Source organism: Lagenorhynchus albirostris, chromosome 9 (assembly GCF_949774975.1).
Source record: "Lagenorhynchus albirostris chromosome 9, mLagAlb1.1, whole genome shotgun sequence".
Taxonomy (NCBI): domain Eukaryota; kingdom Metazoa; phylum Chordata; class Mammalia; order Artiodactyla; family Delphinidae; genus Lagenorhynchus; species Lagenorhynchus albirostris.
This window is the reverse complement of record NC_083103.1, coordinates 938,833-1,075,313: the sequence shown is the minus strand read 5'-3', so window position 1 is coordinate 1,075,313 and position 136,481 is coordinate 938,833. Positions and strand designations below refer to the sequence as shown.

Genomic DNA, 136,481 nt, shown 5'->3' with positions numbered 1-136,481 from the left:
CCCCAGCGTTCCCAGCTCAGCCCAGCCTCTGCTCCTCCGTAGTCCCCTGCTGGGTGGAATGGAGCCGTAACCTGAGCGCAGATGCCCCTGCTGGCTCTGCCAGCTCCAGTGGGTGATGTCATGCCCAGTGTGGGGGGGCAGGCTGGCCCTCAGAAGCCCTTGCCTCCCGGTCCTGGCATCCAAGCCTGGCCCGGGGCTCCTGGCCAACTGGAGGCAGGGAGGGATTGCATCAGCCCAGGGGGAGAGGCAGGAAGGCCCAGCCTGGCCCAGGCCACAGTGTGAAGGGGCTGGTGATACCCCTGCAGGAAGACCCCCGTGGCCTCTGAGCCCGCCCCTCTGTGGGCCCTGCACGTGCAGCGCCCATCATTTTTATGGGCCCTGACTTTTATGGGCATCACAGCGGCGTCCTCAGCGAGGCCAGCCCCTGATTAGTGTGAGGAGGAATTAGCGCAGGGGCAGGTGATGTAAATGTGCCGGCCCACGCCCCCGCTGCGATGAGAATGGCCTTCCAGTACCAGCACGGAGACCAGGTGCTCAGGCCAGAGGCTCGCCGATTGGGCTGGGCGTCCGGGTGGGTGTGGCTGAGCCGCGGTGGTGGGTGGGTGGCCTGGCTCCCCTGCCCCAGCCGGCCCACCCCGTGACGCATGTCTCTCCGCTTCTCCTCCTGCAGGGGGCTTTGCCACCTTCTCCTCCTGCTTCCCCGGCCTCTGTGAGGGCAAGCCTGCTGCCCTGCTGCCCATGAGCCTCTCCCAGCCCTGCCTGCCCGTGCCCAGCGTGGGCCTGACCCGCATCCTGCCTCACCTCTACCTGGGCTCCCAGAAGGATGTCCTGAACAAGGTGCGTGCACCGCCGGAGTCCGAAGCAGCTCCTAGGCTGGTCTGGGGGAATGACGGATGCACACAGGTGTGGGGGAAGCACGGGTTGGGGGCGCGGGAGGACCCAAGGGGGCCTGGCAGGACCAGAGCAGGGCTCGGGCAGGGCCTGGCCAGGCTGGGTGGAGAGGCAACTCCCTGCCCCTTTGGCAGTGCAGCCCACATGCCAAACTGCTGATGTCACTGGGCCCCTGGCCAGCCCTGAAAGAACCCCGTGTTTTAAAAATGGTGACGAGGGAAGAGGGTAAAGCCACCGCCCAGGCAGCCCAGCCATAAAATTCCTGGGAGCCTACGGCAGGCCAGGCCACAGGTGGGGCTCTCAGGGCCCGCCAGCCTCCTCACCACCCCCTCCCCAACTCTCCCCTCCTCCCCGCATGGGGCCTGCAGCCTCCCACCACAAGAGCATCCCAGCTTTCGGGCCTCCTGCCCAGCCGCACCCCCTTGCAACCTGTTCTCCCACCCTCCCAGGACCTGATGACCCAAAACGGAATAAGCTATGTCCTCAACGCCAGCAACTCCTGCCCCAAGCCTGACTTCATCTGTGAGAGCCGCTTCCTGCGCATTCCCATCAATGACAACTACTGTGAAAAGCTGCTGCCCTGGCTGGACAAGTCCATCGAGTTCATCGGTGAGGTGGACAGCACCCTCCTGCCCAGTCCCGGGGGAGGGCTGGAAGCAGGGGGCCAGGGGTCCTGAACCTGGGGTCGGGGAGGACTGCAGCCCCAGCCCTCACCTGGCCCCCCTGCCCTCAGATAAAGCCAAGCTGTCCAGCTGCCAGGTCATCGTCCACTGTCTGGCCGGCATCTCCCGCTCCGCTACCATCGCCATCGCTTACATCATGAAGACCATGGGCATGTCCTCCGACGACGCCTACAGGTAGCCCCTCCTTCCCGCCTGGGCCTGGCCCCTCCCCTCTCGACCACTAGCCACTGGATGGGCCCAGCAGTGAAGGGCACCCCCCTTTGGCTGCCCCAGCTGCAGATGGGGGCCTGAGCCTAGCCCCGGCACACTTGGGTCTGCACGTCAGCTCTGTGCCCCGGAGTGGGCAGTGGGGGCAGGGGAGAGTCAGGTGGGCAGCCTGGCCTGGCGGGAGCCCCGCCCCCACTGAGCGGCTCTCACCCCAGGTTCGTGAAGGACCGTCGCCCGTCCATTTCGCCCAACTTCAATTTCCTGGGCCAGCTGCTGGAGTACGAACGCAGCCTGAAGCTGCTGGCCGCCCTGCAGGGCGACGGGGCATCCCACCCTGGGACCCCAGAGCCCCTCCCGGGCCCTGCCGCCCCACTGCCGCCGCTGCCACCACCTACCTCAGAGAGTGCTGCCACCGGGAGCGCAGCGGCCATCACCACCAGGGAGGGCGCACAGTTGGGGGGTGGGGAGACCCCCACCCCCGCCCCCGCCCCGGCCACCAGCGCGCTGCAGCAGGGCCTGCGTGGCCTGCACCTCTCCTCTGACCGCCTCCAGGACACCAACCGCCTCAAGCGCTCCTTCTCGCTGGACATCAAGTCGGCCTACGCGCCGAGCCGGCAGCCCGAAGACCCCGGGCCCCCCGACCCCGGGGAGGCCTCCAAACTCTGCAAACTGGACAGCCCATCGGGGGGCGTGCTGAGCCTGCCCTCCCCCAGCCCCGACAGCCCGGACGCGCCGCCTGAGCCACGCCCCAGGCTCCGCCGGCGGCCCCGGCCCCTGGCCGGCTCCCCGGCGCCCGGCCTCGGCCTGAACTTCGGTGACGCCGCCCGGCAGACTCCGCGGCTCGGCCTCTCGGCCCTGTCGGCGCCCGGGCTGCCCGGCCCTAGCCAGCCGGCCGGCCCTGGCGGCTGGGCGCCACCGCTCGACTCCCCGGGCACACCGTCCCCCGACGGGCCCTGGTGCTGCAGCCCCGAGGGCGCGCAGGGCGCGGGCGGTGCGCGGTTCGCACCCTTCGGCCGGGCCAGCGGGCCGGGCGCGGGAGGCGGCGACCTGCGGCGGCGGGAGACGGCGAGGCCCGAGGCCCGGGACGCGAGGACCGGCTGGCCCGACGAGCCGGCCCCGGAGACACAGTTCAAGCGCCGCAGCTGCCAGATGGAGTTTGAGGAGGGCATGGTGGAGGGGCGCGCGCGCGGCGAGGAACGGGCCGCCCTGGGCAAGCAGGCCAGCTTCTCGGGCAGTGCGGAGGTCATCGAGGTGTCCTGACCGCGGCCGGGAGCGGCCCCTCCGCGGGGACCCGGCGCCCCCAGCCCTTCCGCTGCCCTCCCTCGGCTGGGCCCGCTATAAATACATATTATATATAATGCAATGAAAGGTAAATGGTTTTACTGCGATTTTTATCGAGAAGTAAATATTTCCATTTTTTATTTATTTAAGCTGTTCATTCTGGCAATGACTTGGCAACAGTGCGGGCGGTCCTCGGAGCTCTATTTTTACTGTCTGGTATTTAAACTGAAGCCCACGTTTCTAAGCAATATGAGGCCACCTTCAGTTGCAAGCTGGGGTGCCAGGCCTGGGGTTCCCCCCTCCCCCCTCCCCCAGGAAACACTGCTGACCGTTGCAAAGAGGCTGCTGAGCTTTCGTGCACTTTTTACATACGGGGAAAAAAAGATGAAAAAACCTTTGCCACAAACTGAGCCGCAGAACCTCCCTGCCCCTCCCCCGCCCCACGACCTCCTCTCCTCCCTCTTCCTTCTCTGCTCCTTTCTGGGCACTTCACCAAAGCCATAGGTGGGAGGAGGTGTCCCGGGAGCGGAGGAGGCACCGCCAGCCCCCCGGCCACCTCCAGGCGCCAGGTCTCGGTGCCCTAGAGGGCACCCCCACCGCCCATGCCCCCGGGCCCGTTGCCTGGCAGGTGTTGGGGGCCCAGGGTGTTCAGAGGACTGGGGTCTGGAAGAGGGGAAGAGCGCGGTGAAGGGGGCTCCCGAGTGTCAGATGACATGGGTCCACAGGGCAGGGATGCAGGTGGAATGCCCCCACCCCTGCCCGAGGGGAGGCTGCTGCCCTCTCCTCCGCTTTGGGGGTGCCCCCTAGCGCCAGCTGCCAGTGGGAGAGCCAGCAGGAGGGGGAGCTTGGCCCCTGGGGGGTGGCAGGCTGGAGGAGCTGGGCCGCCAGTGCTGGCTCGGCTGGTCAGAGGGGGCAGATAGATTTAGGGGCTTGTTCTGCGGGTGGAGGTCCCTCCAGGAGGAGTGGCTGCCTTGCAGAGGGAGGGGGCAGTCAGCGCCTGGCAGACCCTTATGCCTCGGGGGGTGGGGGCCTTAGCTTGGGAGGGCCGCCTCCACGTAAATATCCCTGATGTGAGCAGATGCAGGAGGTGTCCCCCACGTCTGCCCAACCTCCATAGGGGCCTCGGAGGAGAGAGACCCCTGTACACCCCTCTCCTCTCCTCTGAAGCCTCCCCGGTATCTTCAAGGTGACATGCCAGTCCCTACTCCCAGGTGGCTTTTTGGCCCAGGTGGGCCAGCCTGGGGGTGAGGGCAGGAGCAAAGCCCCAGCTACCCCTCCTCGGTCAGTGGGACCCAAGGCTTTGGGAGGCAGGAGTGGGTGTCCCCCAACCTTCAGATGTCCTAGAGTGTCCAGGAGTGGGGGCTGGTCACCTTGGGGAGAGGCCAGGGGCTTGGCAGAAGGGGTGGCCTGGGCAGGACTGAGTCCTCAGGCAGGCGTTGCGGGGCGGGGGGGGGGGGGCGTGCCTGCCCCCAGCTGCCCTCTAGCTGTTTCTTGTTCTTCTTTTGACCCCCGCCTTATGTCCCGTCATCCCCCCTTTGAACAAAATTTCTGTTCCTGTTCCCTGTGTCCCCACCCCGTCCCCCAAGAGCATAAGCTATCATTGTTGTATTTGCAATCTATGGACTAGAGGTTTAACTATTTATTACTATTGGTTAATTATTATTATTATTATTGATTATGTAAATTTGCCTCCTGTCTGTCTATCGCGTTGTGTTCCTGAGGTGACCCCGGGTGTGGAGGATGCACTGGTCCCCACTCCGCGCCCTACCCCTAAGCTGTCCAGGAGACAGTGCTCAGGGCCGCTGGTTGGGCCCCACCACCCTGGGAGCGGGTCCCACGGCCCGTTCTCCCCGCCCTCCGTCCTTGTCCAGGGCTGGAGCCGCTGTGGCTTCTGTCCTGGGGCGCGTGGGGGCTGTTGCTCATGAGACGCTGGTCGAAGTGAGCAGCTGTGATGAGAGAAGGTCCCGTCTCGGCCGCCCCCTGCCCCCCGTGCTGGCGGCACTGGGCACCGGGCAAGAGCCCCTCCCTGGTCACTTCCACCCACTGTCCCAGGCAGGGAGGGGAGGGGGCAGGGCCCCAGCTCTCTCCAAGTCTCTCTTGGCCCTCCCACCCCTCCTGCCGGCCCAGTGCCCCGGCATCAGGGGTCCCCCAGAATGGACCCGGCCCCCTCCTATTATTTGCTGGAAAGTCCAGCGGAGGAGAGGTGGCAGGTCCCCCCGCATGGCTCCCGGTCCCTCTGGACGGGGCTGCCCCACCTCAGAACCCCTTCCCAGCGCGGCCGCTCTCTCATCCCTGTCCTGTCCCCTTCTTTTGTATTTGGAAACGACGTGTTGTAATAAATCCTGAGATGGATGTTTTCTCCACGCCTCCGGCTGCCTCCTTCTTTGGGCTGGTGGGCGGTGGTGTAGAGGGGCTTCCTGGGGCCAGGAGGCTGGGGTGTGGGGCCTGGAGAGTCAGACTGCCCCCGACTCACTGCTCAGAGCCCCGAACCCAGAACCCAGTGGGCCTGCTGTGGCGGAGGGGCAGGCGTACGATGTAGCGCAGCCTTTTTTGCTGTTTCAGGCTACTGACAATTTAAATAACTTAGAACCGTATAAAACGGAGGCTCAGTTTTCCCCTCAGCTGCCCCCACCCCACTCTCCAGAAATAACCACAGCTCCCCGCACACCTCCGTGTGTGTGCACGCGTGAGCAGCGTGTGGGTACACGCACGTACGTACCACACCACAGCTTGCCTTCCCAACAGAAATGGGGGTCTAGCTATACAGAGTGTCTACAACTGGCTTTTACGCTGTTGTTTAAATTACTCGTTGAAGGTTCAAGGCCCAAAGGCACACAAGGGTACCTGGTGGGAAGTACTGGTGTGTGTCCCCAGCCACCGGCTTCCTCTCCCTGGCACCAGCGCCCCCCTGCAGGCCTCCCTCCCTCACTGCCAGGGCTGCAGAGACTGCAGTGTCAGTGCGGCGGGGCTGAGGCTCCCCGGCCCACGTGTGTTTACAGCTGCAGCTCTGAGCGTCCGTGCCGTGCTCTCATGGGACACATTGTAGACCTGACTCCTCTGGGCCATTCCAAAGTGTGCCCGGCCGTTACTGTAACGACGGCTCTGACACGCTGAGCGCTAGCTCTGTGCCAGGCGCCACTCTCAGCATTTCCGGGGACCCTCACCTCCCAAGTCTCTGGGCAGCCTCCCCAGCAGGTCTGTGCCCTCAGCCCCAGCGTCCTCTGGCTAATGCAGTGCAACCTCCCCGCAGGGGGTCTGACCCTCCGGAGGTTTGGCCTGCTTATCCTGGGGACCCTCCCCCTCTGCAAGCAGGCAGGTAGCCCAAACCAGGGACACCGGCCAGACCTGTGTCTGTGCATGTGTGTGTGGCCACACACACGTGTTATATGAGCACACACACGCGTGTGTAGTAAACGTGTGGTCTCAAGAAGCAAGAGAACGTGCAAGGGCCAGGCCGGGAGGGCCGGGGCTGCGGAGGAGGTAGGGTCCTTGAAGCCTGCACCCGCAGGAGTCCTCAAAGAGGCCGAAAGCTAGAAACACTGACTGCCTCTCTGGCAAGGCTATTTTTAGCTCGAGAACATCTATTTATAACTCTGGCAGCCCCCTGGAGTCAATGAAAGGAGGACTGGAAAAAGCTGACGGCCGTTTGGAGCAGCACCTAACCCTGAGGGAGGTGGGGTACCCAGCAGGGGCCCTGGGGCCAGCGGAGGACTCCGAATCCCCCAGGCCCCCAGGGGTCAACTTGCCCAAGTGCTGAACAAGCCAGGTAGTGAGGCTAGATCTGAACCCTGGGGGCTGGCCTCCCCCTGCTCTCGACCACCACAGTCTGGCCCCCCACACCAGGTCTCCTAGGCGCTAGGCACCCCTGCTTCTGCCTCTGCCCCCCAGGCCAAGGGCTTTAGGCGCCTGATGGCTTTGGGATGCGGGGCTGGGGGTAGATGGGTGGCATGGGATTGTCTGCGGCTGGTCTCAGCCTACAGACAGCGATGCCATGGGCTAGGGATGCCCACGGCCCCTGCCTGGGCCTGTCTTACTTGCGGGCGCCCCCATAAGTGGGACACACATCGAGGCAACGACCATCAGGGAACTTTGCAAAAACAAGGTTAACTACCAGGCCTGGGCAGTACGCCTGGGGTCACACAGAGAGGTCACCGGCAGAGAGAGACAGAGTGTGGGCCCGGGCTTCTGCTTGTATTGGGTTCGAGTGGGGGGTGCCTAGGGTTTCGCGGGTTCACTCTTTATTGGTAAATTAAGACATAAGAGTGGGAATAAGGGAAGGGAAACACGGGGTCACACAAGGGGTCAGTTATCTAGGTCACCCAGGGCTTTCTTCATGGGGACCCTCACGGTGGGGCGGCCTGGCTCTTTAGCTGTGTAGTTGGCATTGTGTTTATTCCAGATAGATGCCTTTTTTTTTTTTTTTTTTTTTTTTTGCGGCACGCAGGCCACTGTTGTGGCCTCTCCCGTTGCGGAGCACAGGCTCCGGACGCGCAGGCTCAGCGGCCATGGCTCACGGGCCCAGCCGCTCCGCAGCATGTGGGATCCTCCCGAACCAGGGCGCAAACCCGTGTCCCCTGTGTCGGCAGTCAGTCGGACTCCCAACCACTGAGCCACCAGGGAAGCCCCAGATAGATGTCGTTGAAATGAATGCCTCAGCATGAAATTTGATGCCTCAGCAATCAAAAGCTTAGTGTTACAATCAAAAAAGCTAATTATCAGGCATTTACACTACAGGGGTGGGTGGATGGGTGAGTGGGTAGATAAATGAGTGGTGAGTGGATGGGAGGGAGAGCGGATGGATGGATGGATGGACGGATGGGTGATTAAGGAGTGGATGGGTGAATAGGGGTATATGGATGGCTGGGTAGGGGGTAGAGGGATGGGTAAATGGGAGGAAGGCAGGGAGGGAGGGGAAGAAGGTGGGTGAGTAGTAACCTTCCATCACACCTAGTGCACCTCTATTAGTCGGCCGTATATTAAAGCTGTGTGCTTACCTCCAGCCTCCCACTGGACCATAGGCATCCTGTCCTTGCTAAAGAAGGTGCCCAGTGGGGCTTCTCTGGTGGCGCAGTGGTTGAGAGTCCGCCTGCCGATGCAGGGGACAGGGGTTCGTGTCCCGGTATGGGAAGATCCCACGTGCCGTGGAGCGGCTGGGCCCGTGAGCCGTGGCCGCTGAGCCTGCGTGTCTGGAGCCTGTGCTCCGCAACGGGAGAGGTCACGGCAGTGAGAGGCCCGCGTACTGGAAAAAAAAAAAAAAAGAAGGTGTCCAGTGAACGTTCAATGAATAAACCATAAACTACCAGTGTCGGAGCTGCACACCACTGTAGAGACCCAGTCAACCCTCTTCAAGGCCCAACTTCTCCAATGTCCCCCAGAGGGTCAGGGTCAGCCTCAGTGGCCCCTGAGGCCCCGTCTAGCTCAGACCCTGCTTCTGTGGATGGATCTGTCGAGGCACTGCTGGGGCTCAGAACTGCTGGGGCTCAGAGCAGGGCGAGAGCGAAGAGGGTCGGTTCTCAGTAAGGCTGTGGGGGGTGGCTTGGCCTCCGGAGGCCAAGCTGCATGTGGAGAGGTTGGGGCATGTGTAGGGAGAGGGCAGAGGTGGGACTGTGCCCTGCTGGGAAGCTGACCACCTCTGGCCAAGGGATGGGAAGGGACGCATGGCTCTGCGTGGCTCTGGACGGCAGGTAGGCTGGGGGTGGGGTTCATCACTTCTGCAGAAAAGTGGTCCATCCTGAGCAGGGGAGAGGCCCTCTGCCATCCAGGAGAAGCCATGGAGGCTTCGAGGTCTGAAGAATGGAAATGGGGAGTTGGTGTCCCATTCTCCCAGAAAGGGAGGGGGCTGGGTGCTGGGCAGACAATTGGGGGTGGGGCTGACTCCCAGCAGGGCTTCTTGTGGGTGCCTAGCCCACCCAGTCAGTGGGAGCTCATGAGGCTGAGCCCCCAGAGAAACCTCATCGTTTTTGGCAGGGGCAGGGGTGTCGAGACTAGTAAAAGGCAGTCCCAGGACCTGCTTCTGGCCCAGGGGTTGGGGGTCTCCAGACATGGGGTCTTTTTGAAAGAGTGGTGGGGGCCTGATTATGTGGTGATGGTTTTAGAAGGGAGAAGGGGTTGGGGGCAAGAAAGAAGCGGCTCCCCCTGAGGACGGGACCAAAGTTGGTCTTGGGCAGAAGGGAGGGAAAGATGCTGCCATAGGCGACCAGTTCCCAGAGCAAGAGCTGGGGAGGGGGGCGGGGAGGACAAATGAAACCCCGCCCCGCCCCTCCGCCCCCCCCCGCCCCCCCCCCCCCCCCCCCCCCCGCCAAAGACAGGAAAGCTGCGGGTCAGGGTAATGCCAGGGCCAGGCTTGGCCAATTCTAGGCAGGTCCCTGGGGGAGCTCCCTCCAGGCTTTCAAACTTCCCGGCCTGGGGAACTGCGGGGGGGGGGGGGGGGGGCTGGGGAGGGGGAGGCCTCCGGGAGGCTGCGGCAGGCGGACCTCGGTTTCTCAGTCTCTGTGCAAACACCACATGTGAGACCAGAGCTGCGAAGGCCTTTCCTCAGGGCAGCCCAGCCGGGCAACTCTGGGAACAGAGGGAAAGCTGCCCCTTTCGCCGTCATTTAAGTGGGGTACCACGCCCACCCTACGCAGCACGTGCGCTCCCGGGACTCCTCGCCGGCGCCTCAACCCCAACCAGGGCACTCTCCCCGCTTGCACACCTGGGGCCTCCGCGGGGTCCCAGCAGGGCAGGTGACTGTCCGGGATGGCGGTGTTGGCACCATGGGCATCCGGGCGGGCGGAAGCCAGACTCAGCCTGACGCAATTGGCGGACGTAGCTATAAATAGCGAAGGAGAGCTTGAAATAGACGTGGGGGGAAGGGAGAGGGTGGGTGGTGAGGGGCCGGAGTCCTGGAGAGCGGCGGGAGGAGAAAGGGTCTGAGCGCCAGACACCAAGGGAGGAAACAAAGCCCCACTTTAGAGCGCGCCCGTCCGGTGGGTGTTCACCCCCGGAAACATTTGCGGAAGCAGGGTGAAGTCCAGCCAGCCCAATGCCCACATTGGCGGGGGAGGGCGGGGGTCTGGGACAGGATGGTGACCAGTGCCGGCCGCAGCTCACGGCCTGGCTCTCAGCCTTCGGCTCCCAGGTGACCTGAGGGCAGAGCGGCCCCTCCTCCCGATGCCTCCCAGGACCGGCAGAAATGAGATTTCGTTCCTCTGCCCCTTCCCCAGTCAAGCCCCTGGCGCTGGAGACCCCTCCAACAACCCCCCCCCCCCCCCCCCCCCCCGCACACACACTCCGCAGGGACCCGGCATCAAGGGAAACTAGGCCTGGCAGGAAGGAGGCTCCGCCCCCTGCACCTTTATCTGAACCGTCTACCAGAACCTCCCTGGCTCAGCGGCATTGCCCACCTGCCCCAGGACACGCTGCAGCTTATGGGGGTCCCACGTATCTCGGGCTCTGGACATCTAGGCCGATACTGGGCAACCACAGGCCTGCAGGACTAAGACCCCACGTGGGCCCAGAGGTGGAAGAGAGAACCCCAGGCTCCCTCCCCGAGTATCTCCCCCCCACCCCCGCCCCTGCAAGTGATTTCACACCTAGTTTCAGACCGCACTCTCTCTGAGGTTCCCCCACCCAGGCGCCAGTCCCTCCGCTCCTGGCCTCTGCTGGGGGTCTGCCATGGGGAGCTGGGTGGCAGGCGTTAGGGCAGATCAGGAACAGAGGGTGGCGCGGGAGCTGCTGATAAGGCCCTTCCCCGTGAGGCAACCCTAACAGGAAACTCCAGGAAGGGCAGGATTTGGGGTCGAAGGACGGGCTGGGGGAGGGTACGGTCGGGGGCCTCACCTCACCCAGCCGGTGGCTGGCTGCCCTGCTCCTCCCCGAGGGGAAGGATGCGGCTGCACCGCCAGTGGGGGGACCGTGGGCGCGGCCCCACCGGCCAGTGCGGGGCTGTCCCGCTGGGCGGCGACGTCAGCCCAGGTGTAGGGGCGCCCAGAGCCTCTTGGCTGGGGCGGGAGCAGCCGGCCTCTGGGCCCTCCGGAAGCGCCCCCATCACACTCCGGCCCCTGAGGTCCCCCTCCTGGGAGCCCAGACCCCACCCTACCGGCGCGCACAGCCGGGCCAGCCCCGGGCTCCCGGGACCGGGAGGCTGGGTGTGGTGGGTGCTCCGCGCGCTCGCACTGAGCTCACGCCGGAAGGCCGCGCCCACCCCCGGACGCCGCTAGCCGGGCCCGCCGCGACGTCCTTCATCCTCAAAGCGCCGCTGCCCCTGGGCTCCCGCCCCTCCGCGCGCCCCGGGCCGCGAGTGGAGGGGGGCGCGGTGAGCACCTGCTTCGCGCCAAGCCCGAGGGCATCGCGCCCCAGCCCCCGGTCCGGCCCCAGGTGGGCAAACACCTGCCGGGCGGGGACGAGGCGAGCGCCCTTCCCTGCGTCCCGGGCCGAGCCACACGAGAGTAGGCCTGCCCGCTCAGGGGGCGCACGGTGAGCTCCTCTCTGGCCTCGGGCTCCCACCCCGCGCTCCCGGAGCCGGGCGAGTAGCCCGGCAGCGCCACCTGCTGCCCGCGCTCGGGGAGGGGCGGCCGGTTCGCGGGCTGGGACCCCCAGCCTCCACACATCCCGGGGGCCCTGCTGGCTGGGAGGAAAGCGTGGCTTGGGAGTTCGGGTCTTCAGCGGTCTCCAGCGCCACGGCCCCTTGCCCCCACCCTCCTTCTGAGGCCTCGCCCTTGGCCCATCTGCAGCCTTACCTGCTCCGGGCCTCCCAGCCCCACCGCCACACCCTCAGAGACACCTCTGCCGTCAACAGCCACAGCTGTGTCTCCAGCCAGATCTCACCCTTGGCCTTCAGACCCGGAAAGGCCCAGGTGCTGGGTGCCACCTCCAGTCTAGCTGGCATCTCGTCTCCCTCCCCTGCCCCTTGCCCACACGCCCTCCCCTCCCTTCCCCCCCTCACCCCACGGCCCTCCAGTGAGCAGCCCAGGCTGTGGCTCTTGCCTGTTGCTTCAGTTCCACTCCCTGCACCCCTCATCGGGATGGTGACGCCCACGTCCAGGCCTCCAGCCTCTGGTCTCCTCCAGCGGCCCCCACCGCACTCACCTCCACTGAGCGGAGCACCCTCCTTCTGCAAGTCCTTCTCTCTCCCTGGAAGGTGCCCCTGCCCTGGTCTGCAAGTGTGTCCATGCTCCCCCAGTCTTAGGTGCATGGCCTCACTCAAATCCCCCCCATTGCTGAGCAGATATAGACACTTGTCCCCCTCCGTTGGGGGTCTGCCTCTGCCCCCACTGCCCAGCAGGGCGTGGCACTGAGAGTCCCTGATCTCTGCCTTCACGTTCGCGTGACATTCTCCTGTGTGTGTGTCTGTGTCCAAATATCCCGCTTGTAAGGACACCGGTCATATTGGACTAGGGCCCACCCTCATGACCTTATCTTAACTAATTTCATTTGGAAAGACCCTATTGCCAAGTAAGGTCACCTTCTGGGGCACTGGGGGTCAGGACTTTGGCATATCATTTTGGGCGGGACACAGTGCAGCCCATGGCGGGTGTCAGCAGGTAGACGTGCACACTTCAGGATGACCAGGAAGCCCCTCAGACCTTGCTCACGGCACTGCTCAGCAACCTGCTCTGGGAACAAGGCTTTATGGCTGCAGAGCCGGCCTCCCCCGCTGACTAAATGGGGTCTTCGCAGATCAGAGCAGGCGCCAGGTTGATCAGTAAAAGCCACTAGGTGGGGCTTCCCTGGTGGCGCAGTGGTTGAGAGTCTGCCTGCTGATGCAGGGGACACGTGTTCGTGCCCCGGTCCGGGAAGATCCCACATGCCGCAGAGCGGCTGGGCCCGTGAGCCATGGCCACTGAGCCTGCGCGTCCGGAGCCTGCGCGTGCGGAGCCTGTGCTCCGCAACGGGAGAGGCCACAGAGTGAGAGGCCCGCGTGCCGCAAAAAAAAAAAAAGCCACTAGGCGCCTGCAGACTAGGAGATCTAGCATCTGGAGACCCCCGATCTCGTAGCCCCCTCCCATTGGATGGAGAAGGGTGAGCCAAAGCAGGCTCGCGGCAGGGCTGGGAGGACGGCCCAGTCTCCTGGCTCTTTCCTGGGCCTGCTCGTTTCACAGCTACCAGCCAGGGGCCATGGGCCTGGCCATGGGTTAGGGGTGCTTAGCCTGTCCTGCCCCAGCCAATCCAGGGACTCGAGCTGGGGAAGGCTGGATGGAACAGGGCAGAGGCTGGGGGGGAGGGGAGAGGCCAGGGGCCACCGGCATTAAGCATTAGCATGGCCCCTGGCCAGTGGCAAGTGCCCCAGAAGTAATCCCAGGTGACAGTGATTCCTGTTGTCTCTATGGATACCTGGCCCTGAGCAGCAGTGCCCACCCCCTCAGGGCCTAAGCCAAATGCCCCCCAGAGGGGGCAGGGGGAGGGGCACTGGAGCCTGAAGGCAGCTCGGCCCTCCTGCCACCGCCAGACAGAAGGGCCGCGGGCTGCTCCCACGGGTGACGTCCTCCACCGTTCCCAAGTCCCAGGGAGGAGAGCCCCTCTGTGAGGCAGAAGGTAGTGGGAAGATGGCGGGCTTAGGAACAGAGGGTTCTGGAATCCCAGCTCTCCGCTTGCTCGCTGGGGGACCTTGGACAAGCTCCTGTCCCGCTAGGAGCCCTGGTCTCCTTCCTGCAGTCACCGCCCAGAAGGGCGTGAGGCTGAAGTGAAGGCGCGTGTGTAGGGCAGCCAGCCCGGCAGCGGGGTCGGCAGGAGGGCGTTCTCTGCAGCATTGGCTGGAGGCTTGGAAGGACCGATGCCTTGGGAGGACCTTGCAGCTCCCAGGGGCTTGGCTTTCTGAGGTGCCTTCCCCAAAGCACACCCCCAGGCTTGTCTGAGACAAGCAATGCTGACCCTCTGCAGCGGGAGGCCAGCCCTCTCTGCTGCCCTCGTGCTGCTGTCATTCACCCTCAGCCTCACTGGGGACTGTCCCACACGAGAACCAGCTCAGGAGGCAAGAGGGAGCCACTGTTCTCCAGCCTCCGAGGTGTAGGAGAAAGTGTATCCTTCCGGCCAGGCAGCCCGGCACTGGGAAGGATGCTCTGGACCTCCGACTGGCCACGTCCCCCATCGGCTGTTGGACACAAGGGAAGGCAGCCAGAGGCGGGCCCTCTGCCCACAGCATGGGCAGTGAGTGGGCCCATGGGACGGACAGACAGGGTCAGGCCGGAGACAGTGAAAGCGAAGGAGGACCCAGCAGGGCGCGGCTTGAACCCGGGGTCACTGTTGAGAGTCAGCTTTCTCCGCGAAGACTTGCCACGTGGTCACTGTTATCCTGGAAGCCTCATCCTCCGCCCCACAATGGAAGACCACTCCTTCTGGAGGATTCCTGCAGGTCCCCAGTCTACAGCAAAGCATAATTGGGAAAACCAAGCCCCCCGTTTCCCTGCCGGCACACAGCTCCAGGCGCCCGTCTGGGCAGAATCTGGGCAGAAGGCGGGTGGCTGGTGGAAAGGACAAGGTTGAGGGTTGGCGTCTGCATCAGTGTCCTGAGGCTGCTGTAACAAAGGGCCACAAGTGAGCGGCCTACGGCAACAGAAGTTCGTCGTCTCACCGTTCTGGAGGCCGGAAACCAAGATCTTTGGTGTCAGCGGGGCTGGTTCCTTCTGAGGGCTTTGAGGGAAGGCTCTGGCCCACGCCTCTCCTTGGCCTGTGTCTCTTCACACCATCTTCCCTCTGTGATCAAATCGCCCCTTTTTATAAGGACACTGTTGGACTAGGTGCCCATGCTATTTCCATTACGACCTTATCTTACCTAATTCAATCTGCAATCTCTCCGTTTCCAAGTAAGGTCCCATTCTGAGGTACCGGGGGGTTATGACTTCAACATACCTCTTTTGAGGGGTTGGGGGGGGCACAATTCAAGCTGTAACAGCCAGAACGCCTTGTCCCCGTCGTTGGCGTCCTCATTCTCCAGAGCGCTTAGCACTGCCTAAAGTATTATATGCCTCGATTGTTTTCGTTGACTGTGTACTCCCATTAGTCTGTAAGCTCTGTGGGGGTTACTTCCTGTCCGTCTTGTCTGCCGTTGCATTCCGAGCACCTACGGAGGGCCTGGCACATGGTTGGCACACAATACTTATTTGACAAGTAGATGGATGAATGGAAAGAGGGCTGAGTGGAAAACCCTGCAGTTCCACCTCCCTGCCAAAGTAGTAAGACCACAAGCAGAACTGAACCTCCAGGGAAGTCACAGAGGTTGGTGCCGCCACCAGAGAACTGCAAGGCGCAGAGGGCCTGTCACGTTCCAGTTTCACTCATACGTGTTGTCTGTGCAGGAGATGGAGGCTGTCGGTGACTGACAGTGGGTTATTGCAAGTTTAAGGCCCTGATTATGTGGACAGCTACAGCTGGCCTTCCAGATGTGGTATCCTTCCTGGAGCCAGTCAGTACAACAGTCCCCACCCTACCCCCACACCAAGAGCACCAGGAATGGTGAGCTGTCCTTTGCCAGGGTTAGGGGTGCACCTCCACCATCTCACTGCAGGGTCACATCAGCACTTACTCCCTCCACCATGGTTTAGTCCACGCAGAGTCTGATTATGTCAGGATGCCACACCGTTCCATCACATGGACGATGTCCCGTTGATAGGCTGCAGAACCCAGGACTTAGTGATATTCTAGACACTAAAATAACATACGTGGTTGCCACAGGGATAGATCCCATGAAAATTTGGGAACTTGCCACACCTAAGTGAAATTTTAGAGGTTCAGTAATCTGGACATCCCCTCCAAAGTGAAGGACACCTTGAGCGCCTCAACACTGGGAAGAACACACACATTTTGATGGATATATCAATCAGCAATTGTCTTTAACTTCAAGTAACAGAAACTGGAAAGAACAGCGACTTGAGATTTTTTCAATTAAAGAAGTCCAGAGGTAAGAAGTTCAGGATTGCTGTGGAGGTTCCAGAGTTTCAGCAAGCACTCAAATTCTTTCCATCTTTCTGCTCTGCCGTCATTAGCGTGCCTCATGGTCCCAGATGGCTGCAGAAGCTCTAGCCGTCATTTTCCTATTCTTGGCAGGAGCTAGGAGACTGGGCCAGGTTGGGGTGGGGAGGAAAGACAAAAAGGATTTCCTGGAAGCCACCCAACAACTTCCACTTCCATCTCATTGGCCACCCTGTCTACACGGGAAGCTGGGAAAAAGAAGGAGGAGGGGGAGGAGGAAGGGAGAAGAAAAGCTATGAACATTGGGCAGGTAACGTATCATCTCTGACCAGTGCTCACTGAGGGTGCTAGTCTCATCTAGTTCGCAAGAGACCTGAGGGTTTGCCAGCTTTGAACGTGCTCCAGACTGAGGAGAAGATTTAGCTGAGGCTGCAGCACATGCAGTTCTACCAGTTGGCACTTATGACTCAATGGATCCAGTGGTGCTTGGTGGAGATCGTGGAACTCTAGCGGGTGAACGAGATAGGAGGGCCCCAGGGTCTTGGAGCAAAGCCACATCCTCTTACAAAATAAACCATGATTCTTTGAGATGTGAGTTTTGACTTGCCACTGGGCTCCACTTCAGACCGTACATAAGACCACGGGACGTCTCATGACTGTGTGATCTGAATGGCCCATTATGGACTGGGTGACACAAAGCCATAAAGTGGGGTGTACCCAGCGGTAAACCGCCATCGGGGGAAGGGGGATGGACCTTCAGCACAGGTAAGCAGCCTGTGCAGGGGGATCACACTCCCAATACGCTGAGTCATAGCTCCCTGCTTCCCCATCTTCAGCCTACACCTGTGACCTTATGAAGTTTCTTAGGGCACTATTATTCCCATTCCACTAATAAAGAACTTGAGTCACAGGGACATTAAACAATTTCTCCAAGTCACCCAGCCAGTAAGTGGAAGAGCAGGGACCCGAGGCCCAGGCTACCGCGGGGACGTGGGATGGGGGGCTGGGGGGGGGGGCGGGTCGCGGGGCAGGAAGATGGATGCAACTGGGGGGTGGCCCGAAGCTCGGGTAACAGTTTAGGGAAGATTACAGCAGCCGGATGCAGGCAGGGTCCCCAGGGGCTCATACTCCTCGGGGAAGAATGGTCTGGGTCGCTGTCCTAGGTAGAGATGCAACCTGCAGATGGCCGGCCACAGGCAAAGTCCTAACTACCCTGGCCACTTGTCCAGCTGTGGAGACGAAGGCGCTGGCCCATATCTGCGTGCTTTTCCTCCCTGAGATGGGACATGCGGCAGGACTTCCCCTCGTCCCTCTGTCATTCCTCATTATTTCTTCTCAGGTGGCTGGTGGTCAAGTGCGCAATCTTCCCCCACAAGTTTCATGGTCAGCAAGGCACCAGAGGGAGACAGGCAACCTCCGCACAGCGGGCAGCAGCTGATGAGACTCAGGTGGGGCCGTAGGGTGGGGCGGGACCAGGGCCAAGGGCAGCGGCACTGGGCGGGGGGCGGGGACGCAGCGTGTCATCCGTCCCAAGCGTCCCATGTGTCCCAAGCACCGTCTCCTCCATTCTTGATCTCAGCCAGCGGCTTCCACCACCGATGTGGTCCCTGGACAGGCACCCGTCCCTCCAGGCATCTGCCCTGTAGGGCAGCCAAAGCCCAGCGCCTGCCCCAGGCTCTCTCCTTCCTTGGGGAAGGAGCCGCCCCACAGACCTCTGTTTGTCTCGTTGACTGTCCCCGCGTCCAGGGCCCCATGGCTGCCAGGAGACTGGATGGAGGGGTGTCACGGGCTGGTCTCCGCCGCCGGGACGGGCAGAGAGTGGGGCTCAGGTCACGGGAAAGGCCGCCGGGATGCGAGGGCGCGGGGCTCAGAGGATCTCGCTCCCTTGGCCGAGCCGGGAGCGTCCAACACCGTGCCGGTCCTGTCCCCAAAAACTTCCCCTGCTGCCAGCTGACGGCTCAGCCTGACATGCGAAGCTTACTGAGCCTGGAGAGAAGCCAGTGGCCGAGGGGACCCGAGGAGGGGGGAGGGGCTGCGGCGTTCTGGCGACATGGGGCGGCCAGGGCGTAGGGGGCAGTATGGGGAGCAGGGAGACAGCGAGATGGGAGGGGACATCCCGGACGTGGGGAGACATCCAGGGTGTGAGGGGACAGTGGGGTGTGAGGGGACATCCTGGGGTGTGAGGGGACAGCGGCTTGTGTGGGGACATCCTGGGGTGTGAGGGGACATACCGGGGTGTCAGGGGACATCCCCGCGCAGGCTCCCGTAGGTGGGTGGGGGAGAGGGCTGTAGGGGCAGCAGGGACAGCCCGGACTACGTTTCCCAGCAGGCAGCGCGCTCACGTCACTTCCGGCGGCGCCCGCGGCGCGCGTGTGGGAGTGAGCGAGCGAGTGTTTACTTCCGGCCGCCGCCGCCGCGAGCTGAGGGCCGAGAGAGTCGGGCGGCGGGCGCGGCGGTCCCCGCGCAGCCATGGACTGGCTCATGGGGTGAGTCGGGCGGCGGGCGGCGGGGTGGCGAGGCTGGCGGGCCGGGCCGCGGGAGGGGCCGCGGGGCGCGCCGCGGGCGGCACCGGTCAAGGGCGGCGGGCCGGGCGGCGCGGGCCGGGCCGGCGAGGGGCGTCCCCGGGTTGGGCGCGGGGCCGGGGCTCCCCGGAGCGGGGTCGGGGCCGGGCCGGGAGCGGGGCCGCGTCCGGCCTGCAGTCGGCGCCCGCGCGGCGCGTCGCGTCCCGGGAGCCGACCCCGGGCAGGCGGCCACACCTCGCCTCTGGGTGTCGGGCGGCGGGGGAGGTCGGACGGAGGCTGCTCTCGCCGGTCGCCGCGGCGAACTTGCTTCGGGAACAGATAACTTTGACGCCGGCAGAGAACAGCCCCTTGAAAAACGAGGGAAAAGAAGCAAAACAACCCAACTCTGCCAGCGTCCGCCGGGGCGAGGTCGGCGGGGCCGGGGTGCGATCGGCGTCTCCGCGGGCGGCTGCCGCAGGGCGGGGTAGGAAGGAAGCATCAGCACCGGAGCCTGGGCTGGGCTCTCCCTCTCGTCGGCGTGTGTGTTGGGCTCGCTGGAAGTTAGATAAACGTACAGAACGTCACGTCGTCTTCAATAAGTTATTCTCCCTAAAAACATCGTTTTTTTCCTGTTCTTTCTCTTTTTTTTTTACTTTTTGAGGATCGAGAAGGGCTGGCACTTTTCACCCAGTAACGTGGTCCGCCATCCGATCTGTGCCCAGCTCTGGTTGGTATAGCACCCCTCTGGAGTTAGGTTACTTACTCCGGGAGCTTGGGGTGGGAGTGAGGGAGCGGTTGCTGTGTGCTTGGCCTCGACCGGTGGAAGGGCTTGTCTAGACACTGAAGTTCGGGAAGGGAGGTGAAAGGTCCGATGTACGTTTCGTGTCAGTGTCTGTCAGGCCCTTTCAGGGTGTAGGCAGAGTGGAGGGTGCTGTCGGCGTAGTCAGGGACATGAATGAGACCCACCCTTCCTGGCAGGTTGGGTGGAGTTTAGTGAAGGGGGAGACCAGACAGCGTGAAGGGTGAATAAAGAGGCCAAAGAGTTGCTGAGTGTGACGGGGTAGACCTGGAGCCAGAGTGCACGGCTGAGGGTGGCATGTGGGTGATGCAGGCGGCTAGCCGCGGGGCAGGGCTGCTCACCTGGCTTCTTGCAGAGGCAGCACTGCCGTCCCAGCCCCACTGCTTGTTAGCTGTGTGACTCTAGTGGTTACTAATTCTCCAGACCTGCTTTTAAAAAGTCATCTGTAGGGTGGAAGTCATGGTCCTTGCAGCATGGTGTTGTGGAAGGGTCCACCAAAGCGTTTACCACAGTGCCTGGCATTGGTGGATGCTGGTTACTGTGAGTAAGGAGAGATGCTTGTAGGAGGCCGTCGTAACCCACGGGCACCAAGAGTCGAGGGCAGGCAGCTGTGTTTGCTTTAATTTGAACCATAGATGCTTGCTTTCTGTGTTTATCAGGAGCGACTGCTTTGGAGGCTGCCTGGCCTCCCGTGAGCCGGTTTCAGGGGAGTAGGCTGTTGATTGGCTGAGTTGAGTTAGCAGGGCTTAGGGTCGGAGGGACCAGCCCGATCAGCTGGGCTGCCGAGGGGGCAGCTGATTGTATTTTGTCTGTGTGTGGTTATCATGTGCTCATGTCCATGAGAAGCAGGCAAGCAGGCACTCTGTGCCTGGAAACTGACCAGCAGTCCGTTTTTTTAACTGCCTGAGGTCTGTGCTTTATGGACTGTATTGTCATCATTGTGAACAACCAGAAGTTTACCACAGCTAGGCTTAGAAGGGTCTGGTTCTCCAGGCGCTTGTCAGGACTGTCTGGGTAAGATCAGCGGAGCACTTACCTCCCTGTCGGGGGGAGGCCGGGCCCAGTGTTGGAGGAAGACAGCTTTGAAAGGGACAGGCTTGGAGCTGCTGCTTCTGTGGTCTCTGGGGAGGGAAGGAGCCGACTGGATGTAAAGTAGGCAGTAGGCAGTTCTGAAAGGGAACTAGAGATCTCCAGAAAGGGGTTAGGATGGAGTTTGCTTATCTTCGTGCATGTGTTTTTAAACTTGGTGGATTGCATATCAGACTTGGTGAATCATGAATTCTTTAACATTTCCTTAACTATGAACCACCCCCCTTAAAAAAAAAAAAAGTGGAACAATCTCAGTAGTCAAGTTCTGATCTTCTCGAGAGCATGTTTCCAGGGTGGTGTCTGAGTATGCTAGAGCTGGGAGGACCCGGGTGGCCCTCTGTCCCTCCCACAAGTTTACTGAGCATCTGCTGTGAAGTATGAGGATGCAGAGGCCTGGACTTCACAGCTGCAGAGGGAGTGAGCGGCAGAGACCCCAGCTCTCCCACTCTGGTCCACCTGCCACTCCACCTGGCCCCTCTTGTGAGGAGAGCCACCCGGCGGCGCGTGAAGGGCCTGGCTCCTGCCCGACGCCCTTTACATGCTTAATGCTAGGACTTCAGTTAATCCTTTAGCCAGGTTTCAGCCTGGAAGAATTGAGGAAATGTGTGATTTTTTTTTTACTGTTTCTTGATATTTTTATTAATTCATATCATTCCGTGTCAACCGGTTTGTTTGGAATAGAGTTCTCATGTTTTTAATGTTTTTTGTTCTTTTGAGAAGCAGTTTCTCTGCATTTGTCCATCACGGGGACAAAGTATGGACTCAGCTGTAGGCAAACGGTGCGTCCTCCTCCTCGTCTTCTGATCACTGTTATGACCAGAAGAGTGGGTTACAGATGTTCGAGTGAGACCACACCTTCCCTGTCACTGAAAGGGCCTTGCTGAGTAATGCTGGCAGCCTTATCTTCAGCTCTCCCTGCCGTGTGTGAGGAAAGGGAGGCCTGCAGGAAACCTGCAGGGAAGCTAGAAAGAAAGCCAGCATGTTACGACTTGCTGCTGGACTTTGCTGGCGCTCACCTGCAGGAGAGTTTTGTGACGGGCAGCTCGCATCCGTCGTCTTACTGTATGTTTCCTCTGCTTGGCATTGAGCGCCAAGGTGTGTGGTAATTTTTTTCCTCTTTTTTTACAAAAGTAATTTCTAACTTGAAAAGGGTTGCACTTCTTGTGTAGGTCACCTCTGGGGTCCTTGGCTCTACCCATTCTGGACAGCAGCTGACAGGGTGGCACCCTTGCCCAGAGCAGAAGCTGCATGAGCTGGGGCAGCGCAGAGTGTGGGAGTGTGGAGAGAACTTTTGTCCTGTCCTCAGCTGGCAGTGGCAGCCATCTGTGAGTGGACGATAGGCGTGTGGTTTACATTTTTCCCGACAAAGCTGGGTCCAGAAGCTTCCCAGCCAGCATCTGGGAATATAGAAGAGGAAACACACTTCCTCTGCTCCTGACTGGTGGGGGCCTACGGGGTGAAGTTTGCAGGGACCTGCCCGCCCGCGCCCTCTAGCCCAGCCCGCACCCTGCGAGCCCCTTGCTGGGGCCGCTTGGGCCTTGACGTCAGCACCTCCTTTCCTCCCCGGCGGCAGATTGAGGTGGGGTGAGGCGCAGGGTAGGGCTTCCTGGCTCTGGCCAGAGGAGACAGGCCTCCCGGCCTGGCGATTCACTCCACAGGGCGGTGGAGTTGGCGCTCTCGGGCAGCGCCCAGGGTGTGCTATGCGGTCGGGGGCTTTCGGGCCTGATGGGTCTGCCGGCAGGAATCTTGCACTCAGGTGAAGGGGATCCAACCCCGTGGATGCCACCTCTGCGGGCATTTGAACCGGGTGTTGATGACTTTCCCTTGGCACTTGGCCTCTGGGGAGGGTGTTGCGGTGGCTGGCAGTCAAATCCCGTATGAGGGCACCCAGGCTGAGCTTGCTCGATTCTCTAGGGTTTGGGTTTTTTTTTAACAGTCTCCTTGAGGTATAATTTACCTACCATAAAGTTTACTTGCTTTAAGCGTACAATTAAGTAATTTTTAGTAAAATTACAGAGTTGACCATCACCACAGTTTAGTTTGAGAATGTTCACCTCACCCCCGAAAGAAATCTCATGTTCAGGGTGCCCCGTTCCCTCCCTGACCCTAGGCAATCACTGATTTACTTTCCATCTCTACAGATTTGCCTATTCTGGGCATTTCGTGTGGAAATGGAACGGAATCACAACACGTGGTCTTCTGTGACCAGTTCACTTAGCTTAATGTTGTGAAAGTTCGTCGGTGGTGTTGCTGGTGTCAGCTGTCCTTTCTGTGGCCAAATGGTATTCCGTGGTGTGGAGATAGGCGTGTGTTGCCTCTCCACGGACACCTGGATTGTTCCTGCTTTTTGCTGATCCTGAAAGATGCTGCTGTGACCCAGCCTCTTCCAGACGTGAGCCGGACCACTTCCTGCTGCGAGACCTCCAGTCCCGACTGCGTTCACCGTCTGTCTTGGGCCAGACCCCGAGCTCAGGATCAGTGTCGCCGCCGGAGAGGACAGTCGGCGCTCTGTCAGGCTGGGCAGCAGGAGCAAATGATGTGACGGCGGAGGGCGGGCCGGGAGGGCGGCTCGGGAGGGTGCACAGGAGTTTTCCAAGCAGAAAGGAGGAAAGGTCGCGGCCCAGGAAGGAGGAACGGCACGTGCAAAGGCATAGAGGCACGAGGAGAAAAACTGCGGCCAGTGGGCCCCGGAACCTGTGGTTGCAGGGCACACGCAGGAGCAGCTGCTTTCCAGGCAGGCAGTCACTGTGGCCTGGGTGTGTGGCAGGGCTCGCCTGGGGCTAGGGAGCCCTTGCAGAATGAGCCCCACGTGCCTGAACACCCTTGGCAACGCGTCATTTCTCATTTGTCCTCCTGCTTGGGGTGTCTGCAGGGAACCCTGCACAAGTGTCCCCGGGGACCCACCTGAGCACCGCAGGGAGGCTCTGCGGGGTGGGCAGGGCCCGGGGCAGCCGCAGTGCCCTGTTCCAGCCTCCGTCCTGGCTTCTCACCCCCAGGCGTCACTGTCTACTGGGCTCACCGAGGCCTCTTCTCAGGATGCTGGGAAAGCCGGGCGGCACTGGGGCGCTGGCTGCTGGACTTGTTGTCCAGAGCTCATGGTGGCCTGGGAGGGGTTCGCTCGAGTGGGCGCTGGAGGCTGCCTCTGTGTTGATGTTCTCACTGTCCCAGCCTGTCCCACATTGTCCTTGCTGTGGTCCTGGAAACTTAGACGCACCCAAGCACACGTTCTTGATTTTGTCAGGGACGGGCCTACGTGGCCTGGGAGGGAGGCCGAGCCCAGGCATAGGTGTGCTCGGCGGGGCACCCTCCGTGCCTGTGTTGGGCGCGTCGGCCCCGCAGGCTGGTCTGGGAGCTGGTCTCAGTGCCCAACGGTGACTTCTGTGCGTGTCCCCCGCCAGCAGTGGCCGTGTCCGGAAGAGGCGGTGGCGCGGGCTGTTCCCAGCTGACTTGGCTGGAGGGCCTGCCGTTCTTTGTCTTCCTCGTGTTTGTTTTTCTTTCTGCACAGGATTTCTCCCGGCCCGGGTACCCCCGGTGGTGTGCAGGGCTCTTCTATGGGATGGAGCCTGGGGACGTGGGACTAGGAACAGTTGGAACCGGAGGATAGAATGCGGATACTTAAGGAGAAGACAAGGAGGTCGTTGGTGGGTGACTGGGCCACGTGTGACCCGTGGTCCTGTTTGAGCGGAGCCGTGTGGCTTTGGGCCGTGGCCACGTTCTCCTCGTCACCTGGTTTTCTTCTCTTTGAAGAAGTTTCCTTTGCACGGTCACCTGCGGTGGAATATGCATGCGTCCTCCCTGCAGTGGTTGGCATGTGTGTCCTGGGATGATGCCGCACGGGGGCGCAGAGCTCCCACGGAGGGATCCTGGCCATGCCGGGAAGCAGGGTGGAAGCCGGTGGGTGGGTGCTCGAGAGCCATTTTAGTAGGGCTTCTGGAGTGTCTTTGAAAAGGTGCCGTTTGAGCTGAGACCTGGGAAGGTGAGAGATGGGAACAGGGCTCGGGGGCTGGATGGTTTGGGTTTGAACCCCGACTACAGCTTCACGAGTCATCCTGTTTTACCTCCCCAAGCCTCAGTTTCATTGTCTGTGAAATGGGCGTAGCAGTAACCTTCCCAGCGGGTGGTGGTGGGATTTTATGAGGTGTCCACCGTGGAGAAGGCCCTCTGTCCCCTCAGAGTGAGGTGGGGCTTACCTGGCAAGGCGGCGCCTGCATGAAAAGTGAGTGCAAGGGCTCCGCACCCTGCGGCCCCCAGGCCGCCTTGTCACTGTCACCTCTGCCCTGCCATTGGAGTGCTGCTGTGGCAAGGACCCAGCCCTGTGTCCCGATGCATGGCAGCCCTTAGCCCCGCAGCCCAGGCTTATGCAGTAGGTCTGGCTCTCGGGGTGACTTGTGTGGAAGGCGGGGGGTCGAGGGGTCAGGGGCTTGGCGCCCTGGAGGCCGCTTGACCCCGTTCCCTGCCGATGGCGCCTTCCATCTGTAACCTGCCCGCTCCCGGTCCCCTGGTCGTGCCACACACCCCTTCCCCCGCCAGGTGCCAGTGCTGAGTGTCGCTCTGGGGCTGATCCGGGGTGGCGGGAAGGGCGCGGCCTGAACTGGCTCACCCGGTCCGCTCTCCCGCCCCCCAGGTGCTGCGGGAGCTCCCCGGCCACCCCTCGCGTCTCCCCTCCCGCCGAGATGGCGAAGCTCGGTATGGAAGGTGGAAGGTGCTGTGGCGGCCTGCTGTCGGTCCACGCCTTCTGCACTGAGAGTCTGTCCCGGGCTGCTAGAGGGCCATGTGCAGAGGGCGCAGGCCTGGCCTGCCAGGCTGGCTCTCCAGCAGCTCTGTCCTCCTCAGATCCCACACTCGTATCCCCTTGTTGGTGCGGTCCAGCTCTGGTCGTGACAGGCCCCTCTGGCCTGTTCCCCGGGTTCCTCAGGACTGAGGGTTGCAGAGGGGCATAGAGGAAGCGGTTATCACCTGTCCCAGCTGCTCCTTAGTGAGACGCTTCCAAAACAAATAGGCCTCTGGGCGGTGGCGTTTTTATTCCACGGGGTGGGGCTGCCTGCCTCTTCCTGCCAGCCTGCAGGCTGATGGGAGCCGCAGACCCCCGGGCAGAGACTCTTCCTGCAGGCTTCTCAGAAGTGATGCTGGGCCTTGTCTCCCATGGGGAGGGCGTTCTCAGGGCGCGCCGGGGGCTGCAGAGGAGGCCTCCACGCTGGGTTCTCCAGCTGAGTGTGGACTCCTCCTCCCCTACTTCCATGCTGGCTCGGCAGGTGTCACGGCCCGAGCAGGTCCTCAGCGTGGCCCGGGGGACACCCTCGGGGAGGAAGAGTGTCTGGAGGCGTGGGGCTGCCCCCACCCTGGCCCTCACCGCCTCAGCCAAGGCTTCTGAGTGGAAGGAAAATGTGGAACCCTTATGACAGGGGCTTCACCGCCCGCTCAGAGCCCTCCGTGCTCTTCGGTGGTTTGGGTCAGGCCTGGCGTCGGGGCAGCGCTCCCTGCCGGGCCCTTTCCCTGCACCCCTGTGGCCGCTTAACCCGGCTTGGCTTCCTTGGCTGCTCATCAAAACAGCCCCGTGACTGGTTTACAAGGACTCTTCTGATTCAACGGATGGAGACGCTGGCCCAGTGGCCCCCGGGCAGGGAGGGGGACAGAGGTGCCGGGACGTGATGTTTACTGAGTGGGGTCCCCCCAGCCCAGCAGGCGGATGGGAGACAGCCGGGCGCCCCCACCGCCGCAGCTTTATCTCGGCGGGGCCTTCCTGACAGCTGCGGGGGGCTGCGAGCGGAGGCGTGTTGAGTGGGGTGGACAGGAGGACCCAGCTCGTGGCCTTCACAAGGTCCCTCACCCTGCCACCCATGCCCCGTAGGAGTGGGAGGGAGCCAGTTTCCTTGCCGTGGCGGGTGGAGGGCACGGTCCCACACGATCCAGAGGCCCCCGACACAGGCTGGGGGGCCTCCAGTGAGGACAGGCGAGGTTGGCGTTCTTCATATGTCCCCGTGTGCATTAGTGCTGGTCGGGACCGGAGGAGAGGTGGGCGTAGCGGGCACTCGGCCCCTGCACTCTGCTGGCCTCGGCGGGCGGGGGAAGACGGCGCTTTCGGGGTGTCGTCAGCTGGAAACTGAGTCTCTGGCTGCTCAGAGAGGGGGACCTGAGGCGTTGAGTTCTCTTCTCAGACTGTTTCCTGTGGCCCCGCGTTGATGCCGCGAAGGGACCCAGAGACACTGAGCCTGGCGGCACCGAGTTGCTTTCCTCGCCTACCGGGCTGTGCCTGTGAAGGGCCAGTGCTGACTCGTGCCCACTTTTGGCTCCAGGGCCTGGTGCGTTGGCAGCTCGGGACCTGGTCCCTACGTCAGGTGAGGGACCCTCCCGTTGCCCTCCCCACGAGCGGGCTGCCTGCCAGCGGGTCTCCACCTGGAGTGGTCTCACCTTCCAGGGACGCTGGGCAGGGCCTGGGGGTGTGGTGGGGCATTGCTGCTGCCCCTAGTGGGTGGGGGCTGGGGTGCTGCCGGCATCCTGCAGTGCAGTTGAGGAAGGCTGCCCGTCAGCCTGCGTCTCCTCGCGGGAGGGCTGGGGCGGGAGCTGCTCGTGTGCGCGGGCCGTGCGTGCTTCCGTAGTGCTCAGTGGTCTAGCTTCTTATGACTGGGGTGAGTTCTTTCTACTTTAACGGTATTAAATCCCAAGTATTAAGATGATAGAACTTGTTCTTAAAGAGACAGCTAAGAGCAGAGAGAGGAACTGGGAGTTGCTAGAACCCAGTCGGGGGGGCTGTCTCACCGGCCCCTCCCGGCTAGCTGTGCTTCCCTTGGGCATGCGTTCTGCTGGCAGATGAGGGGACGGTAGGTGCAGCTGTGCTGGGAACCTGACCAGGGAACCCAGACGGGTCGGCGCTGTCTGTGCAGCAGGAGGCCCGAGTGAGCAGTGGGACAGCGAGTTGCATGTGCGTGTGTCTGGGCCAGGAGCGCCCCGGGACCTGTGTGTGCGCCTCTGGGCTGCGGCCTGGGCAGGGCCGTAGGGACAGACAAGAGCTTGTGCGCCCTGCCCTTTTCCTTCCTGGCCGCGTGTGAGCCCACACACGTGCACACACACACACAAGCGTGGGGACTGTGCGCGCCATTTAGTTGATTCTGTCGGGAAAGACATTCCATCCGTGCTGCCATCACGACGTGTTCAGGAGGCCCTTGCTGGTCGGGGCCATGTGTGGTTCCCGAGGCCGTGGAGAAGATGGCAGGCGGTGGGCGCAGGGGTGACACGGAGAGCTTGGAGCAGTGTCGTCCTCCAAGAAGCCCAGGTGAGCTTGGGATGCCCCCAGGCCCCTCTCGGGAGCTCTGCACGGCAGGAGTTCAGGGCTGAGCCGTCCCAAGCGAGCGAGCAGCTGCAGCCTGGCGTCGCCGACCCTGCGGAACACCCACCCGCACCACCCTCTTCCCAGTCCCACTGCCCTTGTTCTCTCTTAGCTGTTGAAGGTGATGAATGAACAGAAAAGGAGTCACAAGAAGAAAATCCAGGCCTTGGATCACCCCCTGGGCTGCCCTGCCTTTCACTCCTCCCCGCAGGGCTGGCGTCCTCTCAGAGGAACTTCTTGCTGAGGGTGTGGGGCGGGTCACGCTTGGTGACTTTCCTTCTGTGTCCTGGATGAGCTGCGTGGCATCCAGGGGCCGGAGGGGCTTCAGCGGGCGTGCAGGGCTGAGCCTACCCATCTTCCTGAGAATCACCGACACGGGGTGTGCACTGGGGACCGCTGGGGCCGCGGCTTTTTCGCAGGACAGGGCTCACTCCCTGCCACGAGAGGAGTGTTTTCTGTTGGCCGAGGGTCCTGTGCCCTGCTCGCTCGACGAAACATGTGGCAGGTGCTTCCCTTTTGGGGTGTTCGTCTTCCCTCCCAGACCCACAGGTAGCTTCGCTCCCTCGGCACGGGAGCAGGCAGGCAGGCACCAGGGCACCCCGAGCCAGGCTGTGGGCAGCTGGCCGTGGGGCATCAGCCCTGCAGGGTCCGGTCCCAGGAGGGGGTGCCGGCGAGGAGGGCTGAGCACCCACTCTGTGTGCCGTCTGCAGGTCAGGTGATCTTGGGGTCACGATTGCTTTCTGAGCCCAGGCACCCGGATCAGGGGAGGGGGCTCCCAGCCCCTGCCCTGCAGACTGGTTTTGGCTGGGATGTGTTTTCTGGGAGATGCCTGCTGTGTGGCAGGTGTTCTTGTGACCGCGGTCAGGTTTACTAGCTTCAGGGACGCAGACGTGCTCATGCCCCACAGAGCGTTAAAAGCACCGAGGGCATGCGTTGGTGGTCTCGCGGGTCGCGCCCGTCATCACGCAGGCTGTCCTTGCTGCCTCCCTGCCCGGCCTGCTCCCTGCCTCCGAAGCAGGGCGTCGGATTGGGTCTGGGTTGCCACCTGCAGCGGGCCCTGGGTCTCGGGGTGCTGTTTGCAGAGCGCTGCACCGCCCCACATCTGCTCTGCGCTGTCCGAGTGAGACCCCGGCGCTTCTCTGGATGTGGGCACTGCAGCAGAGACTGAGAAATGCCTTGTGATAAAAACCCTTGTTTTCTAGTACATTCTCGTGTTCCTGCTGGAAGGCCTCCTACCTTTTTGGCCGAAGAAGTGCAGGGCTCAGCTGAGTTCTGTCAGGAGCTCCCGGCATTTATAATTCATGTGAAAATAAATGTGTCCTCTTGTCATGACCTTGCTGGCTTTCATGCACTTCCTCCCAGGCCAGCCTAGTGCATCTGGGTTTTTTTTTTTTTTTTTTTTTTTTTTTTTTGCGGTACGCGGGCCTCTCACCGCCGTGGCCTCTTCCGTTGCGGAGCACAGGCTCCGGACGCGCAGGCTCAGCGACCATGGCTCACGGGCCCAGCCGCTCCGCGGCATGTGGGATCTTCCCGGACTGGGGCACGAACCCGCGTCCCCTGCATCGGCAGGCGGACTTTTAACCACTGCGCCACCAGGGAAGCGCCAGCTGGGTTTTAAGGATGCGTGATTGTCAGCCCCACGAGGCAGGAACGATCCGTACATCCTTGCTCGTGTGAAGCCGTGGCGGGGTTGGGGGGGAGCTGTGCTTCCTCTTGGGGTGCTTTGTTTTTTTCTTGTGTGTCACCTCCTCATGGGACCTGTGGTTGTAGGTGGGAGCGTTGGTGGTTTGCCGGCCCCTAAGTCTGAACTGTCACCAGGACAGCAGTGGGGCCTGGTGTTCATGGCAGATGTCCCCTCTCTCCTGAGATGGCTCCACGCCAGGGCGCAGCGCCGCCACCCTGATGGTGGAGCCTGTGCCCCTGGGGGCGTCAGTGGAGCTCATCTCCCATTCACGCAAGATCCAGGGCCTGCCCAGACACCAAGCTGGAGTCCCTCCCTGCCTCGCCCCACCGGGGCCCCCCGTGGCCATCCACACAGCACGGGGTTGGGGGGACGTGCACGGCGCCGACCTGGAAGCAGGTCTGTGCCCCCCGGAAGCCCTCCCTTCTCTGCTCCGCTCGGGGACTGGGGCGATTCCAGTTTACCTCCCAGCTGGAGACCTCCCTGGGCTGCACGTGTGCTCCGTGCGACCTGCGTGGTCGTTTTCTGGGTGGAGCAGCTCTGCTGTGTGCCGGGGGTGTGGGGTTGGAGTGGCAGGGGCCCGAGGGGTCTGCTGTCGGTATCCGCCCTGCCTTGGGTCCACCTCCTCCTGCGTGCGGGTCCTCCCTGCTCCCATCAGCACAGGCAGGACCCGTGGGGACAGGGCTGGCCGAGGGCCGGTGTTGGTGGCAGTGCATGTGGTGGTCAGAGACACTGCCTCTGCCATCTCACAGACTGGCCTCCGGTCCCCCGTCCACCACCAGCTGTGTGACCTTGGCTGCTGTGTCAGGTCTCCAAGCCTCAGGCGATCCCCGTGTGTGGGGGCCTTGGCACCTCGCTGGCGGGTGGCGGTGTCCTGGTGTCTGTTCCTGTCGTGCCTGCCGCGGTGACTGTGTGGTGGGAACAGGCACTGCTGTGAGGGACATGGTGGCTGCGTCTCCATGGTGCCCTCGCCCTGCGTTTACCCACGGTGGGGGGATGTCAGGGCTGGGCACACAGCTGTGCTTCCACAGCATACGTGGACCTTCAGGAATCAGCGCCTGTGGCGCTACAGGGGGACGATGACGGTGCTGGGCTTGGGCTGGCTGTCCCCAGGGGAGGGAGGCCACGGGACTGGACGGTGGGGTGGGGGTGTAGTGAGGGAGCTGCCCCACCCTGTGACTCTTCCCAGAGCCCGGGGAACTATGGGACCACAGGTCACTGGTCTTTGAGTCGGCTCTGATAGTTCAGGTGTAGGATCAGGACACTGCACCTGCAGATGTCCCCAGCTTTCTGCTGATTCGCTGTAGTTGGGGGTCACAGGATCCTCCTGGTCACACAGCAGATGGGAGAGCAGTGGTAATCACGGGCCCCTGCTGGCCTCCGGGAGCTGGGTGTACCTGCCAGGAGCAGTTCACAGGCACCACTGCACTGCGCTTTTCCATCTCTCATCTCTTTCCCAGAAGTCCGGGTCACTTGGTTTCTAACAAAAACAATAAAATGTCCCCTAAAATGACGTTTGGAGGGTCTGCGGTGGAGACTGCACTGTTTGGCCTGTGCGCCTGGTCCTAGAGCCTGACTGCTCACACACCCCACGGTCCTGGCTGCAGGGCCTGATTCAGAAGCCAGTTGTGGGTGGTGTGACCACATGAGGGTCACAACTTCACTGGGCTCCCTCCAGGCAGGCCCATGGTTCCCTGGGCTGACCCAGCTCCAGGGCCACAGGCTCTTCTAGACGCGGGCATCCGTGGGTGGAGTTGGGGAGCGTGTCTTTGTCTTTGGCTCAGATCTTCTGCAAACCACCAGAGTACTGACCGTGTTGTACTCCTGCTTAAAAGGCCCTCTGGACCTCCTTGCCTAAGGGATGAAGTCCCCATTTCCTTCCATCCCTGACCCCCAACCCATGGGTGCCCGTTGCACTGCAGCCTGCTCAGGCCTCTGATGTATCCTCTTCAGCCAAGACCCCTGGCCTGTGCTCACGCTGCCTCCTCGGCCTGGAGAGCCTCCCGTCTGCCTGCCTGACTCCTGTGTGGCTTTCTGGCCATGGGCTCCTAGAACATTTGACCTCCACCTTCAGGGCCCAGTCACAAATGGGGGCAAGGATGGAGCTTCCCAGCTATCTTCTTAAAGATGCTTGCCTGTCTGTTAGAAAGAGAAATTAAGAAAATGATCCCATTTGCAGTAACATCAAAAAGAGTAAAATATTTATGAATAAACTAAGCAGGTGAAAGATCTGTATGCTGAAAACTGTAAGACATTGATGAAAGAAATTGAAGAAGACATAAAAGATATTTTATGTTTATGGATTGGAAGAATTAATATTGTTAAAATGTCCATACTACTCAAAGCACAAGCTACAGATTCAGTGTAATCACTATCAAAATTCCAATGGCATTTTTCACAGAAATATAAAAAATAATACTAAAATTTGTATGGAGCCACAAAAGACCCCAAAGCAATCTTGAGAGAGAAGAACAAAATTGGAGGGATCACCGTCAGTTATTTCAAACTATATTATAAAGCTACAGTAATCAAAACAGTATGGTATTAGCATAAGAACAGACATAAAGATCAATGGAACAGAAGACAGAGCCCAGAAATGAACCCATGTGTATATGGTCAACTAATTTACAACAAAGGAGCCAAGAATATACAGTGGGGAGAGGACAGTCTCTTTAATAAACGGTACTGGGAAAACTTGACATCCACATTGAAAAGAATTAAACTGGACCACTTTCTTACGCCACACACAAAAATGAACTCAAAATGGATTAAAGATTTGAACATAAGACCTGAAACCGTAATACTTATAGAAGAAAACATAGGCAGTATGTTGACATTGGTCTTTGTGATGATTTTTTTTGCATCTGACACCAAAAGTAAAGGCAACAAAAGCAAAAATAAACTAGTGAGACTACATTAAACTAAAACCATCTGCATGGCAAAGGAGACCATCAACAAATGAAAAGACAGCCTAGGGAATGGGAGAAAATATTGGCAAACCACACGTGATAAGAAGTTAATATCCAAAATATCCAAGGAGCTAAAATGTACAAAAGACCTAAATAGACATTTCTCCAAAGAAGATACACAGATGGCCAAGAGGTATATGAAAAGATGCTCAACATCGCCAGTCATCAGGAAAACGCAAATCAAAACCACAAAGTGATACTACCTCACAGCCGTCAGAATGGCTGTCGTCAGAAGGAGAAGAGGCACCAAGAGTTGGCGCGCTTGTAGAGAGAGGGGAGCCTCGTGCACTGCTGGTGGGAGTGTACATTGGTGCAGCCACTGCGGAAAACAGCGTGGAGGCGCCTCAAGAAACTGCAAATGGAATCACTGTATGATGAGCAGCCTCACTTCTGGGAGTGTATCTGAAGGAGATCATCACCTTGAAGAGATTTCTGTACTTCTACATGCATCGCAGCACTATTCACGATTGCCAAGGTATGGAAGTAACCTAAGTGTCCATCGATGGATGAATGGGTAAAGAAAACATGGTACGTGTGTATGTATATATAGATCCTTCAAGAGGGAAAAGGCCGGCCACCCGGGGACACATAGTGCACACGTCACTGACAGAAGGCACATCCAGACCCTGTCAGATCGCAGAGAAATGGGCAAGAGGCTCCGCGAACGTACAGCTCCCAGGTCTCGCCCTGGTCAGAGGAAGGGGCCCGGCCACGCTGCTCATCGCCATGGGCGAGGGGCAGCCCAGGGCTCAGGGTCGCCTATCTCTGCTGACTTCACGTAACTGGACAACCAGACCTACGTAGATAGTCTTTCCTTTTAACCCTTTTACACCTAGTGTGCACACGTTTAGGTTCCACCCTTCCCGAGCTGTGGGCCGAAGCCCCACTCACGTTGAGGCACACGTGCACCTTCAGCTCCTGAGGCGCCGGGCGGTGTGGACAGAAGGGGGAGAACACGGTGCCAGGAGAAGCCCGGCCGCTGCCTCTGGGGCCAGAGGCAGAGAAGCTGCAAAACAAGAGGGGCCCCAGATAAGCGTCGGCTGAGTGACTGGCATGGCCCACGTCTCTTACTGAAGGATTTTGAAAGCAGCCTTTGTTAATGAAAATCAGCAAGACCCTTCCTTTTCATCTCTGCTGATTCTGGAGTATTTAGTTGAAGTTGCCTAAAAAGAAGGCCCACTCTCCCCACTGCTGTCTGCAGGCTTTGCCCTTGCTCCGTGTCGCTGGCCGGTCATGCCAGAGCCCCTCTGCCTGGTTGTGATGTCGGGGATGCCAGCATCCGCTGGGATTTCTGGACAGGCTTTGCTCCAGTCAGTGTCCTTTTCCATCAGACCTCGCGTGAACACCTGGGCTCTGGTGGCCCTCCCGATAGAAATCTGCTCTGTGTCATGGTGGGGCCCACACTAGTGCCCGTGGCGTGCCCCTCCCAGATTTCCAGAATGTGCTGGGCCCACTTGTAGCTTCTCCCTCTGTTCCATGTCCAGTGTCTTCTTCGTGCCACAGTCTGTCTTCATCCACTCCTCCACTGGGGTGGCTGGAGGCCGCCCAGGAAGGCCCCCCGTCCCCAGTCTCCTGTGCTACCGCAGTGTTCTGGCCTCCCTCCAGCCTCTGTTCCTTCTGTCGGCTCCCCTTGCTGGCCACCCCTTTGGAGGCAGGGCAGCGAGGTCTTGGGTCTGTGAACCAGGGTCTCCTGTGGCCGGTCTGGGGGGGGCGGTGCCCGGTGCCACGTGCATCTCAGCCCCCTCTGCTGGCGTCTCCTGGCCTCTTGCTAGCATCCCAGAGAGGCGGCGGGGCCCTTCCTGCACGCCAGCCTGCCCGTGGCCAGAGTGCCCGGCAAGACAGGTCTGCCTGGCCATCTGCCTTGGAGGAGCCCCTGCGAGGCACCTTGTGAGGCGAGTAGCTGGACACCCAGCGCAAGGTTCCTGGGTCAGGTGTTAGAGGGGATCCCCAGGCTGCCTTCTTGTGTATCCCGTGTGGCTGTAAGGACCCAGCACTGCAGAGCTTCTTGTGAGCCAGTGGGGTCTGAGGGCATGAAAGCAGCCACTTTGTAAAGGGGACCGTGGCATGTAGTGGGCACCATGGCAGCTCAGGACACTGCGACCCTGCCCCCTCTCGCTCGCTTACCCACACTGGGTAACTGGGGAGAGGGAAGTAAACCCTTAGCCCCATCAGAGCTGACGGACAGATGAGCAAGGCCCCGTGGGACAGCTGACCACTTCCTCTTGCGCTCCAAGCATCCTCTGGGCCCGCAGAGGGCCCATCCTCGCATATGGCCCATTCTCTGCCCACAGAGGTGATGGGAGAGAGGTGATGCCAGGCTCTCACAGTGGCCATAGGCAGGCCGGGAGCTTGGTCTAGGAGACATCTGACACAGACCTCTCTGTGTGCTAGCCAGGAAACGTCCCTTCTCAGAGCTCACAGCCTTTGCGTGGTCCCCACTCGCCTCCAAGGTCAGAGCTGGGCACTTACTTTACTTTGTGTCTCATTTTCTCTTCATTGGGTGAGAGGGAGAGAATAGGTGTGAGCCTTCACCCTTCTGAGGTGTAGACACACTGATGAAGGCTGCATGCCAGTGTAACCCGTGTGAGTGTATCATAGTTTACCTGAGGTTGTTGTTTCCTGTGAGGTGGTCATAAACACCGTTGTGGGTCCATCTCTCTTTGCTACTTGTTTTTTTTTTTTTTGCGGTACGCGGGCCTCTCACTGTTGTGGCCTCTCCCGTTGCGGAGCACAGGCTCCGCATGCGCAGGCTCAGTGGCCATGGCTCACGGGCCCAGCCGCTCCGCGGCATGTGGGATCTTCCCGGACCGGGGCACGAACCCATGTCCCCTGCATCGGCAGGCGGACTCTCAACCACTGCGCCACCAGGGAAGCCCGCTACTTGTTTTGTAGGAAGCCCGTTGGGGGCCCTCCCTTGATGCTACATCTTGTCACACGCTTTCTGTTACCGGCTGCCTGCTGGGTGGCCCAGGCCCTGCCCTGGCTGGCGCTGTCTGTCCTTTATGGTCCTCCATTTGATGGGTGACGTGTCAGTCCACTCTCACCGTGTTTCTTCTTAGTGGGGCTGAGCCTGTTTTGATGTCTTTTATTACCTTTTATGAGCTTTCCTCTGTGAACTGCTCGGCACAGTCTCGGGATGCTGTTCAGGTGCGCGTGCTGTGCTCACTGCCGGGAAAGGGACTTTTTCTTCCCGTGCTTCCCGCGCAGAGGGACTTCCCTCCGGTGCCAGGAGCCGGCGCCACACTCAGATGTAGTAAGACCTTGGAAGCAGCTGGGCTTGGCGTCTTCTCTTTGCACAGCAGGGAGATTTCACTTTTCTACCCGCAGACACGCTTGCCGGGGCTCTTCTTTCTCTCACCGCGTCAGTTCCGTTCATTTGGAAAATGCTCCCTCCCATCGTGTGCCCGAGGCTCCCGTGCTCTCCTGGCCAGGCCCAGGGTGCCCAGGAGCCAGTCGGCCTCCGGCCCGAGCCCCACGCTCTGCGAGTGGGGACACGCTGGACTGGTGGGCAGCTGCCATTTCACAGACGGAAGGAGGCACAGAGTCGGGCAGCTGCCCCGTCCCGAGGCCGGGAAGTGACGGCCCCCCTCTCTACTCGGAGCCCACCGAGCCTGCTCTCGAGGCCTCTGGGCTGTGTCTAGGGGCCCCCAGGAGGAGGACCGACCCACCTCTCGGCCCTGGGCTCTCTCTCCAACACAGGCTCTGGGCCGGGGGTGGGGGGCGGTGGGGGGCACGTGGAGCACCTTGCCGGCCTTGCTGGAGGAGAGAGGGGGGCTCCGCAGGTTGAAAGCGCCGCTTTTTCTCCCCGCGTGTGGCTCCTGCGTCCACCAGAGGGCGCGCCGGGCGCGCCGGAGGCCGCCAGCGGGGCCTGGGGCCCGGGGCGGGGCTTGCGGCCACTGGCCACCGGGAGAGAGGAGAGGCGCGAGCTGGAGCGCACGGCACTGAGTGGTCCCTCCTACTGCCGGCCGCCCCTCACGTCCGCGCGGGCTGCTGGCTGCTGCCGGTCCGCTGGGTGGCCCGTATCATACGGCGGACCAGCGGGCTTGGCTGGAACCGCCCGATCGCCTGGGAAGGTGGGAGCTGCGGGCGGACGCCGGGCCTGCACGTGATTCCCACTCCCACCTGCGCGGGGGCGGGGGGCGCCCCGCCTCGTCCCCTCCGATGCTGGGCGACCTCAGTGTTTCAACCTCTGAGTGTCTGGAAGGTGAAACAGGTGTTTTGTTGTCTCAGGCGGTCCGCCGCTGGCCTGTTCATTTTACCCTGCTTCCCGCTCCCCCGCCCCATGCTGGGATTTTGTTTGAGGGATTCTAGACAGCCTGTGCCCACTCCGTCTGGTGGCACCCGTCAGGGTGACGGACCTCAGGGGAATGTGTCCGTTTTGTGCCCGTGTTTGGTTCCTTGCTTAGCTCTGAGCTCTGGGGAGGCCCAGCTCTGGGCCCACCGCCACTGTCTGGCTGTGTTTGAGCACCTCTCCAAGGGGCCGCCAAGAGGAGGGTCTGCATTTTGCTGCTCGCTGACCTTGAGTGAAGTGTTTACTTCTCAGGGTCCTCATGAAAACAGCAACCCCACACGGAGCTTACTTTCTACTTGGCCATTCTGCCATGATGGCCTGAGGCCTGGGACAGGGGCACTGCCAGGACCAGGGACTCTGCCTGTGGCCCCAGCAGAGGGGGTGGGGACCTCTCTGAGACACACAGGCCTTCTCCAAGGGGTGTCAGAATCTCGAGAGAGGATAGGGTGTGGCTGGTGGCAGTGCGGTCCCACAAACGCGAGGTGCCGCGTGCACCCCTGCTCGCCGGGAGCAGGCCTCCCATGTGCCGCGCCCTCCCTGTGCAGGCAGGAGCCTGGGTTAGCAGCCTTGGCCGGGCTCCGGGTGGAGAGTCCGGTGGGCGACAGACATGTCCTTTGTCCTTGACCTCTGGGCACATCTCCACAGAGACAGTGGTGTCCGTTTGGAAGCCTTGGGCTGGGACTTGGGTTATATCCCATGGCCTTGGACAGGGTGCAACTCACCCTCAGTGTTGGGTCAAGGGGTTTTCTTTATTTTATTTTATTTTTTTAAAAGAGAAAGGTGAGTATATGATTCAATTTTTAAAAATTTTATTGATTTATTTATTTATTTTTGGCTGTGTTGGGTCTTCGTTTCTGTGCGTGGGCTTTCTCTAGTTGCGGTGAGCGGGGGCCACTCCTCACTGCGGTACGTGGGCCTCTCACTGTCGTGGTCTCTCCTGTTGTGGAACACAAGCTCCAGACGCACAGGCTCAGTAGTTGTGGCTCACAGGCCCAGTTGCTCCGCGGCATGTGGGATCCTCCCAGACCAAGGCTCGAACCCGTGTCCCCTGCATTGGCAGGCAGACTCTCAACCACTGCGCCACCAGGGAAGCCCCCAAGGGGTTTTCTGACTCCCTGGCATCGGAAGGTGGGGGATGAAGGGAGGGGTTATCCTGAGGTGCTGCCTGGGGTGGGGGGTTGGGCAGGGGCTGAGCTGTGCCGGGAGACTGTCTAGATGAGGCCAGCCAGCCTCGCAGGCAGGGCAGGGCCTGCCTCTGTGAATCTGCCTTAGCTGGGTGGGAAGCCCTGCCCACAGACGGGCACAGGAGGTGTGGGCATCAATTGGTAGCTGAGTGTGGGGGCCGTCAGGAAGGGGAGAGCCCAGGGGGCCCTTGACGGAAGGGGAGCCGGGGGCCACCTGCCAGTATCCTGTGTGGCGCTTGGCCCTGATGCCTGAGTAGGCTGGGCTGGACTTGTGTGTGGAACCTACCCCCTGCCCAGGCCCACTGGAATGAGAGCTGAGGGTTCTGGAAAGGCAGAGACCCACGGGAACAGAGGTGGGAGAAACCAGCAGACAGAGGAGGAAGTTGGAAAGCTGGTGAGCAAGTGGACGCAGGCTTGAGGAAGCTGGAACCTGAGCGAGCTGGGAAGTTTCTCCTGAGGAGCCTCAGGATGGCTTCCGGATCTGTGGGACCTCGGAGCCTCCGAAGGAGCCGGTTGCAGGTCTGGAGGTACGCAGGAGAAGCAGCTCGACACCCTGCTCCCTCCCACCTACCTTGAATCTGAGGGTTACTGTCCGGAGAGCACGAGTCCAGCACTGCACCAGGGCCGCCAGCGTGCAGGTGAAGCCTTGAGGACATCCCGCAACCACAGTGATGAGCTTCCCCAGCCCAGTCTTGGACCCCAAGACCTGGCAACCGCAGTCCACTCTCCAGGTAGAAGAGTGCCTGGAGTCTGACCCGCCCAAGAGAAAAGACCTGCAGACGCTGACAGTGGGGAGCCGACGGACAGCACCCGTGCTACCTGCTATAGGGAGGCACACGGTCCCCCAGTGACATGCCCTGAGTGCCGCCCGCGCACTTCAGTGCCACCTTTAAGTATGAGTGGGTGGCCAGGGCCACCAGGTGTTTTGTGGAACGTGTGAACAGGAACGGCAGAGACCAAAACCTAAAGAAAAAGAGGGAGCAGACTCTGAACAACCAAGTAAAATGGGGCTGTCGTTAGTTTCCTCAGAGACTTACAGACCATGGAGAACCCCGGCAGGTAAGAACTGACTGGTACAAAGAAGGAACATCCAGAGAATTAAAAAGAACGCTTGCAGGTTAGAGGTGCGATAGCAAATTAAAAACCTGGTAAAGAGATAGGAGATAAAATTTGGGTGTATTTCCCAGCAAGTAGAACAAAAAGTCAGGTATGGACACCGGGAGTGCAAGAGTAAAGACATTAGAGCATCAGTGCAGGGGGCTCTGCGGCCACAAGGGAATTCCAGAAAGAGCAGGAAACAGAAAGAGGGAATTTTAAGCAACTCAAAAATTTTCCAGAATCACAGGAAGTGAGTTCACCCCGTGCCCCACACAGTGAATGCTCCCTGTTCCCACAGCAGGGGACACGGTTGTGACATTTCAGAGCACAAGGGATAAAGAAAGGATTTCAGAAGAGAGGAACAGAGAGGAACAAAACAAAACAAACCAGGAATCCGAACAAAATTCCAACCCGGAAACTAAAAAATAATCTTCAAGAGACTGTCAGAAAAGGACTTGCAACATGGACTTAATTTCACATCAGCCAAACGGTTAATCCTGCGTGAGGATAGAATAAAACTTGCATGTAAATTCTGAAAAAAGTAGTGCATCTCATCAGCCCCCTTTCAGGAAACTTCTGAGGAGACCCAGTGCCGAAGGGAGAGGAAGGGGGTCTTCGGCCTTGGGAGGGACAGCAGCCCTGCAGAGGGCTGGGGAGCTACCTGGTCAGAGCTGGTCACCTCCGGGGGTGCAGGGAGGGGCTGCAGCTGAAGAGCCCCGGCTGAGACTTTCATTCCGGGCTCCCTGTCAGGAACCCACTCAGAAAATACTGAGGGTGGTTCAGGTTACTTCCGAGGCGTTGGATCCAATCCTATGTCTTGTTTGGGGCCTGTCCTTATACAGATCTCCCTCAACTTACCATGGGAACTACATCCTGACAAACCCATCCTAAGTTGAAAATATTGAAAGTTGAAAATGCATTCAATACACCTGACCTCCTCGCCTACCTTAAATGTGCTCAGAACACACAAATTAGCTTACAGTTGGGCCAGATCATCTCACACAAAGCCTGTCGTATAATAAAGTGTTGAATGTCTCGTGTAATTGATTGAATATTGTACTGAAAGTGAAAAACAGATGGTTGTGTAGGTCCAGAATGGTTGTGGGTCAGGTTCACCCTTGTGATTGCGGGCTGACTGGGGGCTGCACTGCTGCCCGGTCTCACTGCTGGGAAAAGGTCAAAATGCCAAATTCCAAGTACAGTTTCTACTGAACGTGATTTCCCTTTGCACTGTCATCAAGTCAAAAAAATCACAACTCGAACCATAAGTCAGGGATGTCTGTATTCTTAATTTTCCCAATTAATAATCCCTGGCTTCAGTTTTTAGACACGCCACATTAAACCTAACTCCGTGTGGTCGGCGTGCCGTGCCTGGGGTGGCTGTCAGCTCGCAGACACGCGTGTCCACGTTGCTCCCCCAGCATCTTTCCGTCCTTCCTCATCCTACGTGCAGTGCTTACTTTTTAAAGACATTTTTTGGGAAAAGGCATGACCAGTGGAGGGAAGCTCACCCATAATCCTGTATTTCATCATGAAGTGAGTTCTGATGACGTCGGTCACCTGGACCCTGGGCGCAGGCAACCACCTTTGTGAACACCTTTGTGTTCACCTGGCAGGCGCAGGTCACAGGCTGGACATCCTCTAGGCCTGTCTTGGTAGCGATCAGCCCCGCTCTTGTCTCCGAAGTTACGGGATTGCATTGGAAAAGCGTGTGTGTGTGCGCGCGTGTGTGCGTGCACGCGCGTGCGTGTGTGAGTAATATGAGTGGTGTTGAGGTGTAATTTACGTTCCACGGCGTCCTCCGAGTTGAAGTGCGCCCCTCGATGAGGATGGATTCTCGTGGGCAATGGCGTTCCCTTCGAGGCACTGCCTCCCCGTGCCCTCCTGCCGCTCCTCTGCTTTCTGGACCGGTTCTGCCTCTGCTCTGTGGTCACCGGCAGCCATGCGGCAGCTCCTTCTCTCGATTGCAGGGCAGACTCTGTTGTGTGGCGGCGCCAACTTGCAGTGGTGGGCGCTGCCGTCTGCACCCCTGTCCCGCGAGCGCCTCTTCCCTGCGGCTCCTCTGGCCTGAGCGCTGCCCTCCTGCCAGCCGGGCCTCCCCTGGAGGAATCTGAGGTCTGGGCTGCAGCATATCTCGCTCTGGCTTTCCTCTGACTTTCTGACACTCCCACGTCGGATGCCTTCCCTCTAATTTAGAGAAGAAAACAGATCTCCAGTCGGAGGCGAATATGCCATGGGGACTGCTTGACTGCCGGCCGCCCTTTGACCTTGGTGAGCCGGGTATCCAGAGGAAGAGTCTCCTCCTTCTCCTGCGTGACCGACTGCGTCCCCTTGTTTCTCCCATATAAAACCCCCAGGTCCAGGCCCTCACCAGGCCTGATGGCCGCAGTGGGAAGTGGACAACGCAGGACACCAGCCCGGCAGGGTGGCTGGAGCTCTTTGATGATCGTTGACCCTCACGGCCTTCTGAGTGCCGTGACCCAGGCACGGCCAGGTTTGTAAGCGTGCCGTGAAGCTGCTCAGCTGGCTCAGCGCATCTTATGCTCATGTGGGGCGTGTGGACGTCTTCAGGTCTGCAGCTCTGACAGTCGCCGCGAGTTCTCCCCGGACCCCTGACGGGTGGCGTTCCTGGCGGTGGTGAGGGGACAGCCTGGGGCCCGCGGGTGGGGGGCTGTGGGCAGGAACTCATTCTCCGCCTCCACTGGGCTCCTAGCCTGACCTCTCTTGGGGTCCTTCCCTCTCTGGAAACTTCCTACAGCCCTTCCATGTGCAGTGGACCTCTTCCATCTCTCTGACGTTTTTCTCAGGAAAGACTGTTTCTTGATTGGATTTTCGTGTTTTGGGTGGGGGAGATTCCCAGTGTTGGTGCCGGAGTCCCTGCGGGGACAGGCCTGTGCGGGGACAGGCGCAGGCGTCTCCCTTCTGCGTGCACTCTGAGCCTCCTTCCCGTGGACTGAGCCTGGCTAAATCTTGCCTCCGAGCCTTTTATACCAGCGGGGAGGGCGGGGCGACTTGGCAGGACCCACATCACCCTTTATCACCCTTTGCTTAGGCGGCCTGGGCTCCGTGCCAGCTTGGCTTGTGAAGGCGGGGGGGGGGGGGGCAACAGTGTCCCAGCCCCTGGCCATGAGCTGGCCTCTCCGTGGGCGTGGAGCGCACTGGGGAGCGTTGCTCCTGGTGCCCCCAGGCCCTCGCTGGTCACCACCTGGCTCTGCGTCTGCTCGTCTGGCAGCCAGCGCTGCAGGGGTCAGACGTGGCTACTGTGCAGTCTGGGCGCCCCTGTGGTCGGTGGTGGCCAGGGGCCCAGCAGACCGACTAGGCTCCACCAGCCACTCCCACTGGGTGGCATTTGGCTGGACTTGAACCTGAAATGCCACCATGACGTGTGGGGCATTTCTCTGCCTTGTAACTTTGTGCTGCTCTCCTGGCCCTGAGCCCTGCAGGGGTGCAGCCCGCCTCCCCCCTTCCCTTTCCAGGCGCTCTTCCTGCCTGGCCTCCGCCCTGCTCCAGCATCTGGGCGTTTCCACGCTCACCCTGGCAGCCGGGCTCCAGGCCGGCGCTTGACCTCCACCCTGACCCCACAGGGTGCTGTGCAGGGGTGTTGGACAGGTGTGTGAGGGATGTAGGGTTAGCCCTGGAGGGCGATGGGCCGGAGCCCGGCCCCGTTCTCCCCCAGCGCCAGCAGACCTAGCCGCACTCAGGCTGGGAAGGGGCGAGCCCAGCAGGGGCTTTCTCACACCGGAGGGGAGAAGGTACAGCAGCCCTTTCTCCTCTCTGGTATGAGGCGTGGTGGCAGTTTCCTGGGAGCGGTGGTGGTTTCGGGGCTTCTAACTGCAGCCGCTTCCTCTGCCGAGCAGGGCTGAGAGGGAGGCGCAGATCCGGCCCTTGCAAGTCGGACTCACCCACCTGCCTCCTGAGCAGCTGCCTGGGCTGTTTGTGACGAGCCGCTGAGGGCCCTGCGCTCTGCCGGGGCAGCTGAGCTTTAGCCAGGCATAGAAATAAGCTTCCTTCCCTTCCAGAGGTGCCTGTCCCCTCGGGGTAGGGGGTTGGTGTTAAGAGCAGAGGGTCTGGAGCAGGTGGCCTGCGTCAGATCTGGACTTTGCCTCGGCTGTGCCTCCGTTTCCTCCACTGCAGGATGGGGACGTCAGGGTTCAAGTGAGTGAACACTGGGAAGTCATCGGAGCCCTCGGGGAGGCCACAGGAATGGAGTTGGGGCACCGAGGCCCAGGAGTTGGGATTCCGGGAGGTCATTTCCTGTCTGTCGTTGCTGGTGCACGTGCACGGGGCTCCCGGGCCAGCGCGGTCTCGGGAAGCAGAGCGAGGCTCTTGCCACCCGCCTCGGGATGTAGCAGGTCCACTCGCAAGCAGGGGGAGGTGAGGAGATGGCCTCAGCCCGCTGTGGGAGGGGCTTCTCCTTCCTCCTCTGTCCCCTGGGTGGTGTGGGATGAAGACCTCTGTCCCTGCACCAGAGGGTGTCGCTGCAGAAACCCTTCCACTCCTGCCTCTCCCACCACTGCCGCGTGTGTCCTGAGTGCTCTTCCGTTGGTCCCAAGCTGGTTTCTTGGAGTGGAACTCTAGTTTTCCCCTCTGAGATCCAGCGTGGTTACCCCATGGAGTGGTGACCCCGCGGAGTGGCGACGCCATGGGGTAGCATTGGCTGCGACATTGGCAAGACGTCCCAGCACTTCTGACTGAAGTCACAGAAGCACCTTTTTCAGTCACTCCCCGGGACCTTTCCACTCATGAGAACAGTGACTTTACCCCAGCAGTTTTCCCATACTCCAGGGCACGAGCTGGCTAGGCTCTTTGGGGCATCTGGATGTGGCCTCAGCGTGGGTGGGTGGCAGTGGGGGATGGGCTCCTGCAGGAGCCTGCGGGGGGAGGGGCGGACACTGTCTGCAGGCCGGTGCGCTCCAGGTGCTGAGGAGAGAGACAGGGCAGGCCCGTGAGAAGATAGCCTCTGTGTGGCCGTTCCAGTCCCCTAACACCTTTGCCTACTTTTTCATTTTTGAAAACGTAGACGAAGCTATTTGTTACCATGAAATGGATCAGTCCTACAAAAAGGAGTTGAGAAAGTGGTAGTCAGCCCGGTAAGTGCCGTCCAGTGTAGAAATAAGACATCCCAACACGGTTGTCTTCTTTTTCTTTCCTGTGTTTCTAAAGTGAATCATTCATTGCAACATAACACATGCAGAGAAAGCACAACTCCGAGTGCACGTGTGTGCGCGGGTTTCAGGTTAGCGCACCACGCCCTGCCCATGTCACAGAACCGGCAAGGAGGCAGCACGCAGAGGCCCTGCGACCCTCCTGTCCTCGCCTGACATCTGGCACCTGGTTGCCCTTGGGTGTTCTGTGAATGGAATCCCCTGCCAGTGGCCCCGGGGCGGTGGCCTCTTCCGCTCTCGGCAGGCCTGCGGGACTTGCTGCTGGTGCGCCAGCAGGAGTCCTGCTCTCTTGTTGGTGTGTTTGCCTCTGGTCAGCTTTTACGAGGTGTAATTTACATTCCACTGAATCTAAAATGTAAGCTTTGTTGAATTTCAACAGAGGTGCGTAGCCTCTGACCACCCACAGGGACAGTATAGAACACTGGATGTCCCCTCAACACCCCCTTGGGCCTTGGCAACCACTGACCTGCCTCCTGCCTTCTGTGCTGGCTAAAATCCGTCTAGAGGGCTCCCCGAGCGTCTGGCGTGTGGGGTCTGCCCCTTCTGAGCCTGCTGCTTTGAGGCTCACCCAGGTGCTGTGCGTAGCTGCACTTTCTTCCTTTTGTGGCTGAGAAGTGGGCTCTTTCACAAATAAGACAGTTGGCTCAGCCGGAGGCCATTTCCGCTGTTCCCCACGTGTTCGCAGATCATGAATCGCGCTGCTGTGGGCACTGACGGTGTCTTCGTGTGCCCGACGCCTTCGTCCTTGCTGCAGAAAGGAGAAGAGTTGCTGGGTGGCTGGGGAAGGGCGTGTGTGGCTCTGGAAGACTTTCACCCTGTCCTCTCCACCCCCTCCAGCGGCTCTGGTTTCTGCACGTCCCGCTCAGCCCTTGTTAGCCTCCGTGGTCAGACTTCGGCCATCCTGGTGGGTGTGGGGTGTAGCTTCTCTGGGGAAATGTCTATTACAGTCTCTTGTCCATTTTTCAGTTGTTGCATTTTGAGAGCGCTTTGTCTGTTGGGGACAGAAGTCCTGTATCAGTGTGTGATTTGCAGACCTCCTCTCCCAGGCTGTGGCTTGTCTTTCCATTTTCTTACTAGTGTCTCTTGGGGTACAAACATTGTTACTGTTGATGCTGTCCAGCTCCCCGTCACCTTCCGTGGACTGTGCCCTTGGCGACTTGCTCTGTTACGTGCAAGGACTGAGCGTTCGTTCCCGCTGCTTCCGAACAGAATTCCCAGTTTGGCACATGGCCCTTTCTGCGTGTCTGGGGCTGGCCTCCTGGAGGGGTCAGGGGCAGGCAGGCAGGGTGCCTGGGTGGACGTGAGCACCTGAGTCTGTGTCTGCCTCCTTTACTGGAGCTCACGCGTGTAAAAGAGGTGCAACTGGGAGGGCGAGGAGAGACGCATTCTGACACCAGCCACGTACCTGTGAAGGAGTGGGAGGGCCGTGGCCCCCGGCTGCATGAGCTTGTTCACGGTACCGTCAGGGGCCGGCGGGGCAAGCCTGGGGTGGGGGGCAGGGGCACTGGGGGTGGCCAGGGGAGGAAGGGTGGGAAGAAAGGGCACCATTGCCCGGCAGCTGTACTCGCAACTCACACGTGTGCTCATAAACACGCACATACACTCACAACACAGACTTACCCACATAGATGCACATGCCTCACACACATGCTTGTAAGTACACACATCCACTCACAGCACACACAACACACGCTCGCATAGACACACACACAACTCACGCATTCATACCCATTCGCATGTACACGCATGTATACATGACTCACACACATACAGATACACACACACACCACTTTATTTTGTTTTTAAAAACGCTAGTTTTTCCCCCAGTTTTTTTTTAATAAATTTATTTATTTATTCTATTTTTGGCTGAGTTGGGTCTTCGTTGCTGTGCGCGGGCTTCCTCTAGTTGCGGCGAGCATAGGCTACTCTTGGTTGCGGTGCACGGGCTTCTCATTGCGGTGGCTTCTCGTTGCGGAGCACGGGCTCTAGGTGCGTAGGCTTCAGCAGTTGTGGCACACAGGCTTAGCTGCTCCACGGCATGTGGGATTTCCTGGACCAGAGCTCGAACCCGTGTCCCCTGCGTTGGCAGGCAGATTCTTAACCACTGCGCCCCCAGGGACGTCCCCAGGGTACCTTTTGTCTCAGATATTTTAGTTTCCATATCTACAAGTTCAATTTAGATCTTCAAAAAAAAAAACCACATTTTTTTTTTAAATCTCCTTATCACGTGTCCAGTGTTTCTCTTGTCTCTGGAACAGATGGGATACAGTCATGGTGACGTTTTAACACCACTGTCTTCTGACTGTGTCATTGAGCCATTTTGGGGTCCTTTTTGATCGACTGCTTTGATTCCTAGTAATGGATTGTTCTCCTTTTCTGAGGTTGGATGCAAGGCCTTGGGGTCTTTGCCTTGTTCGGTGCTGGTTGTTTTTGTGTGTCTGTGTTCCTTGGACTCAGTTGGAAACGATTGAGTCTTTTCAGTTCTTGTGTTTGTTCTGTGTTGGTGGGATTATGGTGATGTTTCATTTCAGGCTGGTTTTTCTCACCACTGACACAGGACCTCTGGAGGTCTCCACCTGGTGCCACTCTGGCTGGTGGGGAAGGAGCTCTTTTTGGGCCCATGCGAACCTTGAGGAGGGTCCTGCAGATCCTTCTGGGTGGCTTGTCCCTCCCGCAGCAGTTCCTTGTACATGTGCCCTGTCCCGAGCTCAGCCAGGGACCCCACGGGGCCCCTCAGCACGTCTGCCGAGTTCTCCCTGCAGCGCTTTCCGCTCAGTGTCCTGTCCCCCTGGGGCGCTGCCCCCTGACCTCTGGCTGTTTGGCCTCTCAGACTCCCCGCTGAGACGCCTCAGCTGGGATCCCTCGGGGCCCTCCTGGGTCCCCTTCCTACCATGCCGATCCATCCAGGTGGGAGCAGGCCACTGCAGCGTCCCCTCGCCGGTTCCCGTCTTGCAGGGATCACCGCGCTCTGTTGCCTGACGTCCAGTGTCTTGAAAACTGTCATACATTTGTCCAGTGTCCTGTTGTTTGAAGCAGGAGGTAAAAACCAGTCCTCATTACTCCCTCTCTACTGGGAGTAGACGTCCCAACTGGCAGTTTTAGGGCTTTCTGGTTTAAAAGGTGCACAGGCTACAACATGGATGAGCCTTGGGGACATTATGCTCAGTGAAATAAGCCAGAAACAGAAGGACAAATCCTGTCTGATTCCACTCACGTGAGGTCCCTAGAGGAGTCACATCCATAGAGACAGGAAGTAGACGGTGGGTGCCCAGGGTTGGGGGAGGGGAGGGGAGTGAGTATTTAATGGGGACAGAGTGTCCATTTGGGAGGATGGAGAAGTTCTGGAGGCGGATGGGGGTGATGGTTGCACAGCAGTGAATAATATACTTTATGCCCCTGAGCCGTGCACCTAAAAATGGTTGCAATAGTAAATTTTATGTCGTGTATTTTGCTACAATAAAAAGAGTATTTAGAAATGTTCGTTTTTTCAAGCAGCTGCCTTTGTGAAGCCCTCAGTCCCGCCGTCTTTTGGCTGTTGTCTCTTGGTTCCCTCACAGGAGCAGTGTGGAAATTAGCTGGAAACCCCTGCCGCTCCCCTTCCTCTTGCATCTTCTGAGTTACGTCGTGTCTGGTGCTCCTGTCATGCAGGGTTGGCTCTCCAGGTGGGATGTGCTTGGTGCTCACACCGCCCTCAGCAGGTGTCCTTAGAGCGTCGCGCGTGTCAGGTTCGCCTGGAGAGCTTCTTCACCCACATCCCGGCTTTTCTGCAGAGTTTCCGGTCAACCGGGCTGGTGAGCCTGAGAACTGGCATTTCCGACAGGCTCCCAGGTGATGCTGGTGATGCTGGCCCAGGAGCAGGTGGAGAAGCAGCCGTGTAACTGTGTGGAGGCCTCGTGGGCGCGGGAGCACATGAGCTGCACGCCCCTCGCGGAGTGTCTGCCGCCTGCACAGCACTGTCGATGCTGGGGCAGGACGGGTCTTTGTGTGGGGCCTCCACCCACAAGACACCAAGAGCACCCCTCACTGGGAAACTGCAGACATTCTTACACATGCTTTTTCAGAACATAGAGGAGGAAATACTACCTAACTAATTCAGTGAGGCTAAAATAAGACAAGAACCTAACAAGAAAAGGACAATTGCAGAGCACTGTCCTCCGTGAACACAGGTGTAAAACTCCCTAAGAAAGCATTAGCAAAGCGAATCCGGCAAAAATACATAAAAAGAATAACAGGTCATAACCCAGAGAGGGTGTTTTCCCAGAAGTCTAAGCTTAGCTGACCTTTGAAAATCAGTCAGTATAATTCACCACATTAACAGAATAAAGGAGAAAAAAATCTCAATTAGATGTAGAAACAGTGCATGACAAAATATTCACGTAAGCAATCAGCAAACCAGGAATAGAAGGGAATGTTCTCAAGTGGTAAAGGGCACCCGGAAAAAATCTAGAGCTCATATCAAATGTTCAATTGAAAGACTAGACTGAACATCTTGCCCTGCGATCAGGAACCAGGCAAGGATGCTGTCTCTCACGACTTCTGTTCAGCACTGTGCTGATGGTCTTAGCTGTGCCAAGAGGCAAAAAAGAGAGAGAGAGAGAGAGAGAGAGAGAGAAGAAGAAAAAGAAATAAAAGGTATAAGTATTGGAAAGGAAGAGGTAGTTTGTTTGGGAAATAACAGGGTCATATATACTTATAAAATTATAGGAAACTGCAAAAAGTCTGCTAGAGCTAAAGAAAAAAGGTGAATTTAGCAACATCTCAGGATACGGGATACAAGCTGTTTGGGCTCACAGTTCCTGTAGCTGCTCTTCTCCATCCTGTGGCCCTCAGCTCAGTGGTTGGCCAAATCCCCTTCCATCTTCTGTTTCCCGTGGCACTGCCTTGCTGTTTCTTCTAGTCTAGACTTCATTTCAGGAACTTTCATTTGTGGTTCTTACTTTGAGTTCTTTTGTCTCTCTTTTCAAATCTTTCTTCTTTTTTTTTTGCAGTACGCAGGCCTCTCACCGTTGCGGCCTCTCCCGTTGCGGAGCACAGGCTCCGGACACGCAGGCTCAGCGGCCATGGCTCACGGGCCTAGCTGCTCTGCTGCATGTGGGATCTTCCCGGACCGGGGCACGAACCCGTGTCCCCTGCATCGGCAGGCGGACTCTCAACCACTGTGCCACCAGGGAAGCCCTCAAATCTTTCTTTAAATCACTTTATTTCTGAGGTTTTCAAATTCCAGTTTATCGAGGTACAGCTTTCATCTGTTTTGTGTGTGTCTTTTTGGAGTGTTTTAGTTATTACTCTTCCTTATTCTTTTCTATTTTCATTGGACTCAACCTTGTAGCTTTTCCCACTTGCTCTTAAGGGCACCACATTTTCCTGCACCTTCAACTAGGGTTCTGGGCCCGATGGCTTTGCTGCCTTCACAGCACGGGAGCCTCTTCTTCTGTGGTTTCACAAAGCCACTCAGAACCTCCAGGTTTATCACCATCAGTGGGGGAGGTCGGAATGATCCCCGGGGGTTGGATCAGAGATGGAGGCGTCAGGATGAACTCACGTCTAGCCTAATGTGGTTGCAGTGTACACGTGAGTGGGGATGTAAACATATAGATTGGCATGCACACCCGTCTCCTTGCTCTGTCAGCTGAGAGGGTCTAGGAAAACAACATCCCAGCAGCAGTGGGATGACCAGGTCAGTTCTCGGTCTTTATTTTTATCTATTCATTTTTTAAAATTTATTTATTTTTGGCTGTGTTGGGTCTTCATTGCTGTGCATGGGCTTTCTGTAGTTGGGCTGAGTGGGGGCTACTCCTTGTTGCGGTGTACCGGCTTCTCGTTGCAGTGGCTTCTCTTTGTTGCAGAGCACGGGCTCTAGGTACGCGGGCTTCCATAGTTGTGGCACATGGGCTCAGTAGTTGTGGCTTGCGGGCTCTAGAGCGCAGGGTCAGTAGTTGTGGCGCACGGGCTTAGTTGCTCCGCGGCATGTGGAATCTTCCCAGACCAGGGCTCGAACCCGTGGTCCCCTGCATTGGCAGGTGGACTCTTAACCACTGCACCACCAGGGAAGTCCCAGGTCTCGGTCTTTAATTTTCTCCAATAGAGGGACCCAGGGCTTCTTGAAGAAGTGGCTGGTTGTGGGACCAGGGCAGGGAATATAACAAGATGAGCCTAGAGGCACCTTCTGCTCAGTTATTCCAACTGCCCGGAGGCTGTGTCCTCCCAACCCAGGGCCTCCAAGTCTCACTCGCTCACTGGGTGAGCGCGGTGCCTGGGTTCCTGCCCTGGTCCTCACGTGCAGCCGGGACTCTGTCGGCGTCCCCAGCTTTGCCCGGGCAGTCAGCCTGCCCCACTACACGTCAGGTAGTCCTCTCGGTGGCTTTGGAGTTGCCGCCGCACAGAGCTGGCCTGAGCCTGGACGGATGGTTGGCCGGGCCCTCTGTGGGACACAGCGTCGGGGACAGAAGCCTGGGCTGAGGCCGGGGTGCTGTGCTGCCGCTGGATGGGGCTTCTGGACAAGCGTGGCCGTGCTGCCCCCATTGGCAGCTGTCCCCATGGTCAGCCAGAGATGAGGGCTGCGGAGAGCGTCGTCCTCTTTCACACGTTTGCTTCTGCAGTCCCTGGTGGTCTCCTGTGTGTGGCCCAGCTGTAAAGGAGGCCTCGGCCACACAGCTTCTTGTGCCCCCTCGGGAGGCCTCTGGCCGTGTCCGTTGGGATCTCCACCGCCCACTGCCTACGGCAGCTCGGCTCCTGCTTGGGGCGCCCCGGCCTTGTCTTCCCAAGGCTGTGGATGCAGACACCACACGCCCGCGTCTGCACTCTGCAGGTGCATGGTCAGCCGTTCCCTGCAGCCCAGCTGGGGCGCCCGCCCAGCCCCGCCTGCTCAGAGAGCTTTCCCGGCCACATCGGAAGGGCCCTCGTGCCACGGCGGGGCCTCACTGACGGGTCCTCTCTGGGCTATGCCTGTCCCCTCGGCAGGGCCTCGCCCCACGCTGCGCCCGCACGGCGCCACTTTGAAAAGGCGATTGAGACACTCCCTCGTGTAACCAGACTTGGCCGGCCTCCGCCTGTAAAAGGAGCAGCTGTTTGTCCCTGCCCGGCCAGAGCCCGTCTTCCTCCCCCGCTGTCCTCATTGGCTGGCGTGGCTGGCTCCGAGTCAGGGCGAGTCAGGGCTGCTGGGAGGGCAGGGCGGCGGGGAGCAGCGCCGGTGCCGGGGCTCCCACTTTCCCAGCCTGCTTCCGCGCTGCCCATCATGCTGGGAGACCACAGCAGTGTCCCCACAGACCGGGCTCTGCTCAGCCAGCCCCCGAAGACCGGGCTCAGCTGCAAGATGGTGCTTCAAGCAGTCGGCAAAGTGCTCAGGTGAACATGGCAGGGACGGCAGGGCTGTGTGACTGTCCCTAGTCCCTGCCCCAGGGTTCAGTCTCGGGAGGAGTGGCCATAGTTGTCCTCTGGGTCAAGTTGCGGTGGTGTGCAGACCCCTCCGGTGGGACTGGGGGGCTGATGGGCCCCGGGCAGGCACGGCCCCACCTGTGGATGCCTGGGAACCAGCTGGACACGGTCAGAACTGTGTTTGGAGTGAGGTTCTCCCTAGAGTCCTGTGCTTCCTGCTGTTTGGTGGGGGGGGGGCCTGAAAGGGAAGTGTTTGGCCCAGAGGGTCTGGGTAAGAACAGGGGGCGCCCATGACCGGTGTCCGTCTTTCTGATGAACCACGTCTCAGACCGCAGCAGACCTGCCTCGTGCCCTCCCGAGCCTGCTGGACAGAGCCTTCGCTGCCCCCGGCGTCTGGCCTCTGGTCCCCGGGCAGGATGACCAGTCTGTCCACCAGCGGCCTTATCTAGAGAACTGCCCTGGGCCTTGTCTGCTGTAGGGGCGTTACCAGAAAAGCAGGTTCTGACCTCTTTTCTCACCTCTTTTTCTGACCTGCTGCAGCAGAGCCTCCGGTGTCCCACACGAGGGGTTTGGAGAAACTCCAGCGCCTCTTCTGTCTCAGGGTGGAAGCGTCTGTTTCAGGCATTCGGGAGAGCACTGGGGGGCCCTGCTCAGCCCAGCTGGGAGGGGAGGGGGCCCAGGGTAGGCTCCTGGCGGGGTCAGGAGCGCTGTCCCTCCTCACCCAGGATGTGTCACAGTTTAGACTGAAATCAGGTTTCCTTCAATGTAATAATCTTGTATTTGCCTGTAATTTGGGTGGGTCCTAACTTTTAAGTGAAAGTATCTTTTGCTTTTCTAATCCTGTCTTTAATTGCAACCAAGCTAAGCAGGCCTCGTGGTCAGGGTCTGGGGTGAGGGCCAAGTGTGGCTGGTGGTGGGACCAGCAGGGAGCTCTCTGACCTGTGTCTCCGGCTTCCTACGGTTTGCACCCTCCTCTCCCACAGGGGCCGCCCTCTGCCACCCAGGGAGGACTCACGGGGAGTCTGCCCTGCGATGTAAAGGTGTGGGGCAAGCTGGCAGTGCCCCCTCCAGGTCGTTGGTTCAGATCAGGAACGGTGACGTCCCCACAGCGAGTGGGGGCCGGTGCGTGCCTGTGTGCACATGGCATGGTGGGAGGGGCCCGGATGCCGAAAAAGGCTCCACAGAGGACAGGAAGGCAGGGCCAGCCCTCTGAGCTGTCTGCGAGAAGGAGGCCAAGACCGTCCCCCTGGGGGATCCGAGAAGACTTCCCAGTGAAGGTGGCGGTCCAGTCAGGTGTTAGAAGAAGAGCAGCTTATTAGCTCATGGGTAGGGGAGGATGCGGGCTCTGAGCAGCGTGGCCGCCTCGTGGCTGCGGTTCTGGACGGAGCAGTGCCCCGAGCACCTGGTGTGCATGCACGGTGGGTCTCGGGTGTCTGCAGCCCCCGCTCATCTGCCCCGGTGGCTTCCCTCTCAACGGGCCTCTTATTTTGTAGGGGACGTGGCTTCCCTCTCAACTGGCCTCTTATTTTGTAGGGGACGTGCGACTGTGAAAGTGCGCTTTGTTTGGGTGCTGACTGCCAGGCTGTTAAACGAGAGGTGACCTGCGTGTCTCTCTCCACAGCGTCTGCCTCGTGCAGCCCGTGGGGATTTGACAGGGGTTCTGTGGGGGTCTTCCCAGCCCTCAGCCTCTGAGTTTCTGCTCTGGGAAGGGGCTGGTCACCAGGGCCAGTTAGGACCGGTGAGAACATGGTCCAGGCGGCGGGGTGGGGTGGGGGGGTGTCTCTAAGTGTCAGAGTGCGGTTTTCCCAGTCCCACTGCATAGAACTTGGGGGCTTGGGAGGGTGGGCATCCCTGTTTGTGGGCTCCTCCTTTCTAAGACCACCTGTGGCACCGCCCAGTGTTCCATGGGGCCTTCCTGTGGGACCTTCCCGGCATCTGTGTTTTACTCTGAGTCCACATTCACACATCTGCAGGAGCCTCATAACCCCACTCCCCACCCCAGACCTTCGACCCCCTCTGTCCCACAAGGCTGACTCCAGGCCGCCCCACCTCCAGACTTGCCCACCCTCCTTCAGGCCTCCAGGCTCCCTTGACTTCCTGCAGGTGCCCCCTGCTGAATCTGCCCTGCACCCCCTCCTGGTGAGAACCTTGGCCGCTCCGGCATCTGTACCAGCATCTGGGGAGCACTGCGAGCCAGGCACTGGCTGGGGGGGCTGGGGGGAGGACAGCAGTGTGGGCGGGGCCCGGAGGAGAGAGGGGAGCCTCCCCACCTGCCCGTCTCGTCCCCTGATCCAGCACCACCTCACTGGCTGCAGCCAAGCCGGCTCTGCCTGGAGACCACCGGCCCCTTGCCCAGCACTAGCGATGCCTGGAGGATTCATTTGTTTGTAAAACCCGGAAGCTGCTTGCTACCCCCTGGAGGGCAGGACCGTGCCGACCAAGGCGTCCTTGTGGTGGCCCCCAGGGGTGGCCGTGCCTGGGGTCTGGAGTCTGGGCCAGCCGAGTTGCCTTTGGATGGAGACAGTGAACTGAGCTCGAGGCGTGGGCCTTCGGCGTTCGGTGGGTTCCCTCGGCCGCCGCCCACCCCAGCACTCGGGGCTGTGTGCAGGCGGGGCCCGCGGTGCATCCACGTTCCTTGGGCTGGACCCCTCCCACACGCTCCAGCCATCTCACCCGGTGGGCTGGGCTGCATGGCCGTCTGTGTCTGGCCCAAGCCACACTGAGCCGAGGGGCCATCCCAGGGGACTGGGCGGAGTGACCTTGGGCGGGGTCGTGTAGACAGGAATGTGCCAGGCCGGGCACACTGGCGGAGGGACCCAGCTGGGTCCACGCCTCGGGTGTGGGGACCCTGCCCCCCCGCCGCAGTAAAGGCCTCAGGAGCAGGGGAGGCTGAGGGGTGAGGCTGTGTGGGCGTCCACTGGGGAGACCGTCAGAAGGTGTTTCCTGCGGAGCCGCGCCCCCTCCCAGGTGTTTGGTGTCGGCCGGGTGGGACTCGGCCTCGGAGCCCACAGTAAGACGGGGGTGGGGGGTTCTCCGCGTGTGCCCACAGCCGTATTCTTTCTCCCAGGAGGGTGCGGTGGACCCTGGGTGGGCTGAGGCCTGGCATCCACCCTCCTGCCCGCGGCCCAGGGGTTCCACAGTTGTCCCTCCACACCGGGGCCATGCCCAGCCTTCCCTTTTGCGGATTTGTGGGAGCCCCAGCTGGTAAGAGGGTGCCTGGCCCTAGGCTGGACAGGGCCCGTTTAGGAGCCTGGTGCCTCTGGGCGGAGAGTCCCGTCCTCTCTGCTGACACGGCCTCAGGGACCGAGGACGGGTGCCGCCGCTATGTCACACAGCAGCCTGTCCCACTTCCAAGGTCACCATGTGTCGTCTGAAACTCTGTGCTCTAAGGGGCCAAGCTTCTTGGCCAGGAGCCTTCACCTCTCTAGAAAGGACAGAACTTGGGGTGGCGGCACTCAGGTGTGGCAGGCCCTTCCACGTCCCCAGACTCGCCCCAGGCCGGCTTGTCACTCAGTCCTGCCACCACCTGGTCAATGGCCGTCGTCTCCTGGGGGAGGGTGTGAAGGAAGACTCGAGGACAGGGCAGAGAGGTCCGGGCTGGCCGACCTGGCAGGAGAGCCGTTCCCAGCCGTGCTGGGTCTGGGGGCCCCAGGCCAGTGCTGGGTGATGAGGCGGGGCCTGGGGACCCCAGGGCGCTCCTGCCTGTTGGTTGTAGGAGGGCAGGTGTGGACGGAGGAGTGAGGCGGGGCGAGGAGGTGGAGGCCTCTGACCACACAGATCATGGCCCAGAGCCCCCTACGCCTGTCGCACGGAGCAGAAACCCAGGTCCTCCTGGGGCTGCCCCCCGCCGCCCCTCTGAGAACCAAACATGGAGGGTGCCCTCAGCCGGAGGGGCTCTCGGTCTCCCTGGAAGGGACGTGTGGGCACGAGGACACCACACCCTCAGCACAATGGCACCCTGGAGCAGGCCTGTGCCCGAGGCCCCGTGACGCCCGTCTGTGACGGCCGCTTCCTGCTGCCGCTCTGCCCGTGGTCGCTCATGTAAAGGCCACCCGGCCGCTGTTGCTGCCGTGTGTTCCCTGAGCGCGGGGCGAGGAGGCGGGTCTGGCAGTGGCTTCACAGCCCAGGCCCCCGCTCATCCCACCCTCACGTGTGGTGGCGGCAGCCTCTACACCCAGACACTGAGGCTCCGAGTGGGTGGCTGGCCCAGGCCAGGTGTGCACTGTGGCGGGGGACGGGCAGGTACACGCTTGGAGCACAGGCGAGGGGGTCGGTTAAGTCTGGCCGGCCTTATAGCTGGGAATCTGCCCAGCGGATGGACACTCAGGGGTGACCAGAGCAGAAGTTGGCTTGAGGTTGGAGGTGCATCCTGTGTGCTTGGGGCTGTGGACATGGGGGCCTTCCAAGCGAGTGCAGGCTTTCTGACGGGTGGCACGTGGCTCAGCACAGACCCAGGGTCAGGAAAGCACCCCACCCACCCATCTCCGGGGAGCCCAGGGCGCCCTCAGCCCTTCTGGGGCCCTGTCCCCCTCTGTGTACACTGGGAGCGGCTGCAGGGCCCCCACAGCCCGTGCTCACACTTGTCCCCAGTGAACAGCCCCACCTGCCCGCCGTGGGGACCCCCAGAGTGCCCCCTGCTTGTGGTTGTGTTTGTGCGGTGTTCATACCGCGCTCCAGCTCCAGCCCCCCGGGGCCCGTCCCCAGGACACTGTGGCCCCTGCCCAGCACTGGCCACTGCCGGCGCTGCACCCAGAGGCCAGGCACACATTGCCTTTTAAGGCAAAGATCTGCTGTGAGAAGCTGAAGGGAAAACATTTCCCTGGCATTCAGGGAGCATTTTTCCTTCCTGTTTCTCTTAAATAAACCACTAGCAACTTTTCAAAACAGAAGGGAAAAAACGGCAAGGTCGGGAGCTGCAGACCTTTCATCCCGTGTGACACCCCCCGTGCCGCCAAATGTGGGCCTCAGCGGGGCTGGCGGGGGTGGGAGGGACACAGAGCCCTTGGGACAGAGGACGGCAGTGTCTAGTTGGCGCCCTGTGCGGGGCCGCAGTGTTTTCACCCAGGTGCCGGAGGCAGCGACGGGAGCGCCTCTCCTTCTGCGGGCACTGGAGACCACGGGGGTATGAGCTGGTAGGACTCAGCCGCGAGCCCCAGCCCCCGGGCCCAGGTCCTCGGCCCGCCCATCCTCCCCTGCAAGGCAGCGTCCCTCCGGCCTGTGGCTGCCCCTTGGGGTGGGAGGCCGCACTGGGCTTTGTGCCGGCCCTCAGTCTCCCTCGATCATCCTCTGTCCCAGGTGATCCCTCCTTGAGAGTCTACAGCCGGAAGTGGCCTCTTCTGGTCAGCGAGACTCAGGACGGTTTGACTGATTCGCAGTTTGTTTTCTGGAAATTGTGATGTCTGCCACTAAAGATTTCAGTCATTCAAGTAAAAGAAGCAAGAGACTAATCCGCGCTCTTAGGGGTTTTTTCCTTCAGTTTTTCAACCCACGCCGGCCCAAGAACCCAGTCTTAACCTTGAAACGTCGTGGGCCTACAGGTGCAGGAGAGAGCAGCCTTGCTCCACCCTGGCTGACGTGGGGCGGCGGCGCCTGGAAGGCAGCCCCTCGGCACACCACTCACTTCGTCCAGCTCGGGCTCCAGCCTGTGGCAGACACGGTGACTCGGGCTGGCGTCCCGGCCGCAGGCTCTGGGCCACTCTGTTGGGCAGTTTTCCTCCTTAGGGGATGCGCCATCTCCTTGGCCTGCCTGGGCCGCACACACCGTGGCCCCGGCTCCGGCCCCGGCCTTGGGGGCAGCTGGCGGGAGGCTGGTTCTGGGGCCGCCGCCTTCTCCGCCGAGGTGGGGCTGAGGCTCCCTCAGCCCCAAAGAGCTTTGCTTCACGGGTTAGGTACTGACACTCTCTGTAGGAGAACAAAGACGTTGCAAAAATACGTATTCGTGCATGTAAAAATAGCCGTAACAGGCCCATCCTGTGCTCTATGACAGCATGTTTTTAATGGAAAAGAACTGTTTTCCTGACCAAGAAAGATTTAGTGAAAAGTGGCCATTTCATCAAATCTCTGTAACATCTGCTCAGGCCTACTTCTGTCTCTGCCTGGAACCTGCACCGTGCACTACTTGGGAGAGAGCACAGGCCAGCGGGCAGGTGTCAGGCGGGTGAGCCATGAGCTCGTGATGACAGGAGGCCTCAGTGGGGTGGCCTGGGGCGTCGGCATACAGTGGGTGCTCAGTAAGGGCGGGCTGCTGGATCATCTGCGCAGCAGGACGCGTGGTGGGACTGCACAGAGGCTCACGGCCTGGCCGAGTGGTGCGCATCCCTGTGTCCCTGCAGCGGGACCCCAGGCCCAGGTGGGGGCCAAGAGGGGCTGCAGGGCCGCGGTGTCACGTGTGGCAGGTGAGCCGGCTGGTGTGGCCACCACCCCACACCCTTCGATGGTCCCGGAGCTCCCTGCCCGCCCTGGGTTCCAGGTTTGGGCCCTGGGCCCCTGACGGTGGCAAGGGAGGGCACGGGCGCAGGGCAGCTTCCTCCCACGCCTGGGCCCACAGGAGCAGAAGCACCCGAGGCGTCCCCCGGCATTGCTCGTCTCCCGGGCCGGCCCGCAGCCTCCACGCCTGCATCTGCCGTGACCCCGCGCTCCCTTGTCTCTGCAGGAAGTCCAAAGCCAAGCCCAACGGGAAGAAGCCCGTCGCCGAGGAGAAGAAGGTGTACCTGGAGCCGGAGTACACCAAGTCCAGGATCACCGACTTCGGGTTCAAGGAGCTGGTGGTGCTGCCCCGGGAGATCGACCTCAATGAGTGGCTGGCCAGCAACAGTGCGTGGGGGCGGGCTGGCAGGGCCAGGAGGGCAGCCCCCCGTTTCCCGCAGGACCCCCCGGAGCTGGTGCTCAGCACCGCTCGCGTCAGCTGGAAGCCGAGGCCTGGGGTGACCAGCCCTGCCAGGCACTCAGGGTCCCCTCAGATGCGGGGACTCAGTGCAGGTCCTGGTCGCACCGGGGGACAGGACACCAGGGCCAGGGGGGCACCGTGGGACAGGAGCATGACTGCAAGGCCGGCAGTGCTGTGGTGGCGGGAAGGCCATGGCCTGTGGGAAGGGTGGCGGACTCACCCCCGCCTGCCGGACAGGCTCAGGGGTCGTGGGATGCCCCATGCAGGGCAAGGCGCCAGCTCTCCTCCTGAGAGCGGTAGGCTTTGTGGCCGTGAGCTGGTGCTGCCGCCTGCCTTAGCGGTGTCCCCGATCAGCTGGTGACCATAGAGCAGGGTGTGGTCAAGGGGCTGGGGTGGGAGGTTTGCTGCCCCACCCCTCGTGGAGGGGACTCTGTCTCAGTCCTCGGGCACCCTGCCCCGCTCAGCACCGTCTGGTCCGTGCCGCCCGCTCCCGAGGATGATGCTGCGCTGGGGCCTCGGTCTCTGGTCTGAGATAAGCACAGCCCCCACAGCAGGGGCCCGAGGAGAGGGGCTCTGGTCCCCCCGGGCCTGCAGGACGCTGCAGACGCAGAGTGGCGCCCCGGTGTTGTTTTCACGCCCGGCCTTTCTCTTCCCTTCCAGCCACGACGTTCTTCCACCACGTCAACCTCCAGTACAGCACCATCTCAGAGTTCTGCACGGGGGAGGCGTGCCAGACGATGGCCGTGTGCAACACGTGAGTCACTGCCTGGTGCGGCCCTGTCCTGGGGGCTCGGGCAGGCTGTGGCCGTGCCCCCGGCCGCTGCACTCCGTCTTCTCAGACCCCACGCTCGCGGCCTCCGCTCGAGGTCTCCCAGTGGCTCAGTGCCTTCCTCAGCAGGGTCCTCGCCAGGCTGTACCTCCTGTCCTCACGGGCCCGGGGCCTGGCAGGGTGACGGGAAGCAGAGCCCTGCAGAGGTTGGGACCCCAGTGGTGTGGGTCCCTCCGGGGCACGGGTGCTGGGAGCCAGCCAGGGGCTGACAGGACGCGTTCCTGGGGGCAAGGACATTTCCCCAGGACGTGCCCGCTGGGCTTCCTGAGACAGCAGGGCGTGCTTCTCTGCTGTGGCTCCTGGCCCTACCGGCTGATGGCTCTAACCCAGAGCTCCTGCTCTGTGTGGAGGCGGCCCTACCACACCCCACCCGCTGCTGGTCCGTGGAGCTGGTCCGTGGGGCCGGGACGCCTTGGCACCTTCCCGTGAGGTGACGTCCTGCAGGCCTGGTGCAGGCTGTTCTCTTCTGGAAGCACGTGCCATTCGTTTCCTCAGTAAGCAGGCATCCCTGAGGGGCTCCAGGGTACCCCACTGCCTCTGTGGCAGCTCTTGGAGGCCACATGGATAGGAGAGCCACCACATGGCCCTGAGCTTGCCACCGGCCCAAGTAGCAGAAGCCACAGAAGAGGCCACAGGCAGGAGGCCAGGTCTGCAGGGGCTCATCCCGGGCGGGGTGTGGCTCGGGGGCACAGAAGCTCCTTTCTGACGTCTCCTCTGCAGGCCAGGGGCTGATAGGAGCACATGTGAGCAGCGGGCCTCCACTAGTGGACACGTCAGTGCTGCCGTCCTGAGTTCGCCCTGCCTGTAGGCTGCAGGCAGACCCAGCTCAGGCCCAGACATGTGGGCCCTCCTCTTGCTGAGAGCCCACCCAAAGCCTCAGCACAGGCAGAGGGTAGAGTTCCCCCGCCCTTCAGAGGGCACAAGTGCAGAAGACAGCTGCTCTTCACTCCTTACTCAGCCAGCGAGACCCATTGATGGTATGCTCAGGTGTCACGTGTGTCCCCAGATAGCCACAGCCAGGCATGGCCCAGGGAGGATGGGGCAGTGTTGGGTGGGCAGTGCTGGGAGCAGGCTTGAGGTGAGCTTGGGCAGGAGAAGAGCATGGGACAGAGTGGCCTCTGTAGAGCAGACATGGCCACAGTAGCTGGCAGTGGGCAAGGGCAGCGCTGCAGAGCCATGTGTGTGGCGTCCTGGGAGGACGTTTGCCAGCTGTGTGCCTGACCAGGCGGCATCACAGCTGGCCTGTGGGCTGGCGAGTGGGGAAGCCGGGGCCCCTCCGTGGCACCACTGCCCTTCCAGTATTGATGTGTTTGAGAAGAGGCTCCTTGAAAGAGCATAGGATTTGGTGGCAGGCAGATGTGTGTCTAGATGCTGGCTCTGCCATGTAAAACTTGGAAATCTGGGGGTTTGGAGAATTCTACTGTTCATTCTTCTCATCTGTAACCTACTTTGTAGGGTTTTTGTAGATTTATATGAATTGATATGCATATAAATGCTTTCCTAGGAATCATTTGAGATCAAGGAATGGAAACACGTGAATTAGTTTAATAGGAAAAGGGAGGCCCGTCAGGGTCCACAGAGCCACTTGCTCTCCCGGGACCATCCGGTCCACCCGGCGCCTGGCGTGGGGCTGAGCCCAGGCCAGAGGCCCTTCTCCACCCTGCTGGTGCCTGAAGGACAGAAACCAAAGGCTAATGTTGGAGCCCCAAAAGAAGAGGAGAGAGGGCCATGCCCAAAACATATTTGAAGAAATATGGCTGAAAACTTACCAAGGTGGGTCAAGACACAAAGGAAGCTTAGTGAGCTCCAAGCAGCATAAACCCAGTGCATCCACCGCAAGCACATAATCAGACTGCTGAAGAGGTTCTACACCTTCAGAGCGTCAGAGCCAGCAGCGCCGCCCCTGTGCGGATGTGGTGCCCGCGGCTGCGGCTCTCCTTCCCCCGCTGGGGGCAGGAGGCAGCTCCAGAACGCCGTTCAGGTGCGGAAGGGAAAGAGCGGCCCCGCCCCCGGGGGTCCACGCAGTGCTCCTCAGGAATGAGGGTGAGACAGAGGCGCTTCTCAGAGGAGGGGGCCAAGAGGGTTAACTCGCGGCAGCGGAGCTGCGCAGGGAGCTCCTCACACAGCAAGGAAGTGGCGCTAGAAGGGAGGGCGGGACAGCTGGCTTCGGGGAGAGCAAGAGACGGGAGATGTGATGGGCCGCTCCACTCTCCGTCAGTTCTTTAAAGCGTGTCTGCTGGGTGAGCAAAGCCCATCACCCTGTCTGATGGGTCTTCAGCATGTGTGGACGGAACACTGGGACAGTAGTAGTGTCCTGGGGCAGCAGAGAGCCTGTGTGCTGGTCGGCTCTGTGATTCCACTTGTGGAGGTGATTCTTGGCTCCAGGTACAGCATGGAAAAGTCATATGCATTTTATAATCCTTTGAGCAATCTCTTAAAAAAGTTACATAAGTGACATAGTCAAAATCATAATAGATAAATTAAAAGGAAATACTAAAAATAACGCAAAAGAAAGCAGGAAATACAAGGAGTGAAAACAAAGGGAACAAATAGTAAATGATGGTAAACTTAAATTCAGACAGATCAGTAATTACAGTGAATGTCAGTGGTGTGAACGTGCCAGTGACAGGACAGATCATCAGAATGGATTTCAGTGTACACAAGAAATGCACTTTTTTTTTTTTTTTGCCGTGCCACGTGGCATGTGGGATCTTAGTTCCCCGACCAGGGGTTCGAACCTGCGCCCTCTACAGTGGAAGCGTGGAGTCTTAACCACTGGACAGCCAGGGAAGTCCCAAGAAATTCACCAACCTACACTGGTAGGTTAAAAGTGAAAATGCGAAAATATATACCAACAAAGATATACCAAATCAGAAGAAAACTAAAGTGGCTATGTTAATACCAAAGTAAACTTCAGAGCAAAAAATAACTAGGGATAAAGAAGAAGATTGCGTTATTTACAAAAGAGTCAATTCATCAAGAAGCACTGACCTGGAATGTGTGTGTACCAGACAACAGAGCTTCTACACAAAGCAGATGGACAGAAGCAAAGGGAGAAACACACAAAATCACATTATGCTTGGAGATTTCAACATTCCTCTCTTGGTAGTAGACGGAACTAGTAGGCAGAAAGTCAGCAAGAATCTGGAACTAAATAACACCATCAGCCAACTGGACTGAATTGACATTTACACAACACTCCACCCTCGGCAGTAAAATGCACATCCCTTTCAAGTGCACTGGGATTATTCATCAAAATAGTGTAGATCATATCCTGGCTCACAAAACAGACCTTAGCAAACTTTAAAGGATAGGAGTGATACAGAGCAAGTTTTCTGACCATAATTACATTAGAAATCAATAAGAGGACAAATCTCCAAACGTTTAGAAATTAACATACTTTTCAATAGTCCATGGGTCAGAGGGGAAGTCTCAAGGGAAATTAGGAAATGTTTTAAACTGAACGCAAATGAGAATGCAACATATCTGAACTTGTGGGGCGCAGCTAAAGCAAGGGTTAGAGGAAAGTTTATAGGATTAAACCCTTGTTTTAGAACAAGATCTCAATTCAATCTAAGCTTCCATATTAAGAACCTAGAAAAAAGAAGAGCAAAAAAAAAAAAAAAACCCTAAATTGAGCAGAAGGAAAGAAATGGTAAAATAAGAACAGAAATCACTGACGTTGATTTCTGCAAACAGTGGGAAAAGTTCATGAGACCGTAAGCTGACGCCTGAAAGGATTGGTGAGGTTGAGAACCTTTAGTAAAGCTAACAAAGGTAAAGAGAGAAAAGGTTCAGATGATCCGTATAAGGAATGGAAAGGGGACATGATGATAAACCCAGGAGATAATGGAGAAACATCACCAAAATCTCCGCGTACATTAAATTTGACAGTTTAGACTAAATGGACCAATTCCTTGGAAAGCACAAAATACCGCAATTTACCCAAGATGGGTCATGCAGTGAGGCAAGAAAAGAAATAGCAGTCTTTCAAATTGGAGAAGAAGAAAATAAAACTGTATTCGCATACAACATGATTGTCTATGTAGGAAAAAAAAACCCCCCAAGGATTCTAGCAAAAAGTCTAATGAATACATTAGCAAGGTCAGCACACAAAAATCAATCATAGTTTGTATACTGGCAGTGTACAACTGGAACACGAAATTGATAAGATTATATCATTTACAGTAGCTCCAAGCACAATGAAATACTTAGGTACAGACTTAAGGAAACATGCACAGGACCTTTATGCTGGAAACTACAAAATGCTGATGAGTGGAATCAAAGACTGGCGTGAATGAGAGGCACACTGTGTTCATGGATGGGAAGACTCAACACACCAGAAGTGTAAATTCATTTATTGCAATCGCAGTTAAGATCCTAGCAGAGTTTTTATTGATAGAAACAAGCTGATTCTAAAATTTATATGAAATAGCAAAGTCACTGGAATAGCTACAGTGATTTTGAAAAAAGAACAGTCAAGTTGGAAGAGTCCCACAGCCTATTTTGAAGATTTACTATAAAACTGTGGTAATCAGGACAGCATGGTGGTGGTGAAGGAAGAGACACAGAGATCAGTGCAACAGAATAGAGTCCAGAAATGGACCCCCACAAACATGGCCCCTTTGATGTTTGACAGATACAAAAGGAATTCAATGGACAAAGGACAGACTTTTCAACCAGAGCTGTTGGAAAACCCAGTCAGCTGCATGTCCTCTTCTGCCAGAATTAACTTGAAGTGAATTCTAGACATAAAACATGAAACTTCTAGAAGAAAACACAGGAGGAAACCTTCGTGATAGCGTTAGGTGAAGCATTCTTGGTCGTTGACACGAGCCGCAGTCCATAGGCGAGAAAGAATCCGTAAACTGGGCTTCATCAAAATTTAGAACTTTTGCTCTGAGAAAGACACTGTTAGGAGAAAGGGAAGACAGACTGCAGAATAATCCCATATCCGAGAAAGGACTAGTGCACGGAATGGATAAAGAGCCCTCACAGCCCATCAGTAAGAAAATCTGGTCACAAGTGGACAAAGGACTTGGACAGATCATGGAAGAGGACCCAAGCAGGGCAGATGAGCACCTGCGAGGCTCTGCCTCATGAGCAGGTGGAGAAATATGAATTCAGACCACGCTGCAGGAGCGCCTGATAAAACGCGCCGGGTGCCGGTGAGGATGGAGGGGGTCCTGGCAGGATAGCCGCTCGGAGAACGTGTTGATGGTTTCTCAGGAAACAAGGCGTTCACCTACCGTGGGCCCAGCTGTCCCACTCCTGGGCGTCCACCCTGGAGAAACGAGAACTAGTGCTCATACAAACACCTGCCCGGGAGGGTTTTAACAGCCTGACCCGTAATTGCCCCAAACAGGAGGCCACACACATGTCCTTCGGCAGGTGAATGTCTGGACAGACTGGCGCGTCCACAAGGTGTCCATCTCAGTGGCATGGATCGCAGAGCCCGGCCCAGGACATCGCGTGGCGTTCCTGAGGACACGTCACTAGTGTGCTGGGGACTGACCAGCAGGCCGGGGGCCAGGGTGGGAGCTGTGCCCCGTTGTGGGTCCTCTATTTGGGTTAAAATGCATAAGACTGCATGCCCAAACCAGTCAGCTTTACCGTGTGACAGTTCAAAAATAAAATGAAAACGAAGAAGAGGAACGTTGAAAGCAGAGTGTTCCAGCTGTCACGCAGGCGGGGCGACCAGAGTGCCCCGAAGGGGCTGGTCTCTCCGGGCCTGACATCATGAAAACGTTTCCCATTTTCTAGCTCCGGTGGTTTTTTCTGAGTGTGGCACCCGGGGCCAGTCGCATCCAGCACCAAGCAGGGTGGGGAATCGCTGGGGCCGGTGTCTGACCGCTGGCTGGGGCCCCTCCCGAGCTGGTCCGGGGACCCCAGGGGCTGTTGTGAGGAGAGGGACGATTCATTTGTCCTTTCACTGAGCATGTCCTCAGATGGTGCCGATGTCCGGGCCGGGGAAGGACGGGCAGCAGGGCCACCCTGTGGTGGGGAGGGCTCTGGATCCTTGCTGGGGACCGGCAGGGAGCTTGGCAAGCTTCTTGGGGCTTTGTCTGACCAACTCGGGGGCCTGGTGGGGCAGCCTGGTCTCCCTGCGGGGCCAGCAGTGCCTAGGGGCAGCCTGGGAGCAGGCGTGGCAGGGAGGGCTCTGCTGAGGTGGCACTGAAGTGTAGTCTGCCTGCTAGTGGGTGGGAGGAGCAGGGGTGGCAGTGGGCGGGGCCTGATACCCAGTGGCAGTCAGGGCTGTGTCCCCTTGTCCACTGAAGGTTGGCCTTTTTCCTGGTGGCCTGTCCATTTGTGTGTGGGCTGTTTTCCCTGTCTTGCAGCCTGACCCCCACCCAGCCCTGCCAGGGGCACAAATAAGCTAACCGGTCCTGGGGGCGGGGAAGAGCCTTGGTTCCTGCTAGAGGCAGTGGGGGGCAGGGGCGCGGCGGGCAGCAGGGCTGCCTTGAGGTCACGTGGGCAGGCTGTGCCTTTTTATTTTGGCTGGAGTCAGGCTGGCCACGAGAGATGGGGACCTGCTGTCCTGACGACAGGCCTGGCAAGGTGGTGGAGGTGGGTGAGCCCACGTGGCTGTCACCCAGGGGTGCTTAGTGAGCTCAGGAAATCAGGGCAGGGTGCTCAGAGCCAGCCTGGGGTGCTGGCCTGGGATAAGGTGGGATGGTGAGGTGTTGGGGGAACCTGGTCTAAGCCAGTTCTGAAGCCAAGAAACGTCATCTAAATGGGGGCGGGGATGCTGGGCGGAGGTCTCCATGAAGACCTGCTGGCTGGGGCAGGGTTGTGGCAGGGTTGGCGGCTAGGCCACGGAAGGGGGTGCTCTGGTCACTCGCTCGCTCACTGACAGATGCAGCCTGTGTCCCCCCAGCCCCCGCTGTGGGCTCTGGTGCAGCTCTTGGCGAGCCAGCCTTAAGGTACAGGGCCTGCTGTTGGGAAGACTGGAGCCCTTGGTGGGAGGGATGCTGGTGGCTGCAGGGGGAGCCCACCAGGGGTTTGTGTTTGTTCTGCTGGAGGATAGGTCATGTTTACATGAGCTAGGAGATGCGCTTGGTTTCACGGCTGGGCTTACGCAGTAAGAAGAACACCCAGGTGTCCACACCCCGAACACCCTGGCCCAGGGCAGCCTGAGGACTGTCTGCCCGACACCCACCCCCGTGTACGGGGCAGGCTGAGGTCTTTGGGGGGCGTCCAGGGGCCAGACTCCCATGTACAGAGGCCTCCTCAGCACCCGGCCCAGGGCAAAGGTTTGACCTCTATTGGTGGCAGCCGGGATGCTACTGAGGCTCGAGGCCCAGCTGACAAGTCACAGCAGGGCCTCCGGGAAGGGGTAGGCACAGAGCGTAGACACATCTAACATAATGCGTAAAACAACACGCGTTCCTTTGAGAGAACGAAGCCTGAAGCCTGAGGCCACGTGTAGAGCAGAAGGTGCGCGTTGGTTTCCTGATGCTGTGCACAGCCAGCTCTCCTGGCCGCGGGCGTCACCGCCCCCCTCTGTCCCCACAGACAGTACTACTGGTATGATGAGCGGGGCAAGAAGGTGAAGTGCACGGCCCCCCAGTACGTCGACTTTGTCATGAGCTCCGTGCAGAAGCTGGTGACCGACGAGGACGTGTTCCCCACAAAATACGGTGCGTGGCCCCTCCCACCCCAGGCTCTGGGACCTGCGGCCTCCACTACCCCGCCTCCCCCCATGGCCAGGCCCTCGAGGTCCCCTTGCCGGGGAGGGGGGGCTTGCAGCTGTCGAGCAGCACCCCCAGCCGTGTACAGCCCTGAGCAGGCCCGGCGGGGTCCCAGACCCATCCTGAGCTGCCCAGGGCAGCACCTGGCCGACAGCAGGTGCCCGTCTCCCGGGTCCCCCCTCCTCTGCGGCCCAGGCCACAGAGAGCGCCCCGGGCGCCTGTCCCGGCTTTAGGCCATGCGCGGCGGGGTCGCGGGCCCCTCGTCACAGAGGCACCCAGTACAGCTCGGCGAGCAGCCACCCTCGCGGCCCCGCCCCGGGTGCTGGGTCACTCAGGTGTTGCGGTGGGCGGCTCCGTGAGGGCTGCGGGGTCGGGGGGCGGCGCCGTGGGGCCAGGGCGGGCTGACGGCCCCCTCCCCGCAGGCCGCGAGTTCCCCAGCTCCTTCGAGTCCCTGGTGAAGAAGATCTGCAAGTACCTGTTCCACGTGCTGGCGCACATCTACTCGTCGCACTTCAAGGAGACCCTGGCGCTCGAGCTGCACGGACACTTGAACACGCTCTACGTGCATTTCATCCTCTTTGCCCGCGAGTTCAACCTGCTCGACCCCAAAGAGACGGCGGTCATGGACGACCTGACGGAGGTGCTGTGCGGCGGCGGCGGCGGCGGCGGGGGCCGCGGGGGCGGGGACGGGGCGGGCGGGGCGGCGGGCGCACAGAACCACGTGAAGGAGAGGTGAGCCCGGCCGCCCGCGTGCGGAGAGGCGGCGCGCGGAGTGTGGGCGCGGGCGCTCTGTGCCGCCGGCACCGAGAACTTTGGGACTCCGCTCGTCTGCTCAGCAGACACTTAGGGACCGCCCCCGTCCAAGTCCCCTTCTGTGGGTCCGTCTCTCCCGGTCTTCTGCGCCTGCCCCGCCACCTGGCTCGGCCTCCGGGGAGACACGCGACAGGCGGGGCTCCTTCCCCCGAGGTGGGGACCGCAGGCTTCGCTTCCACCGTGTTTCGTCTTGGTTAGGGCTGGGGGTGGCCTTCTCCTCCTCTCTCCCGCTTGGTCTGGACCTCGGCTGTTGGTGGCTCAGGGCGGGTGGGGAGGGGGAGGCCGCAGAGCACCGAGCTGCGGCCCTGTCTCCCTGCGCTGCCCCCGCTGCCCAGGAGGGGACCCCTGGGCTGCCCGGCTCGGATCCCGGTGCCCTGGCGGGCGGCTTGTGCGGAGACGCGGTCGGGGGCAGGGGGAGAGCCTGGCTTCCCTGTGCGGGTGTAATAAAAAGACTTCTCTCAGGTCAGCGCCTGCGTGTGTCCTCAGCGTCTCGGTGCCCTCTGGTCTGGCCACACCCCCCTCTCCTCTGCCCTCCCCCGCCCCTCTGCGCCCCTGGGGCAGCGCCCTCCCCTGCAGCCCGGGCGGTGGAGCCCTCTCGCTGACCAAGGCTGTGCTGGCCAGGGGCAGGTGCCACCCTTCTTGCAGGGGCCGACCACAGGCCCCCCTGCTGAACGTGTCTGCGGGGGGCGGGGGCTGTGCTGTGTCTCGAGTCTCCAGGGGCCCTTGACCACTCACTCCCTGTGCTGTGCCCTCTCCACGCAGGCGGCAGGGACCCTAGAGGGTGGGCTGGAGTCGGCTGGGGGTGCTTCCCAGGCAGCCCGCCCGTCCCAGGGGCTCTGCTGCAGGGACCACCTCTGGACAGGGCAGCACTGCCTGAGGGGTGGGCATAGGGAGAGCTCGAGAGAGGGGTGTGTGCTGCAGGCTGGGCAGGGTGGCCGTGGCACGAACAACCCTGGAGCTTGTCCAGCCCCCTGTGGGCAGAGGTGAGGGGCTTCTGTGGGGCCCTGTCCCCCGACCCTGCACCTGGCATCTTCTGCCTGTTCTACCATCGTAGTTTGGAAGTAGATAACTTTCCTAGGTCCACAGGCTCAACATGGAAAGGAATTTTGTGCTAGGGTGGATCATACTTGAAGTTTCACTTTTACCTGATTCAGATGATTTAGATGAGATTTGGGGTTTGACTTGAAACCATAATGGGCTGAGACTTCTGGAGACCTCAGGAACGGGGGGTGTTTTACACGTGAGGTAGATGTGGGACTTGCTAGAGGGCAGTCTGCGGTAAGCAGAATAATGCGCACCTCCCCCCGCCAAAAGAAAGAGAGTCCACAGCCTAATGCCTGGAAACTCAACATGTTACCTTCCATAGCGAAGGGGGAGTAAAGCTGCAGGTGGAAGTAAGGTTGCTAATGAGCTGAACTTGAGATGGAGAGATTATCTGGGCCCAGTGTAATCACAAGATTCCTCAAAACTGGGAGGGGGCAGAAGAGGGAGAAGCAGAGAGATGGCAGGGTGAGAAGGGCTCATCTGATGTTGCTGGCTTTGAAGACCGAGGAAGGGGCTGCGAGCCAGGGGTGCAGGCGGCCTCAAGAAGCTGGAAAAGACAAGGAAATGGATTTCCCCAGGGCCTCCAGAAGGAACGCAGCCCTGCCAGCACCTTGATTGTAGCCAGTGAGACCCAGTTCTCGGCGTCCAGATCTTAAGATGGCACATTTGTGTGGTTTTAAGCCACTTGGTTTTTGGTAACTTGTTACAGCAGCAGTAGGAGACTCGTACATCTGTGAGCCGGGCCATGGAACTCTCACAGGGTCATTCTGAGGGCCCACAGAGATGATCCACTTCACCCAGGGCCTGACTCCAAGGATGAGTGTGACAGACGGCAGGGCTTGGGCTTGTGACTAACAGCATAGACCCCGCAATCCCACCTGAGGCCCCGAGGCCGGCACTTGGCTCCCCTCCCTCGTGTGTGTCCGTCTCTGCTGCCCCCCTCCTCCGCAGACGTCCGTCCCTGCCTGGAGCTCACACAGGTTTTCTCTCCTGGTCCCGGCCACTGTCTGCTCCGCGCCAGAAGCCCCACCCCCTCTGAGTCACACCGAGGACCTGGGCTGGTGGTGGGGAGCGGCGGGGGCCCAGGAAAGGCGAAGTGTGACGGGGGGGGTGGAGTGGACTTGGTGGCCGGGGGTGAGGGCAGGAGGAGTGGGCACTGAAGCCCGGGGAGAGGGGAGGGCAGGATGAGGCCAGCCCACCTCCAGCAGCGCGCTCCCTGGAGCAGCCTCGTGACGCCAGGAATCGCTCCATCTCACGGCCGAGGAGCCTGGGGCCCCTGCCCCACCTGTCCACTGAGAGCACGGACAGAGTCTAGGGCGGGCTCCTGGCAGAGCAGAATGAGGCTGGGCCGCTGCTCACACATCCCCTCCCTCGTGTGTGCCCCCGCCCACTCTGCCTCTGCTGCCCGGGAGCACTCAGAGCCCCTGTGGGGACACGGGTCAGACTGTCTCCCCCACCCCCATCCATGATTGCTTTGGCGAGCACACCACGTTGTTTGTTCACCAGGAACCCAGCTCCCAGGCCAGTCGGGCTGGCTACCTGAGAGTGGGGCCTGAGAAGTCATCCTCTCCCCAGCTGCTGGACCCACCACATATCCTTTTTGTTTTTCACAAGCACCCATTTACGTTTCTACTTCATAGACAGTGGCGCGAGGACCACTCGGCTTAATGCTCAGCGTGAGGTGCTCAGAGGTATCTGGCACGTAGCGAGTCCTCGTGTGTTGGGTTTTATTTTCTATTTTAGTAAATATGTGACACTAACAGTTTCTGAGCCTGCTTCGGTTCAGAAGTGGGATCGCAGGGAAGCGGCCCCTTCCCGCTAAAGGAGTGCGGTGGTGGGCATACGGAAAGCTGGCCGTCTGCTGGGTGTTCTGTGGTATTTCCTTCTGGGGACTCCATCGTGTGCCCGCTAAGGCTGACACATCAGACTGCAAACGTTGAGAGGGCCAAGTGGGAGAGGAGGAGGCCTGTGTGTGTCAGCGGCGCTCTCAGCAAAGCACATGCAGAAGCACAGGTCAGGGAACCCTGGTGGCTTGGCCAGGAGCCACATAACCACGTTCCCTGGCGAGACGTAGCAACCAAACCCCCTCCTCCAACTTGGCTCTTAAGCTAAAGTTAATGGGACACCATGCAGCCCAGAGACAGCAACAGGACCTGGCCCCAGAGTACCTTCTGAGGCCTCCCTCAAAGGGGCTGGGCAAAAGAGGGCCGCAGCTCCATGTCAGCAGACCCTCATTCGTGTCCTTCCAGCAGAGCTCCCGAGCTCACAACTAAGCCAGTGAAGCGTGGCACGCTCCTGGCGCTCTCCAGCAAGGGGGTGTAGGAGGCAAGAGCGCGAACTCTTTAGGGCTGATCTGTCTACCCTCAGGGATGGATGGCAAGGTTGGAAACAGTTTGTCACGTGGGGCTGGGAGGCTGCTACCGGCATCTGGTAGGTAGAGGCCATGGATGACGCTGACATTCTGCCACGGGCAGGACGGTCCCCACCACAGAGAACCACGCAGCCCCAAGGTCGGTAGTGCTGCGGTGGTGTAGACGGCTGGGTGCAGAGTGGCCAGGCCACACCTGACCCCCTCCACACGTGAGAGGCTGGGGGAGGCTTCCGAGAGCGTTGTGGTCTCTGCCGGGACCCCCCCGTCGGGCTGCTGCTCGTCCCTCCTCAGGGCTGCGTGGTGACTGCCAGGTGCTGCCCTCGAGACGTGCGGCTGGGTGGTCCGTGGCACTCGGGAGGCTGCACCTGTCCTTCACGCCGCAGCGGCAGAGGGGGTGGCTCCCTGGTGCGTGGTCATGGTGCCTCCGTCCCTGGCTGGCGGGCATGGTGGGCACGGCTGGCACCACACTGCCCTGCCAGCCGTCGTCTCCAGGGCCTGCCCGCCAGCCTTGGCTCATCACTTGCAGGGCTGGGCCACGCTCCCCATCTGCCTCTTCCCGTGGAAGGAGTGGAAAGAAGGTTCATCCTCCAGGAAGAAGCCCAGGTGCTGGTCTCGGGCTGAGGTCTCGGGGTGGCAGCAGAGCTGCAGCGGCCGGGCGGGGGCCGCACCCGCCAGGCACCCCATCCCCAGCAGAGCTCCGTGTCAGCCTCCGGTGGTGCTTCCCACCTGGCCCAGCCCGCGTGATGCCCGCGCAGACCCGCGGCACAGGGCCCGTCCTCTGGCTGGGGCGGAAGTAGCACACGCACACCTGGCAGGGGCGGTCCCAGGTGGTCCCACATCCCTGCCCGCCCGCCTGCCCGCCCGCCCACCCGCATGGAGACCGGCGTGGGTGTCTTTGCTGAAGGAATTTATTGTTCGGAACTAACGCTGCTCACAGTTACTTGACAGGGGATACACGGGGTGGGGCTTGTCCGTTTCCGTGACGTCTGTGTGTGTCCCGAGTACAAAAGAGGAAGGCTAACGAGAGGTATTGCTTTCTGGACCTCCGCTTGTGCCGCGGCTTTTGCTGTTAGAGGTGTTTCATTTTTTGTTATGTATTGAAATCCCAGCCTGTGGTAGGGGGTCAGTGGAACAGAAGCATTAAAATCTATGCACGACGGGAGAGGCAGCAGGGCGGGCAGGAGAGACGCCAGATGCGAAGTGGACTTGCCCCAGCGAGGGCGCAGCCACACGTGCCTCGCGGCCCCTCCGGGAACAGAGAGCACGCTGCCGAGGACGCCGCTACCGTTCTCTCTGTCCTTTGTTGCTTTTTGTTTTGTTTTGTTTTTAACTTTTTTTGTCATTTTAGTAAAAAAAAAAAAACCCTGCAGTGGCCCTGCCATCTTGCATGTGGTGTATAGGCGGCCGGCTCGGGCCTTCCTCCCGCCCCGCACTCGGACACAAAACCAAGATGGCCCCCAGCCCGGGCCTGGCGGAGGGGCCCTGGCCGTGCCCGGCCCCCATAGGACTGGAGTCGCTTCTCCACGATAACGGCACAGAACCGGGGACGGAGCGAACCGTGCCGTTCTCTAAATATATTTATATGCATGTGTATAGTAAGAACCGGACTCAAAGCCTAGCCCTGCCCCGTGGTCCCCCCCGCCAACACCCTTCTCCAAAAACAACCAAGAAAAAAAGTTTATAAAAATATCTTGCAGGAATTCTTTAAAGTTTACAGTAGCTTGCCGGCGCTGCATCGGCCGGCTGCCCCCGCGGCCCCGGCACCCCGACCGCTCTGTCCACGGGGCACCTTGGCCCAGACCCCACCCTGCCCAAGACACACACACAGACAGACGGCAGGACGGCGCTGCTGCTGCCCCTTCCCTGAACGGAGAAGTAAAGAAACTCAGTAAGTTAAAACAGCAAGTAAATAATACTGATCTCGGCCTGCCCTCGGGCGGGCGGGTGGGCAGGTGGGCAGGTGCTGCGGGGCCCCCGGGGTTTCTTTCCACCTGCAGCCCCCGGGGAGCTGGGGGGTGGGATGCGGCGAGGCAGGTGGGCGGCGCTGAGGTGCATGGACGTGGACGAGGAGGGAGCAGCAGGGAGGGGACGTGCTGAGGAGAGGCCGTGCCGGCCGGGCCAGACGGCTGCTTCACCCCCTTGGGCCTGCCCCGGAGGCTGGCCGGACCCGCCGGGGGCACTGGTCACCGCGCGTCCAGTCGGGTGGGCCCGAGGCGGCCTCCCGTCGGGGCCGGGTCCTCCTCCCCGTGGCCATGCGGAGCTGAAACTGGGCAGAGCTGGCGGGCGGGCAGGGCCTCACTGCCCAGTGGGCGGCAGCAGCAGGAGAGGAGAGAGGGCAGGTCCACGGCAGCTGCCTTCGGTCAGCCGGTATCCGGTGCAGAGCACGGAGGACGGCCTCGCGGAGATGACATGTTAACTTTTCGGGATAATTCCTGGTATCAGAGCGGAAACAGTGGCGTTGTCAGAGACAGGCAGGGAGAGAGACAGCGAGAGAAAGAGAGAGCGGGCGCGGGTGGCCCAGCCGCGGCTGTGGCCCCCGGTGCCCCCTTTCCTTTCCTCCCCGGCTTCACAACAGTCTAGACGGACAGACGGGCGCAGCCCCGGGTCCACACCGGGCGGGCGGCGGGCGGGCGAGCGGGCGGCGAGGCGGCCTGGGGGCCACTGTCGGGGCCGTGCAGGGGGAGGGGGCTATGTGTCTAAGGCTGCTCTCGGCGGGCGGCGGGCGGCCCCGTCCTGGCCGTGTCCTTGCCCGCTGGGTACTCGGCGTCCCCTCCAGGGCCGGGGCCAGCGGCCGCGGAGTCCCCGAGTGGGCCGTGGGCACTCCGCTTGGCGGGCGTGCTGGGGGCCTGGGCCGCCTGCCCGTTCTTCTCGTCTGAAAAAAGTTGTTTAATTACGTCAAAGAAGTTACTCAATGGGCTGCCTGGGTGCACAGAACAGAAGACAAAAGAAAAAAAGAAAAGAGAGAAAAGGAGGGAGGGAGGGAAGAGAGAGAACAACAGACGAATGAACGAAAGGCCCGTGAGGGGGTCCGAGCGGGTGAGCGGGGCCGCGGCAGCAAGCAGGGCAGGCGGCCGGTGGGGGCTCGAGGCCTCTGGGCTGCGGGGCGGAAGCTGGGGCCAGTGGGCACCTTCCTCCCTCGCCAGGCCTCCCGAAGGACCGGCCCTCCCTCCGCCTCAGCCTCGGCCTCCCAGTCAGCCCCGCAGCCTGGCCAGCGGGCCGGCCCAGCTCTGGAGACAGACGCGTAAAGGCCGGGGCCGAGCAGGACCCTGGGGCTGGCGGCCGGGGAGGCTGGAGCCAGCAGGCCTGCCACACTCCTCCCAGGAGGCCTGGAGCCCGGCCCCCAGCCAGCACAGCGTGGACACAGAGGTCAGCAGTGGACAGACGGACGGATGGGTGGGTGGACAGGCATGGAGCTGGGGTGTAGGGGGGCTGGGCAGGCAGCCACAGTGGGGGCCCTGGTCCCAGAGGGCATGTCTGGAGGGCAAGAAGGACGGGGCAGAAGCGGGGCCCCGCCCCACCCGGGGGCCTGTGCTCACGGTCCAGGTGCGCGACTGGGGTCACCTCAGTTCTACCTCCTAAACCTGGCCCCCACCTGAGCGGGAGCGGGCAGGGCCCTCTCCCCGCCCGCTGCGGCAGGGCGAGCGGCCGGCGCACCTGCGGCCAGGCAGCTCAGGGCCTGGGCAGGAGCCGCTCCCCGCCCCCCTCCCGTGGGCAGAGAGGGCATGACGCCAGCCTCCGGCCCAAGGACTAGGGGCCACCCTGACCCCCGGCCAGGGCTCAGACGTGAGACCCTTGCTGGCCTTGGGGCTTGGGCACCCTTTCCTGCTGAGCCTTGGGGTCCCTCCGTGGCCTGCCCTGATCCTAGGGCCAGGCCTGTGCCCGCCCTGGAGGCTGCCTGTGGCAGGGGCTGGGGGGCTGGGCACGGCTGGGCGCCGTGGGGGCCAGCGAGGCCACGTGCGCATGTCCGGGCCCCTCGTGTACCCAGGGATCCCAGGACAGCCCCGGGGGGTGGCGGGGCAGCACCCAGCCAGGAGCAGGCTGCAGGGGGTGCAGGGTGAGCGGTGGGGGGGACAGGCTGGGGGGCCCAGGTGAGCGTGAGGGGTTCTTACCACATTTGGAAAGCCTCCCCGTCATCATTTCCATACAGTTAGTGGTGTCTGGAGCACAGAACGGAGAGAGGGGGAGGGAGACGTGTGAAAAAGGCTTCCGGCTCAGACCTCAAGCCGGTGCTGCCTGCAGCCTCGGCCAGGCCCTGGGGGAGGGGGCGGAGCCTGGAGTGGGGTTGCGGGGCTGTGGCCAAGGGGTGGGGCTCAGGTGGGTAGAGCCTGGAGTGGGCGGCTCAGAGAGGAGGGGCTCAGCAGAGGGCCAGCCTGGAGTGGGGCCCCTCTCCTGGGCAGTGGAGCGTCCTGCCTGGCCCGCCCTCCCTTCTGCCCTCTGGGCCCAGGACACACGCCTTAGAGCCGAGAGGGGCAGGTCCCCGGCTGCGGTCTACGCTGCCACCTCCCTGTCCTCACCCTGGCTCTCTGTGGCTCACGTGGCCGCAGGCTCCCATTCGCCCCTCGACTCACGGTGGCACACCCTCTCCCGCTCTCTGCTGGGCTTGGCAGTGTTAGGGCTGGGGGTAGGGAAGGCAGCAGAGCCTGGGGTGGAGGGCGGCTGCCTCACGGCCCTCACTGGGGCCTCCCCTCCCTGGGCTGGGTAGGGGCCCTATTGGAGTGGCCACCAGATCTCTTGGCCTGGTGCCCGAGGGGCCCCCGCTTCTGCCCCCTCCTCCAGTGGCTCTAGGACTCAGCTTGCTGGACAAGAGCGTCCAGTATGGGGGGAGGGTGTTGGGAAAGGCTGACCCCTCGGGGAGGCCTGGGGACGTGGCCAAGGGATGGGCTGGGGTCCCGGAGTGGGCTCCCCAGGCCCAGGGCTCCCTGAAGGAAGGCAGGGGAGATGGGCTTGGCCCAGGGCAGGCACCCAACAGTCTCCAGGGACGTGGGCTTGGGCCCAGGGCTAAAACGGGGACGGGGCCCTGCAGAAGGGCCGTGTCCGCCCTGCTCACTGCTGGGCCTGGGACCTAGAGCAGGGCACATTCGCCGACAGACAGAATGGTATCCCTTAGGGTGGGACTCTGCCTGGCCAGGAGCAAAGGGGGACCGTGGCGCTGGGCGGGGTGGGTGCAGGCACGGCTGTCCCCTGGGCGGCACACCAGGCCCCTTGCTTGCCTCCCTGAACAAGCTCTGGCCTTCCCCAGCCTCGGTTTCCCCCTCTGAGCACTGCTCTGCTCCGACGCGGAAGCCTTAAAGGCACCGGCCCCCGGGCCAGCCTGGCTCCCAGGGCCGGGGTGTCGGGGCTCCTCCAGCCCCAACCCACCAATAGGGCAGTGAGGCACACGCTGGGGGGAGAAAAGGGGGGCAGGTGAAACACAGACGATGGAATGAGGATGGCAGGGGCGGGTGGACAGTGGGGCAGGTCTGGCCTCTAGGACCCTACACAGAAGCACAGACGGCCGGCCACAGGGGGCTCTGAGAGGTGGGGCTGGGCTGGACCCTGTGCTCCCCAGACCCCACACCCCGACACAGGCCTCGTGGTGAGCTGCCAGCTCCCGCTGAGCGCACGCGCGCCGCTCGCCCTCCCTAACAGCTCATGCACGTGCCCCCGGGGCTCACCCGCACCCACAGGGCTGCAGCCACTCCCCGCCAGGTGCCGAGCGGCACAGACCCTCAGGCTCCCGGGCCCCTGGCGCCTGCAGGCCTGGGCAGCCCCATTCCTGTGTGGCCCCCTCTAGGCCCAGCTGGGGAGCCCCTGCTTTGACTGGACCTCAGGGCCCCCGTGTCCTGCCAGCCAGTGTGGGCACCAGGCCCACAGCCCTGGAGGGTGCTACGCGGGGGACCCTTGAGGGCGGCAGGGCTCCCGGCAGCACCTTGGTCACTGCTCTGCCGGAGCCTGCTCTCGCTGGCCTGGGGCCGGGCTGCCCCTGTGTCCAGCCGTTCGGCTGGGTGCTGGGCCTGCGGGGCCTGTCCAGGGCCGGGAGGTGGCCGCTGGACACATGGGTGGGCACAGGGTGCCTCCTCGGGGCCAGTCTGGCTCTCGCAGAGGACCTGCCCGCAGCCCCTCCCTGCCCCAGCGGCGGGGCTGGACACCTTACCTGCCAGCGTCAGAGGCTACTCTCGTAGCTGGTGGCCACCTTCTGGCCCTTAAGCCCAGCACCCCAGCTTAGTCCCGGAGCTGGCGGGGGGGGGTCTACAGTGGACAAGAGGCGCCTTTCAGTGTGGCGTGCTGGGCCTACCCCCCTGGTGTGCAGAGACGGCCGGCCACTGTGCCGGGAGGGCCCTGCTCCCGGGGGTGCACGCGGAGGGGCCACACCCCATCGCCAGCCCTCAGGGCGGCCCGAGCTGAGCCCCCCCCTCACCTGACAAGTGCTGGGCAGAAGGCTGCTCATGTGTGCTCAGCAGCTGGGTCTGAATGGTCTCCACGACCCTCTTGAAGCGGCGGCTGGGGCCTGGGGGAGGTGGGGGGGTGGGTGAGGCGGGGGCAGGGCTGGCCCGGAGCCCCGCCCCCGGGAGCCCCGCCCTCGGCCTCTGCCAGCAGCTCACCTGACAGGAGCGTGAACGTGACGGAGTAGACGCCGTTCTCCTTCTGCGCCGCCCCGCCCTCGGTGTAGGTGATGTCCACCTGGAACTTGACCGGCTTCTGGAACACCGCCGGGCCCCCCGTCGCCTTGTGCTCGGCCCGGAAGCTCGTCTGGGAGATGACGCTGTGGCTGAGGCTGGGGATCTGCGGGCAGGGGGTGGCGTGAGCGAGGAACCCCCAGAGGGCAGGGAGCCGGCCGCCGCCCGAGGCCCCAGCAGCACTGGCTCCCCAGGAGCCTCAGCGAGACGGAGCTGCGCACGGGTCGCAGATGGATCGCGCCACGGCAGCAGAGAGCAGGGCTCTGACGGGCGGGCGGGGAGGCCCCGCAAGCGGCAGCAAAGCCTGGGGCTAGAGCCCGTGCCCCGTATTGAGACAGAGCCCCCGGCACCGCTGACAACAGCGCCCGCCGCTCTGCTGGCTCCGGGGTCTGCGGCCCTGGGCGCAGGCGAGGGGCCTCTGCGTGACTGGGCTGCGCAGCGGCCAGGGAAATGTCCGGCAAAACAAACCCAGGAGGCGGTCTTGCCTCAGAGGGGTCGCCCCCAGGACAGGGCTCTGTTGCTTGGGAGAGCACAGTGCTGGCTCGCCGGTTAGAAGGGGCTGAGTTCACATCACGGGGGACATCTTGGTGTCCCAGGAGAGGCCTGGGGGGCTCCAGGGAAGGCCCAGACCCGGGGCCCGGAGGAGAAGAGGCTGCAGTGGCGGGGTTGGGGGGACTCAGCAGGGCCAGGGTGCCCACACCCGGCACAAGGCCGAAGTCCCCACCTGGTGCTGAGCTCTCCCGTTCCTGGAGACCTCTGGGAGGAGTGCCAAGCTGGCCCCCAAGCCCTAAGGGAAACTTCGCTGCGCCCAGGGAGGCAGGGTGGCCACCCCGGCAGGTCCCGCCCATACCAAGGCGGGGTCCCGGGCTTGGGCTGTGGGGATGCCGAGGGACCCCTAACCTGTGATCCCGGGGGGCCCGGCACAAGGCAGGCAGGCCCCACTCAGGGCAGGGCGGGTGAGGCCTCCTGACACGAGTGACTGTGGAAGACACTCTTCAGGGCTTTCTGCCCCACGCGCCCAAAGATCCCAGCAAAGACAGATGGAAACCCACCCAAGGCCCAAGCACAGCCCACCTCAAAAGCCACCAGTGGGAGGCGAGGGACTGCAGGAGGCCGGCAGCACGTGGGAGTGGGCAGGGGCACACAGGACACGGAGCCAGCCCTCCAGGACCGTTCTTGGGGCCGTAGGCGCATCCACCAGACCCAGCAGAGGCCCCCCCCCCGTGTCGAGGCCTCAAGTTCCCTCCTCAAAGCTGCCTCGCAGCCGCCCATGCTTCACCCCCGTCTCAGCGAGGTGCCCCCCCGAGGCCCGCCCCACCCCGGGCCTGTGCACAGCCCGTCTCCCGGCCACAGCCTGCCTGCTGCCCTGGCCCTGCCCAGGCGGGGCCCCAGGGGCAGTGGCCGCGCGGCGCAAGGCTCACCGACAGGAAGGCGTGGACGATGTCGGCTTTGATGGAGCTCAGCGGCTTGTCCTTGATGACCGCGAAGACCTGTTCCTCCTTCTCCAGGCTGATGAAGTTCCCAAACCAGGACCTTTTGGCGAGCCTGGGGGCGGGGCGGAGGGCTGGGCAGGTCAGGGTACGCCGGCTGAGCCCCGAGCCCCCCCTCTGGGCTGCAGGCCAGCTTGCTGTCCCAGCCAGACCCCGCCCTGGCCCCAACTCCCCGCCCTGACCCGCCATCCTGACCCTGACCACCCTCCGCCCTGCCCTGCCCCTCACCCGACAGCCCTGATGCTAGTCGCAGAGCCCTCGGCCTCGCACCTCACCCCAACCACCCCTGCCTGCTCGGGCCTGGGCTGCGCCCACCGGAACCCCACCAGGAAAGAAAGGAGGGTGGGGGTAGGGTGTCCTGTCCTTGAGCCCACCCTGACCCCCACCCTTGCTCCTCTCTGTTGAAGCCACCATGTTTCGGGGTAACTCGCTAAGCCGCAATCCTGCAGCTTCCTGGAGAAAAGTGCCCCGCCCGGGGCTATGTGGGGGGCAGGGGTTGGGGGCGGGGGGCAGGCCAGGGACCCCTGCACAGGTATGTACAGGGGTGACATGGCGCAGAGGGCCGGGGCTGGGGGCCCCGGGTGCTACCTGCCCCTCCCCGTGGCGGACCACCCTCTGTCCTTGGGGACTGGTAGCCCCCTGGCCATCTGCAGCCCCGCTGCCCCAGCCCAGGTCACTCGAACACAGTGGTCGCTTCGACCCCTGGGGGCCCAGCCGCTGTACGGGGCAGGGCAGGGGCCACCCCAGGGGTGCCGAGGCCGGCAGGGCCCTCCCGCACGAGACCCCTCATCTCACGGGCATCACGTGTACGCCTCCCTGCCCTCTACGCCATCACGCTCCGGTCTCGTCACTCTGCCCTGCTTCTGGGGCCCCCCTTCTCTGCGGCGGGGCCCTGCCCTACGGCGCACACCAGTGTGGGGGAGACCCCTTGCCGGCCCCACCATCCTGCCTCCGGGGTTCAGCCTGTGCGGGCCCCTCCCTCGTGTGGACGAGGCCCGGGACTTGCTCCTGACCATGAGAACGGGGAGTGGGGGAAGGTGACGGGGGTCGCGTGCGACCTCAGTCTCTATAAAAGGCTGGACTTCCGTCTGGCGAGCGGGTCTCCACCTCTTTTTGACGAAGCCGACGGACGCGGCGGGGACGGGCGGATGTGACAGCGAGGCCCACGTGGCCAGGAACCTGAATCCTGCCCGTGACCCCACGAGCCCGGCGGAGGATTCTGCCCCAGCTGGGCCTTGAGACGAACACCGCTGGCCAACACCCTGAAGCAGGGCCCGGCCGGGCCGTGCACGGGGCCTGACCCCAAGCCACAGTGCCGTTGGGAGCGACTGCCGACTGTCACTCTCGCCCAGGCAGCTGTAGTGCGGAGACGGCGAGGGCCCCGCTGGCAGACGCGCCCAACTCAGGCTGGGCGGGGGCCGGGGCCGGCCCGCTCGGGCCCGGTGTCTTGCCCCGGCGGTGCTGGCAGCGTGAGCCGCGGGGTCTGAGGCGCGGCTGCCGTTTCCTGCCGTGCACCTTCCCTTTTCCTGCCCGTTTCCAGAGCCTGCTCTCCAGCCCGTGGCGATGTGGCGGCAGCAGGCAGCTTGCCAACAGAGGCCGTCCGCTCCTGCGGCTGGAGCCGGCCCGAGACCTGACGGAGGCAGAGCCGCGGGGACACACATCCTTCCCGACGCCACGCCGTACTCGGCCACCTTCGCCTCCTTCCCCACATCCTGCCGTCTCTGTGGCTGCTGGCGTGCTCAGAGCTCTGGGGTGCAGGCCACCCGCGCTGCTCACCCCAGCACCGCACTGGGGCCTGAGCCCAGGACGTGGGCCGGGAGGCGGCTCTGAAGCCCGCGGCGAGCGCTTCTGCCCCTCCTCCCTCGATGAAGAGACAGAGCGACAGAAAGGCTCCGTGTTGTACTTTGGTGTCTGGTTCGCAAGCAGCCTGGATGAGCCGGGAAGGCCTGTGACAGTTAATGGGCGTCAACTGGGCCCATTTGGTAAAGGTTGGGTGTGCTTCTCGAGAGCAACTTTGAGACGTGGTGACGAGCAGACTCGACGTGGCGGGCCTTGGAAGGTCCTGAGAGCAAAGGCTGAGGCTCCTGGAGGGGAAGCGATTCTCAGCACTGAGACGGAGAAGCCGCCCTGATTCCCGCCTGCGAAGCCTGCAGTCCCCAGGCTCGCCAGCCCCACGGGCCGGTTCTGGAACACGCGGACGCACACGCTCCACTGACACGAGGCTGCTGGCCGCTGGTGGAGGGGACGTCTCAGGGCGGGCAAACACGTCCTTGGGAGGAGTGGGTGCTGGGGGTGCAGCGGCCCCCCAGGGCCACCCGTCTGCTCCTTCCCGTCAGCCACATGCACCGGGTGGCGACGCTGGCCGGGGCCCTCAGGAGGGGGACGAGGCCTCCAGGACTCGAGAATGGGCAGGGGAGGCTGCAGGCCACCTGCACGGTCGTGTCAGCTGCTCTGGGTGGCTTTTTTTTTTGAGTTTTCTGATAAACCTAACAATTCCGTTACAAACGTGGTCGCGAGAGCTTCTGATGACAACAGGAAACCGTGACCGAAGGGAGACAAACGGTGGGATCACGGAGATCCCGAAACCCCACACTTCAGGCTGGCTGCCCTTCAGCTGCACCCCCGCCCGCTCCTGCTGTGTCCACAGGCCCCATGGCGGGTCACGGCGACAGGGTAACGGCAGCTTCTCCTGCCGGGCCGAAGGCTGCCGGTGAGGTCACGACAGGGCGCTGCCCTGTGTCCACTCCGCACTTCACGTTCACACGAGGTGGTGGGGAGCGAAGGCTGGCGCCTCTCTGGGGTCTTCACCCCAGACACACGGGACTCCCGTCCAGACATCTGGCTGGGCTGCAGCACTGCCCCGCTGTCGCCTCAAGGCCCTGCTTCCTGCCCTTGCAGGACGGTGAGCCGGGGGCTCGATGTGTCCTGACCTTGGCCAAGGCCACCCTGCCCTGAACACGCTTCCCGCCGGCCGCCCCTCCTCACCTCCTCCCTGAGACCCTCCATCCCTACGAGCCGCCAGGTGTCCGGCCACACTCCGGGCTGGGCTCACCCTGGGAAGCCCCAGTCAGCACTGCCCAGCGCCCCTCCCTGGTGGAGGCCCCCCGCAGGCACCGCACCCCTGGTCACCAAGGGCTGGGGGCCGACACGCTCCCCCATGTGGAGGCCGGGGCTCTCAGCAGGTGTGGACACTCACCCTGAGGCGTGGCTGTGCTCTCCCCTGCCACCCCCAGTCCCAGGCACCCCCAGGCTGTGGCTTCTGAGCACATCTGGGAAGAGCAGCTCCCTCACCGCCCAGGCCCTGACCCCTGGCCTGGCATTCGAGGTGGAGACACAGAGACCCCAGCGCTGAGGGGCCCCAAGGCCCTCAGTGGATCCCCCGGCCTGACACACGGGAGGGTCCGTCACAGACCCCCATGCACTGAGAAGGCGGCGACAGGTCACACTTGACCTCGGGCAGGGCCACTTACTCTGGGGACGACTCCGGGGTCAGGTTGGACATCTCCTCGGGCGTCGGAACTGCACACGGGAAGGACGGGGAGAGTGTGGTGACCACTCCACCCTTCCCCCACCAGGGCGCCTGCGCCGCGGGTGGGGTCTCGGGAGCCACGGCACTGTCTCCAGCGCCCACAGGCACAGGCCAGCTCCCGGCTCCTGCCCGCCGCGGCCGCAGGAGCCTCGGGCCACAGGGAGCTGTCCTGCCTTCTGGTGCTGAAACCGGGCCTCACCGCCTCTGGCCTCCAACCAGCCCTGCTGTCCCGGGATAGATGGTACCGCCCGTCGACCGTGCAGGGTGGCTGGTGGGGCCTGGTGGCCTGGAGGTACCAGTTGACCCTCGAAACCCAGCACACAGGGGCAGGCTGCCTATCACTGCCCCAGCGGCGTGGGCTTCCTCACCACACCCACCCATGCCCGCCCACTGGCCTGCTCTCCTCTGTGGGGCTCAGGCAGCCCGGCCTGAACAGGCCCCTGGGCCAAGGGGTAACAATGGAGGCAGGAGGAGTCCCAAGGCCGCACCCGCCGGGCAGGCATCCCTGCACTGTGGGGTCCTTGACACACAGTGGGCAGGCTTGGGGACACGTGGACACTGGGGGTACCTCTCGCCAGCGCCTTCAGGAGGGGGAGGGGAAGACCCTCTGAAGCCGGCCCCTGCCTGCCCCGCTCGCCAGGACGGGCAGTGCTCCTCGGGGCCCCCGCCACCAGCCCCCCCGAGCCCCGCCCACCCCGCGTGTCCCGCCACACTCACCTTGCAGTTTCCGGCGGTGGAAGCGGGGTGACCCCAGGAAGCTGTTCTTGATGGAGTTGAGCCGTGTCCTCCAGGGCACCCCTCCCACGCTGGGGCTGGACGGTGGCGTGGGGTTGGGCGTGCCGGCCGGGCTCTCCTTGGGCGTGTGCACAGGCGTCCCCTTGGGGGTAGGGAGGGGACTGCCCCTCGGAGAGGGGTGAGGGGTCACCTGTATGGTGGGGACAGATTTGGTGTTGGCTTCAGTCCCGGTGGGGGGGAGCCGGGCAGGGGCCGGCAGGGTGGGTGAGCCCGGGGTCAGGGCCAGCCGGGGGCTGAGGCCTCCCGCAACAAGGGGCCGGGCCTGGGTGCCCGCCGGGAGCGGGTTGGACTTGGCGCCCTGCAGCGGCTTGTCGGTCAGCTTGGCCTTGCTCGGCAAGGTCTGGGTCTTGGGGTTGGGCCGCGGGGCGGCCTGTGGAGGGAGGACGTGTCCGGGCCGCGCGGCGCTCCGGCCAGCTTCGGGCTCCACGGAGGTGGCCGGGGGGCAGGCCACCAAGGGGAGCTCGGGGGGCGGGGGCGGCAAGACAAACTTTCTAACAGGCTACAGGGCAGCGCCGAGGGCGGGAGGGAGAGCGCACGGGCCCCCGAGAGCCAAGTGGCCCCAGCGCGTGCCCCGCCCGCCCCGCATGCACACACAGCACCCGGGGACCCCAAGGCAGGACCAGCGGGGGCAGGCAGGCGGGGGGGGGAGCGTTCGCCACGAAAGAAAAGAACACACGAGAAAACAAACAAAACAAAACAAAAAACGTGCAGTTAGCGAAGGCAGCCGGAGCCCACGGAGCAGCGGCCGCCCCCCACCCGGGCGCACGCTGGCGGCGGAGCTGGGGCGGGTTCACTTACCCGGGGGCTGCTGAGTGGGCTGGTGGAGAGGCCTGAGGAAGCGCCGCTGATGGACCTAGACCTGGGGACACAGGTGCAGAGGGCGGCTCAGACCAGGAAGGGGCCTCCGGCTCTCGGCTTCTCTCTCCCCTCAGGTGGACCCTGCAGGAGGCCTGGAGCCCTGGTCGAGAGCCCCGAGGCTGCCCCAGTCTGCAGCACACCTGGCCGTGCCTGGGGCTGTCCTGCTGTCCCCACCCCGCCTCTCACCAGGCCCAGGAGGGCCCCCCGCCCCTTGGGGGCCCCATCAGGGCCCCAGTGGCGCAGCTGGAGACCGTGGGACTCCTCTTCGCCCACGCAGAAGGTGCCCTGTGTCCGAGGCCCGAGGCCCCAGGTCCAGGATGGCACGGAGGAGCCCTCGGCAAGGACCTCTCGGGCCCGGGGTGAGCCGATGCCAGCCCCGGTGCCCTGAGGCAGCCCAGCTGAACCCCAAGGCTGAGCTGTCACAGGCCCCGAGTCCTGCGCCCCGCCCGGCGCCTCACACCCTGCCGTTTGGGCCACCGGCTGGCACCGGCCCAGCCCCTCCAGGCCCACGGCCCTCGCCTTGCTCACCACAAACACCTGGGACGGGCGTCAGCAGGGACGCGGACTCGGTCCACCCCGGCCCCATCTGGCCTGCAGACCTGGCCTGGGCCTGGCCAGAGAGAGGCCACCGGCCCAGCGTGCCCAGCGGAGACACGCATGTAGCCGCCGCCCCCTCAGGGCGGGAACCGGACACCTCTCGGGGCAGGGCCAGGCCTGCGGGGCCTCGCTCCACCACCCCGCGCGGCCTCGGGGGAAAGGAAACGCCCGCTCACCCCTGGGCGCCGGCACCTGCCATCCTTAGAGCAAGGAAGCCGGAGGGGTCGAGGCAGCCACGGGAGAAGAGGACAGAAAAGAGTGAAGGGCGTCCACACCGCCCACCCACCAGCCCGGCCACACTGCCCACACCGCAGCTGGCCCCTGGGCCTCGGGCCGGAGCTGGGCCCACGCTGGCCGGTCCCCCAGCACCTGTGGGCCGGGGCCCCATGGCGATGACCCTCCGACTCCCACCCCGCGAGCTGACACAGCCCGGAGCCGGGGGGCAGCGCTGACCCTCCTCTCAGCACCCCCGACCCAGCCTGCCCGAGTCCAGGACTGCACTCAGAGCCGGGCCCGAAGCTTCCCGATGCCGAGAACGGGGCCGGAGGGCTGGTCGGTGGCAGCTGGTGCCCACCCCAGCAGCCACAAGCCAGCCGTGAGCTTGCTGCTGGGCACGAGGAGAGCGGAGCAGCAGCAGGAGAGAGAGGGGAGCCGCGTGCACGCCCTCCTGTCTAACCAGGCGGTCCCTGGAAACTGAGCTGAGGAAGGACGGCGCCAGCACGAGCGCAGCCAGGGCGCGGAGCAGAGCGGGCGAGGCGCAGGCAGGTGCGGGGGCAGGCAGAGGGGGCCCGGGGGCGAGCGAGGTCCCGCCACTGTCACCGCCGGGCAGGAGGCCCTGCAGGGGCGGGGCTGGGGCTCTGGAAGGCCAGACCCTGTGCTGAGACCCCTGGGACCGGCACACCTCCTGCCCCTTCCTAAGGAGCCTGCAGCCGCCTGGGGCTGCCACGTCTACTCTGGCCCTTGCGGGATATGGGCCAGCGTGGGCTGGGGGAGGGGAGCTTAACGAGGGCCACGGAGGCCCACTGACCACAGGGCAAGGGCCGGCCGGAAGGGACCTCACAGCCTGCAGCCCAGGGGCCCAGGGCAGGCAGAGTCTCTGGGTCTCCCGGCCCCTCTCGGGGCCGGCCATGGGTCTCGTCCCAGCAGCCCCGCTCCTCATTCTGGGCCTCAGTGTAGCCTGACCCGGGCCCTTCCCCGGCTCGCTGGAAGGTTCCCTTGCCAAAGAGGAGAGGGCCAGATGCACCTCAGGCCCAGCCCTGCCACCAGGCCCGCCGCTGTCTTTGGGACTGGGGGGCGGGGGATGGGTGGGCAGGGTGTATACCTGTCTTCTTTGCTGAATTGGGGGTGGGCTTCAGCGATATCCAGGCTTTTACTGAACATTGCTTTACTACAGCGGGAACAAAGCGAGAAAAGAGAGTTACTGACGCAGCCCCAGCAGGCGGTCCAGGAGGCCAGACCTCCACAGGGCTCCGAGCTGGGCACCACCCACCTGGCCCCAGGCCAGGGCGCACAGACGTGAGGGGCGGGGTCAGGCAGGAGAGCACCAGGGCCACAGCACACCCGGCCCGGGTGACGTGCCTGGCAGGGTGGCCTGGCCGGGCCTTGGAGGATGCCTAGCACTGCCGCCAGCCCCGGGACCCCTCCAGCCCCAGCGGGTGTGGCCTGTTGTGGTAACAAGTGGCCAAGCCAGAGAGGAGGCAGAGCCTGAGAAGCAGCAGCGGGTGGGGAAGCGCCAGGGCAAGGACGGCTCGCAGCTGAGCCCACCCCACCCCTCCCCGGGCACCCCCGGCCCCCGAGGCGCCCAGGCCGGGAAGGCAAAGCCGAAGCCGCGACGGGGGGCCTCCCACGCCCAGCCCCTGCCCCTGTGCCTGCGCCTGCCCAGGCGGCTGCGGTGTGCGGGGTGTGGGTGGCTGGTGCCGGGAGCGCTGGCGAGCCTTCAAGCTGCCCTGCAGGTGTTGGACCGGAAGCCAGGACAAGGCTCGGGAAAGGTGGGCTGGGGAGAGGTGACCTCTCGCCCGGGCCGCTGGAGGGAGAGGTGCACCCCCAGCGAGCGGGACACAAGGCACAATCAGGGCAGGACCACGGCCAGCAGAGACCTTCCCGCTGCTCGTCCCCCCACCCAGTGCACGAGCCCGCGGCGGGTGGGCCACGCGGCCTGGAGGCCTGGAAGGAAGCCCCGGAGGCCAGGAGCCCAGGTCAGAGGCCGAGCCAGCCTGCTTCCCCGGGGAGGGCCTGGCACCACCACGGGGCTGTGGCCTGTGAGCTGGGCAGCCCGTTGAATCCTGACGGTGGGGCCCAGTAGCCCTGCGGGTCCTCGGAGGCCTGGCCCAAGGGGCCGTCCCCAGATGGCTGAAGCCCCTGCCTGGGCAGGAAAGCTTGGTCTCGCCCAGCCAGCCCCGAGTCAGCAGAGGCTCTGCAGGACCTGGGTGCCCTTCCTTCCTGCAGGGGGCACTCTGTTTGCACAGCCCAGACCTGCTCCTCGCCCACCGCCCTGCCCCCGAATTCCACGTCCCTGGGCCCTGCACTGCCACAGGTGACCCAGACGTGGGCTCAGCGTCCATCGGGGATATGCCTGCTGGGCTGCAGCTCTGAGCACAGCTTCATCTCTGAGCAGCCGGCTCAGCCCCCTGAAGTCCAGCTCAGCTAAGCTCAGCTTAGATCTCAGTTTAATCCACTCCAGCCCAGCCCAGCCCGGTCCGGTCCAGGATGGCCTGACCCAGCCCAGTTTAACCCAGGCCAACAAAGCAAAGCCCTGCCCAGCTCAGCCCAGCCCAGCCCAGTGTACTCCAGTCCAGCTCAGCTCAGCCAGTCCAGCCCAGCTCAGTCCAGCCCAGCCCAGCCCAGAGTTCAGCCCAGATCAACCTACTTCAGCTCAGTCCAGCCCAGCCCAGATCTGCCCTGCCCAGGGCAGTCTAGCCCAGCTCAGCTCAGTGCAGCCAGTGCAGCCCATGCAGCCCAGCCCCAGGGCCGGGGGCGCAGAGAAGAGCCAGGCCAGGCCCAGCACAGCCCGTGAGGGGCCCCGTCGCTGACTGGGCCGGGGCACCAGGAGGCAGAGCGCTGGGCCCCCCCGGAAGGCACGCACCTCTGGCCGTGCTGGGCCATCTCGATGGCCCGCCGCGCAGGCACCGGGGAGCCGCCATCCGTCACGCTCAGCACCTCCATGGACTTGCGCTCAGGCCGCCGCTTGCCGTGCCGGTTCAGCATTGGGGAGTCCACGCGCTTCCGGGGAGGGTCTGCGTGCAGATGGGGGTCAGGGCCGGGCAGCCTGGAGGGGGCAGCGTGGGCCGGGCCACCCGGGGACCTCATACCTATCTCGTTCCTGGGCGGCAGGTCCTCGTCCTCGTGGCTCGGATACCTTTCTTTCCGGTCCAGGAGGAGGAAGTAAATCATCTTCTCCTGGTTCTCCCTGCAGCGGGCGAGAGGCGCCAGGAAGGGTGGATGGGGGTTCCTGGGGGGCGGTGTTCCCACCCACAGACTCCACCAGGCCCCGCCCCGGCGCGGCTCCCAGACGCACTCCTCGGACAGCAGGTCCTGCAGCAGCTTGTTCCGGTCCCGGAAGCAGCCCAGCGAGTGCATGCTGTCCAGCACGTCGGGGTCGATGTCCTCCAGGCTGGGCAGCGAGCGGATCTGCACCTTGCGGGGGATGGGCTGCTCCGGCTCGGGCTCGTTCTTGCCTCCTCTGTGGGTGACAGGGCACCGCCACCACCAGTCACTCACCTCTGGCCCAGCCCGAGGCTCCTCCGCCCCCCCCCTTCCTGGGGCCCCGAATCCTGCTGCCTTCCCTGTGCCCAGCCCCTGCACACTCCTGCATCCTGCATGTGCCCAGCGCAGGCCGGCCCAGAGGCCCCCAAGAGCTGGCCGGGTGGCCCGAGGCTGGAGGCAAGCCTGCGCTGGGCCCCCTGCCCCGGGCCCCCTGCCCCCCCCCGCCCCCCGCCTTCCCTAGCAGGCCCTCCAGGCCACAGCGCAGGCAAAGCAGGCGATGAGGGGAGGAAAAGCTACTTACATATACCAAATGTGTTTCTGAATGTGCTCTAGCTACAAGGAAAGAGAAACAGGCAGTTAGTACGAGGAAGGAGCAGAGGCCACGTTAGGAGGCCATGAAGGAGCAAGGAGGGGGGGGCCTGAGTGTGGACAGAGCAGGAGAATGGGGGAGGGGAGGAGGGAGGGAGGAGGACCCGGGGGTAGGGAGAGCCTGGAGGCGGGGGAGGGGTGGGGGGACCATGGAGAGTGGGGGGAGCACGGGGCTCCAGGCCAGCACCCCTGACCCTGCCTACCTCAAGTGGAAGAGAAAACGCCACCCTAGAGACAGCAGAGAGCTGGGGAGAGTGGGGGCTGCAGGCACGGCAGAGGGAGTGGGTGGGGGGTGGGAAGCAGGAGCCCCCGGGGCTCAGGGCGGGAGGCCTGAGGGAGGACAGCAGGGGGAAGCAGCCGGGGCTCAGCCCACCCGTGCGGGAGGCGCTGGGTGCAGGTGTCAGCAGGAGGCTGGGGCTAGCCCCGCCCTCCACCCTGACTAGGGGGGCTTGCTCGGGGAGGGCGGCTTCTTGGGCAGTGCTGCTGCCCCTTCCCCGAGGGACCTGACATCCTGGCACGAACCGAGCCCAGAGGAGGCCAGAGACGGCTGGCTGGGGCTTCCCTCAGACCCCGGCCACCCCCTGGCCACTGGCGTCGGTCATGAGGAACTATTCGCGCGTACAGGGCAGGCCCCGGACAGCCGGAGTGGCTCCGCGCTCCGCGGCCTCCGCCCCGCGCCCGTGCGCCCAGGTGCGAGCTCGGGGGGAGGAGGGACGCACCGTGAGGCGCCGCGTGGCGTCCACCTCGATCATGCCGCGCAGCAGGCTCTGGCAGTCGGGCGGGATGAAGTGCGGCATGTGGAACACGCCCCGCTTCACCTTCTCCAGCAGCTGCCGCAGGTTGTCGTCGTCGAAGGGCAGCGCCCCCTGCCGGCGGGACCGGGTCACCGCGGGGGCGGACCGACGGCGGGGGCGGGATGGGGGCGGGGGCGGGGGCGGGGGCGAGGGCGGGGGAAGCCTCACCACAAGCAGGGCGAACAGAATCACGCCGCAGCTCCACACGTCTGCCTTGCGGCCATCGTACTTCTCTCCCTGCGGACAGCACTGGGGTTGGTGCGGGCGCAGGGCCGGGGTCTTTCCGGGGATCGAGGGGCCCAAGGGGAGCGTCTGGGAGGAGCTGGCCCCGTGGGCGGCGCCAAGGACAGGTGGCCAGGCCCCGGCCCGGGGGTCCACGATCTCCGGGGCAGGGAGGCCCCCTAGGCGGGACCGGGACCAGGGTGGAGGCGCGTGGTGGGTTGGCTACTTACCCGGATCACCTCCGGGCAGGCATAGTGGGGGGACCTGGAGGCAAAGGCAGCAGTCAGGGCAGGAGACTCAGTACCCACCGCGCACCCAGCCGTCCCGCCCCCTGCGCTTCTGGACCGGCCCCAGGACCGCAGCAGGTGGAGACGGAGGGAGGGGCCCTCGGAGGGGCCCTCCCCGCTCCCCCCCCACCGCAAGCTCTGCCTGGGACGGATGCCCCACTGTGGGATCCTCAGGCCCACCAGGAGGCCCCAGGGCTTCGGTGCCGATTCCCTCACAACCTAATCCCCCTGCCTGCTCCTGGGGGAGGCCCAGGCCTGGGACCCAGGGGCCCACCGGCCCTGCCCAAGGAGACGGTCACCAGAGGCTGGACCGTGAGGCACCCCCATGAGAGTCCAGCCTCACTCCCAAGCACGGCAGGGAGCTCCCAGGGCAAGACCGGCCTTTCCGAGCCTGGCCACAGAGCCGAGGGATGTAATGGGCCAGGCGGGTCGCCTGCAGCCCCTCACTGCACCGGGGAGACGGTGCCAGGAGCAGAGCCGGGGCCCTGCCTCCAGCCCAGGCTGTGGGGTGCTGGGGGGCCCTGGGGCTGCGGGGCCACCTGGCTGGGCAGCCGCGGGGCCAGGCTGTGGGCGGGGCAGCAGCCCCTGGCCTATGGAGAAGCGGCAGCCGGTCCGGGGCTCAGCTCACCCGCAGCTCGTCTCCAGCAGGCTGTCGCCAACCTGCAGCGACGCCATCCCGAAGTCCGCGATCCGGATGTTATTCTTCTCGTCCAGCAGAAGGTTTTCTGGTTTCAGATCCCTGTGGCTGGGAAGGAAGGCGGGATTGAGGCCCACAGAGGTGGGAGCTGCCGCCCCTCCCGAAACCCCGCCCTCACAACATGAGGCCAATGGCAGCGCTGCCTGGTGATGTCACCAGCAGCCAATCGGAAGTCTCCTACGGGGCAGACGGCTTCAAGGTGGCAGGATAGAAGGACAGGGACTCTGCCAGCAAGGGGCAAGTTCTGCTTTGCTCCCTGAGGTCGCGTTCCCCTTCGCTGCTCCCACCACCACACCTACTCTGGGCCGAGGCCAACCTGGAGCCCCCAGACCGAGGGTGCCCTGACCCCAGGACCCCTGAAAAAACCAAGGAGACTTGGGTGGGCACCTGGCAGAAAGCTTTCTGATGCCCCTGGGCTGGGGGGCCAGTAGAGGATACACTGCCTGATCCAGGGGGAACGGGGGAGTGCAAGAGTGGGGGGAGGCACACCTGCAGGGGCGGGGGCTAGCGGGTGGGGGCCAGGGCCCCTGCAGGGGCGGGGGCTAGCGGGTGGGGGCCAGGGCCCCTGCAGGGGCGGGGGCGCACCATATGGAGTGGCTGTGGCAGAAGTCTAGCGCAGAGATGATCTGCCGGAAGAACTTTCTGGCCTCTTTGGGGGTCAGCCTCCCCTTCTTGACAAGGTAGTCGAAGAGCTCCCCACCAGACACGTGTTCTAGCACCAGGTATCTGCGGGGGACGGGTGGGCGTCGGGTGGGCGCACCCAGCCAGGGCACCGCGGCCCAGAGGCGGTGGGCCACCACCCCATCCCGGCGCCATCCTCCACCACGTCCCGGCACTGGGCACCCTCAGCGGGTGGGGTCCCCGCCCGCCTCCAGGGAAGCAGGTCCAGAGGAGCAGGGCCACACTGGGCCCCAAGGCGAGAGGGGCACTGCAGCTGCTGACCTTCTTGCGAGCCTGAGGCTTGGCCCTTCCAGGCCCTCCCTGGCCACCCCGGGCTGGGCTCCCAGAGGAGCGGGGGACACATCAGACACTCAGGCCCTCAGGGAGCCCTGGCCAGCAGGGCAGACCACAAAAAGGCACGGGTGGGGGACAGGGCACAGCTGGTCTCGGAAGACAGGGGGGCGGGTGTGGGACGAGGGACTGGGTGGGTGTGGCCAGGAGGCAGGTGGTGAACGCCCCCAGCTTGGCTCACGGCTGGGGTGATGCCGGAGGGTAGGGGTGAGCTGCTGGAGGCGTGGGCTTCCCATGGCGCCCCAGGTTCCATGGGGACCCCACGCCCCTCTGCGGTGAGCAGTGGGCTGTGTCCAAGCTGAGCCTTCCTGGAGTGGAATCTGGGGGGCTGGTTTCTAGGGGTGGGCGGGGGGGTGGTCCAAGACACGTGGACATGGATGCCTGCGGGCCTCAGGGGAGCTGGGCCTGGAGGGCTGAGCACAGGCCCCGAGGAGCCCCTGGTGGGAGCCAGGGAGGGGTGGTTCTGGTGGGCTGCGGTGGCTTGGGGAGGGGAGGTGGGTGACAGGGGACGTGCGGGAGCAGGGCTGGTGAGGATGAGGGTGTGGGCCTCGGGGGGCTGTATCAGGAGCTGGTCTTGCAGGAATGGAGGGGCTGGAGCGGGCGGGGGGGGGCAGCCTGTCTGCAGAGAGGAGGGGTTGGGGAGAGGAAACGGCTGGAGACACAGGGTGGGGACACTGGGTGGGGTTCGAGCAGAGGCGGGGCCAGTCCCAGGGGACCGGCCCTGCTCCTGAGCGGGAAGCCACAGCACAGGCCCAGCGGTGCCCCAACCTCGGTGGCAGAGGTCCCCTGCCCGCTCCCCTGCCTCCAGGCTCCCTGGGCCGCCTTGGGACCCCCGGGAGGGCTGGGCCCACCAGCACCAAGGCCGGCCGCTGTCCGCCATGCTCCCGGCATCCTGTCACCCCGCCTCTGCTCAGCTGCGCCCCCGCCTGGCCTGCTGTCTGGGCCCCTCCCTGCTTCCTGCCCCTCCTGGGGACCTCTCTCCCTGCCTGGCACCCCCACAAGTATCTGAACAGGAGAAGGCAGTGTGACCGGTCTCCTGTGTGCAGAGGTGGGCAAGGCCTGCCCAGCACCCACCCATACCCCAAACTCATGGATGTCATCAAGACACTGCCAGGTGGGTCCCCACGTGGGCCTGTGGCCCTCACGGGGTCCCGATGGCGGCTTCAGCTCACCAGTGTCGGGGGCCCAGGACCACCACCTGCTTCCCACCCCCAATCCCGTGGTAACCGGGGCCCGGCTCTTGTCATCCCATGTGCAGTTAAACACTCCGAGTTGGGCACTCATGCAGCGCTGGGTGCCCGGCTGACACAGGAAGAAGGGGAGGCCCGAGAGCAGGCGCTGCTTGTCGGAGGGGCTGGGGCTGAACCCGGGCCCCCTGCTCCCCAGGGCCACTTCCTGCCCCCGCCTCCCCTGCCCGAGACAGCGCTGCAGCGGCTAAGGCCAGCCTGCATCAGGGGCCCAGTCAGGGCTGGGCTCGGGGCCTTGAGGCCCTGGGGCAGGGGGCCTGCGGGGACCGTGCCAGGCCAGCCCCTGCCCGCACGCCCTCGCCCGCTGCCCGTCCCCTCCCCGAGGGACGCGGCCCAGCAGCCAGGCCTTTCCTATGGCCACACACGGGGCAGCGGCAAAGCTGACTCCCCCGAGGGCACCCTGTGAGCGGCCACCCACATCCCCAGGGAAGCTCGCGGAGGCCACACAGCGGGGGACGGGGGGGCTGCCCACGCGGGGAAACGTCCGCCAGCCTCAGTGGCCTCGGTGGTGACAGGAGGCCAGCCACGCTCAGCATCCCGACAGCAGGCTGGGGGAGGGGCCTGGGTGGCGACAGTGCGGTCGGCCGGCCTGGGGTCCCCACCCACGTGAGGGAGCACGCGGGGGCTCCAAGGGGCTTGGCACGTGGTCCGTGGGAGCCCCCAGCAGAGCGGCGGGGTCCTGAGGCTCGCTGGGGCCGGGAGAAAGGGCCTGAGGTGCTCCTGCCCCTCAACGCCCCCCTCCCCCGAGTCTGCTCCCCACAAGGCCCCATCCTCAAGCCAGTGGCTCTGCAAGTCCCCGCTGGCCAGCCCTGGACCTGGTCAAGGAGCAGTGACCGCCATGGCCTGTCCTGCAGACCCCCTCCCGGGACGGCCCCCCTCTGCCCCCCAGCTCTCCGGACCCAGCAATACCTACAAATATTTTTTGTTTTCATAGACGTCGTGCAGCTTGAGGACATGGGGGTGCTCTATCAGCTTCAGGATGGCGATCTCCCGCTCCACCTGCGAGAAAGGGGGCGCCGTCACGGCAGGCCGGGCCCATCCCCCCACCGGTGCGCCGCCCACCCGCCCGTCCAGGCTGTGGGGTCACAGAGCCCCCGGGATGCTGGGCTCCTGGGGCAGGTCCAGCCTCGCACTGGCATCTCTACCCCGTGGGCCGCCTCCCTGCCCTCCCCCAGCTGCGCTCGGTCCCTGCCAGGCCTCCGGGGGGGGGGCCCGGTTACACCCCCGGGTCCACTTCCACTGATATAGGTCCTGTCTCCCCACTCAGATATCTTGTGGCATCTTGACCTTAGCGCCCCAAACTGACACATAAGACCCGCCCCCAAGCCGGGCGCTGGCCAAGGCAGGATGGGGATCGGCCAAGCCGCCACCAGCACCGCCCACACCCCATCCAAACGGCCACCACCTCCCCTTAAAACCAGCCCGTGGCGCATCCCCCAGGCTTCCCCAGCTGGGCCCACCCGGTCCCCCCCGCCCCCACCGGCCAGAGGGGTCCTCACTGTGTCACTGGCCGGTGCCCACCACGGCCCACCTGCTTTCCTGCCCCCCCTCTGCCCCTCACCCCTGCCCGCTGAGAGGACAGCCGTTCGGACAGATGAGCAGACAGACGGGGAACAGAGCCTGGGCAGCCCCTCCCCGCTGAGTGTCTGGTCCCACCCCGGAGTCCTCCGGTCGCGTGGGGTCTGCTTCAGTCCCTAAGGGGACCGGACTCCACCAGGGCTGGGGGGATGCTGAGGTGGGGGGAGCGGGGAGGAAGAGGGGCTGCGAGGCCTCCTGGGACCCCGCACTTCCTCTTCTCCCTCACAGACAGGGGTCTCCTCCTGATTCTAACGGGGGAAACTGAGGCCAGCCAGCCCTCTCAACAGATGGCGCAGCAGGACCCAGCAGGAACCCCCTTCCCAGGCAGCTCGCCTGCAGCCTGGCTCCACCCCGACCACTGGGCCTCCCCACCTCCCCCGGCCGCCCCCAAGCTCACCTTCATCAGTACAGACTCGCTGAGCTTCTCGCGGTTGACGATCTTGACAGCCACCTTCTGGCACGTGACACAGTGAATCCCCAGCTTCACGAGGCCTGGGGGCGAGGGGAGCCCTCAGACCCCGTCCGGCCACCACCCGGGCCCGACCAGCAGGGCCCCTCCCGCACCCAAGCCCGGCCCCTCACTCAGCGCCGGGATCCTGTGCCCCTGCCCCCCAGCCTGTCTTGGGCCAACCCCAGGCCAACGTCTGCCCTCCCACGCTCCCTGGTCGCTGGCCAGAGGCTGTCCCCAGTGTGGTCACTCTGACCCACGCCACATACTGGCCCTCTGCCCCTCCAGCTTGGGCCCCGGCCAGCAACACCTGGAGTCCCTCCCCCAGACCTTAGCCGGAGCTCAGTCCCTCGGCAGGGGAGCCAGGGTGCCCTCAGGTCCCACAGACCCCTCCCCAACCTGTCACCCTCCTCTTGGCCTTCGGACCCCTGGACAAGGTGCCCCCGACACCTGTGTCCAGCTCCCTGCTCTCCCCAGGACACCAGCACAGGCCCAAGGCCCCTCCCCCGGCAGCTGCGGCCCCGCAGCCCGCCTCCCTGCATCTCCCGTGGGACAGGACACTCCGCCGATTCACCTCTGCTGTCGTCACCACGCTGCAGGGAGCCGCGGTCCTGGTCACTGCCCCCTGGCCTCCTGGCCTCCGCTGGACCTTCTGTGGCCTCAGACCGAGATGCCCTGCACTCTCCCCTCCCAAGCCCCGGCCCGACCTGAACATTCCCCCAGGTGGCCTGTGTTCCCCGATGGGCACGGAGGTGACCACCATAGTTCGGGCCACCCCTGGCGTTCGGGCGCCTGGATGCAGCGTAGGACGACCTGCTCCCCACGGCACTGCAGCCTGCGTTTTGAGGGATGTGGAGCGCTGGACGCCCCTCGGTTTCATTCACACTTTGCCGACTCTGCTGCTGCTGCTTTAGTTACGACCTTGACGCAGTCTCACGGTTCCAACCACTCGGGTCTGCACTTGCCCCTTTTTACGCTGCTGAAGGGCGGCTCTAACAATTTGCAAAGCCCTTTGCTTTGTACGGGAAATGAATTCTTTGCCATGTGCATCGAAAACACGTTCCCCTGAGGGGCACATCTCTTTATCAGGCCTTTGGGGCCACGAGCAGTCACACCCTCCCAGCAGTGTCGCGTCTTCCTCCTTCCTGCTCCCCGTGGGCAGTGAGCCCGCTGGCGGCCGGGAGATGACCTGTGCCCCCCAGACACGGGAGCAGCAGCAGGCAGGGCTGGACGAGGGGCGGGGGACCAGGCCCGGTGGAACCCCTGAGCCCTGAGCCTGGGGGCCCGGAGCTCCTCGGCTCAGGGAAGGACAGAGGTCCCGCAGGGGGGCCCGCTGAGCCCCGGCTCCCACCCGGGAAGGGCTGCGGGCTCCTGGGGGCTCTCCCCAGCTGCCTTTGATCCAGAGCCCGAGCCCTGGGATTGCAGGTCAGGAGCCGAGCCCAGAGGACAGGCCCCGGGCAGCAGGAAGAGCGCCACCGGCATCTGTAATTCAGAGCCGTGGCCCAGGACTGCTCTCCACAGCCTCCAGGATGGGAACCGGGCCTGGCACTGACCCCTCCACCCCGACTCCAGGCAGGTCTGGGCCCAGACGCAGAAACGGAGGGGGAGCCGGCCTGAGTGAGAAGCAGGCTTCTGCCTGGCGAGGCCCCCAGACAAGGTGCACAGGCCTCGAGGAGCCGCAGCAACGGCGGCCAGGCCGCTCCCCGGGGGCACAAGTCCCTAATGCCCAGGACAGATGGCCCAGAAACGCCCCACAGATGAGCCTCACACCCGTGCACACACACCCCTACAGGCGTGTCCTCAGGGGTCAGGGGCACGTGGGGAATAAAGGGAAGTGAGCTTCAACTCAAAAGGGAGCTGGACAGGGACGCAGGCGACCCTCCGGAAGTGGAAAACTAAGTGGCCTCTAACACCACCCCCATCACTGACCACCACAGCAGCCAGCCTGCTGACAGAGTGCTGGGGCCATGCGACATCGGGGACCTCACTTCACAGATGAGAAACTCCATCACCAGCTGGTGCACAGGAAGGCCAGGAGGACAAAGGACCCAGTGGACAAGGTGCCCTGGACGAGCCCCACGCCAGGGTGCGAGCCTGCCAAACCCTCACAGCTGCTAGCGGGCCTGTGGGCTGGGCCCCCGGCCAGGACGCGTGGCTGGGTGCAGGGGGCTGCCCTGGGCCGCGTCCTAGAACTCTGGTGGCTATCTCCCTGCCTTCACCTTCCTCCACTTGCTGCCTCTTTCCCCGAAAGTCCTCTGCCCACAGACTCCTACACACCCCTCAAAGCCCAGCATGGAGGTGCCCCTCCTGGGTGAAGCTTCCAGGCCGCCCTGGCTGTGCTGGTCTCCTGCAGCCCCGGGGTCCTCTGGGGTGGGATGTTTGGGTTCCAAGCAGTCCTGCCACTTCCCTGGAGGCGGGGAGCAGAGTGCACCCTCGGGAGGGCCTGCTAGGGAAGCCCAAGACTGCCCTAATTACCCCACCCTCCAACAGCTCTGGCTCATTTTCCAATTGTGATTTCATCTCTAATTATTGCCTTTGCAGCAAATACCGCGCATGTCAAGTGAAGGCAAGTACAGAGCGTCACAGATAATCGCGGGAGGAACAGAGGCAATCCCGCCCGGCGGGTGCTTGAGGGTGCTGCGCTGTCTGCAGGAAGGGGCTCCTCAAGGGCGTCCTGAGGACCCCAGGCCCACCCACGAGCTCCCCACCACACCCCAGGCTCCGGCACAAGGACGCGTGTGCACGAACACGGCCCCCCACCTCCCGGGGCTCCTGAGCACGGCTGGGAGAGTCAAGGGGATCCAGGAACCGCCAACTGAGAGCAGACCCCGCCCCAGGGCGCCCAAGTGTGCGGGACCTCCCCGCACCTGGGCCAAGGGCACGGGGCAGCAGGACGGCCCTCTCGAGCACCCCGGCCCCTCCACTCATCTACTATGGCTCGAGGGCCAAGAGGCGGCCACAGTGCTGGGGGCAGGGAGCTCTCCAGGCCTGGCTCAGCACCCTCCGCAGCCCCCGCTGGCCCCTGGTTAGCCGTCAAACCCAGGGCACCTGTCTGGTCGGAGGAAGGAGGCCAGGGCCCCGGGCGGCCCAGGAGTGGTGGGGAGCGGAAGGTGCAGCCCGCGGGGTTCTCAGACCTGCAGGGGTCCAGCATGGGAGGCGGCTGGACGAGCCTGTGGGGTCAGAGGTCAGGCAGGGGTGGTCCTGAGCAGACGCCTCACCCTACGGCTCTCTGGTCATCCTTGGCCTCCCTTTTCTTCTTGGTCAGGTACCTTCAGGGAAGAACCCTGCGGGAGAGCCCTGCACCCAGGGGGCTGCCAGCTCTAAGGAGTCAACAGAGCACGAGGGACCACCGCCCAGTGGGGAGCCCCCAGAGGGGGGCCCAGACTCCACTGCCCAGAGACTGCCATGGGCCAGGTGACACTGCTGCAGCTGTGGGGGGTGGGGTGGCAGGGAAGAGGACCCTCTGCACCCCAGGCTCAGCCCTGTAGCCCAACAGGGCAGTCAACACTGGGGGTGTCAGCGGGGCCGCCGGAGGACTCCCCTCCCTACAGACACAGGGGGGTCACTCCCTCTAACTGCACGCCAGCCTCCAGCGCTGTTTCCACCCCCAAGTGATGAGCCTTTGTGGGTGCCCAGGCCCACCTGGGAGGGGAAGGCCCTGGTCTGGTGCGGGCGGCATCAGGCTCCCCTCTCGACCTCTCAGGGTGGTCCGGCCAAGGCCTGCTGCCCCATCCCTGCAGCCCCCATCCCAGCAGCCCCAGCCCTGCAGTCCCAGCCCTGCAGCCCCCAGCCCTGCAGCCCCAGCCCCGCTGCCCGCAGCCCCCAGCCCCGCTGCCCCCAGCCCCGCAGCCCCACTGCCCCCAGCCCCGCAGCCCCCAGCCCTGCAGCCCCAGCCCCGCTGCCCGCAGCCCCCAGCCCCGCTGCCCCCAGCCCCGCAGCCCTGCAGGCCCCAGCCCCGCAGCCCCCAGCCCTGCAGCCCCAGCCCGACAGCCCCCAGCCCCACTGCCCCAGCCCTGCAGGCCCCAGCCCTGCTGCCCCAGCCCTGCGGTCCCTGTGGGCAGACAGTGCGGCTCCCAGGAGCCTGCCCCTCCGCCCTTCGTCCTGAGCTCAGAGCCGCCCCAGGCCCTCGGCTGTCCCTGTCCCGTCTCCTCTCCAGGTGCCAGGCCACTGCACGGCCTCCCTAAGGGCATGCTTGGAGCACCTCCTGGAGGGCCCTTCTCCCCGCCCCAGGGCCCCTCGCTCCTCTGCCTGTGGCCATCAGGTCCTGAGGCCCCAGCTGGCCCCACCCCACCCCTTGGGGCCAGTGAGCGTCCTGCACCCATGGCTTTCCTGGCCACCCCCAAGTGGCAGCCGCAGGGGGTCAGGACCAGAGGGAGGTCCCACTTCTGTCAGCAACATTCCTCTGTCAGGTTCCACCTCTGATTACCATCCCCCACCCACCCAGCCCACGCGCTGCCCACCTCATCTGAACGCCTGATGGCGACGGGGGCACCGTGGCTCAGTCTGTCAGCCCCCACCACACGGCACTGTGACTCCCCTTCCGGAGGGGCGGCGTCTCATGGGTGGGAGCCTCCCTCCCAGGATTGGGGTGCCTTTCCTACACTTATGGCCCCTGAAGATGGCCTGTGGGTTCCCATCACCCAGGGCCTTCCCAGCACCCTCTTTAACAGGCCGGGAGGGAGGTTCTCGGGGCCTGGGGGCCACGCTCAGCCGTGGTCTGTGGCAGGAGAGCTTCGTGACCTTCTCCCCCGCGGATGACCTGTGTCTCACACACCGCGTGACAACACAGGAGTGTGACCTCGAGCCTACCCTGGCTTGAGCTCCACGCTGCCAGCCAGCGCTCACCGGCCGTGTCCTCTGCACATCCACCACGTGCCCGCCTGGGAGTCCTCTGCACACAGGAACCAGGGCACGAGAGGGGTGCGCGCAAGCTAGCGCACACACACGTACGTGGGTCCCGTGCGTGGCTGCCCCCCCCCGCGCCTCCACACCGCCGACTGGCCATGTGACCTCGGTGACACAAATCCCACGGGCTCTGCACGGCGGCCGGGTCTGCCCCGGGCCCTGCTGGCAGAGTCCTGCAAAGTGACACGTGCAGGGCGCATGCGGCGCCCACACAGACAGGAAAGCAAAAAGAGTAAAGACTGGCTTTGCCATTTCTCGTTTAAATCACCGGATCTAGACCATGCTGCCACCGTGAGCGCCATCCCTGGGGCAAGGACCCAGCTGAAGGAAGAGAGAAGGCCTCTCCACCCCCGGGCCGGGCTGTCCCCTGCGTGGGCCCCTCCCTCGGTGGCGTCAGCTCTGCGGGGCCCTGGAGTTTTTGCCTAAAAGGCCCTTCTCCCCGCCGCCCCGCCGTCTCCATACTGCCTGACGCACCGAGCCGCAGCTTCACGGGTTCCGGGGTCCCTCCTGCCCGCCCGACCCCACGGGGGAGTCCCCTGCCTCAGGGGCCAACCCCGAGACCCCCTCCTGTGGCTTCTGCCTCGCGCCCCCCAGAAGAGGGCGAAGGTTCAGATAAAGGGGGGGTCAGCCTGTCTCCCCGGAAGCGGGCCCCGGGGCTCTGGCGGAGGGGGAGGGGCGCCAGTCCGGAGTCGGCACGTTTCTCTGTTACTTCCGCGGGAGCCAGCGGGAGGCGGCCTGGACACCAGAGCCCGCTCTGCCGCCGCGCAGCGCCAGCTGCTGTCCGTGGTGCTGACAGAGCCGGGCCGCGGCCTCCGACGAGCCCAGGCCTTCGGGGGACAGGAAACAGACCCTGGGGGGAAGGGACGGGACACACTCGCTCCTGCGAAGCCCCCGTCCGTGTGCCCACACCGGCCTCCTCGCGCTGGGGACGCGGGCACGGGTGACCAGACGGGGTGGAGGGCAGGATGCGCCACAGGCCAGCTCGGGTCACCTGGCAGCTCCAGGCCCCCGTCAGGCTTCTGCTGAGCCCGGAGGAGGGCAGGGCAGCCTGCCTGGGCCCCCCAGAGCCCCTCTGAGCACCCCGGGAGGCAGCAGCATCCAGCCGCTAGCACAGGACCACCGAGCACCACTAACGCCCAGGGCGGTGACCGGCCCTCCTCGCGCATCACTCCCCACTGTGCCTCTGGACCACGTGGCCAGCTAACGTGGCGCCAGGGCCACAAGCACAGCTAACGGCGACCCACTGCCCGCCCACTGTAGGGGCGTCGGGGGATGCTGTTTTCCTGGGGTGGAGAGGATGGAGCAGCCCTGTCACCCTCCCGCCCAGGCTTTCGTTGGACGATGGGGGAGGCGGCTCCACACCGGCTCTTGGGAAGAGTCAGCAAACCTGGTCACCCTGCTGCCCGGCCTGCTGCCCGGCCTGCTGCCCGGCCTGCTGCCCGCGGCTGGCACCAGGGGAGCCTTAGAGAGTGGTCGGGGCGAGACGGGCTCGGCTGCCCTCACTGAGACGGGGCAAGAGAAGGAATGGGGCTGAGTCCCCAGCCTGGGAGGGGACGCGTCTTCTGGCATCAGTGCAGTGGCGCCTGGCCTCCCGGTGCAGGTCCTTCCTGCCACCTAGGCACTGGCTGCTCCGCCCGCCTCGGTGGACTGCAGCCCCACGAGGACCCCCGGTGACTCGTGCCTCCTGGAAACCGGCCCCCGGGCAGTGTGGTCGCCCCCACGCTGCACCAGAGCTGGTCTGTGTGGCCAATGGAACGTGGCAGAACAGATGGCTTCCTGTCTCCAAAGTCAGGTGCTAACAAGAGCACAGCTTCCTTTGGGGTCCCTGGGGTCTTGCTCGGGTGGAGACGGCTGCCTTGTCTCTAGGCAGTGCCCCTTGGAGACGGCCACATGGCCTCCAGGTGACAGCAGGGCCGGGGGGAGCCTCCAGTCCAGCCCACAGCTGGAACCTCGTGAGACCCCTGAGCCCCATGTACCCAGCTCGGTTGCCCTGGACGCCTGCCCCTCAGGGGTGGTGAGAGAACGTTTGCTGTCTCAAGACACTAGGTTTTGGGGGCAGCTTGTTACACAGCAACACAGATCAAAGAAATACACTCAGCCCTACAACCGCCAGGCCTCACAGGAACGCCCGGGACGGTGTCCAGTGTGAGCTGAACACGCGTGGGGGACAGCCTCACAGACAGGACACATGGCCTCAGCGGCAGTCGAGCCTGGTGGTCCCAGCCAGTGCTCTCAGATAAGACCCCGAACCGCCCCAGGCCTGAGTTTCCTCACTTGAGGAAGCAGGAAAACTAATCCCCCAACAGGCCCCTGGCCGGCCCAGCCCAGCCCCATAGGACAGCAGGAGGTGCCCGTGAAACCCTGGGACCGGAAGAGGGGCGGCCTCTCCCCCTAGGCAGCCTACCCAGAGGGCGTCCCAGGGCCAGAGCCTCAACCCTGGTCTGTCTCAACCCCCAGCCAGCTGGCCGGCTCCCGCCATCGCTGGGGGAGAGCAAGGGCCTGCCCGGCTCCCGGGACTAAACCCTCCCAGGCCCGGCCAGGTTGGGAGCCCTTCGGACAGCAAGGCGCACGGATGCTGGTGGTGGGTTGAAGATGAGGCACGGCCCTCCCCACCCCCGGGGGGGTGGGTGGAGGGGGCTGTATCCTTGTCTTTTAAACCTTGGGGAAACTCCTGCCACCGGGAGGCCGCTGAGAAAAGGGGACTCCTCGGCCCGTCCTCTGTCTCCTACTGACCCCGTCTCTTCCCCGGCACTGTCTGCCTGCGTGGGTGGGGGATCCTGACGGGGGGCAGGAGGCCACCCCACTAGGGTGACGGTTAACCCCACCTGGCTCTCCTCCCATCACCCCCCACTCGGTGTACCCAGCTGTGGGGGAGGAGCCCTGGTGGCACCCGGGTCCAGGCTTCCAGGAAGAGTATCCCCTCCCTCATCCTGCAGGACCAGGGACGGCTAGGCGACAGCCAGGCGACGGCCAAGGGCTCCCGGCCGCAGCGGAGCAGCTCTTGAGCCCACGGGCAAGAGCGACAGTGCAAAACTGGGATCCACTTGGGGCCCCAAGCCCAGTGTGCAGGGGCTGAATGGTGGCCCCAAGAAGATGTGTCCACGTCCTGATGCCCAGAACCCACGAGTGTGAGCCTGTCTGGGAAAAGGGCTTTTCCAGAGGTACTTACGTTACAGATCTCAAGAGAAGACCACCCTGCATGGAGGGCGGGTGGGCCCTAAGTCTAATGACAAAGTTCTTATAAGAGAAAGACAGAGAGAGATTAGACACAGGCGCACGTGAAGACGGAGGAAGAAGCCGTGGGGATGCTTCTAGAAGAGCCAGCAAACCCCCGGAAGCCGGGGGAGGGGCCTGGAACCATCCTCCCTCAGAGCCTCAGAACCACCGCAGACTTCCGGCTCCTGGAGTTGAGGGTAAGATTCTGTTGTTCTAGGGACCAGGGTTGTGGCAGTCGTGTGGGGCCCCAGGGAACTGTGCAGGGTCCCTTCAGCTCACATGGTATTTACCTGAGCCTCCTCTCACCCCAAACCTCCCGGTGCGTTTCAGAAGGGTTTCCGTTCACTCCAGAGGCCTCTATGTAAGCACAGACCTTCACGTCACTCAGTGTAACGGGAGCCCCTCCCCAGGCCCACGTACACGCGGCAAAGGCCTCTGTGCCCGCCGCAACGGGCGGCTGCCTACAGTGCTGGAGCACCCAGGGGCCCTGGAGAGGCTAAGGACGGGACTGGGGGTGGGCTGTCGGCTTCCGCTGCCTCTGTGAGCGCTGAGCAGCTCTCAAGGCAAGTCTGGCTGGCACCCCCCTCGCCCTGCCTGCACCGGCGACACCTGGGGCACAGGCCCTGGGGGCTGCAGACCTGGTCAGCCTGGCGCCATGGCTGAGACCCTCGGGCGGGCGGGCTCTGGGCAGTGGTCAGGCCTGGATGTGGCCCCTGCTCCAGCCACGCCACTGTCTGGTCAGGACGAAGGTTCCCGACTATGTTCCACTCGAACCCTGATCCTTGCAATGGCTCCTCCCTTTCTCCGAAGGGGACACGAGGCCGGGTGAGGCCTGCAGGACCCCAAGGTCCATTCACTGCCACTGCCCAGGGAGTCAGGGTGAAACAGCCCCGGAGCCGGGGCTTCCCCAGCTGGTGTAGACACAAGTTCCATCCCCATCACCCCCTCATTACAGGCTTGGGGAGTCGAAGGTGTGCTGGGCAAAGAGGTGGGGGAAAAACAGATGCTGGAAAGAATGCCTGCAGCTGCCCGGGGCTGCAGGAGGGGCAGGCGGTGGGCGGTGGCACGTGAAGCCCCTTTCAGCACCACGGACAGGAGCTGGCGCCGCCCAGGGACAGCAGGCGACTTACTCCGGACCACACTGCAGCTGGTGGACGCCAGAGCCAGGGTGCCCTTGGAAGACAGTTGGCGATCCTGGGGCACCTCCACCGGCCACAGCCCTGGCTCTTCCCTGTGCGGAGCAGGAGGCCTGCCTGCGCCACACCCTGGGGACGTGGCACTGTTCTGGCCTGTGAACTCAGGACACCAGGGGCACGCACACCCTTCTGCACGGCCCCTCGTGCATCAGCCCCCACCTCAGGAGATGCCGCCAGCCCCCCCAGGTTCCAGCGCCTGGACACGCAGCCCCACCCAGGCCCCCCACAGGGTCTCCCACGGCTCGGGCCCACAGAAAGGCCCTCGGAGTGCAGGAGAACACCCGCCTCCAACCGTGGGGTGGGAGGTGCTACAGGAGCTCCCACCCCTCGGAGGGAGTGCACCTAGGCAGGGCCCGGAGTTGGGCCGGGCAGAGGATGGAGCTTGGTGGCCCAGGTGGAGCCCTGGGAGAGTCGGGGGCAGGGCCCAGGCGGCTCCACCCGGGGAGGGACCCTCGCCCCCTCCAAGTCTCTGAAGCCGGTGCTCAGGGAGGTCCAAAGCGCCCCCCCCCCACAGCAGGGGCTGGGGGGACTGCCTTCGCCACCTCCAAGGCCCGAGGGGGAGACCGTGCTGGGAGAGGGTTCACGTTGCTCTGGGCCAGCGAGGGTGGGAGGTGGGGGGATCGCGCTGAGGCGAAGCCCCCCCACACCTGCAGCCCCCCCGCCCCCCCAGCGGCCCGGGCACCCAGCTGCCAGCGCCCTCTCCATCCTGCCTGACTTCTGTTCACACCCGACCACCAGGGGCCCCATGGCTGGGCTGGGGAAGTTCGGGGACTGCAGGCTCGGCCTACAGTGGGCCTGATGAATAAACGAAGAATGGCCACAGAGAGGCCAGCAGCGCGGCGGGGCTCCACCTGCGTCCGCGGCCGCGCCCCAGTAATCCCTTCTACTGGACGGGAGAGCGGGCCTTGGAGGACGTCTGGGGGCGCTCTCCGCAGCCGCCCCCTCTTCCTCCCTCACGTCTGCTCCTCCAGGCTCCTCCAGGCGCAGCGCGGGGAGGGAGCACAGCACCACGACCTGCCCCGGTCCCCCGGGTCCCTGCCCAGGGGGCGCCCACGCCCAGGGGGTCCACTTCAGACACGCGCTGCCTGCCCGCCACAGGCCTCCGCGGACTCAGACCCGCGCGGGAGGGGGCGGCCTCTTTGAAGTTGCCGCCCGACATCAAAGCGCGCGCGCGTTCCCTCATTAGTGGTCCCGCCTGGTTCATCCCGCGCCCCTCCACCCCGCGCCTCCCTCCTTTCTCCGCCCGCCCGCGCGCACTCAGCCCTAGCTCTCGGTGGGCTGATAAGGCGCCCCGGTTCTCTCAGCCTCTCCTCCTGGGGTCGGAGCTCCCCAACCTCCTCCTCCCTCCTTCCGGTTGGCGGGGATGCCCCGATCGTGCGCCCCAGCTTTGCGCTGCATCCGCCCCCGGTGCGCCCACGCTTCCGGGCTCCCGGTGACACCCCGACACCCCTCACCGCGCTCCCGGGGGGAGGGGGGGGCGCGCTCTCAATATAGATTCCGCTGTTTCCTTCGCCCACCAGCGCCAGGCAGGAGGGAGGGGGAGGCGGTGGCGGCGTCTCTTGGGAGACAACTGTTCACGCTCCGAAAAGGAACCTCTCAAATTAAATTAATTAAGCCCTGACATATTTCACACGCACTGAAGCCACTCAGCCGCCTCCGCTGGGCTCCCTGCCTGCCCCGCCCACAGCACCCAAACACAAGGGGACTGCTGCCCCCTCCGTGGAACAGGCCGGCAGCCCCAGGGCAGCCCTTGACCCACGGGAGGAAAGGGACATGGGGGCCGCTCCCCACCCATCCCCAAGAGCCCTTCCTACCTGCACGGCCATTCTGCGTCCCTGACGAAGCCTCGGGGCGCTATTCTGGTACCTGAAGGCCCTTCCCCCGCTGAGCCAGCCATATTTGGCCAGCGGTGGGCACAATGGCCGTGGTCAGGGCCGAGGCTTTGAAGCCTGGTTCCCCATCTCTGCCTGGGGTGGGGACTTGGGTGGCCCCTCCAGCCACAGGGGTGTACTAACACCCTCTCCTGATGCCAGTAAAGATTAAATGAGAAAACACCCCATCCCCCTCTCTCACACACACACGCATCTCAGTCCTAAACATCCTACACTTCCTCCCTCCCCCTCCCAGAGGCATCTGGGATTGCACCCACGAAAACGTACAGCTGAGGGTTCTAACCCTCAGCACAGCCAGGGGGTCTCCAGGGTGGGGCCAGCCACCCTCGCCCCACAGCCCAACGCAGCCCTCAGGGCCTTGGAATGCTTTCAGGCCCAGAACCGCTGAAAAAAGATGATCACCCAAGCCTGCCCACACCCCGCTCCCCGCACCACCACCACCACCAAGCAGCTCCCTCTCAGCTCTGTGCCCGGTGGGAACTGCTGATAGGAACCGCCAATGGAAGCCCTGGGATGAAGAACTTCATTGGCCAGGACACAGTCGGAGGGTTGGGGGTGGGTGCCGCAGTGATCCTGGGGACACAGACCCTCCTTCCCGAAGAGACACTCAGGCCAGGCTCCCAAGGTCAAAGCTGAGAAGGGGCGAGATGCTGGGCACCTGCTGGTCGTGAAGGGGATGCCAAACATAGAGGCCTCTAGGCCCAGTAAATGGGCTCTGGAAGCAGCTAGAAACAGGAACATGCCCTGTGGCCCGGAGGTGCCCAGAGGCGCTTCCTAAGCAGGCCACACAGAGGCGTGTGCTCAGAAGCATCTCCAGTGGAGACAGACTGGGAGTCAGAAGACGGAGCTGGACGGAGGAGGGCTGAGCCCAGAGGACTCTGCTGGCCCAGGTGATGGAGGAGACGGCAGAGTTGGGTGGAGTTCTGGGGAGGAGGGGCCAGGAGAGATGCTTGCGGGGAGACCCTAGGAGGAGTCTGGGCTGGGGGCCAGTACCTGGAGAAGCTGCCAGGGCCCTGCTGGCCAGACAGACCCAGGTCCCTTGCAGTTGCCTCCTTCTGACCCCACCCTCTGGATTAAAAAAGAGGGAGCCTGGTGGTGGAAAGGAGATCTCAAAACATTCCAGAAACCTCTTGAAGAAGGAAGACAGGGGGCTGGTGATGGGGGACAGGGCAGGGGCCGGGCCTGCCGGCCTCCAGGGCGCCCTAGAGAGACTCCAGGTACCAGCGTCAGCCAGGGGCAGAGGGCAGGCCTGGGACGGGGCCGCAAAAACAGATGGGCACGTATCAAGGGCACAGATGTGGGGACAGCCCGGGTCAGCATCCCCTCCCTCCAGGCCAAGACTCAGACACAACCAGGGACAAAGCCCAGGACCACAGGGGCCAGGAGGCTGCCTTGCTCGTCCCTGTTGTCACACGCTGAGTGCTCAGCCCCTGCCATCAGCGTGCCCCCACCAGACGCCCCGCGCTCTGAACTCCAGGCAGGAGACCCCCTGAGGAGAGACCCAGGCAAGAAAATATTCCTGCTTCTCACACAGAAGGCAAACAGCCAACCACGCCACTAGAGGGAGCCCGAGAGAGAAACAGCGCTGACTCGGTAGAAACAGACATTTTAAAATCATGCTACTGTTTATTGCATTGACTTGCCAAGATTTAATCAGCTGCTACACCTATAAAACAAGAAATCTACAGAAAGGATGAGAAAGCAAGAGAGAGCTCTAAGATATAACAGTAATGGCTAGAGAAAGGAACTGCTGAGATAAGGGCTAAAAGCATGAGAAAATGCCCAATGAGGCGGAGCAAAGAGCAAAAAGAAAAGGTGAAACAATAAGAGATGATCAGTCCAGGATGCCCGATGTTTGTCCAAAGGGAGTAGCTAAGAGTGAGCAGAAACAATGCCCTGGAGCAGATGGGCATGCCAGAGCAAGAGGCCCTTGGTCGGCCCACGCCCTGGCTGCAAGCTGGCCCACGCCCAGGCACGGCCTCTCGAAGGTGAGATCCCGGGAGCCTGCCTCATTCCTTCATTCGCTGACAAGTATTCACTGGGCTTCTCCAGGGACAGGCATTCAAAACAACAGCAACAAAAAGCGGGTCCACACCATGGCGCTTACGCCCTCGAGACACCTGGCTAGAGCTGAACAGAAACTCGCTGAAGTATCCACTTAGTCCTGACCCAGAGAAAGTCCTACCCCCCTACAGGCCTGGCAGAGAGAAAGGCAAGCCCTTTCTGGGGAAGCCTTACCCACTGTGCTGCTCTTTTCAATAAAGAACGCCTGGCACACAATAAAGATGACGACATACACAAAGAAGCAGGAAAAGTGACCTACCCTCAAGAGGAAAAGGAGCCACAGCAGGAGCAGGCTGCAGCTGACCCAAAAAGCAGCAGTTTCCGGAAAGGATTTCACAGTGATGTGTATATATCTATATCTATCTATATATGTATTTTTTAATTAGACGAAAAGATGCACAAAAAGAATTCACTGAATGGACTTAACAGCAGACTGGACACAACAGAAGAAAGGACTAGTGAACTCTAAGACAGGCCAATATACAGCATCCAAGCTGAAGTATGGAGGAAAAGAACAAACAGAAAACCAAACAGCACGGGAGACCTGGGGGCACCACCCAACAGTCCAACGTACTTGTAATTGGAGTCCCAGAAAAAGAGAAGGGGGGGTTGGGGGACAGGGTGGAGGACATATTTTAAGAGAGAACAGCCACGCATTTCCCCAAATTATTAGCTATTTCAGCCCACAGGTCCATGAGGCCCACTGAACCAAAAGTATGACAGAAACACAGAAAACCACACCAAGGCATATCACTGCCAAACTGATAAAACTGAGAGGAAGAGAAAATCTTAAAAGCAGCCAAGACAAAAAACGCACATCACATCACAGGGAGCACCAGTGATGCCTGACTTCTCACCAGAAACAGTGTGACCAGGAGGCAATGGCTTAACACATCCTTGGTGCTGAAAGAAAACCTAAAGTTCTATAACCAGCAAAAATATCCTTCAAAAATAAGGCAAAATAAAGACATCTGTAGCTAGGCAAAAGCTGAGAGGATGTGTTGTGAGCGCTGTAACAGCACTAAAGGAAACTCTTCAGGTTGAGGGAGCCCCAACCCACAGGCAGGAAAGGGCGCCCCAAGAAGGGGACACATGACGAAACGGGAACACCCTCCCCGGAAAGAGCATCTCTTTAAAGAATCGACTCTGCAGATGCAGCAGCAAAGTACTGTGGGGTTACCACCAGGCAGAAGCCAGACACAACAGGGGCCCAGAAATGAAGGGCTGCGTCAGGAGGCCCCTCCCCTCTGCAACGTGGGGCAGCACCAACTCCATGAGGACTGTGGGACTGTGGCAGGCAGGCACGCTGCAGCCCCTAAGTCAGAAGGTCTCAGCCTCTGTGGCCTCATGATCCCCTTATACTCATAAAAGTTACCGAGGACACCAAAGAGCTTTTATGTATGTGGTTATATCTACTGATATTTATTGGATTAGAAATGAAAACTGAGAAATTTTACAAATGTTTATTAACTCGTTAAATATAATAAACCCAGGATTTCCCTGGTGGTGCAGTGGTTACGACTCCACGCTCCCAGTGCAGGGGGCCTGGGTTCGATCCCTGCGCAGGGAACTAGATCTCACACGCATGCTGCAACTGAGAGTTCGCATGCCATGACTAAGGAGCCCGCCTGTCGCAACTAAGACCCAGTGCAAATACATAAATGAATATTTTTAATATGCATATATAATAAATCCAGTATACACAAACATAAATAATTTTTATCAAAAATAGCCATTTTTTTCAAAGCTCTAAAGAGCTAGTGGGAAGAGCGGCACTGTTCTACATCTTGGCAGATCTCTTTAACATCTGCCTTCAAAGAAGACACGTGGGGAACCTCCGGAAATTTCCCTGTGTTGAGGCGAATACCATCGTATAATGATATCCTATAATGTATGAAAACGGTTTGGGCCTCATGGACCACCCCCCACAAGGATCTCCCCAAGGGGTCCCTGGTCTAAGACTTTGCGAACAACTACTCTACAGTAACCGCTAAAGAAATAATAAAAGAGGTGCAGCGAAAACACTAAAAGAGGGAAGAAAGTGGAATGACTAAAACAATACCTGGTTGACACCAAAAAAGCCAGGAAAGGAAGGAAAATGTACAAAGAACAGACGGACAAATAGAAAACAAACAGAAAGACAGCAGGCTTAAACCAAAGCGTGTCAGTAATTACACAAAATGTAATTGATCTAAACACTCCAACTAAAAGAGACTCAAACAGGGGAAAAAGGAAACTCAAACCCAAGTACGTGTGGTTTACAAGTGACACTTCAACTGTAAGGACACACACAGGTTGAAAGTAAGAGGATGATAAAAATGGGCCATGCAAACCCTAAGATGCAGGAATGGACAAGGTCACCCGGGTGACCATCAGCAGAGGAAGGCCAAGCTGACCGGGGGCACCCCAGCTCGCAAGCTGGCAAGATGAGGACGGTCCAGAGAAGCGGAGTGGGGAGGAAGGGGAAGAAAAGGGCAAACGTGGGGCTTCATAAGTTAAGTGAAGGAGGATGTCCAACTGCGTCTGATGCTGCTGACGGGGCAGGGACTGCCAAGTGACCACTGACTTGGCACTGTAAGGGTCATGCATGCAGCAGGGTGGCCGGGTCAAGAGGTAGAGGGAAAAGATGTGGGTTCAACGGGAATCACACTTTCGAGGAGCTCTGATGTAAATGGGGGCAAAGAAAAAGGCAGGTAGGTCAGACTGGCATCTAATCTCCCATCAGCACTTGAGGTCGGGAGCTAATGGGAGGAGCATGAGTCCACAGAGAAGGTGCCTCCCGTGTCGCTTTTCCTGGGAAGTCACCTGACAAAAGGAGGTGGTAGACCAGAAGGAAGTTAAGATCCCATCCAGAGAGGAGTCCTGGGAACTCCCCAAAGGAGGCCTCTTAGAGAAACATGGCAGACTAGAGCAGGACGGAAGGCTCCGGGAAAGAGGTTACCACGAGAAAAAGGGAACTTGACAGATCGGATGGCCTGCCCATAAATACATGTAATGAGTTTTATAATAATAGTGCAATGAAGCGGCTTCCCTGGTTGGCGCAGTTGTTGGGAGTCCACCTGCTGATGCAGGGGACACGGGTGGGTGCCCCGGTCCGGGAAGATCCCACATGCCGCGGAGTGGCTGGGCCCATAAGCCATGGCTGCTGAGCCTGCACGTCCGGAGCCTGTGCTCCGCAACGGGAGAGGCCACAACAGTGAGAGGCCCGAGTACCGCAAAAAAAAAAAAAAAAAAAAAATAGTGCAATGAAAAAGAAAGGCAACTGGGAACTCCAGGAAAATCAAAGGACTCTTCAAGAAAGTCATGGTGATGCAAATGGAATGTGTCAAGAACATAAACATTCATGGGGTCTCAGAAAAGAGATTCCGCGGATGGACTCCAAACCCGATTCTCCCAACTCCTTAAAGACCAGGCCGGCGCACAGGCACAGCTTCCTTCAAGCGGGTCACATGCCCAGGACGGGTGATCCCGGCACACTACCTAGCCCAGCATTGACCAACAATTCCCGAGTGACATCTAGGAAAACCCTCTTTATGATTTTTCCCTTTCGAGAGTCAACCAACAGTCAATCCCACGAGGCATGGGTGGGGCTGAAGGACAGAGATTCTGTTCTTAAAAAAAAAGGTAAAAGTATCTGCTAGAAAGGAGGATGGGAGGGAAAGAGAGGCGAGGACAGCAGTACGCTCATCTGCTGCAGCTAATGGACAAGACAGGCGTTTACTGCGGTATCTGCAAGTACAGAGGAACCCAAGGACGCCCCGGGAAGAGCCACAGGTATCCACCTCGGGGGCTTGGGGGGAGATGCAGGGGTCACTGGGGATTGCCTAACTTGACCCGTCAAGACCCTGAGGTGTGAGTTCACCCCCAAAGCAGTGCAACTGGAAACGGTTCAAAGAGGTAGCCTTGGGGGCAGCGCTCAGCAAGCCATCTGCGCCCGGGGCCCCTCCGAGCGGCCAGTGGACCAGGGTGCACTCTCGTTCCCGCCACAACATCGCAGCAACTGGACCAAATAATCTTACGTCTGGTGAACCTAGTAAATGGTAAATTATACGGGCTTGTGCTGCACAAGGTTTGGGGTTTTTTCCTCACTTTGTTTTATTGCATTTCACTCCCACGGACACATCGATGCACCGCTGGGCCCCACCCTAGTCAGAACACAGCCCTCGACAGTGTGGCCTCTCTCCCTCCCCTGCAGCCTGGCTTCCCAGCCGCGGCCCCTCCCCAGCCACTCGGAGGCCACACTGCCCTGTCTACTGGGAGGTGCCCCCTGCACTGGACGAAGCCCAGGGCTACCACAGGAACCAGTGGTAAACTGTCCACCGTGTTGTTCTGGGTCCCAGCTGGCAACGGACCTCAAACTCTCGACTTGTCCAAATCTGTAAAAACTGAGACACAGAACAGAAGCGCTGAGAGCCCAAGGCTGGGCGCCCAGGGCTCCCACAGCTGCCTTCCCAAGCAACAGTGGCCGAGGGGAGCCGTGGCCACCATGGAGCCCAGGACAACAGGCAGGCAGCAGCCCAGGGAGCCCCCACCAGGACCAGGACCACCTGCGAGCATCACACAGATGTAGGCGGGTCACACCCTCCCTCTGAGCCAATACATTCTGCAAAGGAAGAGAGGACGGTGGTAGGGTGGGCAGTGGGGGCCACCCAACGGGTGGGGGTAGGCAATGGGGGGGCCCTGTCTATGGAGACGTTAACGGCAAAAATAAACTGACTAAAATTGGGTCTATCAGAAAGCACTGTGGCCGTTCTTCAAACAATTAAACCTAAGGGTCACCATTCCCAGGTGTGTCCCCAAAAGAACCGAAAGCAGGGACTCAAACACACCCGCAGCAGCCAAACGGGCAAACAACCCAAGTGCCCATCGACAGATGAACGGATAAAACAATGTGCTCCGGGGGTGAGGATTCGGCGCTTCCAACGCCGGGGCCCGAGTTCAATCCCTGGTGAGGGAACTAAGATCCCGCGAGCTGCGCGGCATGGCCAAAAAAGAAAAAAAATGTGGTCCATCCGCACAAAGGAATATTGTTCAGCCTTAAAGGGGGACACAGGTTGACACAGCTACAACCTGGACGAACCTTGAGGATTTTCTGCTCCGGGAAAGCAGGGAGACACAAAAGGCCACATATGCGTGATTCCATTTCTGTGAAACATCTACAATAATACATAAACCCACAGAAACAGGAAGCGGATTAGTGGCTGCCAGGGCTGGGGAAGGGGCATCAGGAGCCACTCCTTACGGGCTCCGGGTTCCTCTGCGCGATGAGACTGTCCTGGAAGCGGAGGCGGTGACCGCACCACACGGAACACGCTGAGCGCTGCAGAGCTGTACGTTTTAAAATGGTCCCTTTTATGTCACGTGAATTTCATCTCAACTTTTTAAAAAAGAAAGACACGGGTCTACTTTTTGCCACCACACACCGATGCCAAACGTCAGCGATAAAATAAACACCCATCTCCCCTAAACGCAGTCCGTCACCCTCCCAGTTCCAGACAGTCGCTGCTCACAGGTGGGTCTCTGTCCCGTGTGTGGAGGCGGCGACAGATGCTGCATCTACATGGAGGGCGAGTCCTCCAATCCCGACACATGCCACCTTCTGCAGGAAGAAAGTTCTGGCTGCCACTCGGAGGCTCCCACCGCCCCAGAGCCTCCCCTGCGCTCACGGCTCAAAGCAATGACACAGGGTGAACCTCGGGCTGTGATGTCTTTGGAAGGTGCAAACCTTGGTTCATACACGAAATACTTTAGTATCTTGGAGTCTGAAAGTCAAGCCTTCTTTTTAAATGAATCCAATTAATTAATGAGAACAGTTTTAGACCCAAAGAACGAGTCAGGAAAGCAGTTATCACTGACTGTCACCGATTATCACCAAACACACTTCTGCCGTAAGAACCGTTCAGCTACGGCCTGTTCTGGATGTCAGGATGCGAGGGGGCACCGAGCCCCCAGGGAGGGGCCGCTCTCCACGGGGGTCCGGCAGGGCTGGGGCAGGCTGCCACGTGTCCCCACAGGTCACCAGGAGGTGCCACGGGCACGGGCAGCCCCACTCACATCCCAGGCCCCGCGGATGAGCCTCTGGCCCCCGAGGGCGGCCCTAGTCCCCTGCCCTGCAGTGCTGGCCACTGGCTAGGGCTGCCCTTGGCTTTGGTGTCCCTAAGCCCACCCCAGGTGGTCACCTCCTTCTCTCTGCCTGCAGCCAAGGCTGGGACCAGTGGCCAGGGCACCTGCCCGGGAGTCACAGCTGCCCTGCCCCTCGAGCACCCCAAAGACAGTGTGAGGTGGAGGCAGGGGTAAGGCAGGTTCCGCTGACCCCGGGGCTCAGGTCAGGACCCCTCCTCCTGGCTCCCACCGGCTCCGCCCAGGAAGGCACCACCTGGACTCGTGGGGGACAGGGGAACAGTGTGGGGATCCCCCAAGACAGGGCTCAGCTTCCGCACCGCAGGCCCCAGACGCCCTGCGCCCACTCCCTTCCTGACGGGGGGCTCTGTCGGGGAGCTGGGGGCTGGGCCGGGGGCAGACAGCAGCACACCTGGAGGTGAGGGACGGGGCTGAGGGTGCCGCTGGCGGGGCAGGACGGCCACAGAGCCCCGTGTCTCACGCCTCCTGCAGCTGCACCGCAGTCCCCTGGCATCTGCCTGGGCACCCCGCCCAGCCTGGCTGCCCCACGTCACGTCATTCAGCGGCCTCACCCCAAACTTGGGCTGGCTCTGGCCTGCCCCTCCCCCACCTTCCAGGAACAGTTTTCTTAAACTGAAAACAGTCCAATTAAGTCCCCCCAGAAAAGGCGGGCATTTTACCAAACCAGCCACAAAATTCTCTGGCTTCCCTGCTGGCAGGCAGCTGCCCTTGGTCTCCAGTCACTTCCCCAAGGGTGGGGGCGTTGCAGATGCTGCCCTGACTCTGGAAACAGCCCCGGGGAAAGGGCTGGTGAGCTGCGCCCACACCGGGGCCTGGGCTGACCCAGGGGTCCTTTCCCCCCTCCCCCCCAGGGGCCTGCAGGAGGCAGTGCCAGGGGCCACGCTTACCCTGCACAGAGGGGCAGCACGACCACTCTCACCCCAGGCCTTGCTGCCCTGGGACTCCAGCACAGTCTCCCCGGGGTGGGGGGCGGGGGCGGGCACAGGGCAGAGAGAAGAGGGGCCCCCACCAGCCGGCTCTCTGAGCCACTCCCCACCCTGGGGACAGGTCACTGTGTCTGCCCTGGATGCTGCCTGGGCTACACTGCCCCTCCCCCCCGCCCGACCCACCCTCCACCCCTCCCCCTTCCGGCTAGTGCCAGGCAGGAGTCGGGAGCTGCCCGAGAGCCCACCGTCATGGAAAGACACACACACGTGTGGCTTTGACGTCCCCACCCATCACCACACACCTCATTCCCCCAGAAAGGTCAGGAGTCAGCCTGCAGCCTGGGCCCCTCGGACCCTCTGCAGTGAGCGGACCTCGACCCAGGCCCCAGGCCTCCTGCTGTCCAGGCCCTGAAGGAGCCCCAGGCCCCCCAAGGCGGGGTGGGCGGGGGGTGGTCAGTCTCACCCGAGTGCCAACCCAGGCCCTTGACAAGTCCGGAGAAAGGGTCCCTGGAGGGTCTCCGGGGATCAGCGCTGGGGCCTGGGGCTCCAGAGATGGGGTCCCCCGGACTGCTGAGAGTGGGTGGTGGGGTCAGGGCAGAGCCAGGACAAGCTCTGTGGAGGCACTGAGCTGAGACTGCAGGGGGACGTGGCCGGATGCTGGTGATGGGTCGGGGCCCCACGGGTGCTCGCAGGGCGCTGGGGCACACCTGGCGTGCCGATCTGCTCGGCGGAGACCCTGGCCTAGGCCTGAGCCCTGGGAGCCACGAGAGGTCTCAGAGAAAGGGGCCCCAGAGCCCTCCGGCCAATCTTCGCGAGGAGGCTGGGCGCGGGGGCTGGTCCTGGGCGGGGCCACAAGCCTGCAAAAGCAGCCGGAGCCCTGTGGGCGGGGTAGGAGGAGGGGCCCTGTCCCCGCCCCCCATTCCACCCGAGCTGTGCTGTGCTGGGGCTCAGGGCCGATGCAGGGCCTCCGATGCCAGACTGGGCTGGGGAGCCCGCCCTGCAGTGGCCCAGGCAGGGGTCTCCAAACCTCAGCAGGTGACCGGCAGCTTCCTCACCCACGGGGTGGGCGGCACCAGGCCAAAGACTCAGCTCAGGCGTGCACTCTGCCCTGGGAACCCACAGCTGGGGCTCAGCTGGGCCTGATGGACGTGCACAGGGCCCTTCCCCCCTCTCACGCTCACACACGGCCTCACGCTCACGCTCCTGGGGAACAATCAGGGCCGAGCCTGGACTGGGCCTGCAGGTCGGGAGGCTGTCTGCAGGAAGCGCCTGCCTGGCCTTGGGGAGAAGCGGCAGGTGCAGTGGGAGGGAGGGAGGGAGGCAGGTGCAGGGGTGGCGGTAAGGGCCCTGCTCAGGTGATCACCCCGGAAAGCCTGGGCCCCTTCCCTCCCCCCTCTCCACAGGCAGAGGGAGGCTGGCCAAGCGGAGGGGTCGCAGCGCAGGGCTGGCTGGGACTCGGTCATCCTGGGATGGCGCCCCGTGGCGGTCGCCCCTGCAGCCGGTGGCAGTACAGGGTTGAGGCTCCTGTGCTCCCGCCGGGTCTTCTCCCCATCCCCAGGCTCGCGGGGTGTCCAGGTGGGGGCACTGGTCTCTTTCTGATTTGCAGCCCTGGTCCAGGAGCCAGGGGAGAGAGAGAGGGAGGGGCGAGCAAGGGGGGCCAGGCGGCCACTGGGAGCCGGGGCGGGGCCGGCACTCCAGAGAAAAGAAGCTCAGACTTGGGTTTCTGTCTAAAACCTGCGCTGTGAACGGGGGCTGCGCTGGGGGCCCAGGGGAGGAGCTTGCTCAGCCGCGTCGCCAGAGCCCCGCCCTGTCCCTGAAGGATCCCAGCTGGTCTCCAAATCCTGCGCCCTCCTCATACAAAGCCCTCCCCCTCCTCTCTCCTGCCAAACCACCATCTGTTTCCATGACAACGGGAGCAGGAAAGGCAGGGGCACCGAGCGCTCTCCCCCACCCCCTTCCTTCCTGCTCCCTTCAGCTGGGCCCTGGACTCAGAGCAAGCCACTGGCTGCAGCCCTCACCGGCCGCAGAGACCCCTGCCCCCAGCTACCGGGCATGGCCTCAGCCGCCTCCTGCACAAAAGGCCAGGCGAAGGGCCCCCACTCCAGCTCCCCCCGCCCCCACCCCCGCCCCCTGCCCCGCCATGGTGCCAGCCCTGCCCAGGGCAGGACCTGTCTCGCACCAAGGAATGGCTGGTGCCCTGTCTGGTCCCTGACCCATCTCCCATGCTGTGCCCCCACCAGCGGGGCCCTGGCCTGCTGCAGGCTCAGCCCAAGGAGCATCCCCAGGAGGCCAGCCTTCCCCCTACCCCATCATGAGACAGGCGTGGGCTCCGGGAGTCCTGGCTGCCCAGCGGGCGGTGCCCAGCAGATGACCAAGCCAGGGAGATGCAGCAGGCAGCCCCGCCTACACATGCTGCCCAGATAAACTCCAGGTAGACCAAGGAGACCCCCGAGAAGGAAAGCACCGCGCTCGTTCTGCGGCCGGGGCACGGCCATCACGGTGACAAGAAGGCACACGGCTGCAGCCACGTCACACCACACCTCTGCCAGGCGGACACCATGACTGCCCCTCTCACAAGGGCCCCAGGCTCAGAGAGGTTCAGTGACTTTCCCGGAAGCACCCAGCCCGAGACCAGGCGGAGTTCAGGGTTTTCCTTTTCCTTGTGTTTGTTGAGCCCTGGTTTGCTCCTTAAAACCTGCTTCCCCAGCAGTCTCCCCTTCTCAGCAGCTCCATGGAGGTGTCAGCGACGCGCACACTTAAAGTGCCGGAGTGTTTCTCCCTGGGCCCTGCGAAAGGGCGTCCCAGTGCCCCGTCACCCCGCCCTCCGCAGCAGCCTGGTCAGTGTCCACAGCCCACCTTCCCTGGGATTTCGTGTCAACGGAACCACTGGTCGAGCCACAGCCAGAGTGACTCAGAGCATCCCACCCCCAGACGGAGGGAAAGGCCCAGTGAACCCGGCCCTCGGATGTGAAGAGCTCCTTCAGAAACCCGCCAACGCGGCTGCTTCAAAGGAGCCAAGGATGAGACCGGTGATTCCCAAGAGAAACACAAACGTCCAACACACCAGAACAGGGGCTTCAGCCAGGCGGGCCAGGCCTGAGCCGGACGCACCCTTGAACAGGCGCGGGGCGGGCTGAGACGCTCCCAGTGCAGTCACAGCCCCCCAGGCTCAGGCACAGGCCCCGGCAACGGGGCAGCCAGGCCGGGCTCGAGGCAGAGTCACGGGGGCCACAGGAGCAGGAGGGCCCCGGCCCTCCCCAGTCCGTCCGGCTCTTTCTGCCCAGCGGCCCCCGTGGGCCTGGGAGGCGGGGGCGGGAGGGAGCGGGGACAGCTCGAGGCTGCAGTGTGAAGCCCCCCTGCCCCGTGATACCACGCACACCCCGGCTCCTTCCAAGGGCAGCTGCCCTGGCACCCGCCCACCGTGGTGTGGCCAGGACGGGGCTCCTTCCCACCACAGCGGGGACTTGCTTGGGGCTGTGGAAGGAACGCGGTCAAGGAGGGCGGGGTGTGGGCCGCACACAGGGCTGCAGGGACAGAACCAGGGAGGCCCCGGCTGTGCGCTGAGGGCCACCCCAGGTCCCCACACCCCCGGGCTGGTGGGAGAGGGCAGGGGGGCCATGGCTTCCTTCCTGGACCAAGGGGCCAGCCAGCAGGGCACCCTCTCCGCAGAGTCACTGCCCCAACCTCAGCAGCCCGGTGGTTGCCATGGTGACCACAACAGGGCTCCCCTCCCCCCCCAACCCCAGTGCCAACTCCCCACCCCCGCCAGGACCCCCTCCACAGTCCCACCCGCAGAAGCCGGGGCACAAGGGTGGACGCTTCTCCTTCAGCCGAGGTACCCTGGCCAACACCCAGAGCATGGAAATCATCGCCCCTACCTCCAGGCCGGGTCTCCCCCAGATGCAGCAGGGCCCCCCAGGACATCCCTCAGCCACACCACGGAAAGTCCACCCACGCAGCCAGTGTCCCCAAGGGGCGTCCACCTACTGTGTACTCAGCAGCACGTCCTGAGAGCCCCAGATACTCGGAGGCCTGACCTGTGCGCCCCGAGCCCCCTCTGCGGAGAGAGGTGGAGGGAGAGGCCAGCACCTGGGCCCCTCGGCCCTCTGACTGCAGCCTCGGGGCGGGATGGCCAGGGGGACCCGGCGGCCTTGTCTGGGGGGCACGAGTGCTGGGAAACCATCAGTTCTGGGGTGCGCTGGGGGAAGCTCCAGCCAGCAGCCAGCCGGGCCCCCTTCCTGCCCTGCCTGCCCATACTTCTGCCTGCTCTCGCTCTGAGAGCCTCTGGGAGGAGCAGGGCTTCCCAGAGGCCAGCGAGCGGGCCCCGTATCTCCGCTTCCCATGGTGGCAGATGACCACGTGAGCTTTTTATTAACTGCTTTATCAGTTCAACGCTGTAAAATTAGCCCAATGAAACATTTTGATTGAATTCAGTAACTATTCAGTAATTCAATCTGGTAAATTGTTGTTGTTGTTTTAAGCTGGTGCCCTAGTTTCAGAAGCCTTAGGACTGGGGACTGATGCTGGGGTCGCCTGCCAAGGGCCTGCAGGAAGGAGGGTGACTGGCCCAAGGGACCCAGGAAGGGGAGGGGTCGGAGGCTTGTGGGGAGCAGGTGGCAGGGGGCGCAGCTGCTGTGAAGACAAGGGTGCCGGGTCCCGCACGCGAGCAGCCAGCTGTACGAGGGGGCTGGACTCCAGGGGACCAAGGTCACACGTGCAGCGTGGACGCCATGCTGCGACGTGAGCATGCACCACCAGCAGCTGTCCAGCCCTCCAGGGACATGGGGGGGCAGTGGAGGGACAGAGCCATGGTGACCGGCAGGAGTGCTTCAAGGTCAGTGACCCAGCGCCTGGTGGGGGGGAAGAGAAGGGGTCGCCAGGACAGGAAGGCTGCCTACAGGCCAGGCCCCAGGGGGCTTCAGCAGCAGACACGGACCGCCCCCGCCCCCCCCCCCCCCCCCCCGCACCAGGCCTTCCCTCCTTCCTGCTCCACCCCCTCCAGGCCCCAGGGATGGTGATGGGGTTGCCTTGGTGACGAGGCTGGGATGCCTGCCCCGGGAGGCCCAGGCACACACACCAACAGCCTCTCTGGCAGCAGATGCAACGCCACACAACCCCACTCACACCTGCCAGGCGTGGGGGGCCCTCGGGGTGGAGCCAGGCCCAGAGCCGCTCACAGCTAAGCCAGGTGTGGAAATACCTCCCAGAAGCCCCTGGGCCTCCCCTCAGCCCCCACCCCGAGGGGCAGGAGCTGCAGGTGACCAGACGCCAGAGGCTGGCCGCGCTCCGCCCCTGCCCGCTTCCCAGCTCCCACCGGCCCCCTGGCCGCGCCTCCAGGCCCCGACACAGGCCCCAGCGAAGCCCTGTGCAGGGAAGGTGCCCCTCGTCTGCGGGCCGGCCTGTGGCCACCAGGCACCCCCGGCAGCCCCCTGGCCTGGCACACCTGGGAGGGCTGCCAGGGTTGGCCTCGGAAGCCACACGGGCACCCGCGGTGCAGCGGGCAGGGGAAGAAGGAACAGGAGGGCGGGGCGGGGGCCGGCGGCGGGGCAGACAAGCCCCCTCCGGTCTGTGGCCGAGATCCCGTGTCCCCACCTGGGAGGGGCTGGGGGCCAGAGGACCACTCTGCAGTGTCAAGTCTGCATTTATCATTGAAAAAGAAGCCCCAATCCACGTTTTACAAACTATCTGCTGAGTTAGTTGGTTTCCCCAGCCACGAGGTAGGTCTGGTGTCCCACCCTCCCCCGGGCCAAGAAGCCTGTGTCCCCACCCTGCTCGCGGGTCGGGGAGCTGCAGGCCCCACCCTAGACTCGTCCGGTGCCCCTGGGTCAGGGCGCCCGGGCGGGAGGGGCAGGCGCTGGCACCGCGGCACCTGCCCCGACCGCGGAGCTTCAAGACCGCTCATGGCGGGTGCCTGACCTGGGGGAGCCGGGGGCTGAGGCAGCTGCTGGCTGCCCAGGGGCCCGGCCAGTGCTGGGCACCAGATGGACACCAAGGCGCTGGGCCAGGCAGGCCGTGTGCAGACTGCTCCCACCTGAGCCAGACAAGTTCCCTGCCCAGGTCCCTGGGACGGACGGACGGATGGACGGAAGGATGGTCAGACAGACGCACACCCTGCCTGCGGTACCAGCAGGAAGTGGGAAACACGCCTGTGGCCCGAGCTCCGCCCCCGCCCAGCGGGATCAGGTGCCGGGAGAGTCTGCCCATCCCCAGAAGGGCGCCGGCGGATGTAACCTCCAGCGCGGGTAATAATAGAAGCTGCTTGGCGGTCAGCGGGCAGCTTCTCCGAAGGACAGAGAGGAGGAGAGAGGCAGAGACCCGCCTGCCCGCAGCTGCCCCCTCGTCCTCCCAAACATCAGCCCGGTCCCTGAGCGCCTCTGACTGTTTCCAGAAGGCCCACCTGCCCGGAGCTGTCCACGGTCACGGAGCCCGGGCAGGACGCCCACCTCTGCCACCTCCTCCCCGCCCCCGGGGCTGGCACCTGCGGAGCGGCCGGAAGGGCCGGGCAGTGGGACCTGCCACTCAAAGGCGCAAATGGGCACGAGGTCTCAGGAGAGGAGCCCAGCCCAGAGGGGGTGCAGAGCAGCCCTGCCCTGGTGCGCCACCCACAGGCCCCTGCTCAGGGTCCGCTGGGCCTCTGCCCTGACCCCCCGACCCAGGCAGCAGAGACTGTCCCGCACACCTCCCCCCGGCACATCCCCCCAGGGACGGGCAGGCAAGGCGCTCCATTACGTGTACATCTTTGCACCTGCAAACTTGAGGTTGGCCTCGGCGCTGGCCACGGAGCGCAGGCCTGGTTTATGAAGTCCCCAACCCAACACCTCCAGGAGACCGCCTGTCCTGAGGTGCACACACCAGAGAACCCCACATGGTCCTGCCAGCACGGGATCTCCAGGCTCTCACTCTGCTGACCCTGCTGACTGACCTGTCCCCACCTGCCCCAGCTCCTTGAGCAACGGGAAGCGGAGGAGCACGGGCGCCCCCCGCCAACCACTCCATCAACACCCACTGTGAGCCTCCCGGAGCTGACGGCCCCCCGCACGCCCACGCTGTTTCTGGGGGCCGCTCCCCCAGGGTACAGGCCACTTGGTGTCCAAGAGAAGAGGCACCCCCATGGGGATGGGTGCTGGCCTGCAGCCCCCCAGGCTCGGCAGGACTCACCCAAGTGGTGAGCTCCTGAGGCCCAGCAAGGGACCGCAGAGCCCCCAAGACGCCGCCTGGGGCACGTGCCCACGGCCACCATGCCCGAGGTCCTGCGCAGGGCCAGAGAGGCTCCCCAGGGGCCATCTTTTCTCCCCAAGGCCCACTGCAGCAGGCGGGGGGAGGCAGCCTGGGCCCCAGACCCAGCATGGACTGGCATGGACAGGCCCAGGAGCCAGCCTCCCCCGAACCCTGGCTGCCCAGTCGCTCTGCCCAGGACAGGACCGTCCCCAGCACAGAGCCCGGCCAGCTTCCCAGAGGTGCCCCCAGGTGTCCACTGGCCAGAGACCAGCACCTCCCCAGCACCACCAAGAGGGCTGCCAACCAGGCTCTGGTCAGCGCGGGACCCCACGCACACCACCTGGCATGGTGGGACTGGCACCCAGAGGCCACCCACCCAGGGTGACTCGGGATGCCACAGCCCCCTGGACAGAAGGGGCAGAGTAAGCCTGTGAGGTCAGACCCTGGCTGGCCCCCCAGCCCCTGCCAGGCCCTGAGCACCTCTGGAGGCCCACAGCACTGACCAGCCCAGCCTGGCCCCCTCAGATCCAACTCTCCTGCCCCACGAGCCTGGATCCCGACGGGGGCATCACCAGCACCACCGACAGAGAGCCGGTTCCCATGTCCCCTTCTGCAGACACCAGGGCCGTGCACAGATGCCCACAGGAGGGTGTGCACTGCACACAGGGTGGCGGGAAGCAGGGCCCCCGAGGTCAGAGGCCCTACAGCCAGCTGACGCCAAAGACGGGCTGTGGGACAGGGGTCTGAGCACCCCTCAGGCAGAGGGACCCAGGAGGGGGAGGTACGGACGTGGGTGGCACTGAGGGCAGCAGCCAGCTCTCTGAGGAGGCCGAGGACACCGTGTGCCCTGCCAGGGCCGGCAGCGAAGCTGGAAGTGAATCTGGGAACCCGGCCCGTAGACCCTGGGCCACTGGGCATCACCCAGAGGGGCCCCTGTAGCCCCCACCAAGCCCCCGACACGGCTGCCCTGATGCCCAGGCCGACGCAGCCCACGACCGCCCACAGACGCCCTCGGTCGCCCCGCAGCATCTGCTGGAGGGTGTCCTATCTGTGCCACTTTATGATTAGTTATAAATCCCTTGGGATTTGGGGTTTAGAGTCAGCAAACCTCCAATCAGAGACGAGCTCTTGCCCCTAGAGCTAAGCCAGCATCTAACCCTTCCCATCTGCCCAGTCCAGCCCCACCCCCCCTCCACAGGAAACAGTCCCTCCACCTCCAAGGCCTCGGGCCTTCCCAAACGTCTCCTGTCTCCGGTCTCCCCGCCGAGCCAGCCCAGGAGGCTGGTCTGGATGCGGGGGGTTAGTGGGGGTTGGAGCTGGAGGCCTGCCTTCCTGAGTCCAGGCTCAATTCCCCCCAGTGCCCAGGCCTGGGGAGGGGGCTGCAGGCATGGACTTTGTGGTCAGAGGACCCTCCTTGTGTGCACGGGGAGCTCCACAGATCAGCGCATGGCAGAACCAGCGGGAGGGCAACACCCGTGCCTTCACACCCACCACATCTCTGTCCCCATGGGTAGGGGCTCAGGTGGGCAGACCCCTGACTCAGAGGGTCGGTGCACAGCCCGGGCCCCAGCAGGTCTCCCCTCTCGGCTGCCCCAAGGCCACCACTGATGTCCCAGCGTGCTGCAGAAACTCCTGCATTTCATCCACCCTTGGGCCACAAGACCCTTGAAATAAGGGGACGCAGGAGGGAGCCAGGAGATACAACTGGCTGGTGTGCACCAGAGCCTCTCACGGTGTGCCTGCCCCTCCTTGGGGAGCCCAGGCGACGCGGGGCACCCACAGCCTACAGAGCACGGGGCCGGGTGGCCAAGGCCTCCCTGGCTGCTCTGTGCCCCCAACGGCACCCACACCCGGGCGACGGGGGTCTCCAAGGGCTTCTGGATGGGAGGGTTCACTGCAGCAGCTCCTGCCACCTCGGAGACACCAAGCGGACATCAGGGACGCCAGGGACTGCCCTGCAGAGTCACCTTGAATCAACCCCAGGGCCAGAGAAGGTGCCGGCAGCCTTGGAGAGCAAGCAGTACTCATGTTCACACTCTGTGGGGTCCTGGCCTGCCCCCTGCCCTGGCAGGTCAGCAGCAGCCCCAGGAGAACTGGCCACCAGTCCCTCCTGACTGAGGAGGGGAGTGGAGGCCGGGGTCTCCCCTGGGAGCACACCAGGCAGCTTCCCCCTTCCCACCTCCTCAGCACAGAGCCCAAGTCCCACACCGGGGAGACAGGTGCAGGAGCTCACCAAAGACTTGCAGACCCTCCCACCAGCTTGCAGGTCTGCCCAGCTGCAAAGGAGGGTTGAGGACAAACTGCTAACCGCAGCCCCCCCCCCCCGGGCCGCGGAAGCTGCAGACTTCAGCACTGCCGCGCTGGACAGCTCCCACGGACGGGCCCAGGGAGAGGGCCTGGCCCCGGGCTGCAGGGCCAACCCAGGCCCCTCGGCGCCCCCTCAGGAACAGGGGGCAGCCAGTGAGCGGCCCCAGCCTCGTCCCCACAAGCCGCCCTGGCAGAGCGCAGCAGAGATGGGGCACCACCTGAGGGCTTGCCGCTGCTCTCCTTGGAGACTTATGGAGGGGAGGGCAGGGGCCACCCTGCACAGTGCAGGGGTCCTAGGCTGCCTGCACACTGCTCACGGGTAGCTGGCCCCTGGACGCAGGGTCTCCTGGCAGCCCACGCCGTGTACGAACACGCTGGCCTAGAAGAGCAATTCTCCCAGGTCACCAGGGCCCACGGCTTCGCACAGAAGCAGGCGCGTTTGGGGAAGGCGCAGTGCCCCCAGCGTGAGCCCCGCTGCAGGAGGAGCGTGTGTCCCAGCCTCAAGCAGCCTTGACACCAAGCGGAAAACCCCAAACCCCAGAGAGCACAAGGGGTTCGAGCTCAGCGGCTCCTGTGTGAGGTCACGTGGAGCCACAGGCCAGGCGTGGTGGCAGAGGGCCTGGGGGAAGAGCTGGAGGCGTGGGCCGGGCGTGGGCAGGCTGACTGTCCACCCTAGGCAGTGGGTGCTCCAAGTGGGCCTCCGTGACAGGGCCACTGCAGCCAAGAGGGTGAGGCTGCACACGGAGAGGGGCCCAGCGGGATGTAAGGAGACCAGGCGCCTGGCGGAAGCTGGTCCAAGCTCCCCAGGAGGGCCTCCCCCACCGAGCCTGTTCCCTCACCTACACGCCCCGCCCAGGGCTGCAGCGGCTCGGGACCGAGGGACCAGAGAGTGACCGGCCGGCCGTCCTCACCTGCCTTACGTCCACCCCCGCAGGACAGAACCCAAACGGGGCACTCCTCACATGCCGTGACCCCCACTGGGCCTGAACCTCTGTGTGCGTGACGGCAGTGAAGCTTCTGGGCTCAGTGGACCCACCGCTCCCAGGCAAGGCCAGGCCTGGATTTCGCTGCTCACTGCACGCCGGCACCAATGACCATCACATCAGGGTCGGGGCGGGAGTGAGGGCGGGACAGGCCACAAGCACACACGGTTTCCTGTCCAAGTGGGGCCCCGCCAGCATCAGCACCCCTGGGAAGTCAGAAACGCACAGATCCTGAGGTTGAGGACCCCTGGGAGCAGCCCCGGCGCCGAGGCCCCAAGGCCTCCAGACGCCTCACGCGGGGGGCCACGGGGACTCGGGTTCCAGGAAACAGCCCTTACCCGCTAAAAATGCAGCGTCTGACTGTATTTCTGCCAGGCTGGGAAATCAGGGTTAACTTCTCAAGGTACTAATGGTGCTTCTTTTAAAGAGTCTCTGTCTTTTAGACCCAGCCCGAAATCTTTACATTTCAGGGAAGTCTGGGGGTGGGGGGTGAAGCAAACTGACCCCCTGTCTGTGTCGCTGGGCTGGGGTGGGCTCGAGGGGTCCAGGGTGCTCTTTTCTCTACCTCTGCCTCTGGAAATGCCCGTTTGCAGAGGGAAACGAGAAGCCGGCTCCCACGGCGGCCCAGGAACATGGGGCCTCCACCCCGCGTGGGCCCCCAGAACAGAGGCATCTTCCAGCCAGAACACAGCAGGTCGGGCGCAAGAGGTCAGCGGGGCGGGGCCACAGGCAGGGCAGGCCGCGTCGCAGGGCACCATGTGGCAGAGGGAAGGGACGAGGCAAGCCCCTCCCCAGCCCAGACTGTGCCCCCACCCCCGGGTCCCTCAGCCGCGCAGAGCTGGCGGCCCAGCTCTGCCACAGTCCGCATCCACTCTCCCCACTCACTGCCCCGTGAACAAGCGATGCACGAAGATACCACATCCGCGGGGACAAGCAAACACGATGCCCATCTGTCCTCCCTCGTCCTGTTTCCTCCTCGGCCCCCTGGGCCTGGGCCGGACGTGAAGGCTGAGCCCACTCTCAGGCCCACGGCCCAAGGGTGACACAGGCTGCCAGCCCCCTGCCTGGTCCCAAGCAAACACATTCCCTCGCGGTGTCGCTCACCCTCACTTCTGAGTCACAACAGGGACACGGAGGCCTGCAGACGCTGACCTTCCCACCCAGTCTGGGCTGGAGGCCCTGCCCCGGGGGCTCTGCACGCGGGCTGACCCCCGAGACCCTGGATGACCCCAAATGCTCTGTGCCTCCTGGCTGACTCCTGGGGGCGGCCAGAGTGAGCCCGGGACGGAGCGGCCCATCCAGCTCCTTCCTGGCTCCATTGGGCCAGCCAAGGGACTTTCTCTGAATGGTCTCGGAGGACCCTGAGCCCCTCACACACGCTCCAGGCGCACCCCTCTCCACAGGCATCGGGGATCCCCGCGTCCCCGCAGCTGCCCGCTGAGCACCTGCCCCTCACCCTTCAGAGAAGAAACCGGCTCCACTGCAGGCCCCTGCCAGACGGCAGAGCCTCTGCAGCCCCGGGCTCCCCACCGCCCTGCCGGCCCGAGCCCCGGACTCCAGCTCGGGCCCAGCGTCAACACCTGAGGAAGCTGGACCCGCGCGCCTCATACACCGCTGGACCCGACTCAGAACGAGGCGCAGGAAGCGCCCGGCCTCAGGGCCCCCGCCCTGCCCTTCCCTGGGGCTGCTCTGGCCTCGTGGCCTGTGATCCAGGCCAAAGTCGGCCACGGGCTGGGACCCGTCAGGTTCCCAGGCGGCCACCCCCCAACACGTAGGTCCCCCACTTACCCTGCTCCTCCACCCAGGCCAGCGGCTGCCAGCAACTCTAGAGTCGCCCGGGGCACCACAGCCAAGGCCCCCCACAGATGCCACATTCCTGGCCGGGCAGCCTCCTGCCGCCCCCGAAGAGCACCCCCGGCCCTGAGACGGAGCAGGAGCCCGCCACGGCCCCAGCCTCAGCTACACCACTTGGGCCATGCAGGCGGCCACTCGGGCTGCCCTCCCACCTCCGCCCTGGGGCCAGGAAGGCCAGCCCTGGGACCCAGTCTGAGCCCAGAGTGGGCAGCAATGGCGAAATGCCCCGCGGTGCTCCCCCACCCCCCAGCCCAGAACCACAAGGCCCCAGAATCTTCCACCCACCCTCGGCCAGGCCTGTGGGCACGGTCTGCGGGAGGCCCAAGTGGGGGCGGCCAGCCCTGGGGCCCTGTGTGGACGAGGATGTGACAGCACCTGCGGAAGCGCCTCTGTCCTCACAGGTCAGCGCCCCCAGCCAGGGTGTGTGTTCCCGGGATGCCGTGGCAGCGCTCAACAGGCATCGACCTCGGTGACCCCTGAAATCCACCCGGAGGCGCTGTCACCCCAGGGCACAGGGAAGAAACCAAGGCCCAGCAGCAGCCTCCCTGGGCCCTGAGGGACGAAAGCAGAACGAACGGGAAGAAAACCACCAGAAGAGAAGGGCCGTTTTCTCATCCCGGGGTTGGGGGGCGGTGCTCCCAGCTGCCCAGCTCCAGAACACTGGGCCCTCAGAGGCTGCAGAACAAGGCCTGGGCCGCCTCTCAGGGCCCAGCCCGCACAATCCCTGCTTTGTCCCTGCGGCCTCTGCCCCAACCCAGCCTCCATCCCATCCGGAGTCTGAGGCAGCTAGCTCGGGGCAGCCCCGCTTGGCAGCCGGCACCCCTGTCTGGGGTGAAACCTCGGGCAGGTGGGCGGGCAGCTCGGCCATCCCTGGCCAGGACCCAGGGCTCTGGGCAGGTTCATGGAGGCCCACCCGGGGCCCACCACCCAGTGGTGTGTGGTGGACACGTCAGCCAGCCCACAGGAGACAGTGGGGCTGGCCGGGCCTGGCACCGGGGAGAGCTCCGTTGGAGCAGTTGTCTGAAGGCACCAGCTTGCCCCATGTCTGAGAGGACTTCCTGCAGAATCCAGGGCAACGCAAGGTACCACCCACAGGGAAGGGGGTCCTTCCCCTCCCCCGAGACCCTAGATGGGCCCTGACAGATGCTGGCCTCCTGCTGGACACCAAGCACAGCAGACGTGCCCCCGACGTTGCTCCCGTCCATCATGGCCTCACAGAAGCACCCCTGCCGTCGGGGGGCCCGAGGCTCAAAGCCCCTCAGCTACGGAGCACCAGAGCCTCGGGGGCCGTCCCTGGCTGTACCTCCGGGACCAGAGGCACAGAACCACCCCATGAGGGTCCAAGGTGGCCTCGGGGGCCTGGGGGCCCTGGCTGTACCGCTGGGGAAGCCAGGCCACGTGGGCAGCACACAGGGCCACAGGCAGGCGGCAAGGCCTCTCAACCACCTCAAACGCCCTGCCACACGTGCGGCCGCCACCGTGCTCCCTCTCTGCATGGCAGCAGGCCCTGGGGAGCACCAGCGTGCCCCGCTCCAAGGAGCCCAGACTGTGCGGGGGGACACAGGCAGGAAGGGCCCCGGGCCCGGGGAGCTCCAGGCATAGCCCGTGGGCACGGGCAGACGGAGGACACAGCCTCCTCTGTGGGCACCACCACCCAGCCAGGCCCCCACAGACACCGGTTCTGTGTCCACTGGCCTCAAAGGCACCCAAACCAGAGCACTAGGTGCCCAGGAAGTCGCCCTAACGCTCCTCGTAGCACCCGCCACGCACCCTCCCACGGCACTGCTGACTCGGGAGCCCGGCTGACGCGGGCCATCCTCAGCGCGGGCCTCTGACCTGGCAGGACCTGTCTGCTCCGGGCACACGGAAGGTGCCGGCCACCGAGCAGGGCTCATGCGCAGGCAGAGAGGATGCAGTCAGTGCTGCTGCCAAGCCCACCTGCCTCTCAGATGCCAGCCTCCTCTCCCTCCCCTGACGTTTTCAGGCCCAGTGGTCGCCCCACAGATAAGCCCCAGTGATGAACACCAGGGGAGGAAGTAGCCAGAAAAAGGCGCGTGTGGGCAGGGGAAGCGCACGCTCGCTCGGGCCCCCGTCCAGGCGCAGGCCCAGGGCAGTGCCGGTCAGCCGCTGCCGTGGGCAGCAGGGGACCCTGCCTCCTGCGGCAGAGCCCTCGGCGGCCCCACACCGCCCTCGAGGCTGGTTGGGACGGGCCCGGAGGCAGGGGGAGCAAGCCCCGGAGGCCCCAGTCCACACGCGCCCCCAGCACGCACGGCCAAGCCTGCCGGTCACCAGCAAGGCTCGGGTACCCCTGGCCACCCTCCAGCAGCCCCCGGAGTCTGAGACCCCTCTGCTCCTCTGCCCTGAGCACGGCGCAGATGGCTGTATATCCAGCAGGGTCCCCCCGTGAGTCCCGCACGAGGACCTGCTGGAGACAGGCTCTGCTTGGACCTCGGAGCCGTGGCCAGCACCGGCCTGGCTTCTTCCAGAAAGAGCCAGGCCTGGCCTTGCCCCCCAAACCCGCTCCGGACAGACGGCTCTGGGGACAACAGCCGGCACGTGGTGGACAGAGGCTGTGGCCACAGGTGACGCACTCTTTCTGCATCATGCTGGGGGCCCTGCGGGCGGGGGACTGCAGGCCTTGATGCCCCCTGTGGAAAACCCCCAGCACGGAGGAACCCACGGCCAGAGCTGCACTGGGCAGCAGCCGGCTCTGCAAAGAGCATGTCTCACCTCTGCCCCCTCGCCCGGGCCTTGCCCTCTGCCCCGCACGCCCTTCCTGGTACAAACACCCCTCCCCCCATCCCTGCAGAGCCACAGCCAGTGGTGAGGCAGGCGGGACACGTGAAAACTCAGAGGTGCTCAGAGCCACAGGGGACCACGGTGGGTAGGGGACACTCTGGGACCAGGGTCCTAGGGCTCTGTCCACCCCAGGACCCTCCCATCCCTACCTTCAGGAAAATGCCTATCCTTTGAGGCGAGACCCCCATCGCCCCAGGAAGCCCGGTGCAGAGCTGCCCTCCATCAACAAGGACAGCCCACCCAGGGCCAGCGCTCGGCTCGGGGAAGGGGTTTTCCTGGGGGCGGGTCTGTGCCTCGGGAGGATGGCTGAGCAGCCTCTGTCCCACCCAAAGTCACTGCTGAGCCTTTCTAACCACTCCAGTGGGGCAGGGAGACAGGTGGGGGATCCCCACTGCCCCCCAAGGTCTGCCCACAACTATTTGAGAATATGGTCGTAACGTTTAACCAGGCTCGTGCAGTGAGCATCTGTGGGCTTTCCTACCGTCCCCCGGGAGCCACTGCCCTGGACCCAGTTCAGGTTCTGAGCCCATTCCCTCACTTATAAAACAGGTTAGATGGACCGAGGCCAGCCTGAGGCACAGAGCGGGGGGCTCTGGACTCAGCAAAGGGCAATGTGGCCTGCGACCATTCGGACCATGAGGCACAAAAGGCGGTCCACACGCGACCACTGGAGGCCACCCCTTCACTCTGCTCTGCCCACGTTCACTGTGCACCCCAAGTCCAGTGCCTCCAGCCACATGGGGAGGCCCACTCCTTCTCCAAGCCTCAGCCCTCCATGGCACCCCAGGCCGGATCCTGGGCCAGCCCCTGCCTGCCCCATCCCCAGAGCCGACGCACTGCAGCCTCTCGCTGGCTCAAAGCTGCCTCCGGACTTCCCTGGTGGTGCCGTGGTTAAGAATCCGCCTGCCAATGCAGGGGACACGGGTTCGAGCCCTGGTCCGGGAAGATCCCACATGCCGCGGAGCAACTAAGCCTGCGCGCCACAACTACTGAGCCTTTGCTCTAGAGCCCACGAGCCACAACTACTGAGCCTGCGTGCCACAACTACTGAAGCCCACGTACCTAGAGCCCACAGTCCACCACAAGAGAAGCCACCACAATGAGAAGCCCACACACCGCAACAAAGAGTAGCCCCCGCTCGCCACAACTAGAGAAAAGCCCGCGTGCAGCAACGAGGACCCAATGCGGCCAAAAATAAATAAATATTTTTAAAAATTAAAAAAAAAAAAAAGCTGCCTCCTTATGCTCTACCTTGTAAAGCTGATGCGGCCCCCGTACCCCAGGTGCCGCCCCGCCCGCCTCGGCCTCCGGCTCCGAGCTGGGCTCCCTCCATCTCTGGGCCATGGGTCACCGCAGGGTCTGCCAGACTCTCCCGCCAGCTCACCTGTCTCCCTCTCACACCTGTCTCTCCTCCCAGCTCACCCGTCTCTCCTGCTCACACCTGTCTCTCCTCCCAGCTCACCTGTCTCCCTCCAGCTCACCTGTCTGTGCGCCTCCCAGCTCACTTGTGTCTCCCTCGCTCACCTGCCCCATCCCACCCAAGGAGTCCTCTCCAGCCTGCCTGCCACCAGCACCCACATTAATTCTCCTGAGGGTCCCTCGAGAGCCTGGAGGGGGCTCTCCCCCTGCCCACCCACCAACCTGCGAGCTCAGCCAGATGAGCAGCAGGGAGGCCCCTCACCGTCCCCTTCTCTCTTTAGCTGGACCGACCCCTTGCCTGAAAGCCCTGTCTCAGTGCTGCCCCCCACCCCCATCTCCTGCCCACTGGAGAAGGGTTTCCGAGGGCGGGCTCCACATCTTACCGTGGACCTTGGCTCCAGGAAAGGCTCCCAGAGCCCACCGTCCTCCCCATTGAGCCCGGGGTCCTCCCGGCCTATGGGCGCCGAGCCCCACTTGGGCTTGCTGTGCCCTGGCTTGGGCAGGGCTCCTGATGGGGAGCCTGATGGGGCTGGAGGGGTGAAGACGGCACAGCCCACACCACTCACCTCCTGGGCCTACTTGGTCCCCGCTGGACCCTCTGGGGGTGTCCTCCCCACCCCCCAGCTGAAGAAGCCTCTCCTGGATGAGGGAGGGGCCAGGCGGAGCCTCCGCAGTGAACCCCACAGGGCACAGCGACAGCCACCCCAGCAGGCCCGGAAGGCCCCGTCGCTCGACCAGAAACCACGTCGCGGCCGAGGCGGAGGCACCCTTCCCGGGCTGCTTGCACAGGTGGCGCCAGGCCGTCAAGGAGAGCTGGGCAGAGCAGATGACTTCTCAACCACGGCCTCGCCAGCCCTGACGGGGAGGCCCAACCCAGCAGGAGTGACGGACCCGCTCCCTGAGCCCAACGCCAAACGAGCAAAACGGAACCAACCAGGGGCTAAAAAGGTGCAACAGAGTGTGCGCTGGACCCTGCCAGCCCCAGCCGGGCGGAAGAGGCGGCTCTGCCCACACCTGCACTCTGCCCCTGGCGACATCCCCATCCCGCATCTGACTCCCCAGAGGCGGCGTTTTGGGGGAGAGCAGCGGGCCCGCCTCCCAACAGGCCCCCACTCGGGACACGCAGCCAGAGTGCCCGGATCAGCTGGGTTGAGAGGCCCAGCTGCCCCACGCGGCCCACAGCCGCCGACGTCTACCCTCCTCAGCTCCCCCTTTACAGGACTTGGGCAGAGGGCGGGCAAAGAGCAGGGAGAACGGAGGTGTCCATGAGACGAGAAGGGCTGGGCTGGAGTCGAGGGACAAAGCACGGGCCCCACCGCACCCTGGGCCTGGGGGCTGCACGGCTCCGGGAAGCAGCTCCCAGCAGCACCGATGGCTGGCGAGGGAGGCGGCACACTTCCACCGAGCTGTCCTGGCAAGAAGCCTGGCCCCCAGAGAAGGTCAGGTTTATCTCGGGAGCGAAAGGACAGGCCTGGGAAATCAAGCTTTCCTGGCTTTTGGTGCCAAAGGGCAGCCAGCAAGCGGAGCAGCCGGGCCCGGCACACACACCGCGAGGCCCTACGTCCACCGGACTCCAGACGACCCTGCCCCAGAGAGGACGGAGAGACAGGCGCCAACAGGACAGCCTCCTCCCCAGCCTTCCTGGGAAGCAGGTGCTCCAACCGTCAGGACCCCGAGTGGCAGCTCCAAGCACTCAGGGAGGCCAGAAGGAACAGAGGACGGACAGACCCCCAGAGAGGGGGCCTCAACGAGAGACCTGATCCCACTCACGAGAGAAGGGCCTGAGGAGAGAGGCCGCTGGATGCAGGGGCCACTCAGAGCTGCTTCTAAACATCACACAGCCTGTTCACACACTGTACATCCTTTTGTGTTCGTTACTGTTAATTACAGTGGAACCCTCCTGTAATTAACTGTACGACAGAATAGCTCAATGAAGAGTACGGAGACCAGCCCCTACCCTGGGAGACCTGCGTATAATTCACGGCTGTCATCGCTCGCGCGCCGATGTTTCCTTATAATAACATTCTAGTGGTAAGATAATTAGATTATTTCACTGCCTCCTGCATTCTGCTGCCCCAAGCCCCTCCCCCACTGAGAATTTCACCAGCTACAGTTGTTCCTCCCAGGAAACATGCACATTTTGAACTCAGCTGATCACGGGCTGTCTGCCACCTCCTCTTCGAACCTGGCCTGCCACTCCGACTTCCAACAGCACTGCACTACTGCCCCGGGCCCCACGGTGCAAGGGCTGCCCGCCCAGCAGGGGGCGGGGGGGGCTCCCACTGCCTCTAGCCCAGACGCCTTCACGCGTTCTGCCTTAGTTACATCACAGCCCCTGCCCCCCACCCCAGCCCGGGGCTTGGCCCACTTTCCTTCCACCTCCAGGCTCCGCCTCTGGGCCACCCTGGGGGGCTCAGGGAGGGCCTGCAGCAAGCCTGGCTAGAGCGCTCCCTCCTGGGCCCCAGCCCTGCACCAGTGGGGTGGGCCCAGCCCTGCCGCACCCTCCTCCTCCCTTGCTCCGCTTGCCTGCCTGCCCTAGGTCTAAGGAACGTCCCAGAGAGGCAGGGAGAAGGAGGCAGTGCCAATCGGACCTCTGGGCCGCCAGGAGAGGCCCATCCAGGGAGAAGAAAGAAAATGGCTGAGCCCAGTGTCCCACAAAGCGACTCTGCGAACGCCCGGCCAGCCAGATGAGGGCACTGGCCTTGGGGCTGCGATCTAACCCAATCGCCAGAAGACGGCTGCCCAGCACCAGCCCCCTCCCCCCATAGGCTGGGGTCTGTTCCACCGCCGGTGTGGGATCCGTGGCCCAGGATCCGCGGTCGGGCCCAGTACCGGTCTCCCTCTCCCGCCCCTGGAGGAGTGCAGTGTCGCAGACATCCTGACAGGTTGGGAGAAGAGAGGCGCTGTCCAGCCCTCTGAGTGGCCCGGGCACTCTCCCACTCCCACCGTGGAGGGAGGTCCCGGCCTGGCCAAAGTGGCCCGGTCCCTGCAGGACGCGCATGGCGGCCTCGCTGCTCGCCGGCCGCGGGAGTTGGGGGTCGCGGCCGGGGTCGCGCGGCCCGGGGCGCAGCTGCTCGGGCAGCACGCCTATTAGCGCGGCCGCGGCAGACGGCAGATGGGCGCCCGCTCGGCCCCCTCCTCCCGCGGCACAATGGGCCCGGTCGCTCGGGCGCACAATGCGGCGGGGGCCGCGCACCTGCAGCCTGCAGCCGGGCCGAGGGGCGCTGGCCGGGCCAGTGCGCCGCCGTCCGCGCCGAGTGTCCTTGGGCCGCGCCCGGCCGACCGCAGCCGCGCGGCCTGCGGGGCTCCGCGGCGAGACCGGGCGCCCGGCCTCCCATTGTTCGCGGCCGCGGGCCGGAGACGTGGGCCGGGCCTGCAGCACCCCGCTCCGGGCGGCCTCCTTCCCGGGCCCCAACTCGGCGCGCCGGCGCCAGCCTCCCCGGCGGCGGGCCTGTGCGCCCCCGGCCCTCCCGGTCCCCCGGCGCCCCCGGCCCGCATCGGTGTTCCCGGCCCTCTGGGCCTTCCATGTGCACTGTCTCCCCGGCCCCGGCCCCCGCCGGCCCGCACGCACCTGTCTGCCCCTTGCCCAGCGTCTTCTCCAGCCGGTAGGGCCCCACATACTGCGCGTGCTGCGCCCCGCTGCCGTCCTTCCCCGTCGATGTCATCGCTCCCGGGCCCGGCGCCGGCGAGGTGGGCGCCCCGGGCGGGCGGCGGCAGGGAGGGGCCGCGTCCGTGCGCGTCCGTCAGTCCGCTGGGCCGGGTCGGCGGCGCCCGGCGGGCCGCGCTCGCTCAGCGCCCCACGCGCCTCCCCCGCGCCGCCGCCCCCCGCGCCTGCGCCCGCTCTGCTGCGGCCGGCCCGCGCTGCCTCCGCCTCTCCGAGACGACCGGGCGGGCGGGGACACAAGGCTTCCGCCGCCGCCGCCGCCGCCGCCGCCGCCGCCGCCGAGGCCCGCGCCCCGCGCCCCGCGCCCCGCGCCTCGCGCCCCCCGCGCACGCCCGTCAGTCCGTCAGCGGTCGCGCAGCCGAGCTGAGCCGAGCCGCCGAGCTGAGCCGAGCTGCCGAGCCGAGCCGAGCCGAGCCGAGCTGAGCCGCCGAGCCGAGCCGAGCTGATCCGCCGAGCCCAGCCGAGCTGCCGAGCCGAACCCGTACGAGCGCAGCCGGATGCAGCGGCGGCAGCGAGTGGCTCTCGCGCCTGCCAATCAGCGGCACTGGCCAATCAGCG

General features: G+C 63.1%; 4 protein-coding genes across 13 annotated transcripts in view; 3 read left to right on the top strand and 1 right to left on the bottom strand.

Annotated features, from left to right (window-relative positions):
- The window catches only part of DUSP8 (dual specificity phosphatase 8), a 16,761-nt gene extending 11,340 nt beyond the window's left edge, over positions 1 to 5,421 (top strand). For both annotated transcript variants that reach the window (XM_060158179.1, XM_060158180.1), the window contains 4 exons: positions 671 to 837; positions 1,341 to 1,500; positions 1,625 to 1,748; positions 1,997 to 5,421. In XM_060158179.1, coding sequence (XP_060014162.1) covers positions 671 to 837; positions 1,341 to 1,500; positions 1,625 to 1,748; positions 1,997 to 3,041 — 1,496 coding nt within the window. In that variant the 3' untranslated portion in view covers positions 3,042 to 5,421. The remainder of the gene's footprint in view (positions 1 to 670; positions 838 to 1,340; positions 1,501 to 1,624; positions 1,749 to 1,996) is intronic.
- Positions 3,665 to 5,421, top strand: LOC132525981 (uncharacterized). The gene is given in 4 exon segments (XM_060159608.1): positions 3,665 to 3,690; positions 4,249 to 4,469; positions 4,472 to 4,577; positions 4,579 to 5,421. Coding segments are annotated over 4 exon segments (762 nt in total). The 3' UTR covers positions 4,988 to 5,421.
- Positions 5,422 to 18,289: 12,868 nt separating this feature from the next.
- Positions 18,290 to 68,105, top strand: MOB2 (MOB kinase activator 2). 5 transcript variants are annotated; one of them, XM_060158185.1, is made up of 5 exons: positions 18,290 to 18,436; positions 58,078 to 58,238; positions 58,972 to 59,065; positions 66,656 to 66,780; positions 67,254 to 68,105. In XM_060158185.1, the coding sequence occupies exons 1-5, from the start codon at positions 18,420 to 18,422 to the stop codon at positions 67,565 to 67,567; spliced, it is 711 nt and encodes a 236-aa protein (XP_060014168.1). In that variant the 5' UTR covers positions 18,290 to 18,419; the 3' UTR covers positions 67,568 to 68,105. The 5 variants fall into 5 exon arrangements, with proteins under 5 accessions (XP_060014168.1, XP_060014164.1, XP_060014167.1 ...); XM_060158181.1 differs by lacking the exon at positions 18,290 to 18,436 and adding an exon at positions 51,162 to 51,395; XM_060158184.1 differs by lacking the exon at positions 18,290 to 18,436 and adding an exon at positions 56,256 to 56,547.
- A 4,614-nt stretch (positions 68,106 to 72,719) lies between these two features.
- Positions 72,720 to 135,959, bottom strand: BRSK2 (BR serine/threonine kinase 2). 5 transcript variants are annotated; one of them, XM_060158175.1, is made up of 21 exons: positions 135,831 to 135,959; positions 95,289 to 95,383; positions 94,227 to 94,312; positions 91,641 to 91,781; positions 90,987 to 91,103; positions 90,302 to 90,335; positions 90,018 to 90,086; positions 89,775 to 89,921; positions 88,988 to 89,019; positions 88,499 to 88,663; positions 88,293 to 88,390; positions 88,067 to 88,217; positions 86,306 to 86,371; positions 84,328 to 84,388; positions 83,452 to 83,659; positions 82,676 to 82,724; positions 79,137 to 79,260; positions 77,641 to 77,821; positions 77,457 to 77,546; positions 75,169 to 75,216; positions 72,720 to 73,931 (listed from the first exon to the last, which is right to left on the bottom strand). In XM_060158175.1, exons 1-21 carry the CDS (start codon positions 135,922 to 135,924, stop codon positions 73,756 to 73,758), a joined length of 2,232 nt encoding a protein of 743 aa, XP_060014158.1. In that variant the 5' UTR covers positions 135,925 to 135,959; the 3' UTR covers positions 72,720 to 73,755. The 5 variants fall into 5 exon arrangements, with proteins under 5 accessions (XP_060014158.1, XP_060014161.1, XP_060014159.1 ...); XM_060158178.1 differs by lacking the exon at positions 86,306 to 86,371 and having other exon boundaries at positions 72,720 to 73,979; XM_060158176.1 differs by lacking the exon at positions 86,306 to 86,371.
- Positions 135,960 to 136,481: the final 522 nt, after the last annotated feature.

Excerpts from the sequence above, each read along its gene's own strand:
- MOB2 (XM_060158182.1), top strand. The coding sequence starts at position 57,413 with ATGTTTTTAATGGAAAAGAACTGTTTTCCTGACCAAGAAAGATTTAGT. Across the intron at positions 57,583-58,077 it reads AGCGGGCAGGTGTCAGGCGG|GAAGTCCAAAGCCAAGCCCA; the intron begins GTGAGCCATGAG and ends TTGTCTCTGCAG. Across the intron at positions 58,239-58,971 it reads TGAGTGGCTGGCCAGCAACA|CCACGACGTTCTTCCACCAC; the intron begins GTGCGTGGGGGC and ends CTTCCCTTCCAG.
- BRSK2 (XM_060158174.1), bottom strand. The coding sequence starts at position 135,924 with ATGACATCGACGGGGAAGGACGGCAGCGGGGCGCAGCACGCGCAGTAT. Across the intron at positions 88,391-88,498 it reads CAGGACCTGCTGTCCGAGGA|GGAGAACCAGGAGAAGATGA; the intron begins GTGCGTCTGGGA and ends CGCCCGCTGCAG. Across the intron at positions 75,217-77,456 it reads TTCTGCCCAGCACTTGTCAG|ACACCACTAACTGTATGGAA; the intron begins GTGAGGGGGGGG and ends TCTGTGCTCCAG.